General features: G+C 46.3%; 11 protein-coding genes, 2 long non-coding RNA genes, 7 other non-coding genes and 3 pseudogenes across 35 annotated transcripts; 9 read left to right on the top strand and 14 right to left on the bottom strand.

Annotated features, from left to right (window-relative positions):
* Positions 1–11,504: 11,504 nt before the first annotated feature.
* LOC136462682 (proteasome subunit alpha type-1) lies at positions 11,505–15,235 on the top strand. Its single transcript, XM_066461747.1, has 2 exons — positions 11,505–12,006; positions 14,617–15,235. The coding sequence occupies exons 1-2, from the start codon at positions 11,656–11,658 to the stop codon at positions 15,085–15,087; spliced, it is 822 nt and encodes a 273-aa protein (XP_066317844.1). The 5' UTR covers positions 11,505–11,655; the 3' UTR covers positions 15,088–15,235.
* Positions 15,236–18,460: 3,225 nt separating this feature from the next.
* LOC136466605 (uncharacterized) lies at positions 18,461–28,643 on the top strand. 2 transcript variants are annotated; one of them, XM_066465065.1, is made up of 5 exons: positions 18,461–19,083; positions 19,974–20,076; positions 20,295–20,488; positions 27,318–27,558; positions 27,642–28,643. In XM_066465065.1, exons 1-5 carry the CDS (start codon positions 18,515–18,517, stop codon positions 27,666–27,668), a joined length of 1,134 nt encoding a protein of 377 aa, XP_066321162.1. In that variant the 5' UTR covers positions 18,461–18,514; the 3' UTR covers positions 27,669–28,643. The 2 variants fall into 2 exon arrangements, with proteins under 2 accessions (XP_066321162.1, XP_066321161.1); XM_066465064.1 differs by having other exon boundaries at positions 18,465–19,083; positions 27,306–27,558.
* Positions 28,644–28,774: 131 nt separating this feature from the next.
* LOC136466607 (phosphopantetheine adenylyltransferase-like) lies at positions 28,775–33,667 on the top strand. The gene is made up of 6 exons (XM_066465066.1): positions 28,775–29,103; positions 29,557–29,628; positions 30,500–30,559; positions 31,479–31,573; positions 32,019–32,088; positions 32,195–33,667. Exons 1-6 carry the CDS (start codon positions 28,894–28,896, stop codon positions 32,369–32,371), a joined length of 684 nt encoding a protein of 227 aa, XP_066321163.1. The 5' UTR covers positions 28,775–28,893; the 3' UTR covers positions 32,372–33,667.
* On the bottom strand, positions 33,127–33,245 carry LOC136468336 (small nucleolar RNA SNORD14). Its single transcript, XR_010761840.1, has one exon. It is a non-coding gene; the product is annotated as a small nucleolar RNA SNORD14 (small nucleolar RNA).
* On the bottom strand, positions 33,317–33,435 carry LOC136468331 (small nucleolar RNA SNORD14). Its single transcript, XR_010761836.1, has one exon. It is a non-coding gene; the product is annotated as a small nucleolar RNA SNORD14 (small nucleolar RNA).
* On the bottom strand, positions 33,529–33,647 carry LOC136468332 (small nucleolar RNA SNORD14). Its single transcript, XR_010761837.1, has one exon. It is a non-coding gene; the product is annotated as a small nucleolar RNA SNORD14 (small nucleolar RNA).
* A 78-nt stretch (positions 33,668–33,745) lies between the features above and the next one.
* Positions 33,746–33,896, bottom strand: LOC136468319 (small nucleolar RNA snoR2/U65). Its single transcript, XR_010761826.1, has one exon. It is a non-coding gene; the product is annotated as a small nucleolar RNA snoR2/U65 (small nucleolar RNA).
* An 84-nt stretch (positions 33,897–33,980) lies between these two features.
* Positions 33,981–34,168, bottom strand: LOC136468287 (small nucleolar RNA Z112). The gene has a single exon (XR_010761802.1). It is a non-coding gene; the product is annotated as a small nucleolar RNA Z112 (small nucleolar RNA).
* A 71-nt stretch (positions 34,169–34,239) lies between these two features.
* LOC136468308 (small nucleolar RNA snoR31/Z110/Z27) lies at positions 34,240–34,341 on the bottom strand (annotated as a pseudogene).
* A 73-nt stretch (positions 34,342–34,414) lies between these two features.
* LOC136468302 (small nucleolar RNA snoR1) lies at positions 34,415–34,502 on the bottom strand. The gene has a single exon (XR_010761815.1). It is a non-coding gene; the product is annotated as a small nucleolar RNA snoR1 (small nucleolar RNA).
* A 123-nt stretch (positions 34,503–34,625) lies between these two features.
* On the bottom strand, positions 34,626–34,716 carry LOC136468301 (small nucleolar RNA snoR1). The gene has a single exon (XR_010761814.1). It is a non-coding gene; the product is annotated as a small nucleolar RNA snoR1 (small nucleolar RNA).
* Positions 34,717–36,447: 1,731 nt separating this feature from the next.
* Positions 36,448–39,311, top strand: LOC136462684 (uncharacterized). The gene is made up of 6 exons (XR_010760796.1): positions 36,448–37,087; positions 37,788–37,886; positions 37,970–38,002; positions 38,097–38,141; positions 38,393–38,502; positions 39,018–39,311. It is a non-coding gene; the product is annotated as an uncharacterized lncRNA (long non-coding RNA).
* A 69-nt stretch (positions 39,312–39,380) lies between these two features.
* On the bottom strand, positions 39,381–40,482 carry LOC136462683 (class E vacuolar protein-sorting machinery protein HSE1-like). Its single transcript, XM_066461748.1, has one exon. The coding sequence runs from the start codon at positions 40,373–40,375 to the stop codon at positions 39,593–39,595; it is 783 nt and encodes a 260-aa protein (XP_066317845.1). The 5' UTR covers positions 40,376–40,482; the 3' UTR covers positions 39,381–39,592.
* A 1,726-nt stretch (positions 40,483–42,208) lies between these two features.
* LOC136462686 (uncharacterized) lies at positions 42,209–45,668 on the top strand. Its single transcript, XR_010760797.1, has 3 exons — positions 42,209–42,272; positions 44,127–44,260; positions 45,527–45,668. It is a non-coding gene; the product is annotated as an uncharacterized lncRNA (long non-coding RNA).
* Positions 45,669–46,432: 764 nt separating this feature from the next.
* LOC136466608 (L-aspartate oxidase, chloroplastic-like) lies at positions 46,433–51,430 on the top strand. Its single transcript, XM_066465067.1, has 8 exons — positions 46,433–46,863; positions 47,181–47,345; positions 47,751–48,105; positions 48,266–48,508; positions 49,345–49,401; positions 49,699–49,779; positions 49,931–49,992; positions 50,237–51,430. Exons 2-8 carry the CDS (start codon positions 47,197–47,199, stop codon positions 51,252–51,254), a joined length of 1,965 nt encoding a protein of 654 aa, XP_066321164.1. The 5' UTR covers positions 46,433–46,863; positions 47,181–47,196; the 3' UTR covers positions 51,255–51,430.
* Positions 51,431–51,585: 155 nt separating this feature from the next.
* Positions 51,586–58,722, bottom strand: LOC136466609 (CASP-like protein 4A1). Its single transcript, XM_066465068.1, has 3 exons — positions 54,740–58,722; positions 54,468–54,603; positions 51,586–51,915 (listed from the first exon to the last, which is right to left on the bottom strand). The coding sequence occupies exons 1-3, from the start codon at positions 55,417–55,419 to the stop codon at positions 51,724–51,726; spliced, it is 1,008 nt and encodes a 335-aa protein (XP_066321165.1). The 5' UTR covers positions 55,420–58,722; the 3' UTR covers positions 51,586–51,723.
* A 133-nt stretch (positions 58,723–58,855) lies between these two features.
* On the bottom strand, positions 58,856–65,926 carry LOC136466610 (mitogen-activated protein kinase 13-like; annotated as a pseudogene).
* On the top strand, positions 60,955–63,772 carry LOC136465137 (uncharacterized; annotated as a pseudogene).
* Positions 65,927–71,103: 5,177 nt separating the features above from the next.
* On the bottom strand, positions 71,104–84,104 carry LOC136466611 (replication protein A 70 kDa DNA-binding subunit B-like). 14 transcript variants are annotated; one of them, XM_066465070.1, is made up of 17 exons: positions 83,624–84,091; positions 81,133–81,266; positions 79,907–80,040; positions 78,715–78,776; positions 78,528–78,593; positions 74,713–74,866; positions 74,308–74,578; positions 74,105–74,207; positions 73,865–74,004; positions 73,672–73,753; positions 73,470–73,596; positions 73,222–73,373; positions 72,742–73,106; positions 72,601–72,656; positions 72,250–72,497; positions 72,090–72,164; positions 71,104–71,551 (listed from the first exon to the last, which is right to left on the bottom strand). In XM_066465070.1, the coding sequence occupies exons 6-11, from the start codon at positions 74,857–74,859 to the stop codon at positions 73,491–73,493; spliced, it is 849 nt and encodes a 282-aa protein (XP_066321167.1). In that variant the 5' UTR covers positions 74,860–74,866; positions 78,528–78,593; positions 78,715–78,776; positions 79,907–80,040; positions 81,133–81,266; positions 83,624–84,091; the 3' UTR covers positions 71,104–71,551; positions 72,090–72,164; positions 72,250–72,497; positions 72,601–72,656; positions 72,742–73,106; positions 73,222–73,373; positions 73,470–73,490. The 14 variants fall into 14 exon arrangements, with proteins under 14 accessions (XP_066321167.1, XP_066321170.1, XP_066321166.1 ...); XM_066465073.1 differs by lacking the exon at positions 71,104–71,551 and having other exon boundaries at positions 72,036–72,164; positions 79,984–80,040; XM_066465069.1 differs by lacking the exon at positions 71,104–71,551 and having other exon boundaries at positions 72,036–72,164.
* LOC136462687 (uncharacterized) lies at positions 76,062–77,395 on the bottom strand. Its single transcript, XM_066461749.1, has 2 exons — positions 76,679–77,395; positions 76,062–76,541 (listed from the first exon to the last, which is right to left on the bottom strand). The coding sequence occupies exons 1-2, from the start codon at positions 77,289–77,291 to the stop codon at positions 76,234–76,236; spliced, it is 921 nt and encodes a 306-aa protein (XP_066317846.1). The 5' UTR covers positions 77,292–77,395; the 3' UTR covers positions 76,062–76,233.
* A 2,973-nt stretch (positions 84,105–87,077) lies between the features above and the next one.
* LOC136462688 (wee1-like protein kinase) lies at positions 87,078–91,354 on the bottom strand. 2 transcript variants are annotated; one of them, XM_066461751.1, is made up of 11 exons: positions 90,799–91,354; positions 90,645–90,705; positions 90,470–90,536; positions 90,010–90,273; positions 89,739–89,803; positions 89,540–89,649; positions 89,418–89,458; positions 89,192–89,337; positions 88,478–88,559; positions 88,206–88,327; positions 87,078–87,575 (listed from the first exon to the last, which is right to left on the bottom strand). In XM_066461751.1, the coding sequence occupies exons 1-11, from the start codon at positions 91,197–91,199 to the stop codon at positions 87,480–87,482; spliced, it is 1,455 nt and encodes a 484-aa protein (XP_066317848.1). In that variant the 5' UTR covers positions 91,200–91,354; the 3' UTR covers positions 87,078–87,479. The 2 variants fall into 2 exon arrangements, with proteins under 2 accessions (XP_066317848.1, XP_066317847.1); XM_066461750.1 differs by having other exon boundaries at positions 88,206–88,559.
* Positions 91,355–96,124: 4,770 nt separating this feature from the next.
* LOC136466613 (alpha-1,3-arabinosyltransferase XAT2-like) lies at positions 96,125–98,678 on the top strand. Its single transcript, XM_066465083.1, has 3 exons — positions 96,125–96,849; positions 96,960–97,046; positions 97,159–98,678. Exons 1-3 carry the CDS (start codon positions 96,723–96,725, stop codon positions 98,403–98,405), a joined length of 1,461 nt encoding a protein of 486 aa, XP_066321180.1. The 5' UTR covers positions 96,125–96,722; the 3' UTR covers positions 98,406–98,678.
* An 8,537-nt stretch (positions 98,679–107,215) lies between these two features.
* On the top strand, positions 107,216–114,679 carry LOC136466614 (FKBP12-interacting protein of 37 kDa). Its single transcript, XM_066465084.1, has 13 exons — positions 107,216–107,520; positions 107,625–107,863; positions 109,058–109,125; positions 109,237–109,273; positions 109,832–109,919; positions 110,004–110,068; positions 110,152–110,229; positions 110,476–110,523; positions 111,623–111,676; positions 112,328–112,489; positions 112,910–112,979; positions 114,123–114,178; positions 114,264–114,679. The coding sequence occupies exons 2-13, from the start codon at positions 107,651–107,653 to the stop codon at positions 114,432–114,434; spliced, it is 1,110 nt and encodes a 369-aa protein (XP_066321181.1). The 5' UTR covers positions 107,216–107,520; positions 107,625–107,650; the 3' UTR covers positions 114,435–114,679.
* Positions 114,680–138,545: the final 23,866 nt, after the last annotated feature.

The following is a 138,545-nucleotide window of genomic DNA, read 5'->3' on the forward strand; positions in this document are numbered from 1 at the left end:
GGAGAGGCATGTCATATAATGGGGGTGCATCAACACATATTGATGAAGTCAAGTATGTTCAATTCATTCCTTAGCTTGCAAAACCTCTTCTCATCAAGTGGCTTGGTGAAGATATCGGCAAGTTGATCTTCGGTGCCCACACTCTCAATGCAAATGTCCCCTTTTTGTTGGTGATCTCTTATGAAGTGATGATGGACATCTATATGCTTTGTTCTTGAGTGTTGAACCGGGTTGTTTGTGAGTTTGATGGCACTCTCATTGTCACATAGCAATGTCACTTGCTTGATCCTAATTCCAAAATCACTCAAAGTAGCCTTCATCCAAAGTAATCGAGCACAACAACTACCGGCTGAAATGTACTCCGCTTCGGCGGTTGAAAGTGCTACACTATTTTGCTTCTTTGATGACCAAGATACAAGTGATCTTCCCAATAGTTGACATGTGCCTGATGTGCTCTTTCTCTCAACTTTGCATCCTGCATAATCAGAGTCTGAATATCCAATCAACTCAAATCTTGCTCCTTTAGGATACCATAATCCAACATGTTGTGTATGCTTTAAGTGCATCAATATTCTCTTTGTTGCTTTCAAATGGCTTTCTCTTGGTGAGGCTTGGAATCTAGCACACATGCATACACTAAACATCACATCCGGTTTTGATGCGGTCACATAGAGTAGGCTTCCAATCATAGACCGATACATCTTTTGATCCACCATGTTGCCACTTGCATCACTATCCAAGCTTCCACTTGTCCCCATTGGTGTACTAATAGCTTTACTATCATCCATTCCAAACTTCTTGAGCATGTCCTTGATATACTTGCCTTGACTCACAAATGTGCCATTTTTCATTTGCTTGATTTGAAGACCAAGGAAGTAACTAAGCTCTCCAATCATAGACATCTCAAACTCACTTGCCATCATCTTGCCAAACTCCTCACAAAAATCTTAATTTGTTGATCCGAATATGATATCATCAACATAGATTTGCATTACAAACAAGTCATTTCCAAGCTTCTTGGTGAAGAGAGTGGTGTCAACCTTTCCCATCTTGAATCCCTTAGAGAGTAGGAAATCCCTCAATCTCTCATACCATGCTCTTGGTGCTTGTTTCAATCCATACAAAGCCTTTCTTAACTTATAAACATGGTTGGGTTTCTTTCCATCTTCAAAACCGGGAGGTTGCTCAACATACACAAGCTCATTGATGTACCCATTGAGAAATGCACTCTTCACATCCATTTGGTACAGCTTGATGTTGTGAGCACAAGCATAGGCTAGCAAGATCCTAATTGTTTCCAATCTTGCAACCGGGGCATATGTTTCTCCAAAGTCAAGACCTTCAACTTGAGTGTAACCTTGAGCCACTAATCTTGCTTTGTTCCTTATTACTATCCCATCTTGATCTTGCTTGTTCTGAAAGACCCACTTGGTTCCAATCACATTATGATCCTTAGGCCTCTCAACTAACTCCCATACTTGGTTTCTTGTGAAGTTGTTTAGCTCTTCATGCATAGCATTGACCCAATTAACATCCTTTAAAGCTTCATCTATCTTCTTAGGTTCAATGGATGACACAAATGAGAAATGCTCACAAAATGAAGCCAATCTTGATCTAGTTTGCACACCTCTTAAAATATCACCAATGATAGTGTCCAATGGATGATCTCTTGCAACATTGAATGGTTGAAGCACTTGCACTTGATTGCTAGCATTTGATTGATCACTTGGTTGAGATGATGAACTAGCCACTTGTTGATCTTGCACATTGCCATCACTAGTGCTTGCTTGGATTTTATCATGAGAACTACTAACTTGCACATTTGAGTTAGAGAGCACTTGATTCTTGTCATCATCAACATCAATCACTACTCTAGGCCTTAACTCACCAATGTCCATGTTTCTCATTGCCTTGACCAATTGAGTTCCTTTCACATCATCTAGATTTTCATCTTCCTCTTGGGAACCATTTGTTTCGTCAAACTCTACATCACGAACCTCCTCAAGAGTACCACTAAGCCTTGCTAGTAGTGGAGTAACCAAGCAAGAAATATTCATCACATTTCTTTTCAAACTTGCTCAATCTAGTGCCTTTCTTCAATATATAGCATTTACAACCAAATACCCAAAAGTATGCTATGTTTGGCTATCTTCCATTCAATAGCTCATAAGGTGTCTTCTCTATCATGGGGTGACAATAGAGTCGGTTGCTATAGTATCAAGCCATGTTGATTGCTTCGGCCCAAAATGAATGACTCACATTGTACTCACTCAACATTGATCTTGCCATGTCAATCAAAGTTCTATTCTTCCTTTCAACTAACCCATTTAATTGAGGAGTATACTTAGCCGAGAATTGATGTCTAATTCCAAATTTATCACACAACTCATCAATTCTTGTGTTCTTGAACTCACTTCCATTGTCACTTCTAACTTTCTTGATTGTTGTTTCAAACTCATTGTGAACACCCTTGAGAAAAGATTTGAATATTGCAAACACTTCACCCTTGTCACCAAGAAAGAAGACCCATGTGTATCTAGTGAAATCATCCACAATCACAAATCCATATTTATTTCCACCAATGCTAGTGTAAGTGGTTGGTACAAACAAGTCCATGTGCATCAACTCAAATGCCTTAGATGTGCTCATCATGCTCTTCTTAGGATGTGTGTTACCAACTTGTTTTCTGGCTTGACATGCACTACATAGCTTATCTTTCTCAAAAGTGACATCTTTCAAGCCTCTAACTAAGTCATGCTTAATCAACTTGTTCAATTGTTTCATTTAAACATGACCAAGCCTTCTATGCCACAACCAACCCATGCTAGATTTTGTGATCAAACATGTTGACAATTGAGCTTCTCTAGCATTAAAATCGACCAAGTATAGATTCTCATATCTAAATCCTTTGAATATCAAGTTCGAGCCATCTACACTTATGATCTCTACATCATCCACACCAAATATGCACTTGAAACCAAGATCACATAATTGAGCTACCGACAAAAGTTGAAGTTCAAGCTCTCTACTAGTAGCACATTGGAAATGCTCAAGTCATTGGATATTGCAATCTTACCAAGCCCTTTGACCTTGCCTTTTCCATTGTCACCAAATGTGATACTATCAAATCCATTGCTCTTGTTTTCATTGATTGAATTGAACATTCTTGGATCACCGGTCATGTGTTATGTGCACCCACTATCAAGCACCTAATGCCTACCTCTGGCTTTATAATTTACCTACAAAAGAAGATCAATTATTTTTAGGTACCCAAACTTACTTGGGTCCTTGTAGGTTAGTCACCAAGGTCTTTAGTACCCAAATGGCCTTCTTCTTTGGCTCCACAATTGGTGTACCAATGAACTTAGCATTCATACCGTTGGCACCCTTATAAAGCATGTAACAAAAATCAAATTTGATTGAGGATACACTAGGTAGCTTATTCTTGTTAGTCTTGTAATTTTGCTCTATATGCCCAACTTGCTTGCATCTATTGTAAAACCAATCATTGCCCTTCACAAAGCTAGCTTTGGGAGTGACAAAGGCCACCTTGCCTTTCTTGGGGGTATAGCCTAATCCCTCTTTGTTGAGAGAAAACCTTTGGCTACCCAAGCACTTTAGCAAGCGGGATTCTCCACCATAGGCATTGCCTAAGGCACAAGTGAGCTCATTCACCTCCTTCTTGAGGGTCTTATTTTCCACCATTAGTGAGGTTTCACAAGTGAGACCATCACTCAAAGGTGAAGTAGAAGTGATATTGCTACAAGAAGTATTAGTGGGAGCAACAAAAATAGATTCATCAATACGATCACATGTTAGTCCCATATCACATGATATGATCACTTGCTCCTTCTTGGCTTTCTCCACTTTGACTTGCTCAATGAGAGAGGAGTGAGCCTTTTCAAGCTTAGAGTGAGCTTTGCCAAGCTTCTCATGGGTTTCCATTAGCCTCTCATGAGTGGCATTTAGCTCATCAAGGGATTGCTCAAGAAATTTTACTTTCTTGCGCAATTCTTTGCACTCCTTTCTCTTCATCTCATTGCAAGCGTGCACTTGCTCACACATGTCCAAGAGCTCCTCCTTGGTGTATTCCTCATCCTCATCATCATTATCATTCCTACAAGAGTCACTTTCACATTCATCATCATCACTCTCATCATATTTTACCTTGGTAGGCTTTGCCATGAGGCATGTTGATGGAGTGTCGAAGATGGAGAGCTTCTTGTTGATGGCGATGCTTGCTAGAGCTCTCTTGATAGATTTATTGTCATCATCACTAGAGCTATCACCATCTAAAGAATCATCACTATCCCAAGTGACTACATAGCCTCCACCCTTCTTCTTCTTTTGGAAGATCATTCTCTTCTCCTTCTCCTCTTTCTTTTCATTTTTATCTTTCTTGTGCAGTTGTGCTTCTTCTTCTCATCTTCATCATTATCACTATTGTAGGGACAATTTGCTACAACATGATCGGGGCTCTTGCAATTGTAGCATCTTCTCACATACTCTTTGCTCTTAGTGTGATCTCTTCTCTTTCTTGCACTATAGCCCTTCTTCATGAATTTGCCCATCTTGCGCACAGATAGAGCCATGGCTTCATCATCAATGTCACTAAGATCATCATCATCACTTGATTTTTTCTTGGACTTGCCCTTGTTCTTGGATGATGATGAGCTAGCCTTGAATGCTATACTCTTCTTCTTCTTGTCTTCTTCTTCCTTCTTGTCATCCCCCTCCCTTTCCACACGATATATTTCTTGGGTCATGACATTGCCTAGTACTTGGTTGGGGGTAATGTCCTTCAATCCTCCTCTTATGATGAGCAAAATATCAACATCTCAAATCTTAGAGGTAAGCACATCAAGAATCGATGAGAGACATCATCATCCTTGATCTTCTCTCCCAATACCTTCAAGTCATTGACAATGACTTGCAATCGATGGAACATCTCCGGAATGCTCTCATCATCCTTCATCTTGAAACTTATCAACTTATCCTTGAGGATGTACAACTTGGCACTCTTCACCGCTGGTGTGCCCTCATATGTTTCCTCTAATCTCCTCCACACCTCATTTGCTCTTTCACAATCTTAGATTTGCTCAAACACCTTGGAATCAATAGCATTATATATTGTGTTGAGAGCCATTGTATTACATTGCTTGTTGATCTTGTCTTGGTTGGTGGGATCATCGGGATCAATGATAGCATAGTCATTCTCGGTCACATCCCATACTCGATCATTTATTGAACCAAGATACATTCTCATCTTTCTCTTCCAATAACCATAGGATGTGCCATCAAAGAATGGTGGTTTGCCCCCCACATGGTTGAACACAACTTGAGCCATAATTTGACACCGATGTTGTTAAGCCTTCAATCAAATGGTGACCATGGCTCCGATACCACTTGAAAGGTCCTAATATGGCTAGAGGGGGGTGAATAGCCTATTTAAAATTCTACAAATCAACTAGAGTAATTTGATTAGTATGACAAATAGCGAAATACAAACTTGCTCTAGCTCTATAAGGGTTGCAAGCCACCTATCCAACAATTCTAGTTGCAATGATTACTAGTCACACAACTTGTAATGTTACTACTCACTAAGAGCTCTCAAACTTGCTACTCTAAAGAGCTCCACTAGATGAACTTAAAATAACAAAGTAAGCTCTTAATTCTAATTACACTAAAGAGCTTGTCACAACTAGTTTGCAAGAATATAAATGAGTGAGTAGGGTGATTATATCGCCGTGTAGAGGAATGAACCAATCACAAGATGAAGATTACGCCAATCACCGGGAGAATACAAATGACAAGAGACAATTGATTTTCTCTCGAGGTTCATGTGCTTGCCAACACGCTACATCCCCGTTGTGTCGACCAAACACTTGGTGGTTCGATGGCTAAGAGGTGTTTCACAAACCTCGTCCACACAATTGGACACTGCAAGAACCTACTCATAAGTGAGGTAACTCAATGACACGAGCAATTTACTAGAGTTACCTTTCGGCACTCCGCCGAGGAAGGTATAACTCCCCTCACAATCACCGAAGGCGGCCACGAACAATCACCAACTCATGCCGATCCTCCACCGCTGCGCCAAGCTGTCTAAGTGGTGGCAACCACCAAGAGTAACAAGCGAAATCCGTAGCGCAACACGAATACCAAGTGCCTCTAGATGCAATCACTCAAGCAATGCACTTGGATTCTCTCCCAATCTCACAAAGATGATGGATCAATGATGGAGATGAGTGGGAGTGCTTTGGCTAAGCTCACAAGATTGCTATGTCAATGAAAATGTGCAAGCATATGAGCTAGAGCCGGCCATGTGGCTTAAATAGAAGCCCCCATGAAATAGAGCTGTTGTACCCCTTCACTGGGCACTAATCGGGGTGACCGGACGCTCCGGTCCTACTGACCAGACGCAGGGCTCAGTGTTCGGTCGCCTGATGATGGCCATGTGTCAACATGTATTCAACAGGAGTTGTCTGATCTCAACGGTCATGACATGACCAGACGCTCTGTCATAAGTGACCAGACACTGAACCCTCAGCGTCCGGTCATTTCTAGTAAGCTCCCAAAGACAGAAAAACTTGACCGGACGCGTCCGGTGGTACTTGATCGGACATAGCCAGTGTCCGGTCAGTTACCCTGACTTCTATGCAGCTACATCAGCTCTGACCGAACGCATCCTTCCAGCATCTGGTCAGTCAGAGGCCCAGTGTCCGGTCACATGATCGATGCCAGGTTATCACTGCCATGCCTGACTGGATGCGCCGGTCCCCCTGAGACCAGCGTCCGGTCAGTTGAAAAACAGCGAGACTGGCCTTCTATCATCTCTATCTCCTTCACCCTTACTCAAATGTGCCAACCACCAAGTGTATCACCTTGTGCACATGTGTTAGCATATTTTCACAAATATTTTCAAGGGTGTTAGCACTCCACTAGATCCTAAATGCATATGCAATGAATTAGAGCATCTAGTGGCACTTTGATAACCGCATTTCGATACGAGTTTCACTCCTCTTAATAGTATGGCTATCTATCCTAAATGTGATCACACTCACTAAGTGTCTTGATCACTTAAACAAAATGGCTCCTTCATTTTATACCTTTGCCTTGAGCCTTTTATTTTTCTCTTTCTTCTTTTCCAAGTTCAAGCCTTTGATCATAACCATCACCATTGTCATGATCTTCGTCATTGCTTCATCACTTGGAATAGTGCTACCTATCTTCGTCATGATCTTCATCATTGCTTCATCACTTTGATAAACTAGGTTAGCACTTAGGGTTTCATCAATTAACCAAAACCAAACTAGAGCTTTCACATGTTGGTGCCATGAAATCTTTATGATGAAAAACAGTAAGGTAGCTGTTGTTATATGATGAACACCATTTATGTGATGAATGTTGGTTTACTGTTGCAGTACTCTAATTGTTGTTATATTATTGTCATATGTTGTTGCATTCTGGACAAATGAACAATATCATTCATCATTCAACATTGATTCATTCATTAATCCATCCATCCATCCATTCATCCATGACTACTCACACACATATGGGCACCTACTTCTTCAAAATAGCATACAAAGCAAGAAATATGCAAACATAGACCATCTTTTCAATCCACCTAAGCTGCTATAGAATCCTATTGTCAATCCTATTCTCCACTTGTGCATTGCCTACAACTCCAGCAGCCTAGGAACCTTCCGGAATGATGTCTAGAGGAGCAATAGTAGGGAAACTACCAGGTGGTGCCACTGCCTGTAGTGGAGCAGGGGCTATAGGTGGCTGCACTTTAGTGTCCTCCATTTCATCCACCCACTGATAATATTGGCAGCCTCCAATTTGAAACCCAAAGTATCAACACATTGTCACTAAACAACAAAAAAGAAATAGGCAAAGGAAAAAATGAGCAGAGAAAGAACATGAACTGCAAAATAGGGGCACTTATGAAAGGCACGGTTGTTGTTCTTCCTAGTCATCGAGATGAACTGATTGACAAGCACATAACAGTTGGGGCAATGCACCCGCTTTACCCTACCACCATAGCTGCTAGAAGCTTGAGACATGGCTGTGGCAGGAGAGAGGTGAAGAAGATAGAGTTCAAGTTAGATGAGTGGCAACAAATAGGGCTGAGGACCTATATATAGGAGAAGCCCAAGGGCTCAATTGGCATCAATAACCCTGCCTTTGGCGCCAACACCACAACCTTTGGCGCCAAAACACTTGGCCTAGGGCTGGCCTGGGAATGGCATAGAAGCAAAACAACTAGTTCACAGAGCCTGTGGAGGATATGACCCCCGGTATCCATAAGACAAGACATGGATCGTACCATCAGAGGTGGCCCAGCCCACAAGATCAAGGCGTGCATGGCACTGATCGACGTGCACCGTAAGATATTGTATAGTACCAAATATGATACTTTCCTTGTAACCCTACCCCTCCAGGGTATATAAGGAGAGGCAGGGGTCCCCTAGTCGACATCTACATGGTCATCCAAATCAATACAATACACCAAAGACACAGAACATAGGGTATTACGTCAATCAGGCGGTCCAAACCTGTCTAAATCGCTGTCTCTGCGCCTTGTGTCACCATCCGGTTCCTATCACGAGCACCTCCACCGATCAATCTACCTTTATGGGATACCCCTCAGAGGACTGCTGAGCATCTTTTGTCGACAGTTGGCGCCCACCATGGGGCTTGTGCGTGCTGATCCCTAGCGAACTAGATGGCATAACTCAAGATCAACATCCTTCGCGGCAACTCGACTGATCGTGTCGACATCCTTCGACAACCAAGGCGCACGTCTGCATACGCGTATTGACACCGCCAAGCTCCGACTACGTCTATCCTACTCCAACACGAGATCAACTTTGTTCCAGCCGTCAAGCGAGCCGCTAAGCGAGCTTTCCCGCGCCGCCGACCAGATAATGCCATACGCCGCCGACCAAACATTCTATCTAAAGCTAAGTCACGCTTTAATATTCTTCTAAATATTCCCCAATCTTCATATATCGCCATGATGTTTCTTCGAGCTGTTTTTTTTTCATGTTTGCTCTTCAAACGATTTTCTTTCATATATACCATCTTAAAGATGACATACAACTAAGTATAAGGCGAACCCCCGAACAGTCATGTTGACGCTCGGATGTCTCTAGAGATGGCCCTATCTCTGGCTCCTCCCTACACGTGCACGAGCGTCTATCCTCTGTGTTATGGGTGGTCGGCAACGGCTCCTTAGCGACGCTTTGTTCTTCCTACATGCACAAGGGCTCCGCGCTACGCGTTATGGTTAGCGGGCTAGCTAGGGCTAGAGACTTAGCTACACACTAACTGGTCGGACGGTTTATATTAAATATAAATATATCTTCACACCAACTAATCGTCGAGCTGCATACGCTATTTCATCACCATTGCTAACTCTTCTCCGGAGTTTATATATTTTTACATCATGTACTACCCGTTCTACATATTTATATTGCAGGATCATCGTCCAGGTGGTCGGACCACCTGGTGCTCGGACTTCTCCACCGATCAACTGGTCGAACCGTTAGGTTTATAGACTTCGTCGCCGACCAATTGATCGGACTGGTCGTCGGTCGCTTCTACTCAATGCTCACTTCGCCGCCGACCAGTTGACCGGACTGTTCGTTGCTCGTGCTTCATCGCCAGCTACGTCGGGGACTCCTTGTGCTCGGACATCGCCAGCTATGCCGGGGACTCCTCAGTGCTCGAACATCGCCAGCTATGCCGGAGACTCCTCGGTGCTCGAACATCGCCAGCTACGCTGGGGACTCCTCGGTGCTCAGATTCTTGCTACGTCTCATCGGTGTGCTATCAAGCTGCTCCATGTTGTTCGGATCAGGGTGCTGATCTTGGGCAGCACGTCTAGGGTCTTGATACGCGCATGTCAGATGACGTCGGTAAGCTTTCAGACTTTTTTTCTTTGCCTGCTACAAGATTCATTCTTCATCTTCTAGCAGACTCGGGGACTAAGTGGCTACACTTTACCTGGCGGTGAATGTAGTGCTTATTTCTTGATTTACCTTCCTTATTGACGGAGTCTAAGTGGCTACACTTCTCCTAAGTGGAAGAATTTTTAGATTTTGAACTTGAGCTCCTTACATCCTTATGGCAAGCCGTACTTGGGATACACTGCTCGGCGATGGTTCACAACTGCTCGGCAACTCATCACGGTGGTCGGACCATAAGTTTGGTTGCTCGGCTTTGTTCGCACTTGCTCGGACAAGCTCAAGATGGCGTTGCACAACAGATACAAGACGCTCTGAGACTAGTTGTGGGGGATATGACCCCCGGTATCCATAAGACAAGACATGGGCCGTACCATCAGAGGTGGCCCAGCCCACAAGATCAAGGCGTGCACGACACTGATCGACGTACACCGCAAGATATTGTATAATACCAAATAGGATACTTTTCTTGTAACACTACCCATCTAGAGTATATAAGGAGAGGCAGGAGTCTCCTAGTCGACATCTACATGGTCGTACAGATCAATACAATACACCAAAGATACAGGACGTAGGGTATTACGTCGATCAGACGGTCCGAACCTGTCTAAATCGTTGTCTCTGCGCCTTATGTCACCATCCGGTTCCTATCACGCGCACCTCCACCGATCAATCTACCTTCGTGGCATACCCATCGGAGAACTACCGAGCATCTTTTGTCGACAGAGCCTCTCAAGCCTAAGGTCATCTAAGTCATTTGGTTGCGCCGTTACCCCCGTTAGGAGCAAAATTGAACGGAATGACGTGTTGAACAAAAGAGTTTAACGTCATGGCACTGAGGTCCGTTTAAACTTTTTAGTGCCTCGCCGGAATAGAGCATCTTTAATAATAGCACACAGAGAAAAGGCTCATTCAAGATCGATACGAGCAGCTAAAAAAAACTTCAAAAGATTTGCATGAACCGGAGGTGGGGGTTACAAAATTATCTTTCGGATGGACTATGGAACTGAATACTGATCACGAGGGGGCAGGCCAGTACCACGGGTGTACACATCTACACCCAATATTTTTGGCAAAAAAAAAACGAAAAAAAAAAACGAAGCTAGCAGGCACTATAAACTTGTAATGTAACTAGATCAGATTCGAATACAAATAGTGAAATAGCTTATGTTAGGGTTTCGGGTGCTCGGTTCGCACAGGGAGAAGAAGTTGGCGCTCGTCGCCGGCGAAGGGCTGGCCACCTGGCGTCGGGCGGCGGCGCTTGCCTCGGTTGTCGGTGTCGCGGTCGCCACGGGAGGTGAAAACCTGAGAATCCTCCGCTTTTCTCCTTCAAGAACTACTGCTCGTTTCCTCATAGGCCCTCTGCGGGCCATAAAACAGTTAGGCCCAATCGAATTCCAGCGGCTCAAACGGCCCAGATAAACAGCATCCCTTTCCCGAAGAGGAAAAGAAAAGAAGCCCGTCTCCTAGCCGCAACCCTTTCTTCCTCCCACTGCCACACGGGCCCCGTCCTTTTGTTTTCTTCCCCCACTCCCATCTTGGAGAAGAAGAAGAAGGCCGCGCTGCCACCAAAATCGCACGCGAGCCCCAGGAGATCCCCAAACCCTACACTCGCCCGCCGGCGCACTCGGGGATCCTCAATCGAGCAGGTTGACGGAGGAAGAAGGGAGCCTCGAAGATGTTCCGCAACCAGTACGACACCGACGTGACCACATGGAGCCCCCAGGGGCGGCTGTTCCAGGTGGAGTACGCCATGGAGGCCGTCAAGCAGGGCTCCGCCTGCGTCGGGCTCTGTTCCCGCACCCACGCCGTCCTCGCCGCCGTCAACAAGCCCGCCTCCGAGCTCTCCTCCTACCAGCGGAAGGTGTTCCGCGTCGCTGAGCACGCCGGGGTCGCGCTCGCCGGACTCACCGCCGACGGCCGCGTCCTCTCGCGCTTCCTCCGCAACGAGTGCATCAACCACTCCTTCGTCTACGAGGCGCCGCTCCCCATCTCCAGGCTCGCGCTCAAGCTCGCCGACAAGGCGCAGGTCCGTACGTCTCCTTGCGCATCTCAGACTCCCTTCCCCTCCCTCCCGTGATCCCGATCTCTTCTCTTACGAGCCCGCGGGCAGAGTGGAACATTAGAATTCCCATGGTTCGAGTCGCTGTACGAGTTGGATCTGTGCTTCAGTTCGGTAATTGTTTCTCCGATCTGCGATTAGAGTTTGGCGTTTAGGGTGTTCTGCTGATGCGATTTAGGGCAATAGAGTTTTCCTACTAGCTTATCCTTAGTCCTCACTGCTATATTGAAGGTCTCTCTCCTAATCTTTTTTTTTTTTTTTGAGAGGTGCTCTCCGCGACCTGACGTACTTGACATGTGTCTCCTAATCTTATCCTTATTGTAGCTGAGGACGTTAGCTGAATATGGTCTTATGTGTGTTTAGATTAGAATTTCAGGTTGAGATGTGCTTATATCTAACTGCAGACATTAACTAGGTGTGGTATTAGCCTTTGCAAATGCTGTTGAATTTGCTCTTTCGGTGTTACCGCCACTTGTGAAACACGGATGCTAAGTTGAACTTGGAGACGCTGGGTAAGCTTTTAATTGAAAACCAATTGAACATGATTCTACACCTTTTTTTCTTTCCTTTTTATTAAATCATGCCAAAATTCAGCAAAGTTTATTTCAGATGTAGCACATAAACTGGCTAATTTATATATTGTGCAACAGACTAAGGAAGATATAGATCAATAAGAAAAGCACGAAAGAAGCTAGATACTAGTTAGAATTACTGAATGATGATTTAAGGATTAAGAACCATGATTTTGACTGTGAATTGATAATTTGGTATATTTGGTTCATTGGAGACAAGCACGAGGAGCTGTTCTTCTATTTCTTGTCGTTGTTTTATTCTTTCATTCATTGTCACTTTGTTAATGCTTGGAAAGAAGTTTGTGTTTGTCTAGGATCTGTTATGGTTTTCTTTCTAATCCTTATTCTCAAACTGTATGCGTATGGCAAAAAAAAAAGTTCTACGGTGCTACATGTGTATAATAATGGCATTGACATAGTTGTCTTGGCACATCCCTTTGTAGAGAAGATTCCAGTTGCATCAATAGCTATTTATGAGCATGCTCTCTGTTATGTTTCACTTGGTTTGGTTCTTGATTTTGTTTCCCATCTTTTTTGCACTTATTCACAAAGTAATAAACTACACTGAACCTGCTTGCATTTTCCTGTTTAGGTCCATGTTATTGCACTTTAGTTATTTGTGAGTGATTTTGTGCCATGTGTTAATATTTTATTGTACAAATGCAGATCATTTATAGGCTATGTTGTTGTTGTTGTACAAATGCAGATCATTTATAGGTTATAAACAGTGTCTTAAATGTGTGTAACTATTTTGAACTCTTAATGACTAAAAAACAAAGCCTGTGAAGTCTATTATGTTTCCTTGAGTTCATGACCTGGAATCATCAGCAGCTAGCAAATTCATTCTGATGTTTTCTTTGAAATGTATCACTGTATCCTTATGATTCATGATTCACTCACTTAAGCTTAATAAAGCTACTACATCAGAGATAGTATTGACTTGGAGTTGGGTGCTTCCATACTGGTGTGCATTTGGATCTTAGGGTTAGGGTAGCGTTGCTTGGCTTGGCTAGGTATTTGGAATATCCTAATGAAACTAGCTTTCTAAGGACGATAGATTGTACCAGCACGAAAATCTGACCTCAAAGGAGAGCTGAATTAGGCTACCCCTCGATGGCAAGATTCTCTTGTGGAAGATAAAGTAAAATTCTCTCTGACTCATGTATTAAGTTTTTTATTAAAAAAAACTAATGCTTGTCCTCAAAAATAAATGAGCTAGATATTTAGCTAAGGCAAGCATGTTATACCTGAAGTGGAGTAGTTTACCCAGCAGAGCTCTCAGCAAAAAACCTGGAATTTGAAGTTGTGCCCAGCATCGCACCTGCGCATTGTAACAGGATTCTTGATGCCAGTTCACTACTATATCTACCATTGACTCTTAGACACATTCTCCAATTGGTTTGTTATCATATCATCATACTTGAGCAATCACAACTTGGTTGTCCTGATATGCTTTTTATTTTGATCATTTCACCAGATGGTTTATGCGTGTCCTTTCTACAAACATGCTTGTTGTGAATCATGAATCGTAGGAGATTATCAGCTGAATCAACTAATCATTTTCAAAAACACCTTTGTTATGCGCAGCACACCAACCTAGTATTGGTGTTGGGGGTGTCTGTTATGAGTTATGACTACTGAGTGGTCTTGTGTTTTATACCACGTCCATATTTTGGTGGCAGAATACTTAATGTAGGTTCGTTGATATATCTATTTCTCACTCTGTTGCACGTCCTCCACTCAATTCTGAGCATGTATGTAGTGTCTTGATTATGGTACTTCAGCTCCAGTTTAGGCTTAGTCCTGTCTTTCCCACAGTGGTCTCATTGTCTGTTCAGTTTTGTTCATTTTTGTAGTAAAAAAGTTGGGTTCAGATAAGATAATAGGCATCTTGATGTGGAATGCTATCGTAAGGGGAATCAAGAATCACTGTGTTCTTTTATGTCCATGCATGCTCTTCCATTTTAGGAGGATGGGTATTGACCCTTTTTAATTGCTGTTGCAGGTTTGCACACAGCGGTCATGGAAGAGGCCCTATGGTGTTGGCCTCCTTGTTGCTGGACTGGATGAGTCAGGAGCTCATCTGTATTACAACTGCCCCAGTGGGAACTACTTTGAGTATCAGGCATTTGCCATCGGTTCTCGCTCTCAAGCCGCCAAGACTTTCCTCGAGCGCAGGTTCCAGGGCTACAAGGACTACACCCCTGAGCAGCTCATCAAGGATGCCCTATCCGCTATAAAGGAGACGCTGCAAGGTGAGAAGCTGTCGAGCTCCAACTGCACCGTGGCTATTGTCGGCAGGAAGGATGATGGCACCATTGAGCCATTCGAGATGATTGGCGCGGCAAGGATCCAAGAACTTATCGACTCCATGGAGGTCGCCGAGGAGGCACCCGAGGAGGCACCCGCGGAGGCCTCCTCCATGCAGGAGGAGGAGAGGGGCTCTGAAGATGCTGCTGCACCCATGGACATCTAGGCCTGGGATTAGGGGCCTCATATTATGAACTCACCCTTACACTGCATTCCGAGTTCCCAAAGACTAGACTGCTTCTTTAGAAAATTATTGTGTTGTGACTCTTGTGTACTCTTTGCTTCCAAAAAAAACTTTGCGATGGTCTCTCTTACGAACAGTTGCTTGGGTTTGGACTGATTATTTATCATGTGATGCAAACACGTTTTGGTTTTGGAGGCCAGCTCGACGTGCATACCATTGCTCCTGATAGTCCTGAACTGTTTTTGCCCTGATTTTATCAGCTAAACTTTTTATAAACTGCAGTAGCTTGAGGGAGTCATCTAATAGTAATAGCTTTGTATTAGCTGGATGGTTAGAAAACTGAAAAACGAACTAAAAGCTACAGTAGGCTATAAGTTGAGCTATTTGGATCAACTAGAGCTATATTTTTAGCAGTTTTTAACAAGCTCTACCTGATATCAAATGCTTTGTTTAGTTCCTCCCCTAAAGTTTACTCCCTATCATATTAGATGTTTGACACGTATATAGAGTATTAAATATAGGCTAAAAATAATTAATTGTACAGATTGTGACTAATTTGCGAGATGAATTTTTTAAGCCTAATTAGTTCATGATTTAACAGGATGGTGCTACAATAAACATGCGCTGATGACGGATTAATTATGCTTAATAAATTTATCTCGCGGATTACTGAGGACTTCTGTAATTTATTTTATTATTACTATCTGAACACTCACATATGACACCTCGATGTGACACCTGATGAACTTTACTCGTTGGATTTAAACACCACCAAATTTTTAGCAGTTTTTAAGCTGTGGCTGGTATCGTGCCACAATTGCGCTGTGCTCATGCCGTGCTGGTGTAACCGTGCGAGTGCTGTGGTGATTTCATTCCGCTCTGCTTACGTCCATGGGTGCAAGGGGCAGCACGGCCATGTTCCAAGTAGCTCGCCGCTCAGGCTACACGTCCATTGCCTTCTCGTGGCTCGCCGCTCGCCAGATGTTTTCTCCCTAGTCTCCTGCACTGCACATGACACATTCCATAAAGTCCCCGGCATATGGATACAGATGTATGTTTCCTAGTCCTAGATGAATGCAGATCTGAATTTGATCTGTGGTTGGGATATTGCACCTATTCTGAACTGGAAATGCTATACAACACGCATATGTTTTAGCACCAAAAAACACATGATTTTTTTATATCTATGACGTCTGGGGTCCACATGTCAAACAAATACATAAACACCTCTGCAATCTGTGATTTGTCCTTCTGTAGAAAAAAATTATTTCTTATGATCTGTGATCTTGTGATTTGTGATTGTCTGAAGGTAGAAGAAGGCTGGAGGCTGGAGGTAGAAGAATAGTGTAGGCTGTTGGATCTTAAACCTAATGATGCTAAAAAAATCATGTGTTCAAACTACATAAAACATATGGGTTTGTAGTAGACAAACCCATTCTGAATATTGACTCGGCCGAATGTGGATGTCCCACAGCATTTATTCTATATATTTTTAAGCAAATACTACTGATTTCTGAACCTAAAATGGTTGTATGGATAGAGTATTTTCTACAATGTTGTTGGGTTTGAATAGGTCTTTCCTTTTTCGACATTTGTATAAAGGAAACAGAAATGTGGCTACAAACTACACATCCAAATGGGAAAAATAAAGGAATAGTGATACGGAAAATTAGACCCTCAACTCAGCTGCCTTGTCAACATAACACATAACGTGTCTCACAAGTCAGTGCTAGAGCGAAATAATATCTGCCACCGGGTTCTTAAGTTTTCCTAGCAAAAACTATTGCCAAACGTGTTGAACATGCTTACAATGCTATGCACACTGAAATCTTTGACTTGCACTCAAGGCATAAATAAAAGCTGCTCGTGACTAAGGAATACAAAGAATTGTCCTGGAAACTTATGTTCTACAGGTGGAGTCCGCTCTACGTTCACTCAACCATCATCTCGCAGTATTGTGTGGCTTAATACACGAGTTGAAGGAGTTGTTATTGGACGATTTTATGTCCTCGAAAGTTGATCATGAAATGTAACCAAGTAGCTCATGAACTTGCTAGGATAGGCGCGTTATATCAGATAGGACATGCTTTCCTATCGCATGATATACCCGATTGTATTCTGGGTTCGGGCCAACGATTTAGCTAAATCATAGGTTTAATCAATGGCGAAGCTATAATAAATTAAAAAGGGGTGTAACTGTCTTGTGGGTGCATGAACTTATATTATAGCTGTGCATATATGGTAAAAAATTAGACTTCATCACTGACTATCATACATATAGCTTCACCCCTGGGTTTAATGACGGCATGTTTCCTATAAAAAAAGGCTACTGCCTTATGATTTCTCTTGCATGCTCAAGTTAGACGAGACTTTGTCGGCTATCGCTAGATATCTCGCCACTCTCGGTATATCTAAATTCTAAACGCATGTGTGAAGAGGATGGCAAAGGTTGATGTCTTGATGAAGCCACAGTGATATCGCCGTCTTCGTTCCTTAGGTGCAACCAGAACATGGTACTATTAGTTGTCGTAAACATCATATATATATTTAACGTGTTAATTAATGAAAGAAGAAAAATAAAAGTACAGAGAAGGAAATTTTCTCCCGACTAGGCGTACGGAGTAACACAGAAAGTAAAAGACACTTGGATGTACTCTAAATCCTTAGCCCTTGTTTAGTTCTACCCCAACTTCCAAAAAGTTGCTACAGTACCTGCCACATCGAATGTTTGCGGCCCATACATGGAGCATTAAATGTAGACGAAAAGAAAAACTAATTGCACAGTTTGGTGGAAAATTGCGAGACGAACGTTTTGAGCCTAATTAGTCCATGTTTGAACACTATTTGCTAAATAAAAACGAACGTGCTACGATAGCCCCAAAATCCAAATTCCTACGATTCTTTGCTAGTTCCTATGTTGCTTTGCTAGACGCGAACTCAGATGTAAGCTTATGTTTGGTTCTTGAGCCAACTTACTTCGTAGTCCGTGCAGGCAAGGTTTTGCCTTGCTCCTGTGGAAGGGCCAAATTGGCTCGCCCAGCCTGGCAGCTTGTTTAGCTGGACTTAAAAAAAAATACTGTTTATACCAGAAAAAATACTATTTTAGTTAAAAAAAACAATCCGAACGATGTGGCTCGTTGCTCAGCCAGCATCCACATGTCAGCGCACGAAACGCGGAAGCCCTCCTGTTCTCCTGGCCCACATGTCAGCGTATCCACATGCACGCCCGAATTAACTGCGGCCATGTGTGCTCCCAACCGTTCTCCCACGCGGGATCCAGCGTACCTGACGCCGGTGTGGCGTGGGCCCCGCGCGTCAGTGACCCCAAAGCCTTCCAGTCGCCGTCATAAACACCCCGGTCTCATTTCTCGTCTTCGCCACTTCGCCGCCGCTTTCACTTCACGTCTCCATGGCGGCGGCCTCCGCCCGCGTCCTCGCCACGGCCGCCGCTGCGGGGCACCGGCGCGCCGCGTTGAGGCGCGTACCGGTCCCGGTGTCCGCCTCGCTCTCCTTCCCGCCGCGCCACCCGGCGCCATTCCGCGGCCGGGCCAGCGTCGCCTGCCCCTCCGTGGCCTCGCTCTCCGTCCCCTCCGGCGGCGCGCCGCCGGGCTCCGTGCCATTCGACCTCCTGCCGCCTGACTCCGAGCCCTTCATCGAGTGGGACCCGCCCCCGGGCGACTCCGCGGCCTCGCCTTTCGCCGGCGGAGGCGGCGCCGCGGGGGGCGCCACGCTGGTCGTGCTGCTCGGGTGGCTCGGCGCGCGCCAGAAGCACCTCCGCCGCTACGCCGACCTCTACCGCGAGCGCGGGGTCGGCGCGGTACGGTTCGTCGTGCCCGTGCGCGAGCTCGTCGACCTCGACCTCGGCCGCCGCGTCGAGCGCAGGGTCGCCGACCTCTCCGAGGAGATCGCCGCCTGGTGCGACGCCGACCGGCGCCGCACGCTCCTCTTCCACACCTTCAGCAACACCGGATGGCTCGCGTAAGGAATCGAAGTCGAACCCCCTCGCTTCTCCTGAAGCGCTTTAGTTCTAGTGTGGATGATTCAGTCATAAATTGGAATGTCCGAAAGCGGATAGTTAGTTCGTATGGCACTTGAGAGACGCGTGCATGCGTTCCTCATTCGATTGCACACTGACATGGGGGCTCTAGTTTGTCGTGTGACACGTTATGAAACTTTAGTTTGGTATACATAAGATTGATGGATAGAATATTCACGATTCAGGAGGTATATCCTCGCCCAAGATACCACGAGGTCGATGGGAGCATTTAGCACGCTACTGCACACCCAATTCTAGTTGGAAAACTAAAAGTGGTTGTGCCATCATGCCAGGAGAAAATCTTCATCTTGTCTTTGGTGTGTTGTAGAATGAATCTCCTTGTGGTTCTCCAGGGTATGTGTTTCCACTACCAGTGGTAACATAGGAGTAGGACAAATGGTGACAGTGAGCATTAGTGGTTAACTGGCAATGAAAATACTGCATGATATTGATGCCACAGTTCTGATTCTCTGCCAATGCTCTCATTGTTTCTTTGTGATTTGTGCACATTTTTCCTTATGGTGATCTGTTATGCGTCAGCTGTGTTATGGATTTGTCATCGTTTTCTTATTCTTGAAAACATCTAGCCATACCTGTTGCGCTGAACTACATCCACACACAGCAAATTCTGTCCTTGTATTTCTCAATGGAGTTCATTGTTTTTTCATTATTATAACTTCATTTTGGGGTAGTTCGGTGAATATTCTGATTTCTGAATCTAGTCATGGATGTCTTACTTCAAATCATAGTAAAACAATTATTGGATTGTTTAATGTGTACAGTGATGCATTAAATGGACTATGCATAAAAGCATTTTTTGCTTTCTTTCCAGCTATGGTGCTGTATTGGAGAATCTACAATCAAGAGCTGACCTAACTGAGAGAATAAGAGGATGTATTGTAGACTCTGCACCAGTTCTAGAGATAAGACCAGAGGTTCGTGTACCTGTCCTTTTTTTTCTTACTGAATCAAGTATACAATTACAATAGAGTTTAACTTGCTAGGTGAAAATGTTCCAAGGTCCTCCATACATTTACAAGTAGATATTTTCTATCTTGGTCATTTTTGTATCCAGTATTGTGGTTGCCTATGGTTTCATTCTATGCAATTAAGCTTGTTTGCCTGGAAGTTCTCATTTTTATGTTAAACTCAGGTCTGGGCGGCTGGATTCTCTGCTGCAATGTTAAAGAAAAGTAGTTCCATGACAGGACCTACAGCTGAATCTCTTGATGGGCCTATTGTAAATGGCACCTTGAACAAAGTTACACCTTCATGGGGTGAATGCTTTCTTCTGTCAACTCTGCAGAAATTCTTTGAGATTGTTCTTTATGTACCTGATGTAAACAAGTAAGTGCAATTACCGTTCTGAATCACTGCTCTGCTTAAGTGCCATGAACTGCCTTGTGCCAGCCAGCATTCATCAACTATATTAGTTATTTTCTTTTTGGGTACGACCGCGCCGGGGTGGGGGGTAGGGGGATATTTAAAGGGATCCCATATTTAAATGCAATCTCAAAGCCTCAGAAGACTCACCAAACCAAAACCCAGAAGTTTTTGTTTTTAAGAGGAGAACAGGTGTGTATCAATTGTTGAAACAAACATCAAAGATGCTAAAGAGGCAATAAGAACTGCTGTCAAAAGAATGATAGAAGACTAGTAACAGAGAGGGGGCTATTCTTTGAATCCATTAGCAGCTAATAACTCCCAGCTATTTAGCTGGCTAACTATTAGTTGCAAGGTGGTTGGATTCCACTAGCTAGGTGGTTGAAGTGTTATTTTACTCAAAAAATAAAATAAAATAAAATAAATCTACTGTTTCCAAGCTAAAATACTTATCAATTGGTGGGAGGGCATTACAGTTAATTGGCTACTAATTTGCTGCTAGTAGCTATGTTTGCGCAACTAATGAGATGATTGTTAGCTAGGTGCCTAGCTAACAGTTGATTGATTTGTCACCTGGGCCTGTTTGGATTCACCCTATCTCATGGTGTTCTTAGGAGTAACTATTAGCTTGTCAGATCCAAACAAGACCTAAGTCAGGAACTCATGGTGTTATTGAGGGTGTTAGCCTAGTGCTGAACCTCAATGTATCCAGTTACCTACTATAGCTATTTACTATTCACTGTCATGTAATTTTTTAGGTTCCTTGGCAACCAAGTTGATCATGGTGCCTTGGCAACCAAGTAGGAATCATAGCATTTGCTTTATGCAGTTAGAATATGCTAAGGAGTAGGTACACCACTTGCCTATATATGCAGTGGTTAGCATCTTCTTGTATCCTAAGTTGGCATTGCAATTCAATACAATCCAAGCGGCCTGTTGGCCAAGCTGCCCTCTGGCAGCCCAATTCCACTTGTGTTCTAGTTAGTTTAGCAACTATTGGTATCTAGAGCCAGCTTAGGAGAGAGCAGAGGTCATGTCCACCTCCAGCGAGCGCGCCCTGAGAGCAGCAGCCGCCGCCGCCGCCAACGCAGGCGGAGGAGCGGTGGTCAATCCTGGCGCCGATCGGGCTCAGCGCTTGGCCGCGGCAGAGGCCGCAGCCGCGCAGGCGATCGAGGCAGCCAAGCAGGCAGCGGTAGCAGCCCAGGCAACGGCCAACACGGCCGCCGCACTGCGCACGGAGTTGGAGAGGCAGCCCAGGGAGACGTCGCGGAGCCTAGTGTGCCGCCGGATCCCGTCACCGTCGCCATAGCGCCTTCGCGGATGCGGAGGCCGTCGTGGGTCACCTGCGGCCGTCCAGACGGTGTACAAGGACTCCGGCATGGGGACGCCATGGCCGATGCTGACCAAGACCAATTACCACGAGTGGAGCCTACTTATGAAGGTGAAGATGCAGGCGCGCCAGCTCTGGGACGCTATCGAGTACGACGACCTCCCGTACCACGACGACCGGCGCGCGCTTGAGGCCATCATCGCCGGGCAACCACCGGAGATGGGCGCGCCGCTCGCGGACAAGGCGACGGCCAAGGAGGCGTGGGACTCCATCGCCGCAGCGCGCATCGGCGTCGACCGCGTCCGCCGCGCCATGCTGCAGCGGCTGCGCAAGGAGTGAGAGAACCTCGCCTTCTGTCTCGATGAGCAGGTTGAGGATTTCACCCTCCGCCTCTCCGCGCTGAAGCAGCAGATGGCCCGCCACGACGACAAGGACCTCGACAAGGAGCGGACGGTGGAGAAGCTTCTTCGTGCGGCACCGAAGAAGTACACCCAGCTGAAGATCGCGATCGAGACCCTCCTCGACTTCTAGGACCTCACCATCGAGGAGGTTGCCGGAAGGCTGAAGACGATGGACGATCTCGAGGAAGAACCTCTGTTCGAGCCCATCTCCGTCGACGGGAAGCTGATGTACACCGAGGAGCAATGGCTCGCTCGGCAGAAGGAGAAGAAGGGAGGAGACGGCTCCGGCTCGTCCAGCTCGACCAAGGACCACCGTCGGTGACCTCGCGGCGGCAGAAAGCAGAGGCCAAAGGGAGAGCATGGCGAGCGGGGTGACCGTGGCAACCGTGGCGGCGGCGGGCAAGGAGAGAAGGCTGGTGGCGCCGGCGGCGAACGCAAGGCAAACCGCGACAACACCTGCCTCAACTACCACCGCGCCGGCCATTGGGCAAAGGACTGCCCTCAGCCCCGACGCGAGCGTGGCGGCGCAGTGCATCTCGCAGAGCCGGATGATGACAAGACGGCTCTGTTTCTCGCTCACGGCTTCCTGGAGCTACAAACATAGGAGGTCATCCTCTGCTCCAAGGCCAGCCTCGACATCGACGAACCCCGGGCTCGTGCGTTCCTCAACACCGGCTCCGGCGAGGACAAGATGGATGGCTAGTACCTCGACAGCGGCGCTACCCACCACATGACCGGCCATCTCGAGCTCTTCTCCGACCTCAACACTTCTGTTCGCGGCTCGGTGCGGTTCGGCGACGCGTCAAGGGTGGAGATTCAAGGCGTCGGCTCGATTGTGTTCACAGCGAAGACCCAATCGTTTAATATAGCTAAGTGTGGCCTAATTACGACTCAGACCCGACATATGACTCTCATCTATACAACGATAGTCTAGGGATGATTTTATCTTTTGCTAGTCTTTAGTGGCAACTTTCGCTTAAATCTCTGTGGCCCTGTCTTTGGTAGCTTACTCCTTCACATGGCCTTGAGCCCTCGATACCTTCTTTTCATAATTCAGCCATTGCCAAAGACAATGATGTAGTCTAGGGAGAAGTCACTACCAGAAAAGATGGGATGAGTAATTTGCTATAGCAGTGGTCTCTAATATAGTGAAATGGTTCTAGAAGATTTTCCTAAAATAATTTATAGGAGAGGTAATAATATACAATATCTGGTGGAGATGCTTGTAAAATCATTCCTTGTCGTAGGCCTTTTTACAAGACATTAATTATTGTCATGAGGATTGAAGCAGTGGCAGAGCCGAAGCTTCAGAGCAACGGGATCGGAGATGTACGCAAACAAGGACGGAAGCTTCAGAGCACCAGAGAGCAGTTTCAGGGACTACCAAGTATCAACACACGGATGACAGATGGATGGAAGCTCTGTCGTGGCCGGACGTAGCATATTGCATACACAGCTCCCCCTCAGGCAGATCAGCAGGCTGCTGGTCCTGCACGGCGTCTACTTCATCCCGGCGCTACGTAATTCCATCATGAGCCTCGGCCAGCTCGATGAAGGCAGGTCCAAGGTGGAGATCGACAAGGGCGTTCTTCGCATCTGGGATCGCCGCGGGCGCCTCCTCATCAAGGTGAACCGTGGGCCCAGCTGCCTCTACGTTCTCCATCTTGAGGCCGCGAAGCCGCTCTGCCTTGCCGCGAGGAAGGACGACGACGCCTGGCGCTGGCACGAGAGGTTCGGCCACCTCCACTTCAAGGCGCTGCACCAGCTCGGCAAGCTGGCTATGGTGCGCGACATGCCGGTGATCAAGCACGCCGAGCAAGTCTGCGACACCTGCATCACGATGAAGCAGCGCTGGCACCCCTTCCCTCAACAGGCCCAATACCGCGCGCAGGAGCAGTTGGAGCTCGTCCACGGCGACCTTTGCGGGCCCGTGACGCCGGTGACTCCAGGAGGGCGGCGCTACTTTCTCCTGATGGTGGACGACGCATCCCGCTTCATGTGGGCCGTCCTGCCGCCGTCCAATGATGCTGCCGTGGACGGCGTCAAGAAGGTCCAGGCCGTGGCGGAGAAGGAGAGCGACCGCAAGCTCCGGGTGCTACGCACCGACAACGGCGGCGAGTTCACCGTCGCAGAGTTCGCCGACTACTGCGTGGGAGAGAGCATCCAACGCCATTTCTCGGCGCCTCACTCGCCGCAGCAGAACGGCGTAGTGGAATGCCGGAACCAGACCGTGGTGGCCACGGCTCGGGCGCTGCTGAAGCAGTGGAGGATGCCGGCCAAGTTTTGGGGCGAGGCAGTGATGACGGCAGTCCATCTGCTCAAATCGCTCACTGACGCGGAGCTTGCAGGGCAAGACCCCCTACAAGGCCTGGCACAGGCGCACGTCGGTAGTCGGCCACCTGAAGACATTCGGCTGCGTCGCCTACACCAAGGATCTCAGACAGCTCTGCAAGCTGGCTGATCGCGGTAAGCCCAGCGTCTTCATCGGGTACGCAGAGGGAGCCAAGGCGTACCGCATCCTGGACCCTGCGACGCAGCGTGTCAGGATCAGCCTCGATGTTATCTTCGACGAAGGGCGTGGCTGGAATTGGTCCACCCCGGACGCCGACAGCTCGGCCGCAGCGGCGAGCGACTTCATCGTCGAGTTTTGGGAGACTGGAGGAGCCGGGGGAGCACAAGGTGCCTCTCTAGTGGCGGCCGGAGCTACATCGCCGGCGCCATCACACTCTGCACCGCGCTCGCCGTCATCAAATTTGGGGGAGCCTGGAGGGACATCGGCAGCTGCGGTCGCTCCTCCAACACCCCAACCGGCCTCGCCAACGCCAACGCCAGCATCCCCTGCTGCCCCTACTGCTCCACCGGCATCACCAGCGGCGGCAGCTGTGGCTGGAGACCAAGTGGAGCTTGCCACTCCACTGGTGGATGATGAAGACAGACTCGATGCCTACTACGACAATGAGCCGCTGCGGTAGCGCACGATGACGAACATCATCGGCGACCATCCTCCGCCTCGACGCCTCTTCGCCGAGCTTCACCTCACACACGCCGGCGAGCCTGCCAACTACGCCGAGGCCAAGGATGATCCGGCATGGCGGGCGGCAATGGAGTAAGAGCTCAAGGCGGTGGAGCAGAACCGGACTTTGGAGCTGGTGCCGCTCCTTGCTGGTCACCGGCCCATCACCCTGAAATGGGTGTTCAAACTCAAGAAGGGCGAGCTGGGCGCCGTGATCAAGCACAAGGCAAGACTGGTGGCGCGTGGCTTCATCCAGCAGGAGGGGGTTAACTACGACGACGCGTTCGCTCCGGTGGCGCGCATGGAATCCGACAGGGTCCTCCTCGCGCTGGCGGCTCAAGAGAGCTGGTGCGTCCATCACATGGATGTCAAATCGGCTTTCCTCAACGGCGACCTCAAGGAGGAGGTATACGTGCAGCAGCCGCCCGGCTTCGCCGTCGCCGGAGAAGAGGGGAAAGTCTACTGCCTCCGCAAGTCCCTCTACGGTCTGCAGCAGGCTCCGCGCGCCTGGAACGCCAAGCTGGACGCCATACTCAAGAACATAGGCTTCCAGCATTGCGCTCATGAGGCGGTGATGTACCGGCGGGGCAGTGGACGCTCTGTCCTGCTCGTCGGCGTCTACGTCGACGACCTGATCATCACCGGCGCGGAGGACCGAGAAGTGGAGGCGTTTAAGGCACAAATGAAGAAGATCTTCGACATGAGTGACCTCGGCCTACTCAGCTTCTACCTCGGCGTCGAGGTGCATCAAGATGCCCATGGCATCACCCTCCGTCAGACACATTACGCCAAGCGGATCCTAGAGCTCGGCGGAATGGCTGGCTGCAACCCTGCCCACACTCCAATGGAGGAGCGGCTGAGGCTTAGCAGACACAGCACGGCAGCGGAGGTCGACCCTACACACTACTGGCGCCTCATCGGTAATTTGCGCTACCTGGTGCACACTCGCCCCGATTTGGCGTTCGCCGTCGGCGTCGTCAGCCAGTTCATGGAGCAGCCTACGGTGGAGCACCAGCAAGCTGTCAAGCGCATTCTCCGCTATGTCGCTGGCACGCTCGACTACGGTCTGCACTTCACCAAGGCGCCCGGCTCCGCTCGCTTCGTCGGCTACTGCGACAGCGACCTCGCCAGCGACATCAACATAAGCAAGAGCACGAGTGGAACACTCTTCTTCCTCATCAATTGCTTGGTCAGCTGGCAATCAATCAAGCCGAAGGTGGTGGCGCTCTCCAGCTGCAAAGCAGAGTACATTGCCACCTCTACTGCTGCAACCCAGGCTCTGTGGCTCACCAGGCTGCTAGCAGAGCTCCTCGGCAGACATGTCGAGGTGGTGGTGCTGAAGGTGGATAACAAATCAGCGCTTGCTCTTTCGAAGAATCCAGTTTTCCATGAGAAGAGCAAGCACATAAGAATCAAGTACCACTTCATCCGCAACTGCCTGGAAGATGGAAGCGTCAAGGCCGATCACATCCCAACTACTGATCAGCTTGCAGACATTCTCACCAAATCCTTGGGCAGAGCCAAATTTGAAGAGATGAGGGAGAGAATTGGCTTGAAGCAGGTCATCCCCAAGGCAGGGCACAAGGCTAAGGGGGAGAAATGAGGGTGTTAGCCCTGAACCTCAATGTATCCACTTACCTACTATAGCTATTTACTATTCACTGTCATGTAATTTTTCAGGTTCCTTGGCAACTAAGTTGATCATGGTGCCTTGGCAACCAAGTATGAATCATAGCATCTGCTTTATGCAGTTAGAATATGCTAAGGAGTAGGTACACCACTTGCCTATATATGCAGTGGTTAGCATCTTCTTGTATCCTAAGTTGGCATTGCAATTCAATACAATCCAAGCGGCCTGTTGGCCAAGCTGCCCTGTGGCAGCCCAATTCCACTTGTGTTCTAGTTAGTTTAGCAACAGTTATTTTCTTCCCCCTCTTGTTCAGCATTATTGTACACCTTATCTTCTTTTTTCACAGATCTACTACTGTAGACCATTCTGTTATCTGATACTGTTGCTTGCCTGCTGATCATGTACAGGCGACTGTGCAGGACTCTCTCGGTTCTTTCGGAGAAGCAGCCTTCCTGCCCCCAGTTCTACCTGTACAGCTCAGCCGACCGAGTCATACCGGCGGAGTGCGTGGAGAGCTTCATGAACTCGCAGAGAAGCCTAGGGCGCAGCGTGTTCGCCCACAACTTTGTCTCGTCGCCCCACGTCGACCACTACCGGAGCTTCCCCCACGTGTACTCTGCCAAGATCGACGAGTTCCTGAAGATCTGCTCCACGGTCAAAGTATCATGACCAGCCTTCGATCCGACTAACATGCAGGCCTGTCAAACTGCTATCTGAATTGATTTGGTTTGGTGTGTTCTCAGAGCGTAGCCGCAGCTACATCACCCTGATGAGAGGTACCTGTAATTCGTCGAATACCTTGGTTTGACTCCTGCTAAGCTCTGGACTCCTGGAGGATCCGCTGGATGCGCGCATTGGAAGGATTAGATGTTGAGCCAGAATTTCTGCGTTCCATTTTTGTTCATCCTTGTTCTGAGAATGGATAGATGTTTGTTTCCCACTCTGAATCTGATGGGTAGGCTCCCAAAGAGGGAAGGTGAGATGAAATTGTACCCTAATTCTTTTGGACGTGAGTTGTACCATGATCGGATCGGACGCCGAAGTTGCTTGCTGTGGAGTCCCGTAGCGTCTGAACTCTGAAGTTATATTAAGGCAACGTGTGCTTATGTTCCCATCATTATTGTATTGTATGGCACTGTGGCTTCACCTTCGTGGGATGCAATGCAATCGTGGTGGAGCACGCTGCATCCATCCCGCCGTGTCTGTTCACAGAACCGGGGTGCTCGGCTCGTGCGTGTCTTTAGTCTGATTATTATCTATCTCTGAGCTTTTGCATGTCCAGGGATGCAAATGGGTACCCAATGGTGTTTTGTGGGTTAGCTAACTAATTACGATCAAATACCATTTTAGTTCATTTTTCTACTTCCCTCAAAGTACGAAAATGCCATTCTAGTTTATTTGGTTTATTTTTTGGGTCAACCCAAAGTTTGTACTTGCATCCCTGCATGTCCTAAAGAGAACACGGTTGCCGTTCCATCGGCGAATCAGATTCCATCTCTGGTCGCTGCCAGCCAGGTTTAGTGCTTGAATCACATTCTTTGGCATGAAGCAGCAGCACACCAAACAGCCTAGCCTCTTGGCGTCGCCTGGCGCCTGGCGCCGAGCAGCGAGGTCGAGGCCAGTCTACAGTCGATTTCGCCGTGACTTTTTTTTTCACCGACGAGTCGATTTCACCGTGACACTTTGTCACTGACGAGGCCGGTGTGTAGCCGATTTCGCCGTGACTTTGGCAGTCACGAGTCGATTTCACCTTTGCCTTCGTTACCGACGACTAGTAGAAGTTAGAACCGGACATTTTGTTACCAACTAGGAGTCCGAAGCTGGACCCACCTATCAGTGACAAAGTCAAACAGGACAAGCAGAGGAGAGGAGGGTCTCCAAAACCAGGCGCACCCGCGACGGCACTGACCAACCAGCCAAAACCGCCCGCCCGCCCGCCCGCGCCTGTTTGTTCGGTCGGCGCACGCGCTCCCGACTCGGAGACGCGCGCACGCCATGGCCATGGAGGAGGGATCAGGAGCAGTGGAGAAAGGGCCGGCCCTGGGCACGGTGGCTGACGCCTCTGCCGCCGCCGCCAAGGTCACTGGCGACGGCGACGGGAAGGAGGAGGCCGAGGGGAGACGGCCGGCTCCGGCCGCCTACGCGGCTGTCGTGATCGGGGGCACCTTCGACCGCCTGCACCAGGGCCACCATCTCTTCTTGAAGGTACGGTGCGGGGCTGCGGGCAACAAGGACTCTCTACTCTCGCCCTGTGCTTCTTCCTCTCCTCTGCTCTGCTCTGCCCTACCCTGCCTCTCGCATTACTTTCGCCGCCCACCCAATGGACGGATGCTGCCCTGCGTCTGTTCTTGTGCTCTGTGGAATCCAATCTTGTTTGTGGTCTCACCTCACCCTTGGCGTCGTCTCTTTCTGCCTGCGTGTGCGTCAGTTCCAACTTCGAGGTGTTAAAACCTCAGTTGATCCTTTGATTCCTGCTTTCTGATGATGATCGGTGGTTGAGCTTGAGCAGTTGAGCCCCTATGGAAGAACACAACTTCGTCTCCTGCCTTTTTTTTTGTTTTGTTTATTAGTTTACTATAAAAAAATGAACAACGATGATTTTCTCTCGGTTCCATTCTCTTCTAATAAAACATAAACAATGTTTGTGAGTTGTGACAGGCGGCAGCGGAGCTGGCGAGGGAGAGGATTGTGATCGGCGTCTGCGACGGCCCGATGCTCTCCAAGAAACAGGTCAGCTTTCGCGTCACTGGCCGATCTTATCATTCACTAGTAAATAATAAATCTCGCTTCTACTTCAAATCCACTTGATGCATGCTTAGAATCTGATCACACTTGCTTCTACGCTAATAAACGCTGACCATAGTGTTCAGCTGATGCCACAGCAACATCAGCTTTTTAAATCCTGAGACGTGAGACGTCTCAACTCATACCCAACTGCATGTCCCAAAAACATACTACTCCCTCCGTTCGTTCCAAATTGCAAGTCGTTTCTAGTCCCAATTTGAAACGAAGGGAGTAGTATGATTTTTAGTTTCAAACTGCAAGTCTTTTGCAGTTCTAGTTTGGAACCAAGGAAGTAGTATGGTTTGTAGTTTCAAATTCAAACTAGAGGACTTTATTTAGGTATGCCATTCCAAGATTATACAGGGCAAAAGTGTCACTAACTATAGAACAACAGCCAATGAGCACAATGGTACCAATGGGGCATGGTAGGCTGACAAGTAATCTGGTGCAATCAGAGACTCTGAGACACCACAGGAATAGGTCGATATCAAACACTAAAACCATGTCATATCAAATAATGGCCGGATTTAGTATTTCAGGTGGGGAGTTCTACTGATTCACAGTTATATGCAAGTTCATTGAACATGGACAGGTTTCAAATTCGATGGCTATCTACCTCTCACAAGTTTGGTAGGGGGTTGGGTGGTTAACCAATAACCACTAGTTGAATTGAACGGCATATTCCCCTTCAAAGTATGCATGTGAGCTGCATATGTGGTCTGTGTGATCATGGCATGCAGCTGAAGAATCTAAGACTTTTATTATGAGTAGAGGAGTCTGATGGCATCTTTTGCTTTGGCTGCTTTGTTCCTTGCAGTATGCCTACCTGATACAACCAATCGAGAAGCGGATGCAAAATGTCAAGGATTATATTAAGGTATCCCCCTGATCCAGTAAACATTTCTTATTATGGCCCTGTTCGGCTGGCTGATTTTTCGGCTGATGCTGATTTATTGTGAGAGAAAAATACTCTTCTATGGCTGAAAAGTAGTGCTGATATCAATTGGCTTGGATGCAACTCCATGTACACGTACATCAATGGGCACCCTTAACCTGCATGTATTGAAAATCAAGCAATTTATTATTGGTGTATCTTTACATGTAGATTTTTTTTTTGAAAAAAATTACATGTAGGGTTGTAAACGGGCTGGAATTTTTATTTATCCTTCCAGTTTCTGTATTTCGGGAAAAAAAAACTGAAAACAGGGCAGTAACTTAGATTAGTGGGATGTGATGAACTGGAGCTGGACAGAAAATAGGTGTGTTTCCTTCCTGTTTTTAGGTGGTGGAAAAAAACAGTGTATTCCATTGACAATTCCCTAGGAGATGTACTACGTGGGGGGCCCAAGTCCAACGCCACTACCCGCTGGGCCAAGAGGCCCTGTTGTGCTGCAGTGCTGCTGGAGTGCTGGCCCAGCAATTAAATTAGTTTTGGCTATAGATGCCAAAAAAAAGACAAAGTATGGACTAATCACGGACGAGAGCTAATAGGGACTAATTGGTGGTTACAACCTATTAGAAAAAAAATAGCCCATGATTTGTCCATGTTTAGCCCCTTATCCCATCCAAACGTGCCCTAAAGTTGTTTCGTTCCTGGTGATAAAAATATGGACACGTAAATGGTTGAGTTGCTACCTGCTTCAGTCCCTATTTGGTTAAAGGCTACATGTCAAGGGATTCATGTAAGCTATATAGTTCTATGATGCAGCTGTGTTCAATTTAATAAATTGCCACGACAATAGAAACAGGTTCGTGCACAAAATCAGCTTTGACACCCACTCTTTCCATTTGCACAGTCCATAAAGCTTGATCTTGACGTTCATGTGGAGCCGATCGTGGACCCTTACGGCCCCTCCATCGTTGACCAAGGTCTTGAGGCCATCATTGTCAGGTTAGGATGTTCTTGCCCTACATTTGTCTAATACATGCTATCATATTTGTTCAGCAGCACTACTAGGTGGTGTTTAAATTTAGAAGTAAAGTTTAGAGATGTCATATCAAATGTCACATCGGGTGTGGTATGAAAGTGTTCGGATATTAATAATAAAACAAACTACAGAAGTCTTCAATAATCCGCGAGATGAATTTATTAAGCCTAATTAGTCCATCGTTAGCTGTAGCACCACGTTGTCAAATCATGAACTGATTAGGCTTAAAAAATTCGTCAAACAAATTAATCGCATTATGTACAATAGTTATTTTTTAGTCTATATTTAATACTCTATGTGTCTTAATATCCGATGTGATAATAAGTAAACTTTAGGAAGAGGAACTAAACAAGGTCTTATAACCCTTTTAAGCTGATGATGTTGATTGTCTACAAAACCTTCGAGCAGCAAGGAGACCATGCGAGGAGGAGACGCTGTCAACAGGAAGAGAGCAGAGAGAGGGCTCACTCAGTTACAGGTTTGGTTACAAAATAGTTTTATAGTAATAGTATACGAAAAGAAAAACCTACACGTTATCAGCACCCCAGACTCAGGTCGACATCTCATGGTCTAAAATCTTGCAGATCGAGGTGGTAGAGCTGGTACCAGAGGGATCGACAGGGAATAAGATAAGCTCCACAGCATTCAGAAAGATGGAAGCAGAGAGGGAATTGCAGCAACAGAATAAGCAGCAAGAGACACCAACAGGCAGTCCAATTGGGATGCAAAACAAAGCAGTTCAGTCATATGGATCAGACTGATGAGCTGCAGTTCTGTACCTGCACTCTTTTTTATACATATATGGAACTTTGAGCTACAAAAGCCAAAAATGTTCTGCTTTATATAGAAAAAGGCTCTGTTCCATCATGAGCTTAATACAGAAAAGTTACAGTTCTTTTACATAATCAGATCGAAGGATAATCTACAATTGAGAAACTACAAAATCCCCAGCACAGCTTAAGTATACAATTCAGAAAGACCATTCGTAGGTGGCATATTGGCTTTGCCATAGAGCTAGCTAAAGATCCATCTTTCCTGGATTAGTGATTACTTCAATCCATACCCCTATGGAATAACAAAAAGCAAGGGCAGAGGGACCAGGATCCGAAACCATACAATAATTCGTAGGAACCCACACCGGATAGAGGGCCCTAAGCATTACACAACCGTATTTGCAGCTTTCGGCGTCCTCCACTCTATGCTTAGACTTGTAAGAACTTCAAATTGTTGAAACTTATACAAATCAGAATTGGAGTCTTGGGACTTGATTTATTAGCATTGAGCTCAGACTTCAAAATCAGGTTGAAACCGTAACCATAATCCAAAACAGAAAATGACAACAGCCCCATTGCATGTTTTTTTATTGATACAAGCAATAAATTGGTGGTGCAATAGAAAACGTTGGCAGATTCTGATTTGATACTCCTATTTGACAAGCATAAGAAAAGACAACACGAAGCAACAATGGAACTGGCAAGAATTAGATTTTATCAACTATTCAATAGTGAGTGCAGTGGTCCTCAGACATCCAAGGAAGGATTTTGCAGCATAAGCTCTCAAGCCTGGCAGGGCGAAAGCTCTTACGCGGCAACTGCGAATGTAGAGAAACACGCCTTGATTTTGTCATCATAGGATACCACTGCTCAGAAATCAAGTCACATAAACAAACAAATGGAGGAAACATCTGTAGGAAAATACCAAACATTTGCATCAGACATCCAAGGAAGGATTTAGCAGCACTAGCTCTCAAGCCTGGCAGGGCGAAAGCTCTTAGGCGGCAACTGCGAATGTAGAGAAACAAGCCTTGATTTTGTCATCATTTGCAATGCACAACAGCTAATAAAAAAGCACAACAGCTAATAAAACAGCACCATATACAGAAAGTACTGACAAATGAAGAACTGGACAAGAACATATATGGCTCAGACATCCAAGGAAGGATTTAACAGCACAAGCTCTCAAGCCTGGCAGGGCGAAAGCTCTTAGGCGGCTACTGCGAATGTTGAGAAACAAGCCTTATTTTTGTCATCATTGCCATATGCATCAAGTAGACAGAACAGAATGAGCAATGAATGTAATCACAGAAACCGGCTCTTTGAAACAGCAGCTAAAAGCAAAGATTAACAATAAGCAATGAATGTAATCACAGAAACCGGCTCTGTGGACAGATAGAGAAGCCGTCCCCAGGTTCCTATCAACATGTGAAGCGTTGAAACAACTTTGTATTGGCCTAATCATAGCATCTCTGGTCAAAGCTCGTAGCTACCAGAGACGTGGCATCAGGCCCAAACTATTTTTCAGCAATGACATCATGATCTGTGACTAGCAGAATACAAACAAACAAAATAAAACATAGTGGCAGTCTGTAAAATCCCTCAGAGACCCGATTTAAATCACGCACCACAGCTGAAACAAACAGCTACAGATAGGAGCTCCAGCCAGACCAAACCACAAAGGTTATGGTCAAGGATGGACCATCTGCAGCTGAGAGAAGCAGCTGCTGTTTACAGTGTCAAACGGCACTTCCTATCGGTAGGTCTTGAGATCCTCACAGGGACTACATAGCTGAACTACCTTATGACATACAGACCTTACAAATTACGACCTGATTTCAAACATATTGAAGTACAGCATAACCAGAAAAAAATTGTCTGCTCATTCACAGCGCAATGCAATTACGCTGTGTCAGAAGGTGTCCTAAGATTGTTTCAAGTTTTCATCCTCTGATGCCAAACAAAAAAGATGCGTGAGGAATGCAAAATGCAACGAAGGTCACCTCAAACATATAGCAAACAAAATTAACGGGCTCAGAGAGTTGCTAATCTGCTCAATGAAGGGATAGTCCCTTCTCATACAAGAGGTGTCAGAAATAAGCAATAACTCGTCACAGCACAACCAGCCTATTCTAAAATAGAAAAAAAAAAACATATGAAACGACCTCACGAACTCGTAATCATATGCTAACATACGCAGGAAAAAGGCCAAGTTTGCTCAGGAAAAATACAGCTAGGGAGGAGCTCAGAGAGTTGCTGAATCTGCTCAACAAAGGGATCGGAATCCCTGCTCATACAAGAGGTGTCAGAAGAAAGCAGTGCTCATCACAGCTACATAGCATATCGTAACATGGCTCCGATGAATAAAAACGAAACGCAGACCCATTAGTTCTATCTACCCAGCACGCTGCAATCAAATTCACAACAAACCGGATTCATGACCCACGACACGCAAGGCCGGAAGAACAGGACGACCGAGACGAGCAGCTCGCGACGAGGCGGCTGGGAGGAGCCGCCGCGCAGCGAAGGGCTAGGAGGGCTAGGGCGAGCGCGAGGGCTCGTGGCGGCGGCGGCGCGAGGCTTGAACCCTAGCGAGCCAGGTGAGCGCTGAGAAGAAGGCGCGGCCACGGCCGAGTTATAAAGACGAGGGTGTGGGATTGGGGCTGGGCTGTCTGGGCCGGGCCGATTTCAAAGCAAGTAGGAATGCGAGCCGTGGGCCTTCTGAAAAGCCTGGCCCAGTGGTTCTTTTCACTGCTTAGCCCGCCTAGCCAACAGCGTTGATGCCACTAAAAAAAAAGGCAACAGCGTTGACCATAACCTCCTGCGGCTGCTGCAATGCAAGGCCATTCTAGATTTGCAGCACTAATCACCATAGCTTTAGCGCGGTTCACCTCGCCAAATCAAAGAGAAGGGGTATAAAAGCAATACCCGCTTTGTATATAACCGTTCAACTCTGAACCTAATCTACTTGCAGATTAGTAAGGTCAACGTTCTAGAAGACGGCTAGATCAGGAATGGTTCCAATTCCAACCTTAAACTTGTTCTATACTTTTTCTCTCCCTTTCTCTTTTTTTAATGACGAGGAGCGTCTTCGTTGTTAGAAAATATCATCTTTAATCACACTCTTGCCCTGCTTCGAATATTCAACCTCAACTAACTGTTGGTGAAACAAAGCGGAGGTTTTCAACGAAGAAATTCAATTCACAGTACTCTAGTATGTCGCAAAACAACTCTTGACTCAGAAACGCGGTTTACAATATGAAAACACTTTTTTGAACAACGATTGGGAGTGAATTTCGCCAGAGAACAGAGAACGCCTTTGCAAAACACCTGGCATTCGTCACCAACAACACTAGTCAAATGCAGAAAGAACACGTGTGCACACTGCAGACTGCACATGCCTGAAACCGAAACAGGCTGCTACGTGCGTGCGTACGCAAGCATCGGAGAAGCTTCTCCTGATTTGATGCCAAATCGCCGATGCAAGCGGCGACAGTTCAGCTGCTCCAAGCAGCCAGCGTTTGACCCGGGCGACGATGATTAATCGTGGTCGCCGCCAGAATCTCAGAACGATGAACGGTAGCTTATCCCAGAGATAAAGCAGGTCGCTTTAGCTAACCAGCACGGTCGTGGAACTGGTATATATCTCTTCTATATCTGTACAACTAAAACATTGATAACTATTTCGTCCACAGGTGCGACACCAAAGCCGCTCCATGCGATCAAATCAGGAAGGCAACGCACACTCGCTCCATGCGATCAGCTCAATCCCCATAACAGTCGCAGCAAATCAGGAAGGGCAAAAATCAATTCTCTATCTCCATCCCTCAGAACTAAAAAAGACTAAAGAGAAGACACCGTTTTGGTGCGGCAGAAACTTCGCCTCACCTTCACGCCAGTCTCGTGCAACAAATGAAACGGTCGTCGGTCAGCCCTTCCCTTGCGACCCCCCCCCCCCCCCCCGACCCGATCTCCCCCGCCCCCCTCAGGGTCACCGTAGCTCGGTGCGCCGCCGCCGTCGCCAGCACCCGCCCTGCGCCAACATCGTCGTCCGCCTTCCCTGCCCCACGATCCAGCTCGTCGACCCCTCCTCTCCCCCGCGCGCTGACTCCTCTCCCCCACGCCCAGCACCAGGGATTAGGGTTGGAACCCTAACCGCCCCAAGCGCCACTCCTCTCCCCCACATGCGATTCCTCCTCTCCCGCCCCATCCCCAGCAGCGGTCAAGATCCGTGAGGACGAGGAGGCCATGACCCTTCTCTGCCCCCGCCGACGCCGCCTCCGTCGAGGGGCTCGAGGCCACGGCCACATCGCGCGACCTTAGGGACGTGTTGGCCGCCGCCACTGCCGGGCGAGGCCGCGAGGGGCCACCACCGGGCGAGGCAAGAACGCGGTGGGGTGCGCCACCTCTAGGCTAGGCGAGGCTGTGGTGGGGCGTCGTCGTCTGACGAGGCGCGAAGCCGGGCGGGGCCACCTACTCTCCCCAACGGTATCCCGTGGATAGCCCCCGACCACGGACGCTGGCGGGGACCGCGTCTGACGCTGCGAGGATTGCTGGATGCGGTGATGCGTGTCCAGGAGGCGACCATGGGCGGGCTCGGGATGTGGGGGCGCACCCTCGAGATGCGGCAGCGACGCGGGTCCGAGATGCGGCAACTGAATCTGTTCCGTCCCACCTCGCTGCCCTCTCCACACTCATATATAGGTACATCACACCTCCGTCCTAGGCTCTCAGCGTCCCTCCTCTTGCCGGTACTACTACTTTTCTCATCTATTTGTCAGGAACGAGCTTGTACAATTCCTAAGATTTTTGCCTGAATGGTTTCTTGTCCGATTAAAGTATATTTTTTCTATTTGTATAAGTAAACCACTGATCCTTCTTTTTTCTTTACTAAAATCGTTATGACTTGAATAATTTTGATTCGATTGGTATGTGTTGAACTGACACACTATCAATATTCATGCATGTATCTTTGATATCGTTTTGGTATGCCGTAGTCTAACAAAAATCTTGGAGAATTACCAGGCCACCTCTGAAAAGATATTGTAGGATGAGAAACACAAGGTAATATTTGATTTCCAGACAAAATGGGAACCCCCTTTTTAGAGCTTAACTATTATTTATTCAGTTTGCTAGCCTCGGAGAATTAGTTGAACATATTGACTGACTATTTGATGCGCACACATGAACCATTTCAGAGCCTTAGTGTAGAGATTGATCATATAAAGAAAGAGATGCCTGAACTTCAATAAATTGTCTTCATATCAAGTTTAATTTGAAGAGTGTTTGTTGTCTCATAGTAATCTTTTAAGCTAGAATAGGTTGTTTTTTCTTTTTGGAAATTTACTTCTTCAGTTTCATGTTGATATTTATGGAGAATGTGATCTCCTGTGTGATGGTACAGGCACCTGAAGGTGAAGATCTAAACTCCCTGCAACCCAAAGACCTGATCATGATTGAGGAGGCACTTGATAATGGACTGACAAATCTGAATGGAAAATTGGTATCAATCTACTCAATTAGTCGATCTCAATGTGGTTGATGTTGCAGGAATAAATTATGATATTGGTTGTTTTGTTCATGCAGAAGATGGAGCATTGAGAAAGGCGTGTGACAAACGTATGAGCTTAATCGGACTAATGATTCTGTATTATGAATTTTATTTGAGCATATGGTTCTTTTTAATTCTTACTATTTTATTGGTTTATTGTAGAATAAGATGATGAAAGATGAGAGCAAATTGATGGCCTTTAAACTTGTAAGTGTCCTTGCAGGGTTGCATTTTAAAATTGCAATCTTGGTGTAACTTTTTTTTATTAGTTTTGTAAAGTAACTGCAGCAGTTGGTGCTCCATTTTGGTATATGTATCCAATGTACATGAGTAGATTGGCTGAGATGTGCCTTTGCACTAACCTCTATTTCCATTCTTTAGTAATTTGACCATCAATTTGCAAAATTTCTCTAAACAGTTTGTTGTATCTGAAAATAAACAGTTGTGGTCTGTTGCAGGAAGGAGGATCTTGAACTTGTTGATTTGGTTTTGTAGATGGCAAGGAATGAGTAAAAAACAAATGTATACCCTCTCCTGATATAGTCATTATCAGGCCATGTCCCTCCTGGTAAGACTTGCAATATTTTGTGGATTATGAACCAAGGTCGCTTTGGTGATATCTACTTCCAATTGTTAATACTCTGTGTTGTGAGGGTTGTTGAATTTCTGATTTTAATACTATGTGAGGTTTCTTCTTGTATCTTATATTCAATTTAACTACTCCAGGGTAGTAAATATACATAATGTAGAAAGGGATCTTTTCGTGAGTTCTGTCTCCTGTTGGCTAGCATTCCTCATATCTTGTCTAAATAATAGGTCTGTGGCCATGTAAGTTTTGCATCTCTGCTAAGATCGTTCTCATCCTGTAAACAAATCACGTGTACTAAGTCCTAATTATTCAAACAAATATATATCTTTGTCTTAAAAGAATAATTATTGTTCTATGGTCTAATTCTCACTTTTCTTTTAATTTTCTTCAACGTGCGAGTTTTTGAAATCCATGGCATAGTTTCTGTTTCGGTTTTCCCCCACCTTTGTAGTGACCTTAATGAAACCGATACATGATTTATTATTTTCTTTTAGAAACGATAGAGGATTTAGGTGAGGAAGAGAAGGGCCAACATGAAGACTGTGATGTATTCTGTATGCACGAAGGACTCAAAGGCCACATAAGCTCCCGTTGCAATGCAGAGAAAGATCTATAGTTTGTGAGCCTGCAATGTCGTGCTCTTCGTGACTACGTTAATTTCACGAACTTTGTTTTTTGGATTAAATATCATTTTAACGTCGGTATTTAATTTTACAGTATTTTTATCTTATCGTGCGATCCATGTTTTTTTATATAAAAGTTTAGTTGCCCGGTAGCCATGCACAGGAATCAACACATGGATGATGACGGAGTATATTGTATCCGAAGGCCGATGACGAATTCAGATTCAACAACGGCGCGCAATTTTTTTTGTTTTTTCCGGTTTTTGTATTCACAAGATCGATCGGAATGCATGGCGAAAGAACAGGTGACGAAGAAACAAATTGGATGGAATTAATTACAATTAATTAATTAAAAAGGAGTGCTATTTTCTGAATGAAAGAATCTTTTTTTCTTCGGAGACCAGCTTGGTGGTGATCGCCGGCGGCGGGTAGCTAAGTTAATTAAGCTAATAGGGATGGTTCGAGCGGCCGAGCGCATGCGCGGTGGCGAAGAAGCCGACGATGGCGGGGCGGTAGGGGAGGTATGACTGCTGCTGGTGCTGCCTGGGCCTGTCGCCGGCGAGTGTGGCGGCGCCCGGCTTGCCGTAGAAGAGCCTGTGCGCGGTGGCCATGTCCATCTCTGTGGCACCTGCCGCCTTGCCACCCTTCTGCTTCTTGCCCTGCTTCCGGACGGACGGCTTCGACGGCGCCGCGGGGTTGGAGCTGGAACTGGGTTGCAGGAAGACGAACTTCTCCTTGCCGTCGCTATGGGAGCGTCCGCCGCCGCCGGAAACGAGGTCCCGCAAGCGCCAGAAGCGGCGGGCCTCACCGGTGGAGGCGGACTTGGGGAACGGCGGGTCCCGCTCCCGCGACGGCGACCCTGGCGCGGACCGCGGCGCCCACGCGCAGTACGTGTCCGGCGACGGCGGGGCCGTGGACGCCTGCTGCTGCGGGTGGTGGTGGTCGGGCGACGACTCGTCGTGGAGGAGGTGGCGATCGAAGAGCGGGTACGCCGGGACGATGCGGCCGTGCGCGAAGAGGTCGTCGGCCGGCGCGAGCGCGGGGTAGGCGCCGGCGCGCGGCGACAGCGGCGGCGCGAACGCGAACTCGAAGTCGGCGTCATCGGCGTCGGAGAAGGCGAGCGTGGCGGACTCGGCGGATACGGTGGGCGAGGCCGGGGCGTCGCTGAAGCTGAGCACGGAGTCGAGGCGCGGGGCCGGGGGAGGTGGCGCGGCCGCCATTGCGGACATGGGCCGGTGAGGTCGTGAGGCTGCGTGCGCTGGGTGCAAGTGGAGGCGGAGCTACTCCTCGGCTGGGGTGGTGGTCTGGTCTGTGGTCTCTGGTGGTGCCGTGGTGGTGGTGGGCTGAGACGGTTGCGCGGCGGCGTTTATATAATGGGAGGGAATGCGCGTGAGACGAATGGGGGTGAGGCGACGGATCGGGTGACGCGGGGGAGGGAAAAGGGGAGTGGGCCGCAAGCAAAAACGGAACGGAAAGCAGCTAGCTGGTAGCTGCCCGCAACTCATGAGCCGGTAGAGGTAGATCCGTGGTGGTGTGGAGGAAGACGAAGGAGATTTGACGGCGACGTGGACACGGTGACATCCGTCCGAGAACGGCCGGACGGGGACGGTTGCTTGGACGGCAAGGAGAAGCAGCATCTCAACGGTTTCCTTTCGTTTGGCAGGCACTCCACTCCGGCTCCGCGTGTTTTTTCCGGTCTCGTTTCCCCCCACGTGCGCCGCAGCACCCAGGCTTCACGTGTGTGTCATGTGTGACACTCCGCGCGGAAAAATCGTGATGGTGAGAATAAAATCATCATTTCATTAACCGCAAATTTTAGCATGTTCGTTCGGTCATATTTGGCTTATAAACCATGATTTATCAGTCAACGGATATTATTTTTCTCGCACACCAAACCGGTCGACAGTACTTTCAGCCATGGTTTATAAGCCAAACCAGCCCAAACAAACAAGGCGTTTGCTCATAGATAGCTTTTCGTTGTGGTATTTGTCGACGGACATCATTTGATTTTATCTTGTTCCACAAGTCTTATACTCTGTACATATTGTTAGAAGGCTCGATACAATATACACTTTTTTTCACACATCCTACATATTATGCACAATCTTTTCTACTTTTATAAGAAGCTTATATATATATATATATATCTTAGAGCAACTCCAACAGATGCGCTATTCTCGTTATCTAAGCTATTTTAAAGCAAAAATAAGGTTTAATAGGTGTGCTATCTGGTTTTTCTAAAATAGCAGATGGGCTATCCTGGCTCTTGCTCGCCATAGATAGCACGCCGTGCTCGCTGGCTATCCCATCCCGCGCGCGAATTTCTGCTCGCGGCCCTCCCCTTCCCGCACGTAGCAGTACGACCCTCAGCAGCTGCGTGGCCACCAGGCAGGGGCTGGATGCTACTACAGCAAGCCAGCGAATGGCTACGGGACGGGCGGTGGTGGCCAATGGACAGGCATTGCTGGTGGCCAGGTGACGGGCATGCTGGCCAGGGCCCAGGGTACAAGCAAGTAGCAGTACGTCGTTGACGATGCGGCGAGCCTTGAAGCCCTACCCGGCCGTGCGTCTCCAGGCAAAGGATAAAAGGTCGCGATCAGATCTTCAACGAAAAATCATATGACGTATCACTTTTTAAAATGGACGAGTGGAAATATACAAAGGCTGTTGTGGAAATATACCCAGTCTCTTAGAGATACTCTTATATTAAGTTAAATATTTTGGTTTTCCTTAGCGTGATCAATGATTGTGGTCCAAGTTTGGAATCACGTTTTGTTTTGGTCATCCATGGTGTTGCAGCTGCCCTGATCTACTTCCTTGCGATTTCTATCGAATTTTGTTTTGAGCAGCCATGGTATTGCAGCTGCCCGGCCTGAAGTCCATCACAGCGAACAGTTTCGTCCTGATGGGCGGCTGAATCACAAGGAACTACAACAGGTTGGTCGACATACAAAAACTGCTTTATTTAGGTAATGTGTGCCGACTCTTCGATCTGATTAAAGTTTTTTTCCCCCTGTTTTAGGCTGACTATACATGCTCAGGTTTGGAACAACCAGGCCTTCCCATCATTTTCCCTCCTGCAGGTTGTATAATCTTCTACAAATGCTTACATGCTCGCTATTTCAGGTACAGATCCTCAACATAAGGGATTTCATAGGCAATATAACCTATTTCTGCTCAAATCTGTAACTGTCCTTGGCCGATTGTTCTTCAAAAATATTGTCTCCATTGCCCTTTCTTACCACTAGCGATATTATACCATCTTGCTCTATGCAGGTGTAGTTGTGACTGCATCACTATATGCTAGATTTCCAGTATTGATTACAACTAAAGTATGAGCTTTAGGATTCCTGTCGTATTTACTTGCTGTGACCCTATCATGTGATTGCCTATATTGTTGATTCAAACTGCTTGATCCTTCTTATTATGACCACAGAACTATCGCAACATGCACATCTCTGCTATGCTTACCTCCTGGATGCGCACCTGTTTTACTAGGTATATATTATGCGCCCTAATTGGCTAATCGCCATCGTGAAACTTATCCTTTACCTACGTTAGAATTTATAATCATGAATGTACTCTACAGCTTTTTATAGAGGGTTAAGTCCAATTTACACCCTCCAACTTGCAGCAAAGTTTGGATTTCAACCTCGAACTTCAAAACCGGACAACTTTGGCCCTCCAACTCTCGAAAAAGTTCAACTTTCAACCTTGCGGTTTTGCGGATAAACAGTAACTTTTGATATTTTTGGGTGGCGCCGAAATTTTATATTATTTTTTCAAGCATCTTAACGATCTCAAATAAAAAAACTCAAAACTACAAAGTTGTAGATCTCGTCGAGGTCTACAATTTACATATAAAAATTATCTTCATCCGACATAGTATTGAAGGGTTTTCTATTTTTTGAAATTTGAATCTCATCACGCGATAAAATATGGTGCTGAAATTTTATATTGTTTTTTCGAGCATCTTACTGTCCTCAAATGAAAAAACTCAAAACTACAAAGTTGTAGATCTCATCGAGGTATACAATTTACATATAAAAATTATCTTCATCTGACATCGTATTGAAGGGTTTTCTATTTTTTGAAATTTGAGTCTCATCACGCGACAAAATTGTTTCACGCGTGATGAGACTCAAATTTCAAAAAATAGAAAACCCTTCAATACGATGTCGGATGAAGATAATTTTTATATGTAAATTGTAGACCTCGATGAGATCTATAACTTTGTAGTTTTGAGTTTTTTCATTTGAGGAAAGTAAATGCTCGAAAAAATAATATAAAATTTCAGCACCATATTTTATCGCGTGATGAGACTCAAATTTCAAAAAATAGAAAACCCTTCAATACGATGTCGGATAAAGATAATTTTTATATGTAAATTGTAGACCTCGATGAGATCTACAACTTTGTAGTTTTGAGTTTTTTCATTTGAGGAAATTAAGATGCTCGAAAAAATAATATAAAATTCCGATGCTCCTGAAAATATCAAAAGTTACTGTTCACCCGCAAAACCGCCCAGAAGGTTGAAAGTTGAACTTTTTCGAGAGTTGGAGGGCCAGAGTTGTCCGGTTTTGAAGTTTGAGGTTGAAATCCGAACTTTGCTGCAAGTTGGAGGGTGTAAATTGGACTTAACCCTTTTATAGAAGTGGAACTACATCTTGGTGGTATCCATTACTATGTCTCCTAGATCAATTGGCGATTTCTTACTTATCTTTGCAACACCTGCTAAAATTAAGGTGGGAGGACCTCAGTGCTGCAGAGCGGAATGAGGTTGCTAATTTTGACAGTTAATTTGATATCGGCTGTTGCTGGCCCTCATGAGGTGTGGCCCTTGAGGAGTCAAACAACTGCTTTAGTAGCAGAGGTTTACCACTGCACTTTGTTCTTTTCATTTTTAGTCTGTGAAATTCGCTAGGTGTAGGCAGTTACAACTTCAAGTACTCTACCTTAACAAGTACCTTCTCTTTGTAGGTAGTTCAAAGGGAGGGAGTTGATCAGTGAAATACTCTGCTCCCATATATTATTTCTCTCTCTAACAGTGGCCCTATTGAGCTCAAGTTTCCCATCAGCCTTCCAGGTTTAGATCTATTCTACCATCTGATAAGGTAATTTACTTTTGTTTTAATTTATTACCTGTGTTGAGGACTCCACACTAGATTCGTTCTCCGATTTCAAGTTCAAACCATAGTTGTATTTACTTGCTGTTAATGGCCCTGTTCGCTTGTCTTATGAGCCGTACTATTTCAGCGAACGAACAACGTTTTTCTCTCACAACAAATCAGTGAACGATACTTTCAGCCATGACTTTTCAGCAAAGCGAACAGGTAATTAAAACCAGCAACTGCATGGTCCGTGTGAATTGGTACATTTCCTTGAAAACCTAAAATTTATGTTCTACTGTTTCACAGCATCGCTCGCCATGGACACACGAGTTGTCCACCAAACACTGGGCCGGGGATTCAAAACTACAATGTTGGCACCAAATAAATCAATGAGTAAATGATATCTGATGATTCAGAGTTTATTTCTTTCAGCTACTAATAATGCATACAAATATTCATAGACAATTATTTGCTGATGTTGTATTCAGCCAACAGCATGAGCGAGCCTCAGGCTGTTGCATACTCATGTGCTACTTTCTCATCAGCTGTAGGTTGGAAGCCGTCTTCTTCCTTTGCCCGGCAATCATTTATGCGTTCATGATTGATCCCAGTTGTCATTAGCCCTATTCGTTTTGCTGAAAAGTCATGGCTGAAAGTACTGTTTACTGATTTGTTATGAGAGAAAAAATATTGATCGTTCGCTGAAATAGTACGACTCATAAGACAAGCGAACAGATTGTCTGCAAAGAAACACATGATTTGAGTGAAGTGCCAATGTCAATCATGTTTCATATTGCAATATGTGCCGCTGTAGCAACACTATTTTTAGTAGATGAGTTCGTCATGCCATATTACAACTGTAAAGTTGAGGCTTTGTGAATGTCAATATTTAAAGGCATGGAGAGTGATAATCAGGAACATCTTCCCTGTTCTATTAATTTCTCCTCTAACATGGTTCATACCATCCAAATATCTACTCAGACCTTTATTGTATGCCCTCACATGAAAAAAGAATAGCATTGTTAAATTCAGATTTGTTAACACTAGAAAAAGAACGGTCCAAATATGTATCCTTTGCAATTAAGTTTAGATTTATATTCCTAAGCCCGACATTTATGTACATATTCTTCAGTGTGTGCTTCGCAATGTTCGTGCATTCTCATGCTACATTTTCCAATGGTTGCTAGCCCGCGCAACTGCGCGGGGATTCATGCTAGTTCTTAATAAAAATCGAGCCGAGCTCACAACATGTTGTCTCCTTGTTGGCAGGCCCACGGGCTCATCACCCATTGATTGGTTGGGCCGGAAATACGGCAAGCCGGGAAGACGGAGGCCCATGCAAGTTTCGCTTGCTCGCTCCGAGTGGACTCAGTTTTGCTCAAAAAATAGGAGTTAGGACAAGGAGATCTAACCGTCATTTCACGCGTCTCGTGCCATGCCGCCTTCTCGCTGCTCCCATGTGCCACTGTGCCTGAGTGCGAGACAAGGGGTTGGTCGTTGCTGACGACGGATTCATTCATGCTCATGGGGGTTGTTTGGGTTCATTATATTATCAGAAAGTAAAGAGCTAATACTCTCTCCATTTCTAAATTGTAAGTCATTATACCATTTACAGATACATCATTTTTATTACATACCTAGATACATGCCATGTCTAAATAAATCAGAACGGCTTACTATTTAGAACTAGGAATAAGCTGATAGCTGGTTTTTTAGCTAGTTGGATTTCAACATGGGCCATTTGAATCCACCAGCTAATTGGTGTGGTTGGATAGCAGGTTAAAAGTACATATAAATTATTAACACATATTAGCAACTCCAAATGTACTAATCGAACTAATAGTCGGTAGTTCTGACTAATAATTTAGAACGGAGGAAGTAAACATCAACATGTATTCTTATTTGATTTGATGTATGTGAACAAGTTTCAGCAACCAAGTGGGCTTTTTTTTTTTTTGCAAAGGCTGAGGTGTCTACAGTTATCTGTGTGGTTGAAATTTAGAATTCCGAATCCGTCTTGGCCTCGAACCCTTCCTAAATAAAGAAAAAACCAAAAGTCAGCGTAGCAATCCGCCGCCACAACCCCCACGACGGCGGCTGCCCCACCGGCCGCCGTGATTCGCTGGGCCCCGCCGCCTTGGTACGCCGTCCCCAGAATGGGAAAAGCGAGCACGAGCGAGGGCCCACGGCGACGACGCCCAAGATCCGGTGAACCTCCCGGTCCCGTCCATGCGAGAATAGAGAAGGGGGGATGGCACCACGCCCACACGACTACGCGAGCCGAGGTGGCAGCGGCGGCGTCATCGGTCGTCGCCGCCGATGTGGCGCCTCGGGGTGCCAGGAAGTTTCCTTTCTGAGCCAAGCGGGAGCGCCATCAACCGTCTCTCCCAGCTTTTCTTTGGCTGGCTCCACCCTCCTCTCCCCTCTCCCGTGGCTTCTCTCCCTCCGCAATAAACCGGGCGGCCACGCACGCACGCTGCTCGCCTGCGTCCGCTCTTTCGGAGCCCCAAAGGCCGTGACTTCCAGCGCTGCTTCTGGAATTCCCGGGCCTTCTTCTCCTCGCCGTGTCCTTGCCATTGGAGCTAGCGTCTCTTGCACAGAGACAGGTGAGAGTTCAGTCCTCTCCTCCACTCCTCCATGCGGCTTCTCTGTTCTCTTAGTTAAATTTTCTGATCCGATCTCTCGGAAGCTATTTTTTTTATTATATTACTATTTTACTATTTTTGTCGTAGCCGGGGATGATTAGATCTCCTCTTCTTGCCGCCCGGGAACGATCCCACAACCGTCTGCCTCGTTGTTTCCTCGGAATTCTTGCTTCTGCTGCTCCTTGTTCCTCGGGATTATTCTTGCTTTCACTGCCTCCGCTCCGTGAAATCCGAGGTTCTTGATCAATCCCGGTGCTCTGGTCTCGTTGTCTTTGCAGGCCCAAGGAGGCCGCGATGGCGAATCTGACGAACGGCTTTGCGAGCCTCCATTGCGCAGGGGCGATGCATGTGGACAAAGGGCACATGCAAGCTTCGGGACTGCCTTTTCTCTCTTTCAGGGGCGATGCATGTGGACAAAGATGCTCCCAGCTTGATATCTCCAGGTGAAGTTGCTACTGTCAATTGTTCTTCAGTGTCAAATGTTTTGTTTTTCCCCCCAAAAGGACCCCAACTGCTTATTGTAGTTTAATAGCCTGACTTGTTTTTTTTTTTTTTTACCATTTTGAAGTTCTATATATCATTCTAAATCAAGTTGTTCAACTTCCGGGCATTGATTTTCATCGCTTAAAGTTGTTCTCCACATTTATTCTTTACTACTTTTGGAAAAGAAGCCGTATAGGAATTCCAAGCTGACCGAATTTAGCTAAAATAAGGACCAAACATGTAAAGCGTTTTCAGTTAATCGAGTTAGTTATTGCAATTTGCGGCTCTCATGTGACAGCTCCTTCCTGTGGTATCACTGTTGCATTGTTTAGTCTGATGACAGTGTGTTAATTCTGCTTAAACAGACTAGGTAGCGTGCCTCGTTTCATGGGCGCAAAATCTGCTACTGTCTCCCAATATTATGTGAGACACAGAATCAGCGCCATCAGAGCTTCTACTCTTTCCTGCCTGCAAGATGATACCACAAAATTCTTCGATTTTGTGGTTATTGGCAGCGGTGTCGCTGGCCTAAGGTATGCCCTGGAAGTTTCAAAGCATGGCTCTGTTGCTATTATCACCAAGGCAGAGCCTTATGAGAGCAACACAAACTATGCACAAGGTGGTGTTAGCGCCGTTCTATGCCCCTCGGATTCTGTAGAAAGTCACATGGAAGACACAATTGTTGCAGGGGCTTATCTGTGTGACGAAGAGACCGTCAGGGTAAGTGTTAGAATCTGCCATCCTCACAGTAGTTTTTCAATTGCCTTAATGTTATATAGACACATTTTACAGCAAATCATCGCTTGTGAACAAATTCTTCCCTGTACAGTTGTTAATTCATATTTGTTAGCTAATAAATAACCTTTGTGCTGTTTTTCAGGTAGTTTGCACAGAAGGTCCAGAGCGTGTCAAGGAACTAATTGCCATGGGTGCCTCATTCGACCATGGTGAAGACGGTAGGCTGCATCTTGCAAGGGAAGGTGGACATTCTCACAACAGAATTGTCCATTCTGCTGATATGACTGGAAGAGAGATTGAAAGAGCACTACTTCAAGCAGTTGACAATGATGATAACATATCTTTGTTTGGTCATCACTTTGCCATTGATCTATTGACATGCCAGGTTGGTATATACTCTTCTTATGCCAGTCATTGATCTCTAGTTTATTTGGCGGATAATACTTCCATTGGGTGTGTTCTCGCATGTGTTTTTTTTCTTTCCTTCTGTTACTTTTGGATGCTGCCTTCTATATAGTTGTGTGCATGTTGTTTTCCTGATTTCCTTCATCAACATATATATTGGTACCTGGCAACTAGCCTTGGACTACACGAAAACTTTTTGCGAACTGGTGATTGGCCAGATTAATGATTTCCTTTTGTCATCTGACTTTACAGATGAACAAAATAACAGAACTTTTTAGAAACAACCAGAATAGTGGAACTTTGTTATAGTTAATGGTCCTAGGCTTAAAGCAGTCTAGAGTATAAAAAAAGTTTCAGAACATGGTTGTTGAAGTGCTCACTTTTCAGGAAACAGTGCAGGAAGCGACAAGGCCAAGAGATCGGATCTTAATGGCCTGCTATTGTCGCCTTTCGATCCACATGTTTGTCGATACTGACCTCTTAAACGCAACCTTAAAATGTCGTACTCGGTGGTGATTAACTTGCAATTTGCCTCTTCCATCTGATTTCCCCATTTCTGTTCTCAGATTTACACTCAAATTTGACACATTGTCCTTGTTTTTGCTCAATTTCCCAACTTTCAATGCTTTTGCTGAATTAAACTTTCATGACCTCTTTACATGTTCTTTTTATGGAAACAAAGCCAATTACAATTATGTTCTACAGGTGGAAATATGTGCTGTGCTATGACATGCCTAATTTGCTCCTCGAATTGTAAATTTTCCACTTAAAGTGTTTTTACACACATGACGAGTAATATTAACTGTTCTGTTGCAGAAAAATGGTGAAATCTATTGCTATGGAGTGGATTCGATAGACATTGAAACTCAGAAGGTATATCTTTTAGTTTTCTTACATTATTACAAGTGTGAAGGGCGGGCCTGGTGCAAGCGGTAGAGTCTTACCGCCTGTGACCGGAAGGACCCGGGTTCAAGTCGCGGTCTCCTCGCATTGCACAGGCGAGGGTAAGGCTTGCCACTGACACCCTTTCCCAGACCCCGCACAGATCGGGAGCTCTCTGCACTGGAGTACATTATTACAAGTGTGCCTCATTTCCTCTTGTGTCATTTGTCATTTCAGTAATAAACTTTTAGCACCACTCTTGTCAAAAACTGTTCTTATGTCATCCAGGTAGTCCGTTTCATCTCGAAAGTGACATTGCTTGCATCAGGAGGAGTTGGCCATATATATCCCACAACCACCAATCCACTGGTATTTTTCAGGATACTGCACTCTTTAATATCTTTTATTTAAGCCATCGTCTGTCATTATCTTTCTGTTATCTATTCTGCTAAGCCAGCATGCTTTTCCAATAGTACAATTATTAGTAGGTGAACTGATTCCTTGAAATTCGATGTTTCAGGTAGCTACTGGGGATGGAATTGCGATGTCTCATCGTGCTCAGGCTGTAATATCCAATATGGAGTGAGTTTCTGTTGCCCTGAGATATCCTCATCCCTTTTGTTCTCAATAAAAAATATGTTAAAATTTGTAGCCATCCCTATTATTCTCTAGTTAAAATTTATACAACAGGATTTTGTTTGTTTGTAGCAGTAGGTACCTTGCGAATCTGTACCCCTTAAATTGTTCCTAATTCAGTTTTTCTTCTACTTATTATATCACCAGTGTCCATACCATGACTAAAAATGTCTCTACTTTGCATTGTCAGGTTTGTGCAGTTCCATCCAACCGCACTTTCAGACGAGGGCCTGCCAATCAAGCCAAAGACAAGAAGAGAGAATGCATTCCTCATAACGGAAGCGGTCAGAGGAGACGGAGGAATTCTTTACAATCAGTCCATGGAGAGATTCATGCCGATGTACGATGATCGCGCCGAGTTGGCGCCGAGAGACGTGGTTGCGAGGAGCATAGATGACCAGCTGAAGAAACGAGGCGAGAACTACGTCCTCCTGGACATCAGCCACAAACCGAGAGAGAAGGTTCTTGCTCATTTCCCAAACATCGCCGCCGAGTGCCTGCGGTACGGCCTGGACATCACCCGGCAGCCCATCCCGGTGGTCCCGGTGGCACACTACATGTGCGGCGGCGTCCGGGCCGGGCTTCAGGGGGAGACCAACGTGAAGGGCCTGTACGTCGCCGGCGAGGTCGCGTGCACGGGGCTGCACGGCGCGAACCGGCTGGCGAGCAACTCGCTGCTGGAGGCGCTGGTGTTTGCCAGGAGGGCGGTGCAGCCGTCCATCGACCACATGTTGGACGCTGACGGCGACGCTTCCCTGGCGGCGAGGTGGGCGTGGCCGATGCTGCCGTGGTCGTCGCTGGGTGATGGCGCGCTGGCGGACATCGTGGAGCGGACGAGGCAGGCCAGGACGGAGCTGCAGTCGGTGATGTGGGAGTACGTCGGCATCGTGCGGTCGACGGGGCGGCTGAAGCAGGCCGAGTGGAAGATCGGCGACCTGGAGTCGGAGTGGGAGGAGTTTTTGTTCCGGCGGGGGTGGAAGCCGACCATGGTGGGCATCGAGGCCTGCGAGATGCGCAACCTCTTCTGCTGCGCCAAGCTCGTCGTCAAGAGCGCGCTGGCCAGGCGCGAGAGCCGCGGCCTGCACTTCACCGAGGACTTCCCGTACCTGGAGGAGAGCAGGAGGAAGCCCACTGTCATCTTCCCGGCCGCCGTGCAGGAGCTCACATGGAGCTCCAAGCCGTTGCAGAGGCATCTGCAGTGCAAGTAGACGGCATGCAGTTCATCGAGCTGGGGCTTGGGATTCGTTAGCTTATAAGAACTGGGCTGAATTTGCCCTCTTTCAGTCGACAGCATACACAAAATCCCGTGAAACTGGAAATGTTGATTCAACAGTTAGGCTGAAGTAGCCTGCATATCTTTGGCATTCTTGCCAGTTCCAGCTGTTGCAACTTGTAAAAGGTGGTGTTGGAGCTGCATTATGATTTATGAACCTTGATGCGTAGTATAGGTTACCAATTGATTACCTTAGTGTTGATGTAATGCAATAAAATTACTTTGATTCAGAGTCACTAGAACTTTTGAATTTCGTTGCCCTTCATTATGTAGATATATTATTGCTAGAAGTTTAGAGTTCCCATCACATATATATATACATGTACAAGTACAACACAATGTGAAGTCTGCACTGAAAACTTTGTCCAGTAATAGAAGGGCAACAAGAAGTTGACAAGGAACAGCTACACGTCTCGGCGGAACAGATTGTATGCGGAGATGAGGGAGCAGATGGCGAAAACCGCGAATGCCAGGAAAGATATGGTGATGGAGCCATTCGCCATGCTCGGGAAGGGATCGCTCCCCCAGTTGTCGATCAAATCACTTACTCGAGCAGTTGCTGACGACGATGACGATATCAGAAGGTACGCTAACACCTGAAATAACAAAAAAAGAAATCAGCATCGGCATCCACTTGCTGAGATTGAATTGAAAAGCAGAAAACATCAAGAAAGCAAGCTCATCTCTGGGAATTGTGGGTCTACATTGGCATACTATCCTAGAGTTCTCTATTCATATAGTTGGGGGAGAAGGGGGGAGAAACGGAGCGATTCCAATGCACAGTTTTGGTAAAATTTGACCAATGGTGATTTTACTCCAGTGTCCAGTGTTATCAAGTCATCTAGTTGATTCTATTCGGCAAGGGACCGACTAGGCGACTAGTTGCAATAAGTCATCAACCAGAGTGACTAGTCAAACCTAGTCGCCCCTATATGTCAGGACTAATATATATCATATACTATGTACACAAGTGCGGAACCAAATCTACAAAAGTGCAGCAGGCAAGCCACAAGCCAGCACCCACCAGTAGCAGTAGACATAAACATCAGTAAATGGCAGACAAGCAGAGCAAAGAGCAATTCCTACACTGCTACTGCAGCAGTCAATTTTCAGGAATAAGATCTCAAGAAAATGGAGGAGGAATGGAGATCGGAGGAGAAGCTCATCTTCGCAGACCGGCAGCAACTAGGATGAGAAGGGTTACAAATTGGGCCAAAACAAAATTAAGCTCAAGTGGCCCAAGCCAGCCTAGATACACATACACCCGATGTCTCAGCTGCCCAGCAATTGCATTATGTTTCTGGTCGTTCACCCCCTAGTCGACGACTAATCACACGGCCAGACAACTAATCGGTCTAATCGGGTCGTAGCTCCTAGTCGAGTCCAGAGTAGCGATTAGGACGACTAATCATGATTAATTGGACGACTTAATAACAATGCCAGTGTCAACCTTGAAACTAATGTGATTGTGGCCTTGTGGGATAGTTGATGAAGTTGGCCATCTAAACTATCTATCTAACCCTTCACTAAAGTCAATTCTGGCACTAGCTATCACATGCTCAGGGAGAATCGAGATGTCTCACCTCAAATGTAAGCAACAAGGAGGCAGTCTCAAGTTTGTGTAACTGACAAAATAAGAAGTAAAATTGACACTAGTACAGTGACATCACAATAAAGGTGCTACACACCAACATTATGGTCTTGTAACTCTTCAGTTCAGATAAGAAACCAGGGAGGGTTCATAAAAGAAACCAGGAAGGGGACAGCTAATGATCCTGCAATTCTATGCACTTGAGCACATAATCATTGTGAAATAATTTCGGTTTGCTTGAGGACATATTAACTATAAGCAAGCTCATCAATTGCTCATTCACTCGGTTTACATGTGAACACGGATGCAGTGAACGTGAAAATGAATATGTCGAACATCGCAATGATCTTGCTGATACTCATGTATAAAGTAACTGGAGTAGTCAGGGATGCAAAGTAGTATGCAGCAACCAATCAGCTAGGTTTTATTTCCACGCTGATGTTGAGTATTCTCTACTCAACTTCAAATAAATAGCTATTAACAGCCATAACAAATCATCAATCAACAACAACAACAACAACAAAGCCTTTAAGTTCCAAACAAGTTGGGGTAGGCTAGACTTGAAACCCAACAGAAGCAATCAAGGTTCAGGCACGTGAATAGCTGTTTTCCAAGCACTCCTATCTAAGGCTAAGTCTTTGGGTATATTCCATCCTTTCAAGTCTCCTTTTATTGTCTCTACCCAAGTCAACTTCGGTCTTCCTCTGCCTCTCTTCACGTTACTATCCTGACTTAGGATTCCACTACGCACCGGTGCCTCTGGAGGTCTCCGTTGGACATGTCCAAACCATCTCAACCGGTGTCGGACAAGCTTTTCTTCAATTGGTGCTACCCCTAATCTATCACATATATTATCATTCCGAACTCGATCCCTTCTTGTATGACTGCAAATCCAACGCAACATACGTATTTCCGCGACACTTATCCGTTGAATATGTCGTCTTTTCGTAGGCCAACATTCTGCACCATACAACATAGCAAGTCTAATCGCTGTCCTATAAAACTTACCTTTTAGCTTCTGTGGTACCCTTTTGTCACATAGGACACCAGATGCTTGGCGCCACTTCATCCATCCTGCTTTGATTTTATGGCTAACATCTTCATCAATATCCCCATAATTCATCAATCAGCTAGGTTTTATTTCCACGCTGATGTTGAGTATTCTCTACTCAACTTCAAATAAGTAGCTATTAACAGCCATAACAATTCATCGCAAATTTGGATGGGTGATGCAAAGTTTAGCACGGGAAAGGACAATCAAAATGCAGACATTTGGGGTGCATACCAAGACGGCAATGATCTAACCATGCTGACTGCGACTGAGGCACCAAATGGAGCATAAAGTAACTACAGAGTATATCACTACTTCACTAGTCACAAGTAAGACATCTTCATCAGGTTAAAAAGCTTATACTTTGCTTCGGCAAGATGATTTCATACTGATTCCTCTTCCTCCGCAAAATAATAATCAGGAGGACAGGACAAGCAGTTGCACAGCCCTAAACAAGCCTAGGAAAAGCGAGCGGTAAAGGCGACACGAGGCAGGCACAAACAAACCTGATCCATGGTGAAGTCGAAGAGATCACGCTTCGGATGAGGAATCAACTGCTTGTTCCTCCTCATGAACTCGGCGAGCGCGACGAACTGGAACACCGAGTAGAGGAAGCCGATCACGTTGACGGCCTCCGAGTACCTACGCACGCAGCAGAATGAATGTCTGACGCGTAAACGGAATCGCCAACACAAGCTATATAGAAATACTAGAACCCTAACATGCGAGTAAACGGAATCAAGGCGAATTTATTTTGGGTGTGCGTGGGGGGGCGTACCGGAACTGGGTGTAGTTGCTGTAGGAGTCGCGGGCCCAGCCCTTGCGAGTGTCGGCGGCGAGCACGGCGAGCGCGGCGAGGCAGAGCGCCGCGGCGGCGCCCCTGGCCAGCAGCGCGGTGCGCTGCATCGCGGCGGCCCGGCGCTTCCGCGACACGATGTTGGGCACGACCTGGTCGGCCGACCTGAACTGCACATGAGGCGACGGGGCCTGTGGAGCCGGAGCCGGGGCGGTAGGGGGAACCTGAGCCGGAGCCGGGGCGGGAGGGGTAGCCGGAGGCAGAGCCGGGGCGGGCGCGGGCGGGGGCGGCGGCGGGGCCTCCACGGGCTGCTGGCGCCGTGGCGGCGTCGGATCGGGGCGAGCGTGACGCGGCGTTGCCGCGGTGAGGGTGCGGCCGCCGTTCCACGAGTACCACCCCGCGGAGCCGCCGCCGCCGGGGTTCGGGTCGGCAGTGTGCGACGTGGCGCGCGGCGGCACGTACTTGGCGGCGGCGGCGTGGTGCGTGGAGGCGACGACGACGAGCTCGACGTCGTCCGGGGACGCGGCGCCGGCGGTGGGGAGCTTCTCCACGTCGCCCGGCCACTCGCCGCTACCCGTCCCCTCGCGCGTCGGCGAGGGGGCGCGCGACGGCGAAGGCGACGGGGTGGCCTGCTGCTGCGCCTGCGCTGCCTGGAGCGCCATGTGGGTGGAGGGAGGGGAGTTCGCACTTGGGAGTGGGGTTTCTTTCTTGCTCGGGTCCAGAAATAATCGAGGGACTCACTGGTACAAGAGTCGTTGGTCGGGGCCTGCTTTCGACGACCGGCCCTGTTCGCTTCTGGCATAGCACGGCTCACGAGACAAGCGAACAGCGCCCAGGTTTGCAAGCCTGCCTCCGAATTGCAGATCACTCGTTGCAGTAGCAGCACGCAGGTGTGCCGTGGTGGTGGCCTCGTTTAGTTCAAAAAGTTTTTCAAAAAAGTGCTATAGTATTTACCCTATTAAATTTTACGATACGTGCATGAAGCATTAAATGTAGACGAAAAAAACTAATTGCACAGTTTAGTTGGAAATCGCGAGACAACGTTTTGAGCCTAATTAGTCCATGATTAAATACTAATTGTCAAATAAAAACGAAAATGCTACAGTAGCTAAATTCTCAAATTTCACCCAACTGCCACCGGGGGTAGCTAGTGCGGCCGTGGATTCCTTTCTCCAGCCGGTGGTGCTTCCCTTGTCATCCAATCCAACTTTGCGTCGCGTCTCCTTCCTCCAGTCCTCTCTCCTTTTATTTCCAGATTGCTGGCCAGGTGTGCAGATGTGCTTTGCATTTGGGGCTTGGTTGGTTGATGCCCTCTGCTTCCTCCTCTCACCTGGTCAGTAGTCACCTTAACGCGTACACTTGCTACTGAGTACTGGCACAAAGTGGCAGGGGTGCACCGCAAAATTCCAAAGTTGAGGTCACTTTGATACTGGGCAAATATGCTCGTAAAGTTGTAATAGCTACAGTTTCAACATTCAAGTCCCCTACTAATTTCTCTCCGCTGCCAGTACCTTTTTCCTTTTTTTGAAATGCACCGAGTTCCAGTCCGCCTATGGGCCTTTAGAACGTGTGATTTTTTGTTCTGTTTCCTACTTTTATTTTGTAAAAATACACCGATTCACGTTAAGAAATTCATGCCTTCTAAAGGACTCTATTCTCTTTGCATCGGTGCTTCAGGACCAGTGTGGTAAGAGTGTAAGACACTGAAGCAGCCCAAATGAAACGTGCAGTCGGGCTGGACCGTACCGGATCGGATGGCTGAGAAGAGATCAAGCATGATCACGGCCCACCAAATTGTCAGCTTGGGCTGCCCAGTTGAGTTGACAGCCGGCATTTGCTCAAAAAGTCTGATTTTCATCATGAAGATTGAAGATCTACGTCCATTGCATGCTACTTTAACGACGCACGCACCGGATGAATAGGTAGCTAGCCAAGATGTGAGCATGCTCGGTCACACAGATGCGCGAGACACGTAGGGCCGGTCCCGTTGTGCGCTTCCACTGCATGGTCTGTCTATATACATGCACGCAGCAGCCTCCTCGCCGGCCAGCCGCGGCCACTGCCACGCCACGAGGTCGATCACTCTCATTCTGCCAACCAAGCCACACGAACACGAGAACCGGTCCATCCACCTCGACCATCGATCTCGACCCTCATCGCCGGCGGCGCCCAGCACGCAGCCACCTCCGATCCGACCCTTTACTTGGATCGACCACCCAGCCGGCCCATCCCATCATATCGTCGCTCGCTCGTTCGATCGCCATGGCAGCAGCTTCGTCGTCGTCTCTGTGCGTCCCGGCGCCGCAGCGGTTGGCCGTCGTCGTCGCAATCCTCCTCGTCCTCGTGCTCCTCCGCACGCCGTGCGGCGGCGCCAGCAGGCCAGTGCGCGAGGAGACGAGTAACGGTGGTGTAGCTACTGTTGCGCGGGTGCGGGCGCTCGACGGCGGTCACCACCGGGCGACGGACAGCGTGGCCACGGCCACGGGGGCGGCGCGCCGGGCGACGACGGTCGGCGGCGGCGCTCCCACCCCGCCGTCCGGCCCGTCGCAGAACCACAACTGAGCATGCAGTGCTCCTCGTACAGCGTGCGCGTGCGGTCGGAGCTCAGCTCGCCGCCGCGCCGATCATCAAGATTCCCGGCCGGCTGTCCGGCCTGGAGCATTAAAAAAATACTGTCTCGTTCATCCTTTTCTTAACTCATGTGGCAGTGTTTAAATTAGTTTACAAAAATTATTATAGATAAGGGCTGCTGTATTTGATTTGGCTAAATTTTGTTTCATCTTATCGTGACAATGTTTCTTCTCCTTCTGTGTGATTTTTTTTCTCTGCAAATAAACTTTGTTTTGAAATGGTCTGTAAATAAACTTAGGCTCTCGTCACATTGCACTTGGTGGAGTTGTTCGGTTTGTGCCATGCTACTACAGACAGCAGCTGACCGTGTCTCAACTCATGCTGTGCTACTGATGAAACCTATCCGGCAAAAGTGCACAACCGTGTTGGTGTGCCAGTGGCCACTGGCCAGGCATTGTTTGTGACACTGACACAGTTCACCTGCCCCCACTTGGGGCTCACCAGTACTAGTGTACGTACATGCGTTGCATTCATCAGCTGACCATTTCCCGAACTGAAAATCCTGCAGCTGTCATGGCACTTCCAAGGTTCATCGCCTCGGCATGACATTTTACGAGCAGTTCGGAAACCATTTTCGATCGCTGCGGCTGCACCTGCCTCTCACAGATTTACTGTGGTAGCAGCAGTAGCAGCTGCAGCTGCAGCAGTATAGATGTAGCACCACAGCAAAGATTTATTATAGTTCTTATCGATCAGGAAATTTTGCGGAACCAAGGAGAGTGCGGTTAACAGATCTGCCAGAATCTAGCAGTTGAATCTCAAAACTTAACAGTACACCAGTCTAATTCTAGACATAGCTTTTATTATGTATCTAGACATAGCACATATAGCAAAAACAATGTAGGCCCTGTTCGTTTGAACTTATCAGCCTGATTTATCAGTTATGGTACAGTGTTTTTCTCTCAGAAGAAATCAGCGAACGGTACTTTTCAGCCTTGCTTATCAGATGTACATAGAAAAACTAGAGTGGCTTATAATTTGGAACGCAGAGAGTACTTGTATAATAGACATTGCTAACAGTTTCAAAAGTTCATTCAGAAACACACCAGGCTCTCAAATAATGCTTGCATTATAATAGATGGTGTTAGACGTTTCAGTTGTATATTTAATAAATGTTGCAGTGCCGGGGGGGAAAGTGTTTAGAAACAAGAATTGAGAACATACAAAGTAATTCTAAGATTGTACTCCCTCCATCCCAAATTGTAAGTCATTCCAAGAATCTTGGAGAGTCAAAGCTTCTCAAGTTTGACCAAAATTATAAAAAAAATTACAAAGATTTATGACATCAAATAGGTATACTATAGAAATATAATTAACAAAGAATCTATTGGTACTTAGTTGGTATCATAAATGTTATTATCTTATTATATAAACTTGGTCAAACTTGAGATGCTTTGACTCTCCAAGATTCTTAGAATGACTTACAATTTGGGATGGAGGGAGTAATTCTCAATCGAATCACCAAAGAAATTGAAAGATATTGAGCACTGAGCAACAAGCATAAAGAGTACAGACCTATGGTAGATGTACTTCTGCACTGAATTAAAATCAATAGTACAAATCTTTACCTTGGATATAGGAAGTGAATCTGCTCTCCACCTTCGATGTACTCCTGAAGCATCTGTGGATGGTACTCCAAAATCTGTTTGCACTGAGAAGATCAGAAATCCAATATTGACTGAGCAACATATGTTCCACCCAGAATGAAAATGGTTACATACCTCCCGATATATCATTTCTCTTACACCCACCTTTGTTAGTTTTCTTCCCTCAAATTCAAAGTCAACCTTTGAAATTGGTTGCGCTGAAGGCTCAAGTTCCAATTTAGAAAGCCCACTAAAATATGGATCAGCTAAAGCCTGGACGAGATTACAACGATATAAACTTTATGCACGTGCACTCATGAGGAATAACATGTTCTGCCCCAAAGAGTATACCTCTTCAGCAGTAGGTCGATCTTTAGGATCAAATGCAAGTCAACGCTCCAAGATCAAATGCAAGTAAACGCTCCAGCAAGCGGAGAGCCAGAGGATCAGCATTATGGAACTTATGAGAAAAAGGAATAGGGCGCTTCCTCGGCATGGCAAGCAAATATTCCCTGGCCTTATCACTGCGAATCTGGATGTTACAGAAAATATGGAGATCATCATCTGAATACTGATGTCCTAATACAAAATGTCAGTAGAAAGCAGAATCACGAATTCACAAGGATGTAGGGTGTGTTTGGTTTATGGCATCTTCTAACCAAGCCAAAATTTGGTGGCCATGAATTTGGTCAACTTTGGCCACCAAAATGAACTAAGGTGGCCAAAAGAAGAGGGTACCAAGCCAAATTTTAGCATCCAACCAAATGGTGGCCAAAATTGGTCAAAGTAGCCAAAAACACCCATAATCATGTAGGAAAATTGACTGATTTTTAAGAGACCCAACCAGATCATATTTACATCTTGATCGCGTTTATTTATGCCACTTCATTATGGGTGTTAACTTCAACTAACTGGTTTGATTAAAACACACAACATCTCCCACAACAAGAGAATCCATTCACACACAAACATCTTTCCTTAATGCAATGGTACACCGGGTTTTAATCAAAGTTTGAAGAACAAATAATTCTGCAACACACTAATATATAGAGAGCATCTACAAAGAACCGATTTTTGTCTCTTTACTGTCTGAGACCACATTTATTTATGCTACTTCATTTTAAATAAACAAAATATGTTCTAAAAGAAAACTACCAAGTAGGTGACAGAAACAGTTAGTTAAAGTTAATCATATATATGTTGGCATAACTTGGATAAGGATCGAAATGATGGTGTTCCAAGTGTAAGACATAATCTGCTGCTGATCTCTCTCTCTTGCTGCAGCAGAGTTGGCATTTGGTAAGCTCGGCTGTCCAGTCTCTACTGCTGTAGCAGTATGGCAATATGCCACCTCTAGTACATTAGTTGGTAGCTATTACATCAACCATGTCTTGGTAGTGGACTGATCTAAGCTTTATACTGCTAATACTAGGAGTAGTTGGTGTACCTTATGAGTAGGCAGTTGGTGTACTCACCAACAACTATGTACCTGGTAGAGGTACTAGCACTTATATATATATCACACCTAAGGCAATACAAAAGAGCAGTTCAGTTTGCCACATCCAGAAGCAGAGCTTTCGGCTAGCGCTGGCTTGTGCTGTGTGTGTGTGAGTTATTTTCAATATCTTCTTCTACCTCTAGCCATAGTGAGTGAGTAAGTATGCTGATAAGCTTACTGCTTACCTGTGCAGGGCAGCCAAGGGACCAACAAGTGGTATCAGAGCCGTATAAGCGCCGTCGCCGGACAAACCACTGGCGATGACGGACGGTTCGGAGATGGGCGACAGCAGCGGCGCTGCTGTGGCTGCCCAGCCACGACAGGAGGTTGTCGTGTGCACAGTGCGGGAGGTCAGCGGCACCAGTTGGCCAACGCTAACTCGCACGAACTATGGTGAGTGGTCGGTGACCATGAAGGTCAAGTTCAAAGTCCGACGGCTCTGGAATGCCATTAACAAGGGCACCGACAACGAACAAGACGACATGTCAGCGTTGGAGGTTATCCTCGCTGCTGTACCAGCGGAGTACAGGGAGCCGTTGGGGGTGAAGAACTCTGCTAAGAAGGCGTGGAAGGCCATTGCAGCGATGCGCGTCGGCTCCGACCGTGCAAAGAAGGCGATGGCCCAGCTGCTAAAGCAGGAGTACGCCAACCTCAAGTTCAAGGATGGTGAGTCGGTGAAGGATTTCTCCCTCCGCCTACAGTCGCTCATTAGCAAGCTGAGGAGCCACGGCGTCACCATCGACGAAGAAGAGGCGGTCTCCAAGTATATCCAGATCGTTCTCTCCATAGAGACGATGCTGGACTTATCCACCCTGGCCATTGAGGATGTGACAGACCGTCTGCGGACGATAGACGAGCGCATGGAGCAGGCCACAGCAATGACGGACAGCGGCAAGTTGCTGCTGACAGAGGAGGAGTGGGCTGCCCGGATGAAGGAGAAGAAGTCCGGGGAAGCCTCCTTCCAGCCGCGGTGGCGATGGCAAACGCAGCGGCAAGGCTTCTTCGGAGAAGAAGAAGAAGGTCGACCCCAACGCCTGCCGATGATGTGGGAAGACGGCCATTGGGCAAAGGAGTGCCCAAATCGCAAGCAGGAGAAGAAGGCTGAGGCTCATTTAGCGCAGGCTGATGAGGATGATGAGGCCAATCTCCTGATGGTGACGTTCTGTGCATTGCACGACGTTGAGGCTAAGGAGAAGGAGTCTTTTACTTGTATGCCATTAAAAAAGATGGTCTAATCGTCGATGTCCCTAAAAAGTTCGATCTATCGTCAGTGTCCAAGCTCGAAAAACTTTTCTTTCTCACGCCATTCTATCCGCCTTCTGTTTGATTTGCGCCGTTTGGCTGTCCTGACGAGTGGGGTCCGCTGTGGCAAATGACCTCAGTTGCCCCTTGCCGTTGGAATTAGAGGTGGAGGCCGTGTTGACCGGTATTGACCGCTCTCACTCTCCTCATCTGGCTCGACTCCTCCGCTCCCTCCGCTCGACTCCTCTGCTCCCTCCTCTATCCCATAATGGCGTTTATGACCTGTGGCACGTAGGCCTTCATGGCCTGGATCGACCTAGTGCCCTGTAAGAAACCGTAGTTGTAGTCGTTCCCTCCAATCTCGCCGACCAAGAACAGCGCTCTCGGCCAGCTTCTTCGTGCAATCTATTCATCAGGTTAAATATTTGCATACACATTTATTTGCTATATATAGGAGTGAGGTCTGATATTTTCCATATCATATGGCAATTCACTTCAACAGAAGAATTTCCAAAACGTACGTAGCTACCTTCTTGCGAGGGGCAGGTGGCGTTGAGGTGCGACTTGAACCAGTCGAGCTGGGAGCTGAGCGGCATGCTCGCCGGTGGAGCCATGACGCCGCTCAGCAGCAAGACGGACCGGTCGAGCGCCGGACCGGTGGAGCCATGACGCCGCGTGCTCGGTGGACGCCATCTACAGCTTCGGTGACTCAATCGCGGACACGGGCAACCTGCTGCGCGAGGGCCCCGTCGGCTTCTTCGCCTCCATCGGCAGCTACCCGTACGGCCAGACTCTCCGGAAACCCACCGGCCGGTGCTCTGACGGCCTCCTCATCATCGACTACTTCGGTACGTACCTTAGCTTCTCCCCTCACCGGTGCGCTGCCGTGTACTTCACCGGAAATGGTGATCGTGTCGTGCCACTGATCAAATAAACGGCCGGTGGTGCTGCATGTGATGAGTAAACACAGCGATGGTGCTGAACCTGTCGCTGGTGAGCCCGTACCTGGACAAGGGGGCCGACTTCGCCAGCGGCGTCAACTTCGCGGTGGCCGGCCGGGTCCGTGGCGTCGTTCGAGCCGTTGCTGTACGCGACCAGCGCCGCCTTCGCCCTGGGCTTCCTCCGCGTTGGCCCGGCGTCGCTGGACCTCGCCGTGGTGCACCTCCCGTCCTCCGTCCCCGTCTGGCGGGCCACGCCGGCCAACCTCGGGGACTGGTCGCGCCCTGCCACGCTCGCCGTCGACACCAGCCTTCGACCACCCGTCCGACACGATCGTCGTGGACCAGAACTTCACCGCCTCGTCGCCGCCGCTCATCTCCGCGAACCGCCGCTTCGCGCTGTGGCTCGGGAAGACGTACATGGCGCTGCACATGGAGTTCGACGGCGGCCGGACGGCGACGCCCATGTACTGGAAGCACACGGCGCTGGAGGCGCAGCAGGAGAACGCCACGGCGCCGCCGATCTACGGCCGCCTCGACGGCCTCGGGTTCTTCGGCCTGTACCTCGAGAGCGGCGGCGGCGGCGGTGGCAGCCAGAGGGTGGACGTGCTGTCGTTCGACACGTTCGCCCTGAACCTCGCCGGTGTCTTCCGGCGGATGACGCTGGACGACGACGGCAACCTCCGCGCGTACTACTGTACCAGCGACGCCAAGGCGTGGATGTCGGACTACAAGGCGATCGCGGAGCGGTGCGAGCTGCCGACGTCGTGCGGCGCGTACGGCCTGTGCGTCCCCGGGAACGTGCAGTGCCAGTGCCTCGACAGTAACGGCACGAGCACCGGCTCCCCGCCGTGCCACGCCGAGGAGACCGGCGACCTCTGCAGCAACGGGCCGCGGCAGCTGGAGTTCGACGTGGTGCGGCGGACGCGGGTGTCCGTGGCGTACAAAGAGGAGCTGCCGTTGCAGACAAACACGACGGCGGACGGGTGCGAGCTGGCGTGCGCGGGCAGGCATTGGCACATGAGAAACAAAAGTTCCAGGAGCATTTAAGTCCTTTGCCACTCACATTTCACACTGTTAGTGCTGCAAATAGACAGAATGGCGTGAGAGAGAAAAGTTTTTCAAGCTTGGACACTGACGATAGATCGAACTTTTTAGGGACATAGACGATTAGACCATCTTTTTTAATGGCGTACAAGTAAAAGACTCAAGGAGAAGGGAGAGGTGATAACGGTGGAAGGGCACGGCAAGGCTCTGAAGGCTGTCAACCTCGACGAACCGCGCACCCAAGTCCACCTCGGACGTGTGGACGGCGAGCAGGAGCAGGGGTGGTACCTGGACTCTGGCGCCAGCAACCACATGACGGGTTCCAAGGAAGCCTTCTCTGAGCTCGACGGCAACGTGACCGGCATGGTGAAGTTCGGTGACGGCTCAAGGGTGGCGATTCGAGGGCGCGACACCATCATCTTCAGGTGCCAGAATGGCGAGTACCGCACTGACGGATGTATATTACATCCCGCAGCTGCGTTCAAGCATCATCAGCATTAGCCAGCTAGATGAGCGCGGCAGCGAGGTACTGATCAAGGACGACGTCCTTAGGATCAGGGACCGGGAGCAACAGCTTCTTGCCAAGGTGAAGAGGTCCCGGAACCGGCTATACCTGCTCGACCTGAAGGTGGAGTAGCCCATCTACTTGGCTGCACGGCACACGGAGGAGCCATGGTTGTGGCATGCCCGGTATGGCCATCTCAGCTTTGACGCCCTTGGTCGGCTGGAGAAGATGGTGACCGGGCTGCCTCATTTCGAGCACGCAGGCGAGCTGTGTGACAGTTGCCTGATCGGGAAGCAAAGAAGGCTGTCGTTCCCAAAGACGGCGAAGTACAGCGCGGCAGAGGCCCTCGAGCTGGTCCATGGTGACCTCTGCGGGCCGATCACGCCGGCTACGCACGACGAGCGTAAGTACTTCATCCTGCTGGTGGATGACTGCAGCCGGTTCGTCATCACCAGCGATTAGTCCGGCGATGGCGCTTGTACGGTTCCGATACCACTTGTTAGCCCACAGGATTACCGGCTCAGGTGAGTCGACCACTCACCAGGCTTGCCGACCACAGCCGAGCACGACAGAGGCTGTCCGACCACACACACTATGGCTAGGTAGAAGAAGAGGGAAAACAGAGCATACACACAGTACAAGCACCAGCGTTGGCCGGAGCCCTATATAGGAGATGGCAAAACTGAACTCTCTTTGTTGAGTTATAGTGGCAAACTATATATACAACTCTACTCATCTAGTCCTAGTACAGCTGCCCTGCTGTAACAGTGACTAGATAACACAGCAGGATTGACTTCTGCGCCTGTCCCTGCATGTGGCTACAGTACGGCAGGTGAGCCGTTCGGCGCCTGCCTCTACAGCGGCTACAGTTCCACAGCAGGGAACCTTTTTGGCGCCGCCTTCCCTTGCTGTGTGTTCACACAAGAAATCAGTAGATTATCTAACAAAACTGTTGTACTAAGGAACTACTAAGTGATGAATCTAGTAATAAAGAAACAAATCAACTGGGAGAAGAAGATATACAAGCATTTGACAATTACAAGGAATGCCATGATGAAAAAAAAATACAGTGAATAACCTCTGCCAGCTACTGGATCATAAAAGCTGAAGAAAAAACATTCACAACAGACAGTACATATTTACAAAATTATCAGTACACACAGGCACACAGCACGGCTTCTGTAAGAAAAGAACAGAAAAGTAAGTGTGCGGCCTGCATACTGCATAATCAAGGTGCAAAAAAGGAAGGAAAAAGGAAAGATGATATTTAAAAGTCGATGCCAAAACCCAAGGCCACATAGGAAACATCAGCACCATACAGCTAGATTGAAGAAATCAGTGTAACCTAGAACTAACTAGATCGAGATATACAATTATGAGCGGATACTATATTTGAACTATAAATGGAATAAATTGAATTACATAATAAGATTACTTCACATCGCATGCTTAAGCGAAAACGAGTTAGTTCGCACCAAAGGCGAGGCGATAAGCTGATTGGGATCCAGTGGAAGTCCGCGCACCAAACCCAGAAAGGTATTGTCTGATGCCACAGGAAGCAAAACAGTTGATACAGAGAGTGAACAGGGAGATGTGGGGTTAAGGGATCGGGGGCACGAAGAGTATCAACGAACTAGGAAGCGGCGCTAGGGATTGAGAGAGTGGGCAGAGGAAGGGGAAAGTGAAAAGGAATAGAAAGAAGAGAGGGGTAAAGCTGTCCAAAAATAGGGGTACATGTTAATTTGCAATGAAGAGAGCAATGGGGTTCCAGCTATCCACACCCTATCTGATGCAACACCATTTAAACGTGACTTTCACTCTTGATATGGAAAAAATGAAGAATACGTGCGACAAAAGGGAACGGTTCCAAGATCCACAAATCCAGAGGAAAATGAATAAAAATCCAAATATTTTTTAGACTGTTGGCAAAATAAATTACATACTTCAGAGATACTCTTGATGCTTTTGCTAAAATCCAGTTTGACACCAATGGAATTTGGTATTGTTCTTGTTGTAGGTAGAGACCACATGGCATTGATTCACATTCATAATTTCATTTGGTGTTATGGTGGTGCTTATAACATTACAAGATGCTAAAATTTTAGTAGCAATGTAGTATTGTATTCTAAATGTATAAGAATTGCCTAGGTGCTACAAAGTACACTAAATCAATGTCACATGATCACAATCGCCGATGGCGTCTGTAGTGTGGCAAAACCACCAACAATCAAAGAGTGTGCATAGCATATGAAGGGACATTATCTGGGTCAAGAAATGGTGGCACATTACAGACTTTAAAAAAAAGGTTCTTAGGTTAATCCCAAATAATTTTTTTAAATCTGAGTTGTGACACATGAGTAAAGTTCATGGATGTATGTGGTTTTCTCAGCCTAAAATTAGAAAAGTGTAAAGAAAAAGAAACTATCCAAATTTCAAAATTATTTATTCATTTTCCAGAAAATTTCAATATGCCAAATATACCAGTAAATTAGTATTTCTAAATATATAAACCCAAAAAATCTACATAGTTCAGTTTTTAGCTAAGCCCAATACTTATTTTTCAATTACTTGGACTCCCTGGCAACTTCCTCCAGCAGTCCATTAAAAATGAACACACTTTCAACCTTTCCATTAATCTTATATTTTCATCATGAACTAAGTGCTGCAATTCATTTTTGGTCCAACGCAAAGTAGCCGAAGGCATGCGTTCTCCTCCCTATCCTCTTCCCCAGCAACAAGAAAGTATGCAGACAGCTTATTTCAATTTATCGCTCCTTCCTCATTAACATCCAGATATTGGCTGAATGCTCTATAGCTCCTCACTAGTCACTATTATGAAAATTCAAACTACTTTAATAAGGAAACAACGCAGCAGCGTTGTCTCTGATCGTGATGATGAAACCATTACAAACCCAACAACCAACTAAGCAATCGCCACGTGTTCAGGTTGCAGCACAGATTCACCACTCTTTGACCTTGCTGGCAAGTAGCATGTGATCTGTTGCAGCCATGCCTGGTGATGATACTATTCAGTTCCCGATGTAATGGGACTTTCTGAACTATTTTTATTTCGATGAGGTAGAATCCTTTCTCCAATAATCACTTGAACTAGCGAGGATGAGGCCTCAGCCATGCTCAATCTGTTTAGCTAGATGGCTTGAATGTTGTGAAAAGCATGGCATGACTGCTCATTATGCAACACCCCGCAGCACAAAAGAGAACATTTTGAGCATAAGGGATAGACAATAGACATCAAAAGGAACAACTCAACAGGTGCTAAACTACAAGGAGAACATAGAGAAATGGAGATATACCAGTCTAAAAAGGATAAATTACTCAAACTAGAATGAGAGCAAGAACAATGAATAAGTGCCGAATCTAGAACTCACTCAGTAACAAGTGAGTCTCAAATGAAGAGGGCCTGCAGTGAAAGAAAACATACATGTAATAGGAGATCTGAACTGCACCAACCAAGTAATCATACGGCAAAAGGAGCAATGCACGGTGAAGCTGACATGTGACCACACAAGGGCCACGCACAATTGCGAAGGCTTTTCCAGGAAACTAGCTGAACCATAGTACCTTCTTTAAAAGAAGGCCTACAGGATGCTCATGGATCCACCAGGGAAAATAGAGAAGTGAGCAAAACAACATAAGGCCAGTAGCTATATCGTTTCTCTTATTAACATCCTGCCCCAGCCTAACAGAAATGCAATATCCATAAAAAGTCAAACTTATATCAATATTAAAAGGGAACTGGCTCCTTGGTGCAAGGCAAGCCATCTTATCGGTGGAATTAGCAAACAACATCAGAAGGACAAGGACACCTGCGACTATCGCAGGACAATCCAAGCAAAAGTCAGACTGAAACTAGTACGAAGGGGGGTATAATAAAGCACGAATTAAAGGTTGACTTGATGATAAAGAGTACGATACTAATACTAAAGAGAAAAGGGCACGAGTTCCACAAAAGGATGGGAGAAAACGCACCTTCTGGAGCAAGCAACAGCCGAAACCAATCCAATCCGGATGAGAGGTTGCATGGTCAGAAACGAACACTTATCAGAGCTGGCACTTGAATGGAGCAATTCCCACGGCACACATGACAATGAAAATAATATATTCAAGCAAATGGACAGCACGAGCAGAGTGTGGTGTGGGGGGCGTGGGCAAAAGTCATATTTTTTTCAGAAGAACACCCACACCAGAAGACACCTAACGAGTGAGTAGCACCGCCGCGGTAGGCAGGCCGGAATAAGCATCACGAATTCCACTTGAGGTGAATTATTAGAGGGAAATCTTGGACAGGAGCATGGGTGCAGGATCGCAGTGAGAAAGAGAGGAAAGAGGAGACCACAACAGAAAAATTCAGCGCATCCAGCCAATGAGCCAAAGTTGGTTGAAGAAGCGCTCCAGTAGGTCATGCCTCGCTCGTCAGCTAACCAAAAGGCGCGTACTATGTTATAGTACTAGTATCTGGGGCGCCCGTGAGATGTCGCGGCAACCAATTGCATGATCTAAAGTCAGTGTATTTGTGCGAGATAGAAGTCTAAATATGGATATAGGATGGCGGTCCATTAGTACATCGAAGGTTAAAAGGTATCTATATTACAAGAGTATTTGCTGCTATCACAGTACATACGGGCTATATAAAAACTACAATAATTAGAGGCGGTAGTTGATAAACTTCTGGGCTAACAGACTCTGTTGGAGTAGCTGTTTTGGCGTGTGCGCTTGTCTTCAGAGGTAGCCGCTGGCGCTGTTTGTTTCCTAACTGGATTCATCAGCTTCGGAGTTGCGCTTTGGAGTAGCTGTGGTGGAGCATTGTTTGCAGAGACACAAGTTTCATAACCGCAAATTAGTAAAGAGTTGTATGTGTAAATAACTGATCGGTTGATTAAGTATTAGCATGGACTTACGGTTGTAGTAGGAGTCGTCTTCATCGCCTGTTCACTAAAATAAAAATAGAAAAAGACAACTACTTATTAAACATGTAGTTGAGTGCTCCGCCGTTGTTCGGATCTTGACCGAGTCTGAGCTTCCCAAGCTCTATGCTGTTTGGGAACTCTGCAAGGGTCTTACCAGGTGGATGGAGATGTGGGCCTGCAGAAGCAACTACGTGATATTAGTGTTTGTGTTAGAGCGAGTAATTGATTTGTGTGCCTAATTATTTTTGTATGCAGACAATGATAGCTGATGACTTTGTTGGGTAGGAGGCATTAGCTTTTTTTAGGTTATGTGGCTGTACTTATGGGACGTGGTAGCAAGTATAAATATAAGAAGCTGTTTTTGGAGTTCATGAGCTGTGGCTGTACCATGTGGATGAGATGTGATCTCATCATCGGAGTAGGAGTATAGGTCGCGGCGGTCTGACGTATCGAGCACTGAGTCTCCTGTATGAAACAAAAGGAGAAAAAAGAGTTATTGTGATAAAGCAAGCATAGGTAGGTGGACGTACTAATTCTCGCTGCGATGTCAATCAATAATTACCTCGAATATGAGAGATGCGTTCCTCTGGTGGAGTGTCCCTGCCTTGCATTTGCTCTGTGAGTATTTCATATTTCATATAAACAGTATTAATGTAGTATCTAAGAAATTTCTTGGCATATATTGAATAAAGGCCGTCTTCGTATCTATTAAAAAAAAGAAAAGGAGCACCATTGTATGTTGTCTGCAGTGTGCAGGGAAGAACTCTACAGTTAGATTCCTGTGGCTGTTCTGGTGCCTAAGCACCGGTAGGTTGTTATGGTCTACCTGTGAGTTGTAGTATGACTAAAATGATTTGTGGAAAATTTGGCTTCTTTGCTGGTTACGACGGTAACCATGGGTATATGAATCGTAATCCTAGATATTAGGCTGAGCAAGGAATGAGGGTGAGGTGGAGGATGTATACCTTGTATCCGTGGTGGATAGCAGCTACGCGTCTTCTTTTGTCGGAGATAAGAGGCTCGCCGCGTCTCGTCCCCGCATCGCCGCGGCCACCAAATCGGGGCTATGGTCGGCCTGGGCAACCGCCCGCTATGCGCTCGGTCGGTGCCGTCGCTTCGCTTCTATGTGGGGCCCGCCCTAGGTGAGGCCGCCACGCCTGCTCCTCGCGCCGCCGCGTCTGACCGCCATAGCTAGGGCTGAGGCTTCCTTCCTAGGGGCTGCGAGGAGCGAGGGGCGTGGAGGAGGAGGAGGAGTAGCCGCTGCGACGCCGCTACCGCCTCAGATGGGAGGAGGAGGAGAAGGAGCAGGGAAGGACAGTGCGGCGGCGGACGCCGAGGTCAGCACCGCCTTGGTTGTCTGCTGGGTTGGTCGAGGCATGGATTTGGGGAAAGCGAGTGGTGGGGTGGGAGTCGTCGTCTGTTTCAGATAAGGAGGTCGGGGCCTTTTTTTTGTTTTGTTTTTTTATGACTGGGACGGTGTGGTAGGGATGGATATTTGCTTGATGGGCCTATGCGACTGGTGTTTTTTTTTGGTCCAAATGGGTTTTGGTATAATGTTGTGTAGACTTTTTTTTCTCTGGTTTCACGACATGGTCAATCATATTTTTGTGGAAGAAGTGCTAAATAGCTTAGTTGAGAGAAGAAAAAAAGCAATGGTAGCCGTCATGAAATATTAAAAAAATGATGCCATGCTTCCTTCCTTTTGTGACTTCTTAACTGGCCTTCAATCAAGATAGAGAAACACTAACATGAAGAACAACATTGCTGCAGGGTGGTGTTTATCATCTCGGTGGACGAAAACTAAAGAGATTGCATGCAGATGCCGCACCACCATTATCTGTACAAGATCATGCATGCATGCATGCAATGGTCTATCCCTGCCAAACCAGGAAAAGATCAGATGGTCGGTGACTGGGCTCTGGATACTGATATATACATAATGGACAATGGTTAAATACGAAAAGATTGCCCGTACAGGGCAACACTCATCTACCGAATCATTCGAACGAATTCAACATTCAATACGTAGAAATCATGACAGTACCATGCATGCAGTCAGAACGCTGAATCTGAATCGGTGAGCCATTGCAAGAGTACCTTACAGTTTCATTCAAAACAGCACCAAGGCCAGAGAATCAATTCACACCCAGGCTACAGCAAAGGATATATAGTCCACAAATGCAAGACCATGCGAGTCTCGGCGGAATGAACGCTTGCCATTTCAGAATTACCATGACAGACTGACAAACCTGAACAGTCTGCTCTGTTCCGAGCACGTCGTCACAGGCTATAGCAATAGGTACAGGCTGATCCCTATAGCAACAGTCACAGGCTGATTGCTATAGCAACTGAACGTCCAATTAAGAATCAGGGACTGAAGCTATAGCAACAGTCACGGGCTGATTGCTAAAGCTCCAAGCTGCAGGACAGATGAAAGTACAGGAAATAGTTAACACTACATAATCTGTGGTTCAACCTGATGTGTTTGCCATTACAGGAAGTTCACATGTTTATAACATGCCATAGTTTAAGCGGAGATAAACTAAGCTGATCATGACTACAACCATAGAATATAAAAGGAGGCTGAGAATTATACAGGGAAGAGGCTCCTATTTTAAGTTTGGAGTTGAACTGTTCTAGTCTTGGCGAATATTCTACCATATGAAAGAAGCCGGGGAACTGTACAGGGAACAGGCACCTTTCTAAGTTCATGTGATTACAAAGCACTGGAACACAGTTTCATACTACAGACAACAAGAGTTTGGAGCAAAAGCCTGGAGCATTCGGTTACATCATCGGCGTTACCTGTTTGGGAAAATTTTCTTTAGTTAGTGTAAATGAACAATGCAAAATTTCTTGTTGAGGCTGTTTTGTGTGTTATCTGAAGTGAATTGATGGATCGAGCCGAACTCTGTTCTCATAAATGTACTTTGCGTGTAGTCGATGTATAAGGTTACCTTAGTGATACCAGAAAGGTATTTTAGTTGTGGGAACCATTCTTTCCAGCGCGGCCTTCAGAGAGAGACCTTGCTCTGTAATTTTTTTTAAGAGTCAGTAAACGAAGAGAAGTGATATGGGTCTATAAATATGTGAAGCATATTAGTGTTTCTAGCATACTTCTTGGATTTTGTCTTCGACGATGAAACATCCTGTGCAGCAAGTCTCTTAAGGTCGTTGATGGTTTGGTCTTCTTCATCGTTCTGAACATCATCATGTTGTAACTTGTACCATTAATATGTTAGAGCCTTGTGTCACTATGATATGTATGGAATCTTGAATTATATACATCAATGTAGCTGACCTTGTTCGTCGAATCTGGGTGGCCGAATAGGTTCCTCTGAGCACCGGGATGAACTGCCGACGATCTTACATAGACAAAGAATGAAGTATTATTAGATAAATATATTGACTAAAGCTTGTCGTGTATGGATCATGCAAAATTGCTGGTTAGAGTATTTTTTAAAGCACCTGGTATCATCATCTTTACAGGTCTCTTTATCAGTGTCAAGAGCTGGTACTAGAGTCTGTTTCATGTCATAGCAAGACAAATATGGCAGTATGTTTATAAACATTAGCATAATGGAATAAGCTTGTATAAAATCTGGTTACCTGTTGTGTTCCTGACTCAATCAGAAGCACCTCACTTGGATGTTGTGGACTATCGATATTTGTAGAGGCATTTGTTGGGTTCTCTTCTTCATACTGAGACATGGAAATAATGTCTGTTTCAGACTGTTTTGGTGGTCTTGCTAAAACAGCCTTGACCTGGTATTGTTTGTATTTTGTGCTCTTGCATGAATCATTAGTAAGATCAACAGAGAGCAGGAACGTGCTGTTAATGATCTTCTGTAATGGCTGAGGCAAGGCATCTCGTGGAGCTAATGGGTTCATCACTGATTCACATTCTCTCTGAATCATTTTGTAGGCTTCGTCATCATAAGCAAAGAATCTAGCTTCACCTGTTTCATCTCTTCCTGTGAACGATATTAGGTACCTATGCAATTTAGGAAATAGTGGATCTATAAGTACCTAGAGAAACAGTCTGTGTATGTGTGTATTTTAAGCGGAAGTGGTTTCAGCAATAGGTACCTAGGAACCATAGTTGTGCCTTGACATTTTGGACATTTATAGCTTCCATCCGCCTGTTGTTCAGCCTTTTTTTTACACAGTTTGCAAGACATGTACCACCAGCTGGTTGAGTTTATAATGGAGACAACTATTACCGTGCACTTGAAGGGTCCCTGTTCATATTATAGGGTTAGTAGATAGGTGTCGAATGTTTTGACAAGGTATGTACAAAGATGTGAAAAAATGAGTGTAATATGTGTGCCACGTACCTCTTCATCAAAAGGGTCAACCTAGTTGAGTGCATCTATAGTTTTCTCTAGAAGCTCAATGTCTTCAGCTAGGGAGTGAGTCTCTTCATCTGTTGGTCGATCGATGTACACCGGGGTGTTTTTGAATCTGAGAACGGCAATTTTAGTGTTGCAGCATATGATGGTTTAGTTACATATGGGGTCAGGTCGACGAAGGCTGTACCTAGAGTAGAAAGGACGTGCCTCTGGAATGTTGGGGTTCAAGTAGTAGCAGCAGGCTGAACTTCCTGTTAGGCATGGTTTATCTGCGAGAGGCCAGAGGCGAACAATTTTCAGAATGAAAAAGTATGCTGGTTTACTATGGTAGATGGGCATATGCCTATGACCTTTGGTCTGGAATGTAGAAGATAAATTACCATTATTTTTAATATCCTCTCGTGGTACGCATCCAACAACAAGGCAAACAATAACATTACCAGCCTCACTGTCGTATATATTGCTAATGTTGAAAGCTCTAGCATGCTCGCTCCACAGGGTAATCTTCATCATATTGTCTCTGGATGGGAATTAATTCTGGATGAATATATATTTTTACACCTGTATAGGTGGGTGGTAAGTGCAAGGTGTTGTAGTCTGTGACATAGGTAGTTACATACCTTAGATCCTTGATATAGATCTCTCTGAGCGTTTTTGCCTTTTCTTGGTTCTTTGGCACAAATGTATGCGTTGCTTCATACTTGACGAGGTAACCAATGACATCTTAAAAATTTAGAGGTCAACAGCACCAGTTAACAAGAAAATAACAAACTGAAAGTGAAGATAGAGTTTATCTGCAACATATTCTGGATCTACAACGAACCTGTTAAGTTGTAGACCATTCGTGTTGGTTTTATGGCTGGGAACTGAGTGATCCTATAAATGTATTCAGGAATTGTTTGTGGAGGGTTTTGAACAACCTCAAGAGTCGTTTGGGCTGCCATCTCTATCATCAGATCTTTGTCAACTGGCCTGTAGCTTTTCTTGGCACTGTCAACGAGAAATTTCTTGATAATATAAACCTTTCCAACTTCAAAAAGAGATGCCTTGGATTTAATCAGGTCATTTGAAATCTCTGCATACACGGCGTGTCCCTGTAATTGTAAATACGCAATGAACTGATTAGATGCTATCAATATGAACATGTAATAGCAGAAGGTATAGTATTGATTCTATTTTTTGAAGGCTAACTAATTTTAAGATGGTTTTGACCAAGTCAGGAAGGTACCCGTGCGTCTGCTAGAACCATGCCAACATACAGAGGTGGTCCCTGGCCCATGTTTTCATAGTGTGTCCATTTTCTAATGACTCGAGTAGTTATGCCTTGTGCGTGGTGACTTTTCTGCAGATTGCTGAGAAACCTTGGCTGCTGCATGGTGTACCTGGTATGTATGAAAGAAAGTGTTATTTTTGGTATGGAGGTAGTTTTAAAATAGCATAAATAGAAGGTTGCTCTCTTTTTCCGTTTTTGGATAAGCAACTACTGTTTCATTTCTTAGTTTATCAAAAAAAGTGTAGACGCTGCATTCATGTACATATTGACAGCACTACCTAAATCCCTCTGTGGAAGGATTTTCAAAAGCATCTATACAAGACAAATTTCGGCTATGGTAGGCACGCAGGCCTGTTGCAACGAACTGTACATATATAGGTACACTACTTAAATTATCATGGGCTTAACAGATGCAAACAGGAAGCAAAATACTACTGAAAGCAGGTGGAGTTTGGTAGGTGAAATGCATAGGTATGGCTGGTTTCATCTTTTATCTAGTCTAAATACTGAAGCACTTCTCTATAGACTACATTCTTGGTCTCATTGGTAGCTTTTCCATCGTCATCTTCGATGTATATCTTCAGACCTTGCTTTGTAGTTGCACGTGATACAGCAACGTATAGCTGTCCATGTGAAAAAATAGGCTTTTTGAGGTAGACGCCAACAGCTGAGAGAGTTTGTCCCTAGCTCTTGTTGATTGTCATAGCGTAGCATACTCTGATAGGATATTGTCAGCGCTGTAGAACAAATGGCCATTTGTTACTTTTTAAAGTTAAGGTTATGCGAGGTATAGCGAAGGCTTGATTCGCCTGTCGCCCATTCATAATCTTAGCTTCAATTGTCCATTCTCCAACCGAAGTGACGATCAGTCTTATACCATTGCAAAGACCAGCCCTTTGGTTGAGATTGTGCAGTAACATTATTGGGATTCCTGGTTTCAGAATGATTTATGCTGTGGGAAATTATTACCACTGATTGAGTTTAAGAACTCAATTGGGTATAAGAGGTCATATGCTTCTTGTTGAGCGGTGGATTTGTCAATAGTATCTGAGCTCAGGCATTCCTTCTCTGTACCAGGGACTAAGGGGATGTCATATCCAAATATTCCTGGTTTGGAAGGTGGACGTGCATTCTCTCTGCCGCTGGGTGGTGTCTGTGGATGTCATATCCAAATATTCTCCAGCATGCATCTTGTTCACAGATATATCTGCAATTGAGGTATTCTTTTACCTCATTTATAGTGTTTGTTTCGTCAGCATATGGTGCTGGCTGGCCTTTCTTAACCCTTTGTAGGTAAGCTTTGCTACAATCAGCTCCCTTGGTTACATATTTGAAGAGGTACTTGATGAAGGTCATTTTATTGCACCATTCAACATTTATATGTGCCTGGTACTTTTTGAGCAGCAACATATTATATGGGACAACCCATCTATTATCCATCTGGAAGCCTCCTTTCTTAACAAAAAGTGCATTTGTTCATCTCTTGTACACTGCAAAACCATTCTTGTTAACTATAGTGGCTGCCTCATATGGCTTGGGAAAATGTTTTGAGCATTTTTTCTTTTTCATGCAGGGACATTTTGGGTTGTCTTTACCACAAGGGCCATGTATCATATGTTCGGAGACAAGAGCATAGCCAAGTGGATCTATTTTTGGATCAGGTATCTCTGCAGCGACATATTTGTCAATCATTGCTGCAGTTGGACTTGATGTATCCGTGGAAGTCCATAGAATAATATGGGCATGTGGCAGTCCCCTTTTCTGGAATTCGACAGTGTGGACCACTGCATTGGAAAAAGCGAGATCTTAAGAATTTGTAAGAAATAGTGGCTTGTTAGGAAACAGCATGCAGGTAGGTACGAATGGAAAGGACTGTATTGAAGCAAGGATAGCAAGACACTATGCATAAACATGAGTGTACCTACATTGCAGGGTCCAAAAGATGTACCAGCTTTGATATCATGTAGAAGTTCCTCTAATTTCATATTAAAGACCCTGACTATCAGATCATTCCTGTCAACTAGCTTTTGTCCAGGATCAAAGATGGCTTCAGTGATCTCAGGCCATTTAGGATTGCATGTGAAAGTAACGAAGAAATCTAGAGGACCATATTCTCGACAAATAGCGATCCCATCATGATAATTTTGTATCATGTAACGTCCGCCACCCGTGTGCGACACCGGTAGCACGGTCATCTTCCCCATCTCGCTGCCCTCTGTGGATCCTCTGTTTATTGCATCACAAATTCCTTGGATACTTTCCATTCTAATATCAGCTTGGTTTTCTACTATGTACCGTAACCTGTTTTCATCTACACAGGCCCGAGCATCCACCTTAGCTTGACTTGAGAGTGCACCATAACACAGATACGGATTTGGTTCATCTTTCCTATAATGGAACATGTAGCAGTAGTAGTCCTGCATGGTGACTTTTATATGAGCATTGGCTCTTGTCTGTATGACTCCAGCATACAGAACCCCAGCTTGCCAACCGCGCTCGGCATATGGAAATAACAAAGGATATTGAAGCGCCATGAAAGCGGGATGCAGAGCAGAAATCTGTTGAAGGTCGCCTGCTTGTTTCTGCACAATAATATCCCGCTCAAAGGCTTCGTAACTGAAATCACCAACTACTAACATAGCCAGCTGATCTGTAGTTGGTAAGCTATACTGAGGCAGATCACCATCTCTTAGGCCAACTATGCGAATAACAAAGTCTTCTGTTTCATCATCTACCAACCGGTCCCTCGCCATCCGAAACTGCTGCGCGAATGAGTTGTGTTGATCAAGCATGGCAGCTAGGGACTGAACAATAGCAGGATCTAGATCCGATCCTCTAGCGTCATGATGACCTAAAGAAGCAATTCTATTTTGCACCTCGTGTGATGTATCATACACATATAGTTGTATGAACTTGGCAGGCTCATCATCCGGTGGCAGCAAAGAACCTATGCGGTGGTGAATTTGTCCACAAATCTTGAAAACTGGAGGACCTCCACCATCATTCATGAATCGGTCTATGTTTGTTCCCATCGAAGTGAAGGCAAAAAGGCAATTGTACTGTCTGATATTTTTCATAAATTTATTGGAGATAGGACCACCGTCAGATCTCGCAAGAGTTGCTAGAGGCTTAGGTCTTGGCAGGAACCGTGGAATGGCGACTCTGCCTACTTTGCAGCACTTGTTGTAGATAACTGAGCCCGAAGAACCCTGGGAGTCCTTGCCAACTCTTTTGGCATGCCAAAAAATGGCTCGGCAGTTGCAGCATTGCTGATCAGGTGGACCATAATATGATCTTCCAGGATACGAAACTGGTTCATAGATATGGAACAGGCAGATGCATAGTAAGAAGCTATTTTTTGGGCCTGGGCTGTGCACCATGCTAAAAGTAAAGGCACATGTGCTGTGAAGATATGGAATCAGTACCTTTGAGGGCTTCTACGAAGGCCTCATCAAACTGGCCACACTCTAGATCAGCACTTTGCCTAGATGCAGCACCTGTACACATACTCTAGGTCTTAGGAATATGGATATGGAAGGAGATAGATAGAGAGTGTGTGTGTGTGTCTAGTAGGTCTAAATACCTCTCCAGACAAGGCGATGTTGGTTTAACAGTTTCCTTCTTTTGTTCCTACATGCAGCAGGATTGGATGTTTCTAGAGCACACGAAGTATTGTTTCTTGAGTAGAAGAATTGTAAGGCTAACGCAGGAACAGCATGAATCTAACGCTGTATGTACACATGGGGGCCTGAACAGCTGATGGCACATACGTGCTCTCGCGCGGCGGCCTGCCGATGTCGGTGTACCGGAGCTCTCTGCATGCACAGGAGCCTCCACTGCCATATATAGGCATATACTGTTAGGCTAACCAATATAGACAAATATGTAGGTCTCGGGAATTAGTTCCAGAGATCTTTTATACAAAATGGCGACTAAAATAAAGTGCATTTTACATACATGTCTGTTGTGCAGCCATAGGAAGCGGCTACTCCATGTGGTTTCGCTGGCTGTGCATCTTACTATGAAGAGACATGAACAGAATATTTTTTTTGGAGGGAAAAAATACATGATTAACACATAATATGAGTAATATAGAGAGATGGGAGTTTTAACACGGAAAAAGGTATGAAGCAGGTACTTCGAAAAAAGGTAAATGGCCATAAATGGCATGAACAAATTAGGTGTGCAGTAAAAAAATTTGGACACAGCTATAACTCAGGAATCTGCGTCTATATGGCAGAATGCGGTAGCACGACCATGGCTTCAGTAGCAAACAAGATGTAAGTAACGAAACGCGAAAACATAGTTCCACAATTGAATCTGATTTATTACTTTAGGAAGCTGTAGTTACAATAGAAGCAAGAAATTATTACAGAGAGATAGTCAAAGAAGGCACAGCCTAGAAACACTAAAGAGCACTACCGTGCGGAATAGCCGCGACCTCATCTAACAGGAGCCGTGCACAAACTTCGAGCGCAGGCAAAAGCACATTTGGGTGTTCTGAGGCCGCTATTACCAATCTAGCAAGTTGTGTACCCCTCTTTGCAATTAGGAGGAGCCGCTGGGCAATAGCTCTATACATATGTAATCCATGCACACTATAATCAACAGCAGCCGAACCATATAGCCTTTGCAAAGCAACAATAGCTTGGAACGCTGCGGCCTCATACGCTAAAGCCTCATCTAAATGTGGATGACCCCAAAAAACATGTGCGGCAGCCGGTGTGAAGCACACTGGATGGCAGTTCAATCTCTATACCATAAAGATGTGTCCCATCCTGTATCACCTCATGTATACAAGATATATAAGGTAAGCAACATTGCTGTGCAATATCCCTCAAAATAGCTATATATGATGAGTTGGAAGAAAACATGACGCCAATGCTGGGTTTGCCAAATAAAAAATTTGTTTTCCGAGAAAAAAACTTTTGGTGGGGATTTTGCAGATCTGAAATATTTTTTTTGGCAAAGTCTTCGTGCGGAGCCAAAACTAAAACCAATGTCGATATCCAGACAGCCATAAGAAGCGACCGCGTCCTTCTAATGTGTTTGCAAAACCCAAAAGAAAGCAGATTGATATCAGTTTACTTCATCATAAGAAGCACTGGTTTGCGGAACAGGTGTGCATACAAGGATGAGCCGCTCTTACCTGAGAGCAAGCAGGAATCAAGTACAGAGGATCTTGAGGAACACCGAACAGCTATCCAACTGAGCACGACGTAGTACCTTTTGTCTAGCAGAGCGAAATAACCCAACCCAGGACAGCGATGCACGCCGAGGAACCTGTATTATCTCATAACAATAGCAAAAGCAACAGCAAATTAGGTCAATACACAAAGGGCATGAATCATAAAATAAAATGGTGCGTGCAGCAACATATGAAATAGTTTAGGCGAAACCCAATACATGACAGAAATCAGATTCTAATTTGGAGCAACACTATATAGAAAAGAGTGTCCTAATTTCCCAAAAAAATATATATGGTCACCAAACAAACAACAAGTAAAAGATAACGTTACACTACTATCGCTTATTGCTCCCTATACGCAATAGACAGGAAAATAGCAGATTGAAACCATGTTACATAAAAGATGTTATTCTGAAATGGCTGATCCTGCATCAAACAAATAGCGTTGATTCAGTCAGTAAGGAATGACATGTAACCCAAAGGCATGTCTTTGCCCTACCCAAATACTGGCTAACTCAATGTTACACTACTATCGCCTATCGCTCCCTATATGCATATCGGTTAGCAGCAAGAGCCTTAGATGTATAACAGCAAGAAACAAATTTTGAAAGCAGTCCAAATAATTTTTATGACTCATAATGTCCAGCTCGTCCTCACCAGTGGCCCTTGGCTGTGTTACTCGTGTAGGAAATCAAACATAAATCATACGGTACCCCACGTGTTGGCATGCGGCAAACAAAAGCATCAATTGGCATACAGTTGGAAAAGAAAGCAGTGAACCCATGTATAACAGCAAAAAACTAATTTTGAAAGCAGTCCAAATAATTTTTATGACTTATAATGTCCAATTCGGCATCACCAGTGGCCCTCGGCTGTGTTACTCGTGTAGAAAATCAAACATAAATCAAACATGATGCCAATGCTGGGTTTGCCAAATAAAAAATTTGTTTGCCGAGAAAAAAACTTTTGGTGGGAATTTTGCAGATCTAAAATATTTTTTTTGGCAAAGCCTTCGTGCGGAGCCAAAACTAAAACCAGTGTCGATATCCAGATAGCCGTAAGAAGCGACCGCGTCCTTCTAATGTGTTTGCAGAACCCAAAAGAAAGGAGACCGATATCAGTTTAGTTCATCATAAGAAGCACTGCTTTGCAGAATAGGTGTGCATACAAGGATGAGCCGCTCTTACCTGAGAGCAAGCAGGAATCAAGTACAGAGGATCTTGAGGAACACCGAACAGCTATCCAACTGAGCACGACGTAGCACCTTTTGTCTAGCAGAGCGAAATAATCCAACCTAGGACAGCGATGCACGCTGAGGAACCTGTATTATCTCATAATAATAGCAAGAGCAATAGCAAATTAGGTCAATACACAAAGGACATGAATCGTAAAATAAAACGGTGCCTGCAGCAACATATGAAATAGTTTAGGCGAAACCCAATAAATGACAGAAATCAGATTATAATTTGGAGCAACACTATACAGAAAAGACTGTCCTAATTTCCCAAAAAAATATATATGGTCACCAAACAAACAACAAGTAAAAGATAATGTTACACTACTATCGCTTATTGCTCCCTATACGCAATAGACAGGAAAATAGCAGATCGAAAACATGTTACATAAAAGATGTCATTCTGAAATGGCTGATCCTGCATCAAACAAATAGTGTCGATTCAGTCAGTAAGGAACGACATGTAACCCAAAGGCATGTCTTTGCCCTACCCAAATATTGGCTAACTCAATGTTACACTACTATCGCCTATTGCTCCCTATATGCATATCGGTTAGCAGTAAGAGCCTTTGTGGCTGCGAATTCAGGAAACCTAACGCCGATGTAGTATGGTTGGACTTTTGGTTAAATAGATTATGGTTGTAACATGCACATGGAAAAGTTCAAATATATAAGAAAACAACGCGATGTTAAGATAAAGCATTACTATGCTTACATTGAAATATTTGTACAGATACTGGTCTGAGTCAGGATTGGAGATGGCTGTGCTTTTACAAACACAAACAAAGGCATAGCCTTATGTCACCTGATTTACAGTGCAAAGCAGAGGATCTACGTTACATTAATAGGTGCTTTTGTACATTGATAGCGATGCTGTGCACAAGAGCACAGTTATTATACATGGCTAGCTTGAGACGTGGGCACATCCTTGCTCTACTGTCCAGTGAACTCTCCATCTTTGTTTTGAGTCAGAAGCTACCGGTTCATCAATCTAGGTATGTGTGTTTCTGAATGAGTTATAGTCTGTATGAAACCTGTACCGTTAAGGTAATGAGTGCTGAGGGATGATTAGTGTACCTGAATCCTATAGGTAGCACATGCAATAGGTGCTGTGACTGCAAGCAGATGGTAAGGTCTAAAAATAACACATTAAAAGGAAAAAGGAAAATTCCATATAGGAAACAGGGGAAAAACAAAAAAAGTATGAACTTGTCAGCCAGCTTTTCTTTGAAGGTCATTATAATACTAAATGGGTGCTATACTGCAGTTTCATTTTATAAAAGAAGGGACTAATAGACAGTACATCCATGTGTAGAGTAAACAACTATTTGTAACTATAATCATTAGGACTAATAATAGGGCAAGCACATCTATATCTGTATTATGTAAATATGCCATGTCAATAAGCAACAACAAATCAGTTAATATTTGGTCAACTGAACATGTGGATGTGGGAAATCTAGTCAAAATAGATGGAATATTGATTAAAGTAACTTGAAGACATATGCACAATCTAAAATCAAACATAAATCATACGGTACCCCAAGTGTTGGCATGCGGCAAACAAAAGCATCAATTGGCATACAGTTGAAAAAGAAAGCAGTGAAGCCAAGCAGCAGCATGCACACCCAAATTTCATTCTGCTAATACCGAAATCATTTTGGATGTGCAAATGCAAATTAGAACACAGACTTTTTAATATAAAACTCAACTTGTTTCTATGTGTCAGTAGGTACCCTTCTAATTTTTTCAATACAACCCAGCCCAGCGAATATCAGTTTACTTCATCATAAGAAGCATTTGAACACCTGCTTCTTATCAGTTTACTTCTAAATTTTTCAATACAACCTTAAGAGACATTTGATGGAGCAATCTATAACAATAAAATTTAATATAAGTAATCATTCTAAGCTTACACCGCACTATATCTTATCTCTCTCCTAGATCAAAGGGCACCGGGCATCTTTAATCTTGGATTCAATCAACACCTACCTGCTACATACAAACTGCTAGGGTGCTCAAGTGTTGATCGCACAAACCTTTCTCCACATCAAGGTGTACGCATGACATGGCTACAACTACTGTACGCTTGAGCAGACAGCGGCTACGCTTGAGTAGATGGCGGGCAGCAGCAGTTCCAGACCAGCCGCTGACGCGGCAACCCGGAGCTGTCGGTGCTCTACGCTCATGCTAATCAATGGGCAAGGCTGCACAGGCCGCCATACGCCGACAAGCACAGATCCTAGAGCCCATAACGCTGCAAGATGCCCCCATGTCGCATCCCTCAACGCCAGACACAAATCCTGTGGGGGAACTAACGGATCCGGCCATGGAGGCCTCGGATGAACCCTAGCAAAGGTGGACGAGAAGCATGCGGATCCCCGGTTGACCCAGGCGCCCGAGTGTGAAGGAGATGAGGAGCAAGGGAGGGAGGCCGCCTTTACCTGGGGCTTGGTCGCGGCGGGTCGTCGCCGAGCCACCCGCGCCGGCCTCCACGCCGGTCGCCGGCGGCGCCCTCGCCAGCCGCGCCGCCCCGGGGCTGCGCGCCACCTGCACCCGCGACCAGCGGCGTGGCCATAGCCGGTGCGTCGCCGTGGGAGAGAAGGAGAAGAAGGGGAGGCGCGAGCGGCGGGCTGGCGGCGGCGGCGGCCGTGCGAGCCGCGGGAGGAATGGGGGAGGACGGGGAAGAGATGAGGCCGACTATGTGGACCCAAAATCGGAAGCCGCGGTATATATTCGCCGGGCTGGCTCCGGAGTAGAAGCCGGACTACGCTGAGAGAATTCGTAGACGAGAAGCAGACGAGAAGCCGGTGGAAGCCACTAAGGAGCGGCGGAAGCTGATTCCAGTGAAATCCGATCCGAGCAATCAGAGCCACACGATTCAAGATCAGACGGCTGGGGGAGTTTTGGGCGACGTGGATAGCCTTGCTGGCGGAGGAGCATGTTCGTAGACGCGAAGCAGACGAGAAGCCAGTGGAAGCCACTAAGGAGCGGCGGAAGCTGATTCCAGCGAAATCCGATCCGAGCAATCACAGCCACACGATTCAAGATCAGACGGTTGGGGGAGTTTTGGGCGACGTGGATAGCCTTGCGGGCGGAGGAGCATGTCCGGCTTGTCTGTCTTAATACTAGTACTTGTAGTTCACTTTACCGGTGAAGAAATTTGGGAAATTTAATTCTATAGCATCTAAAGATGACCAATTTTGAAAAATAACATTGAAAGTTTGCCGTTCCGTAAAATAGCATCGAAAGGATGAAACGTTCCCCTAAACTAGCATTCCGTCATATTTGCTGTTAACGTCGTCTATTGGTCGTCGTTTGGTCCGTCCAAGCATGTACTCAATGATTTCCTCCAGCTCACGAACGGCCATGGCATCTTCCGCCGGGGCGTAGACACGCGCTCCGCTGTGGTGACTCCGTGAGGCTACTAGCGCCCGCGCGCCTTCGCTCGCCATTTGCGGCTGCCATGCGTGTGGTTTCCAACGATGACGTCAACATGTGGCATCGCCAGGAGGACGTACCGCCAGTGGAGCTGCCCTTGTGAGGTGCAGCGGCGCTGCGCGGCACGATGATCTGCAAAAGATGGAAATATAATTATATACGTACATGGCTGAAACAATTAATATGGCCAATCAACAGATTAAGCGTTTGGCGGCCGCAAACGGCGAGCAGAGCTACGAGCGGAGATGCGCTAGTTACATTGATGCGGGCCGAGGCGTGGACACGGACGCCAACCTCGTGGGGTGTTCAGAAGTTGCAACAGATCATGCCACCACCACACATACCACAAACTCATTTTTGGAACATTCTTGCTCTTATGCTGCTGGCACATCTAGAAACGCAGGAACAACACGGTCTTCCGGGATGATCGGACTACGCTGGCAGGCGCTTTGGCAGCGTGCAAGACACAGGCAAACCTGTGGCGAGTCCGTCTGCCGAGAAAAGATAGGCAGACAGCAGATGCTTGGTGCTCTATCCTTAGGCCCCGTTTGGCACGGCTCGCACCAGCTTCCACTCATCCGACGAAAACACTGTAGCAGCACTGTAGCAAAAGCCGGTTTTCTCTCTCCTCCCCTCCCCCTCTCACTGACGCTGTCACTGTTCATCAAAGCCGCACAAGCCAGTTTTCCTGGCTTCTCCCCCGCGCGCTACAGTGTTTTTGCTACAGTGAGAGAAAAGTAGGAGAGAGAAAACCGGCTTTTTGCCGTCTTTTTGCTACAGTGTTTTGTCAGATAAGCCGAAGCCGGTTGAAGCTGTCCCAAACGGGGCCTTACTGCCACAATGTAAACCTTACTGCTACAATGTAAACCTGAACTAGTCTTATCTTTGAACCGTGTACTGCTATGTATTTCAAACGTCTGGCCTAGAGGGTCACTGAAATCAATATAATCTCAGGTGGGGGATCCTCCCCCCAGTCGATTTATCATAAAATAAAAAAAAACCTCGTGGGGTCACCGCAACGCAGCGCGGCCTGCATCTCGGACTGGAGCCTTGGACCATGGAGTGCAGCGAACGCGACTTGCACCTGGCTGATGCTACCATGACCGTTTGCTGACCCGCCTCGCTCGCATGTCACCGGCATGATCCTCCTCTCCGACGGGCAGGACACTTCCAGCTGCTGGACGAGCGTCAGGCCCGACGGCACCAAGAGCTACGCCGTCCTCGTGCCGTCAAAGCAGCCGGCTGGCGCCGATCCTCACGTTCGGCTTTGACACCGACCACGCCGCCGCCGCGATTCACGCCGGGTGGCACCTTCTCCTTCGTCGGGAACTAGGCGGCGATCCAGGACTCTTTCGCGCTGTGTCAGCGGGCTCCTCTCGGTGGCCGTGCTGGAGGCGCGCGTCGCCGTCGCATGCCTGCACCGGGGCGTCCGAGTCCAAGAAGGCAAGTCCGGCGCCGGGTCCAGGAAGTCAAGTCCGGCGCCTACGGCAGCTCGCCGATGGCCGCGCCGTCTCCATCGAAATGAATAGTCAGGAATGGCCTTAACGGCAAACGTGATAAAATGCTAATTTAGGGTAACGTTCATTCTTTCAATGCTATTTTATGGAACGGCAAACTTTGGATGGAATTTTCCAAACGTACCGATCTTTCAACGTTATGGAACCAATTTTCCAAGAAATTTTGGTAACACTACACTGCACTGCACTGCACCAGCCCACGGAGGAAACATTGCACGGACACGAAGCAGTCAAAGATCAGAAAGGGCTGGATGAAATCAACCCCAATCTAGAATCTAGATGCCAGGTTCCCCAATTCAAGGTTCACCTGCCAAACCGAGCGTCCCGGAAGGAGCAGAGGACTCCATGTCCCCATCCATGGGATGGGGTGGGTTACGCGGGGTTGTTGGGATTGAATGGACCTCGTCGTGATAAGAACAGGACTGACCTTGTTGGGCTGAGCATCCTGTGGCGGCGGCGGCGCCATCTCGCGCAGCTTGGAGACGCGGATGGGTGGCGGGTGATGGGCACGAGGCCGGGGTCCTAGACCCCGTGGGGTGGGGTCACGCGGTGCCGCCGCCGGCGAGCGCACAGGCACCCCAGAGGCGGAAGCGCCTGCGGACTCCGTCGACGAGGGCCAGGGCCATAGCGCCTCAACGGCGACGGCAGCGCGGTTGGCGGATAATTCCTCGCGCTCACCGTGGCTTCAACTCGCCGCGGTGCTCCGCTTCGCTTCCGTCTTCGGCGAGTCGAAAGGCCCACGAACAGCACAGTGGCACAAGTTGCTGGGCCGTTGCCATCACCGCCTCCAGAAAAATGGGAACCCGGGTCGACACGTGAGGCAAATCGCATTCAAAGCTTCTTCGGGACAAAAGCTAACAATCATTTTCGTTATAATCACAATATTTGATAAATACGCATGAGATTATAAAAGTACTTTTGAAGACAGATCATATATTTCTATAAACTGAATGTTGTGATGGCTATTGACAATCGAAGTTTAACTGGGGGAAATTCAATTCAACATTCACTGCCCAGATGCAATTGAGAACACAGGCGAAAAATAGGAAGAGCTATGCGTGCAAGAACCAAAAGCACACGGTTCAGTTCATCCTTCCCAGTTCCAAGCACAGCCATGGCGAAAGAGCATCAGAAAACAAAGAGAGGCAACCTTAACACAATGCTCGAGTTCTTGGCGTTAATCGGATCCCTGCTTCATTTTCAATCATCTTTTACAGTATCAGATCAGGGCACACGGCACACACATAGATATACAAAATTGGGAGCAGCTGATGGTGAATGTGACACAGCTGCGCAATTCCCTTTGCCGGCTGCTCTTATCTGATGGGGCGCGGCGGCATTTCTACTTTGCAGGGGCCTTGTGGAGCTTCTCGAAGGAGGGGTGTCTCAGGATCTCCTTTGCTGAAGGCCGCCTCACCGGATAAGGATCCATCATAGACTGGAAAATGGACAGTGACAGAATGTTTGAGGCTATTTTTCGCATGTTACATGCTACAAAGAAATGTTTCTGCGCAATGGTATGTATGTAGGATGCCATAGTTTGCTAAGGTCATATGGTGGGAACATACAGAATCCTTCAAAGTTGTAAATCAGCAAACAGAAACAGAGACAATAGCTCCAACTTTAAGCAACCAAATAGGTATGTAGAAAAACAAATTTACTATCAAGTAGCCAATGGCTCTGACTCAGACATAGAACTACTAAAACTTGCTCAAAAGTGAACCACAAAAACAAAATCCTGCATGTATCACCCTAGAGTTGGGAGTTGCCAGTGTATGTGCCATATGTTCGATCACAGTAGAATTTCAACAAAAGAATCAGAAGTACCAGTTCCAAACTCATATTGTGTTTATACACTAATGGTCCATGGGATTAGGTTTATAATTAGAAGATAGGTATGACGTAGGTAATACTTCATTAGTTAGAATAAATTTTTTGTTCCTAAGCTTTCAAAATTAAGAAAGTTATGCATAAATATTAAATAGTATCATTTTATCCTCATCCTGCATATTATGAAATAAAGGCCAAACAAAGTAAGCAGCTGGGTAGGAGAAGCCAGATGTTATACCTTAATTAAACTTTGAAACTGTGTTGGGCACCCTGGAAGTAATGCGATCTTACCCTCTCTAATGCTTGTGAAGTGAGGCCCAGACTCAGGAAGTGGGGTGCCTCTTATTAGCTCATAGACAGCTGCCCCAAGAGAAAAGATATCAACCTTGTCAAGATGCTCATACTTATCATTTAGCATTTCTGGAGGCATATAACGTGAATCTCCATCTACAATTGCCAAACTCCGGTTAATAAGTGTAGCACAACCAAAATCTCCGAGCTTATAAATACCATTTCTGACATATATGTTATCAGGCTTCACGTCAAGGTGTGCTATGCCACGTTCATGCATGAAATCCAAGCCTTTGCAGATCTTCAGAATCGCAAAGTTTACTATTAGTATTCATACACATGAAAAACAAGAGGAAAATGCTTTCTGGTGAAGTGAACCATATTATTAAGGAATGATGCTGAATGAACTTCTGAGGGACTAAAAAAAGAAACATCGCTAGTGCATGTCTAACAGAACTTAGGTTTACATATTTCCTCACTTGATATAAACAACTTCAAAATGGATCACTTCAATTCTAAAGCTTGCACAAGTAAAACATATTTGGACTTTGTAGATTATACACCACAAAACTAGGATGTATCCTATATCTCTTGGCATGTTATATGGATTTCAGTATTTGACTTTGTATTTGGTCAACAAGCTGGAATGGTGGACCTAACTACAACATCAAACTACCAAATGAATCAATCTAATATCTCTTCGATTCAAACTAGGACATAGAAATGTGATTTTCTCCAATTGCAAATTTGTTACAACAGTCTTCTAACCCACATGATTAGTTCCCAAAAGTCCAGAAGATATTCCTTCTAACCCACATCAAGAAAGTTATTATTCAGGAAAAAGCAAAAGTGGTAAGGCTTAGTTCTCTTATCCTATGAGCTCAGGCTCAGTGGCCAAAAGGAATAAAATTGGTAAATAACAAAGTCTCAAACCTGATACAGCAGTTCCAGGGCTTCCCCGCGCTTCAGTGGCTGGTTCCGATTCATAGATAGACAGCGATCACAGAGTTCCATCTGAATATAAAGTTGCCCATTCTCAAACCAAGAGGTGAAATATCGAACTATGTTCTCATGAGAACCTGGAAAGACATGGTACAGATGTTATAACCCTCCTAGCAAATGCAGTTGAAACTGAAGAAACAAAAGTTTACTGCATGACCTAAGGCTGCCATAGCTTGGACTTCCTTCACTGCTTGCCTCCTGCAACGGAAGATACAGCATGCAATATCAGTTGATGGACAATCATGTTCCTGGTGAAGCACAATGCTGCTATGAAATTACCTTTCCATATAATTATGCAATTTCTTGATACTCCGTTTAACAGCATACAAGCACCCATCTATCCTGTTCAGAACTTTGAACACAACACTGAAGTTGCCAGAACCAATTTTCTGGGAATTAAGCATGCCACTGTCAGTGATAAAACCATCGATCACATTGGATTGCTGCAACATGTGACTAATATATATTCATAGCATACCTCTAATTCATGGAAATCAGTTCGGTAGCGTGAAAGGCCATTACCACCAATTGAAGGAGAAAACCCTTTATACATTATAGAAGAAAAAAAACTAATTAGCTCTGTCTGAACATTTATTATAAAGACACAGATATCGATAATTTTTTATTACGCTGAGGCTGAAAAGGCATGTTATAGTTACATATTAGATGTACATGTGACTCACAGATGCATAACAGGGAAATGTACATACTTTTTGAATTACTGATAGCGCAAAATGCAATAACGATACCTGCTGAGTTGCATTGCCTCCCACCGTAAACAGCATCATCTATGCATGGATCAGTATTGAGGTATGGATTCTTGACGCATGGTGGAGGCATCACCCGGCAGCGCAGAGCCACTGCTGACTGGGAGACATAACCACCCCTCTTTTCCAGCACAGGCTGCATCGGCTGTTCTTCCGAATCATCTCGAGTCAGACTGTCAAACGGAACCGGAGTAATCTGATGGTCGAAGGAAAAGTCTGTGGATTCCAGACCTTTGGGAGAGCAATCTGCAAATATTGGCAATCAGCCATTCACCCATTAAGAGGGAGCAAGGAAACGGAGCAACACAGTCCATCAATGAGTTGATTGAGTTTACAATTGTTACTGATTACAGTTGGATCATTGGTTATTGTGGCAGAAATAGTTTCACATTCCGATCAATCAGTAATCAGTTTGAGGGGTGAGATACTGAAATTCTCTCACCGGTTCTGTACCGCTTGCTCCGAGGGTTCGCTGACTTCTCCGGAGATTTGGGGCAAGGGATGTTCTCCTGCACAAAACCAGACAAACCGTTAGGGGAAGTGGAGCTCACCACGGCACACTATCACTGCAATGGCATGCCCACACTCAAAAAAGAGAAAAATCTCATCTTCCCCACCTTGTCGTCGTCGAACTCGTTGGCCACCTGCGGCATCTCCAGCGTGATGTAGTCTGGGGTGCTGCAAACAGAGGGAAGAGGAACGGGGTTAATCTGAGACCACACACGCAGTGCCACTCAGCAAACCAACACAGAGGCTCGGTCCAGAACGTACCAGAAGAAATCCTGGCTGAGGATGCAGCAATCCTTCTCCTCCATGGTTTCGTCCGCGTCCATCGGCGATGCCTGTGGGAGCTGCGGGGGCGGCGGCGGCGGGGGCATAGACTGCGGCTGGGGAAGCTGCGGCGGCGGGGTCGGCTCGGCCCGGTAGCAGCCCAACCCCTCCCCATCCCCATCCTCCTCCTCTAGGAGCGCCTCGAAGGGGATGAGCCCGCCGGCGGGGGCGGCGAGGCGGCCGTCGGAGAGGAAGGAGATGAGGGAGACGTGCTCCAGCTGCAGCGAGAGCTTCCCGGACGGCGACCTCCCCTCGGCCTTGGCGGGCTTGACCGCCGAGGCGGCCCCGGGTGCGCGGCGCGCCTTGCCGCCGCGCGGCCGCGGGGTCTTGGTCCTCAGCATCGCCGGCGGCCGAGCGAGCGAGCGAGTGCGGGAGGGATCGACCCCTTGTCGCCCCGCGGTCGATTCGGATCCCTTGCGTTGCGGCCGCGGCGCGGGGCGGGGAATTCGTGGGGGAGGCGAGAGGAGGATGCGGCGGGGCCGGAGATGGGTGTCCACTGGCAGGGGCGCAGGGCGGCACGAGAGAGAGAGAGAGAGAGAGAGGCGCGGACGGGGAGGGATAAAATAATTAGGAATTTGAAATGAGAGCCATTACTGCGTTTCGCCGCCTCGGTCTCGTCCCCCCGTTCGGAATGCGTGCTGTCGGGCCCGGGTGAGGCGTTTCTTTCTTGATTCGGGTGTTGGGCCGGCCCAGCAATTGGTGACTCTTTCTTTAACTTGGTACTAATGAAATATTTTTTGCTCAAAAGAAAAAACTAATGAAATATTTCCATTTTGGCCCCCCTTTTTATGGCGTGGAATCCGCGTGGACGCTCATAGCTGTACCACTAGTTCCCCCGGAACAAAAAAAACTCGAGCTGTGGAAAGATCTCCAGTGAAGCGAAAAAAAAACATAAATGCTGCTAACCTGACGTTAGGACAGACACACGCTTACGCCGCGTTTAGTTTCAGGAAGCAGGAATTTCGGGCTACTGTAGCACTTTCGTTTTTATTTGGTAAATAATGTTCAAACATGGACTAATTAGGCTCAAAACGTTCGTCTCGCAATTTTCCACCAAACTGTGTAATTAGTTTTTTTTTCGTCTACATTTAATGCTCCATGCACGGACCGCAAACATTCGATGTGATGGCTACTGTAGCACTTTTTGGGATTTTGGGTTGGAACTAAACATGGGCTAGTGCAACCGTGCACCGCACAAATTATATGGACCCATCCACGGAACAACGTGCAGCCTGTTCGGTTGGCTGGTTCATATCGTTGCTGGATCGTGAAGAAGTACTACTGGCTAGTTTGTGTGAGAGAAAAATACTATTCCGACTAAAAATTTACGATCATTTACGATAAACCACAGCCAAACGAACAGGCTGGTGGTAGGCTGGTGCGCCTTTTAGTCCGCTCGAGAATATTCCAGACGTAATTTAGTCCCTATCGCCTCTCTCTTCCTCTCTGACTTCCCACACACGCTTTGCAAGTCTTATCTATCCTCTGTTCCTATTCCCGTACGTTATTCGGTCCTGTGTCACAAATAAATTTATTATAAAAATAGATTCAACGATCTATTCAATGAGAATATTAATTTTTATACATATTTAGTAAAAAGTTGTTTCTTGGTAAGCGAAAATGACAGTTATTTAGGGAAGGAGGGAGTACGTTGCAATGACAATATATGCATGTTGTAAGCATATGTTTCAAGTGTTTCGTTTTTTAGACGTATGTTTCATCTGGATGTTGCAGAAATATTTTTGATGTCGTATAACATGCATGTTTCAAGTGTTTTAGCTGTTTCATATGTATGTTGCAAGTGTTTCATCTGGACGTTGCAAAAGTAGATCTCGGTGTTGCATATGTTACTACGGCTATACACGCATGTTTCAAGCATCTGGTCCAAATGTTTCATCTGTATTCAGTCGTATGTTGCAAGTGTTTCAACTTAATGTTTCAAAAGTAGATCTAGTGGAGCACATGGTGCAATAGCGTGAGTGGCTGGCGGACATCGGCCTGCCACATCCGCCTATCGCCACTGCTAGGGTGCCGCGCGCTGGTCACTATGTGAGCGCTTGAGGCCGGCAGGCGCCTTCGCGGCGTGCATTCGCATACAGGGTGAGGCGGGCACAGCGAGGGCGCTCCTGTCTGTTACAACAGGGCGGAGTAACAGTCCTCCTATTACGCGGGCACGGCAGGCGCACTTCTATTACACGGAGACAGTACGAGAACAGGAGCAGCGCCGGACGCCTCCTGTGGCCAGACGTCCTAGGCGAATTTGAAAAAAAAATCACATTTGACAAAAAAAAATCTTGCTAAACAAACTTGTTGCGCACGATTACTGATCCAAATTTGATACCTCTGTGGGGTAGGCCTTAACATTGTCGACTAATAACAGTAAGTGATTGAGTTCACTAATTTTTTTTTGGAAAAATATTAACACTAAAGATATGGTAATATGTAAAAAAAATTGATCGAATCACCTAAAGGGCCCGAAGCGCGCCATGTTTCAAAGAGAGGATGACGGACTATTCCCATTTAATTTGATAGTTACTAAGACCCGTGTGAAAATGGAGATGTCTCCTACATTCATATGCTAATGGTCCCTAATCCCTGAATTTCTCTATTATGGGATGAGGATGAGGTCATTTCATCCTCTCAACCGAATCTAAACCATAGACAAGCCATTCCCCTTCATGTCTTAGGGGATGGGGATCCCGCGGGGATTAATTCCCTAGGATGAAAATGTGAAGAAAATCTTCCTCACGAGGTCTCACGTGAATGTGAACAAATATTTTTTTTCTCCTCACAAGAACAAGGACGAGGGACCATTCTACAACCAGAAATTCCACGTTGCTATCTTTACTATGTCACCCATAATATGTGCGCACGAATAAGGTACTCATCATCGTTGCAAAATGAGACTCATGAGTTGGGACTCACCGTCTGTCACGGGTGAGTGGCGAGTGGTGTTGTAGCCAGCACTACCGATCATGCTTAATGACTCTTTATTTTTAGGGTTCTAGGACCAAGGCCCAAAATGTCTCTTTATTTATTGGAACAATGCAGTTTTATAAAGAAACAAAGATAGCTAATGCAAAAAACATCACAGGAAAGTACCACGGTTCTTCAATTGAGAAAAGAGACACCGGCACACCGGCCGCACGCTGGGAGAAGCGGACGGGCACGGGCAGGCAGGGGCTGCGACTGCGACCGTGACCGTGACTGTGACCGTTAGGGTGTGTGTTTGTGTTGAGTAAAGTGCAGTCCCGGTCCCTGAACTGGTTTTAAGGTGTCATGCCGGTCCATCAATTAATAAAGTATGTCATTACCATCCATAATTGCTGTTAGGGTCTCAATTAGGTCCAAAACGGGTCTGGACGGCGATTACTGCATACGTGGCTTAGCCAGCGTGGCTGGTGACGTGGGTGGAGGCACGGGCCATCTACGTCGATATGCAAAAAGGACTCCAACACCTGTGTGCATCTTTTTGTTCATCTGTGTTGGTTTCCTCACGCGGTTCGTGTGGAGATGATCTTGCTGTGCCAGCGATCACCTTAGATCTGAGCGAGGTGGCGCGAGAGAAGGTGACGGAACCCCCACGACGGAGCCCCATGGCGGCGCGATTACGACAGAAAGGGGGAACCACAACTGCATTACGGTTAGTAATTTCGGTGGATAATCCTATGCATCTACTTATCGTAGGAGGTTTGTCATAGAGATTTTGGCTGGTATTGTAGGTCAAGGTGGTGAGGAATTCACTGTTGAGGTTCACCATGGCGGATTTTTTTTGGTTTTGGTCGTCTCAGAACATACGTAGATGAGAAAATCGACCGCAGATACTTGGTCCCCTTTATGGTTTGATGACTTTGCGAAACATTAGGCTACACAAAGAGCCAAACATTGAAGTACATGGAGGGGGTTCAATTCTAAACAAAGCGAACAGGGGTTATCTGATAAAATATCAAGCTGCCTGCCACGTACGCATGCCAGGTCGACGCGGGCAATCGCCGTCCGGACCCATTTTGGACCTAATTGAGGCCCTAACATCGATTACGGGTGGTAATGGCATACTTTATTAATTGAGGCCCTAACATCGATTACGGGTGTAATGACACCTTTTTCAACCAAGGACCGGGACTGTACTTTCCTTGTGTGTTTTTATTTTCCTTTCTGTGTGCAGGGTAGCATGCCAAACGTGTCGGGGGTATGTACGTATAGTACACAGTTTCGAACGCGCGTACGGCAACAACCCGGCGGTAGCAGCACCCTTTGGTAGGTAGTAGAAGAGCAGTAGATTCCTCGCCAAAAAAGAAAGAATGAATGAAAGAGCGGTAGTAGATGCAGCAATGTGGCTTCAAATGCTTCCTTCCTTCATGAATCAAGGTCGGGTAGCTGGGGTTTTCTGATTCGAGACCATGACGAAGATGTGGTGATGACGGGGAGAGGAAAGATTAACAATGTGCTAAGCGCTTTCCATGCGGAGCTGATAGGTTGTCTGCAAGGCATCCAAGTAGCGACTAATTTGGGAATCCGGAATCTCATCCTGGAGACAGATGCGATGAATGTTCAGCGAGTGATCTTGTCCCACAGCTACGATGTAAGGCTGGAAGGGGCCCTGATCGAGGATTTCAAGGCGATGACAATGTTGAATTTTAGTAATTTTGTATGTAAATTTTTGGGTAGAACTGCCAATAGGGCTGCCTATGTTTTGGCGGGGTTGGGTTATGATTGCATCGAAGGAGAGCCGCTCATTTATAGCTCCGGTCCGGATGATGTCATTGTAATTGTTTCTGACGATTTGTCAGTTAAGTGATGAATCGGCTAAAGTTCAAAAAAAAAAACGACACGGTTCCTTGGACTAAGTAAGCGAGCAAGGGAGTCAGCAGGCGTGAACGCATCACGGCGAACCGGCCAGCAGCGCTCTCACAGTCTCACGCCTCGAAGGAAGAAGAAGCACAAGATCGGGACACCTCACCTCTCACCTCAGCACCACCAGTCACCACGGCATCCCATTCGCAGCCCCGTCCGTGGTCAGAGGATACAGGGAGCGTCAGCGTCAGCAGTCGTGGTCAGACACGAGACGCGGTCCGAGAGTCCGAGGCCGATTGATTTTTTATTAGCACAAGCAGGGGCCAAGCAGATAGTACTACTTTCCCTCCTAATCGGCCGTAAGTCCCCTGTCCCCACCGCGGCTGATGCACTGCACTGAAACGAGCAGAAACAAGCAGTAGAGCAGCCGAACACCCTCAGCGGCCCGCCACACGGGCCCCACCCACGGCTCTTGCCTCGCCTGCTGCTTCCTGCCTTCCCCGACGGCCGCCGGCACCCCCTCCCGCTGCCGTGCCGGGTGGTTGGCCGCCTCGCTGTCCGCGCGCCGGTCAACCGCGTCGTGCTCGTGCCTGTGCCTGTGCCTGCACCCCCCACCGACTGCGAACTCGCGATGGCCTCCTCGCTTACGGATGCCTAGACTAGATTATTGCACTAGATGCCGCTGGATGTATTGTACAGTAACAGTATGGATCAATTCCTCGCCGTAAGCCGATGGAGAACTCTCCTATTACCGCATTGTTTAATGGTCTAATCGCCCTGTAGATCCAGCTCGGCACGGCAGCTTAAGACCAGTCTCCTTCCGCTTCGCCTTTCTCCCTTCAGCTTGGCATCTCCACCCTTCCTTCCTTGCCTGGCGTTCCCACCCCCTGCCACCTCGCCCGCTCTCGGCTCCACCCCCTCGGCCCTCGGCGGCTCGGCCGGCGTCTCATCGGGAGTAAAGGGGGCTGCTTTGGGCGCGGCGCGGTGCAGCCCCCCTACCCCCAGATCTGGGCCGCGGGTGCCAGCCGGCGGCGGCGGCGGGCGGCAGGAGGAGCAGGACGGAGCGCGAGATGAAGTCGTCGCTGAGGAGCCGGCAGGAGCCGCGGCGGGTCAGCAACGGCGTCATCATCGGCGCCATGCTGCTGTCCCTCTGCGTCCTCAGCATCGTCAAGGCCAGATACTGCGCCACCTCCTTCGGTGCGTTGCGTGCGTGCGTTTGTTCGTCACCTCTCATCTCTTCCCTTTCCTTCGTGTGTCTGGAGATGGTGGGGACTGCGGCTGACGCTGCTGTGGTGTGGTTCGTGCAGGCAAGGCCGAGGACCAGCTCCAGGAGCAGATGAACTCCAGCATCCGGATGGAGCCGGAGGAGTCGTCGCCGGCCAGGACGCCCGGAGGTCGGTCTGCTCTGCTCCCCGAATCAAATCGAGCTCCAGGGACTCTAATCTCTCGGAAATTCGGCATCCCCACTGTCTGCGCTGACAAATTTCTTCTCTTGCGGTGTCTCAGAGGAGGAGCAGGAAGAGGAAGAAGAAGATGTGGCCGCCGCCACCACCACAGCGCCCGCGGTGACGAAGACGCCGCCGGCCGTCACGGCCACCGGCGGCAAGGGGGGCAAGGGCAAGCCGACGTGCTACATGACGAGCAAGCGGTCGGAGCGGTGCGACGCGTCAGGTGACATCCGGGTGGACGGGAACCGCTCCGCCATCTACGTCAGCGGGATAGACCGGGAGTGGAAGACCAAGCCGTACGCGCGCTACCACGACCCCGTGGCCATGGCCCACGTCCGCGAGTACACACTCAAGCCGCTCCCGGCGGCGGCGGCGCCGGCGTGCACCAGGAACCACTCCGTCCCCGGCTTCCTCTTCTCCAACGGCGGCTTCTCCGGCAACCTGTACCACGACTACACGGACGTGCTGGTGCCGCTGTTCATCAGCACGCACCAGTTCCGTGGCCGCGTGCAGTTCCTGCTCAGCGGGATGAAGCCGTGGTGGGTGGGCAAGTTCACCCCGTTCTTCAAGCAGCTCACCAAGTACGACGTCATCGACGTGGACAACGACCAGGAGGTGCACTGCTTCCCGCGGATCGTGGTCGGCGCCACCTTCCACAAGGACATGGGCGTGGACCCGCGCCGGTCGCCGGGCCACGTCTCCGTGGTGGGCTTCAAGCGCGCGCTGCGCCGCGCGTTCGGTCTGGAGCGCGAGGCGGCGTCCCGCGGCGGCGCCACGGGGCACGGGAAGCCACGCCTCCTCATCATCTCCCGCCGTGGCTCCCGCCGGTTCCTGAACGAGCGGGAGATGGCGCGGGCCGCCGCCGCCGCCGGGTTCGAGGTGCGGGTGGCGGAGCCCGACCAGCACACGGACATGGCGACGTTCGCGGCGCTGGTGAACTCGGCGGACGTGATGGTGGGCGTGCACGGCGCCGGGCTCACCAACATGGTGTTCCTGCCCCGCGGCGCCGTGCTCATCCAGGTGGTGCCGTTCGGCGGGCTGGAGTGGCTCACGGGCGTCACGTTCAAGGACCCCGCCGCGGACATGGAGGTGAGCTACATGGACTACAACGTGAAGCTGGAGGAGAGCTCGCTGATCGACCAGTACCCGAGGAACCACCAGGTGCTCACCGACCCCTACGCCGTGCACAAGCAGGGCTGGGACGCGCTCAAGACGGCCTACCTGGACAAGCAGAACATCCGGATGGATCTGGACAGGTTCAGGGCCACACTGCGGGAGGCGATGAGCCGGTTGCCGGCTCCGTGACCGCCGGCCGCCGTGAGCTCCAACTGCCCGGTCCGGAGGTGGGAGGAGGTAGATAGGTTGGTGTATCTATCGTCCCCGCTGTATGCTCAAGTTGACTCTTCTTCCTCCCCTTTTTTCTTCCTTTTACTAGCAAGATTCATTTGATCCATTGTTTTGTTGTGTTATTATTACTACTACATAAGGAATCTCATGGGAAAATAATGAGCAATCAGTCAAAGCAAGACCAAGTTGTTATAAATTTATAATAGAGAGAGGCCAGCTGAATCCAGCACAGATGTTTATTTGTTAATTTATACTAGTATAGCAAGTAAACCCTTTTGTGATTATTGGTTACTCATGTAGTCATGTGTATGGATGCCAAGATCAAGATGTAAAGTACTCCAGCAAGGATTATTAAACTTTATTTAGCCTGATCGTTGGTTGGTTTCTGGACTGATAAACCCGACTGATGCTGATTTACTGTGAGAGAAAAATATTATACCATCTCTGACCTCCCCCGTTTCTGAATTTCTCCTCAAGGTTTTTGTCATATCTGCTTAGCCATTGCCGTGTATGCAAGTTCCCTATCGCGGTGGGCGGTGGCTGGATCGCATTTCTATGCCTGCCTCCAAATGGAATCGAGTCGGTTGAATGGGTAGTGGTAGCAGGCAGCAGAAGTAACGATGGCAACGGATATCGTCGGAATATTCTCCTTCCCGCTATAGAGAATTTATTCTGTTTCTGTCTCCGTTAACTGTCTCGACTATAGATTTTTGTCTATCCCCGTACCCATCGGCATCGGTCGGGTAACAGATACCCGACGAGTACTGCATACCCGATAAATAAGGACACTTGGAGTCGCAACTTTGCAATTGAAGACGTTTCTTCTTCACCCGGGTATAAGTGTCGGAGTCTCGGAGATGCCGAGGAGAAGGAGCGAGGTTGCGAGGAGAATGAGCAAAGGTGGCAGAGAGACCGAACTGAGGAAGCGAGGTGCACGAGCGCTCGTGAGACAGACGTGCTTGTGCTGTTGGCAGAGATGGTGAGGAAAAATTGAACTAGGGTTTCTAGAACACACAAACTATATATTTGATTATTCATATTTGGGTTAAAATACCTATGTGAACTTCTTTGGGCCTAATACTCGCATGACAGCTTAAATAGTCGGGTTTCCCAACGGGTAACGGAGACGGATAAACAGAGAACGTTTTCGTACTCGCTATATCCGTCGGGGATAGAGTCTTATCTATTTAGATGTCTACGGGTAAAGATATAATTCCATCTCATTCTTTAATGGATCAAATACCCATCGAGTATCGGGACGTTGCCATCTTTAAGCAGAAGTGACTGGGCCAAAGCCTGGTTTGGCCACTAGCCAGCCAATGGAAGCGTCCACGGCAGCGGAGCGTACCCACCGCGACGGCGACGGCGACGGCGACCGGCGCGTCGCGTCAGCGGACAGCGGCCGGAGGGCGCGGATGGATGAGGCGGTAGTGGAACGGAGCGGAGGAAAAGGTCAGTGACTTTGCCGTGCAGGCCCGGCTCGAGCTCTCCCCTTGTCGCGGCGCGGTTCGGCAGGACGGCGGCGGCGGCGGAGGATGGGCCGTCTCGTGACGAGCGGACGGGGCGGGATCGCGGCGCGATTGCCGGACGGCCGGCTCGATCCCAAAGGAAGGAGAAGGTTCAAGGTTGGGTTGGGTCCGCCTCCGTCCGCCACGGCTCCTCGTCGACGCACGCACGCTTCACTTTTGCGGAAGTGCGACGCCGGCTGCCAAACGGCCAACTGCCCCACCGGCCACCGTATTGTCACCTTGGACGAGGACGAGAGAAGTGGGAACCAGAAGCTTCCATCCGATCTTTCCCGTGTAGCCCGCCCTCGTGTCGTAGACCGTCGTGTAGCCCATGGGAAAAAGCCAGTCTGCCCCCGGTACTGCATCAGCAAGGACCAGCGGTGGCACGTGAGCAACAAATGTCTACTGCCTCCGTCCAGACAAGAACACAACTAAGTGCGGTGTACCAAAAAAAGTAGTTTATATTTAACTAAATTTCTAGTAAATACTATTTATATTTACGGCTCTAAAATAATTTATTGTAAAAATATATTTCATAATTAATCTAATGATATTTATTTGATATCATAATATTGATATTTTTTATCTATAATTGATCAAACTTATGATACAAAACTATAACACTGTGCTAGAATTGCATTTTTTCTTGGACGGAGGGAATATATTGCTGATATAGACCTTCGGTGCACCATTTAAAGTTCTGAAGACTTAGAAATACATTTTCAAAATGCATGGATCTATGTGGCACACACTTACAAGTTCGACCGCTAGTGTTTAACTCTTTAGAAAAACTATAATGACTTAGAGTCTGTTTGGATTCTTATGTCGAAAGTTTAGTTGACTAAAGTTGAGTAAAACTTTAGATCACTTTAGCTCATTTGTGTGGTCTAAAGTTTTGTGAGATTGTCTAAACTTTAGACAACACTTTAGATCTACTGTTTTGAGCCTTAAGAACTAAATGGTCTAAAGTTTAGTTGCTAAATTTTGCACCATGAGATCTAAAAAAAAATCTTATGACTTGAAATGGAGGAAGTACTCGTCATAAGTCTGGGAGTTATAGAAAGTAGGTCTAGTAGTGGCCAAGTTGGGTCTTGGGCAGTAACTCAGTTCAATGTCTCCTGCTCTTTCTATTCCAAATTATAGATGTGACATTTCTAGATACATATATAAAAACTAAAACGTCTTATAATTTGAAACGGATGTGATGGTATTTAGTTAGGAGTGCTATGTAGGTCAAAAGTACTTTTGGCGTTTGACTTTAAGTTGAGGGCCTTGGTAACACATGTTTAACCTCTGATATTTTTTTAGAAGTCATTCCAATATAGCCCCCCCCCCCCCCCCCCCCCCCTAGGCGGCTTCGGTCGATAATCATTTCTACCTGATTCTGTGGACGTAGTGCACTACTGCTGACGACTCCCAGCTCAGTAGAGCCTCCCTACCGGCATGAACGCGGGAGCCCCCCCCCCCCCCCCCCCCCCCCCCCCTCAAGTCCACTCTACTACAAATTTTGGCCATATCTTTTTTTTGTTTTTTGCGAGTGAAGAGAGAGCTTTATTAGCTAGAAATAGGAGAATTACAATTGGCATTGAGTGAGTTCAAGACACACGCAGGAGCTTGACCCAACCAAGCCGTAGAATGTTTACATCTTCTAGCATACAAAGCTATATCTGACGGTGAAGAAGAAAAGTGTCAGGGAGAAGAACCGTGTTTGTCACTGTACGCAAGCATAAAACAGTGTTTTTCTCCCGCAACATTTCAGCATAAGTATTAACATAAGCCAAATTTCAGCATAAACGAACAAGACGTTACTTCCGATTCCACCGACTGATAGACGACGACGTGTTCATTAGCAACAAAAATGTAAAGACAGCCTATTCATCCACGGACCAATCTAGCACGCATTAGTGGGGTCGAGAATGAACGAACGGAGGAGCTGAGATGACTTGGTCTCTTCTCTCTTCTCTCTTCTCTCTGTCCTGTCGTCGTTTAATAAACACAGGACAGTGATTGGAACTGGACAGATGATGATTCCTGATTCGAGTTACGGGGTGGACAAACAAACAGACAGAGACAAACGGCATCTCGATCGGACAAGCGTGGTCTGACGTGGACGCCGCAACCGGAGCGCACGCTCACACACACTAACGACGCTGTACTTGCATCGTCCGACCCGTTGTTCGCCTAGCCTGGCTCCCGGACTCGACACATCCACGAATGATCACCCGGACAGCTCGTTCGCTAGCTCATTCCAACAAGCCACTGGACTCGCTCAGCCATGGGTTTGGATGGAGATGGATCAGCCGATTCGGCCGTCGCTGCTGGTGACTCTGCGAGCAGGCGGCGACGGGACAACAGGGCTAGTAGAGAGTAGAGTGAGCAGTGAAGCACCACCACCACAGCGGCACAGCAGGTGAGGTCACGGCCGTGTCAACTGCCAAGCATGCATGCACAGGCCGGAGCGATCTCTCCGGGATGGATGGAGCCTCCTCGACTCCTCGTCGGTCGTCCGGTTGCCATCCGGTGGCAGCAGACCAGCAGTACAGCAGTGGGTAACAGCAACAGGTAGTACGCGTGTAGTACTCCGATCCAAGCCAAGCCACCGACACACAGGGAGGAAGCCAAGTTGTACAGCGGAACAAGCAAGGCAAGGCTTTGTTCAGACGAGACGCCCGCGTATCATTTCCAGTTGTACTTGTGGAAAACACGGACATGGCGGGCGGTATGTACCTAACGTGCATGGTGAGTGGTGAGCGAGTACCGAGTACGAGTATTATGTGGCTGGATGGATGCCACAAGAGACAAAAAGGGTTGACTCGTCACAACAGAGCAGAGCCAAACAACGTTCACGCACGAGAGCTCAACGTAAAGGTATCATAATAAATTAGCATCTCTCTTTTATTGATGAAATGATACTGTAACGTGCTGTACCAAAGCATGGCTGCTGTGGCCGTCACGAATTATTGCAGATGCCTGCCTTCCTTCCGGCTAGGGGTAAAAGCACAAAAGAAATCATCCTGTTCGCTTGGTTTATAAGCCGTATTTTTTCAGCCAACGAATAATATTTTTCTCTCACAGTAAATTAGTCAACAGTACTTTCAGCCATGGCTTATCAACCAAGCGAACAGGGCACAAAACGTCATCCCCACATTTCGCCGAGCTGAACTTCCTTCCAGCATGATTACTGTAGTTTACAAACCGATAGAATGAAAAGCTGTGCTGAATGCATAATGGGCAGTGGCAGATCTAAAAACACGTGCTACGAGGAGTTTCGTAGCCTTATTTTCTACATTTAGCCTCTCCTTCTAATCTTCGGTGACTGTAAACTTGTAGCGCAGGTTTAGGAGGGGCTTCATACATCTGGCGACGGGAGTAGTGGCTCGAGCCCCGGCTGCTGACCCAGTGCTAAATCCGCCTCTTTATTCATGGGTTTCCATCACATAAAAGAGTCGATTTTCAACCAAACAAAAAGAAGTCAAATGTTTCAAATTTCACCGGGCCTACAAAACAATACTAACATTTATGATAAGAGCAAGTACCGTTACAATAATCGTATAATATATTTTCATATTTAACATAAGAATGGCGATACTGTTTTTCTATAAACTATTTTTTTTTTGCATATCATACAATACAGATACACATTATTATTGAAAGAATAATACCATTAAATATTTAAATCTTAAAATAAAAAAACAAACATTTATGTTAAGTTGAATACTAAAAATCTAGTGAGCATGTGACCAACACAACAAAAATAATCAAACTGAGGTTCGTCTAATTTCTATTAACTAAGGGTATGTTTGATACACATGACTAGTTACTAAATGGGCTATAAATTAGCCTAAATTTACCTATGGTTGGCTAACTAGTTGGTTAACAAAATAACAATAACAACTAATTGAAGACTTGCCTTAAAAAATTAGCTCATCTATTAGCCTTTTCATTTACATACACTAAAGCTAATTTAGGTTAATTTTTAGTTAGCTAGCAATTAGCCTCGATCAAACATCCAAACGGTGCAGCCTCTCACTTCTGCTGCTCCGGTCTCCCGTCGTGCGCCTGTCCCGGCGGCCATGTCGGTGGCCCCGCCGCGCCGGCGCGCATGTGTCGCCACCACCAACCTCGATGCGTGGCACGGCATGGTATTGGCATGGCCGACAGATAGGACGCAAGACGACGCGCGATAGATTCCGTTCCTGGAGCAGAGAAAGCCGAGACGCACCCGCATGTGCGCTGCTCGTGGTCGTGGATTAGTGGGCCCAACCGCCGAGGTTAACAACTCCCAAATTGGCCCACCCGCGCATCATCATCAGCCCATCACCGTCACCCCCTGACGATCGCTCGTGTTTGAGCTAGTAATTGTAAACTGGCATGTCCTGCCTTTTACGGGTTCCTTTTGTTTTTTATTAAAAAAAACTATTCATAGGGGAACCTTACTATAAAAAAACATATAGGAGATTAGAGCACATTTACACGCGAAGCAGAAGCAGGTACCCATGACATGGGAAGTTGGGAAACGAACAAAGCTTGCTAGTGCCAGTGCTAGTGCTTTGTACTAGGAACGGGCAGGCATGACACAACGTGGTGGTTGCCCAACTTGTTGGTTTCCACATCCGGAGACTGCACCGGGGAGGACAGCGACCGCTGAACCACCGGAAGCAAGTCTTCTCCCCATGTCCTCTACTAGCTCACAAAAAAAAAAAATGATAGAGACAAAACAAGATCAGAATAAAATGTTGTTCGTGACTTAACTTAGGATTCGTGTCATTGTGACCAAAGATTTACGTATATAGTATCTATTATATATTTCATCATAACGAGATTCCGTCGCATTATTATTTATTAATCAGTCAGCTGCTTGTGTGTGTGCGTCTCTCATGGCCACCAGATCCACGGAGATGAGGTGAGACGTAGCCCGTGCAATGATGCGCGCATCCGAGCTACCTTTTCCGTCCCGTGTGCCTGGCTCGATGGGGTTAGCTACTTAGTTATATATGGCTTAACAACTAATCATGCCATCAGCAGAGCACTGTACAGGAGGGGCTAATTGGTACCAGCAGTATTACGCGCGCGTTGCACGGACCACGCACTTTTGTTTTTGGTTGGAAGTAATGTGGATTTTGAGGTCGGTCTTTGGGGGCGTTGGCGCGTTGCATTGCTCTTGCGGAAGGTTGGCGACTTCGTAGACGACGTGCAAACGACCTGTACGTGTCACGCCACGTTTGTCTTCTTCTACTTTTTCTTTTGTTTGCCTCAGTTTCAGTGTGTGGGTGGGGTGGGGGGGTTGATGTGATGATGTAATACTAATAATATGGTAGTTCACTGTTCACGCATCTAAAAAGCTAGTACATGCAGATTTTGGCCCGGTCTTCGTAAAAAAACAAGTCGAAATATTGTTCCGGCTGATTTATTGTGAGAGAAAAATAATGTTCCAACTGAAAAGCAAGTTGAAAAGTACGGATTATAAGAGAAACGAACCGGACATTTATTTACGCGAAAAGAAAAGATATCTTTACTTCGTCAGCATGTTCGTTCAGCGTGATATGCAGTTTATAATGGAGTGACGCCTTATGCCCCTATTTTGTAATGCAAGACTTTTTCTTCCAGCGTTTTCTCTATGAAGATTTCTGTAAAATTTCTGTACTATATTAGAAAAGAGCTCCGAATAGGAGCATGGTCTGAAATATTATCACCACAGAGAAGAGTCTCAGGGCTGCTGAACATTGCATTGCCTTTGCATCAACCGTGATCTGACATCTATTATATTTGAAGCTTTTCAAAGTGAATATGAAAGATTCTTGACAGCTTGCACCAAAGCACTGGAGGGTAGTAATGAATATCCGGTAGGAATTTTACATACGAGGAGGAATATAAAGTTGTCGGTGATTCTTTGAAGCAAAAGGTTGTATGCAGATGCAGGCAGTTTGATAGAATTGGGACATATGTAGTCATGCTCTTAAGGTTCTTGTTCCATGAATATCAAGTCACTACTAGGCCTGGGCGTTTGGTCTGATAGAACCTACCCGATCGGTTCTTTGGTCATTTTAAAAGTTTGGTCATCTAAAAACGAAGACCGATCGGTTAGTTTTAGAACTCGGGACCGAGCAAGTTCGGTCTCGGATAGTTCGGTTCGGTTTCAGTCATGACCGAACTAACCGGACTAGACAAATCAGCTACTAAATAGTATAATTATTAGTAGCAAATTTTAACAAATTTTTTTTTCTATTTTACGGAAAAATAACAATACAAATATAGATTAAATAAAGCGATAAGAGTGACAGTTGATATAAACCTACTATAATAAATATTATATCACTAATAATAGTCTAAAGTATACATTATGTCAACAAAATTCAAATGTTCGGTTAGTTCAGTTACCCGAAGCATATAACCGAACTAACCGTAAAAAGTTCAGGTAGTATGGACTCGGGACCGAAGTAGTGACAGAAACTTCAGTCTCGGTGTCGGTTATTTCGGTTCGTTATTCGCTCAATTATGCCCAAGGCTAGTCACCACCACCAAGATACATATTAAAGCGTTCGACACTGGGAGCACGAACTATAATTGTACAAGACAACTAAGGGAAACATAATTGAAAATCCTAAGATGGATGTTATGCTTGGGTTCAAATATATGTCCCATAAATTTCTCGATTGGGCACATTAATTGGTTAACTCTCCCGAATGCACGATGTTAGTGGACAACACGCTTGACAGCCTTGGTAACCAAATTGTAGAAAAGTCATGTACAAGTACAAGCACTTTTCAGGATCCATGTACAGTTCCACAAATCCAGACATGCTATTGAAAAAATCTGGTAATCTTGCTTACATAGTTTACAAATCTAGACATGTTATTTAAAAAGACTTGAAAAAAGACTATTTTCTTTCGTCATGGATATGCAAATTCTGTTTTTATGCAAAAAATAGTTGATGTTTTAACGTATGTCCCTATTCGCTTCGCTGAAAAGCCAGACTGAAAAGTACCGTTAGCTGATTTGCTGTGAGAGAATGGCCGATAAACCAGACCGATAAGTTTTAGGAAGAAACGGAGTGCAGAGTAGCTTGTTCCTCAGCCTCGTGCCAAAACAAGAAAAACTCGTGCCAAAAAAGCATCAGGGTTCAGGGGTGTTGGGACTTTTTTTTTTGAGCAACGGGTGTTGGGACTGATACGACGAAACAGGTAGCGTTCTCGTTGGGCCGAGGCCCAGCGTATGGTTGTGGCACATGGAGGCTGGTGGGAACTGCAAGCTGACGCGCGGACGTACGATCCGTAGCGGACGGAGATCCTACTTCGACTGCTCTCTAGCGTCGCTAGGGGTGTAGTTAGAGGGGCTCTCGACCCCTGCCGGCCGCCGCTCGCTCCTCACCTGTCGCCGTCGCCGTCGCCGTCGACGTCGCCGGCGCCCCCTCCCGGTCCCGGCCTCCCATCTCGTCACCGCAGGGCGCAGGCGCGCAGCCGCACACGCTAGCCCGCGCCGCCCAGCCGTACACGCTTGTCCGCGCCGCCCAGCCGCTCACCCGTAGCCGTCGCGCCCTCCCGGACACTCGGTCCCGGCCCTCCAAGGTAACGGGACTCATTAGTCACTCCTCAGTCCTCACTGCCCCTCTCAAGATCTTCCCTGTGCATTAATCTGGTCTGAACTTTTCTCTTGTTTTGTCACCATGCAGATTCAGATTGGTGTTTTGCTGGCACCATGTCCAGTCCGTGGAGCCCTATGAGTATGGAGGAAGACGAAGAGATCCAAGAGCTTGATGCCGAGGAGCAGCAGGTTGGTGAGAAGCCGCAGCAGGGTGATGGGCAGCGGCAGGAGTCGACAGCTGAAGCAAGGGCACAACAAACCGGAAAGAAACGTGCAAGATCAGCGGCCAATTCATCTACTAATCCCTCAAATTCTCGTAAATCTGAGGTATGGAAAGGTTTCAAGTTCACCAGAAGGTGAACCTGAGTGTTTACCTTGCAAGAAAAAGTTAGTTGCTGACAGTAAGAATGGAACCTCATCTATGTCGAGGCATGTTAAAAAATAACTTCCAACTACTGTCTGAGAAAAATGATGATGGGTCTGGTCGTTACACTATAAAAAGGGATACCATGGCTATGTGTTTGAAAACGAAAGAAAAGAAGTAATTGAAGAAGCTATCACTAATAGTCCTGGCAGAGTTAGTTTCACCTCAGATAATTGGAAATCAGATTGTCAAAAGTACAATTATATTTGCATTACTGCTCTTTGTATTGATGCTAAATGGAAATTGCATAAGAGGACCATTGGTTCAATAAATTGCATCCACCACTTGATATGGTTTCTATTGCTGATGAAGTGCACATGTGCTTTTGTAATGGAAAGTTGACAGTAAAATTATTTGCATGACTCTAGATAATTCATCATATAATGATAGAATGACTGCTACCCTTCAAGCTCACTTGCTTTCTAAAGGTGCTCTTCTTACCTAGCCTTTTCTGGTTTAACTATATCTGGAAGCAAGCAAGATTGGCTCTACTCCACAATCTTTCAGTTCCTTTCCACTAGCTAGGTAGGTCAAGGCTAAAAAACAAACATGCCCTGAACTGATAACCATTTATCGCTTTTTCCAAAGCATAAGCCTATTTGGTAGGATCTGAAGTTTATTATCTTGTCAGTAGATGTGGTCATGAGAATTTTAGTTGGTGGTGGAATGGCTTTAACATAGGGAAGAGGAAGATAAGCCTATTTGGTGGAATGGTTTGAGTTTGAAGCTGAACCCTGCAACCTTGTTATGCTGGCATCCAAGTGATGCCGTAATCAAGAAATTGCACATCTTTTTAGCCCTTTATTAGCCCTTGTTATACTGTAGAAGACATGAGATTCTGTGATTTTGGCTGACAGCTGGGGCTGAAAAAAAATGCATTTTGTAAGCTGAAAAGCTCGATTTAAATATTGCTCTGATTGTGCTCGTTTATCTCCTAATACTAAAATTAGTCAATGTGGAACATATGTCAACCACACTTAGGTTAGGTTTGTCTCAACTTTTCAATTTGGAAGTTGCTTCTAGATTAAATTTAGATTTCGAACAAATCTTGCTAACTTGACATCCGACCTGCATTAATACTGTAATTTGTGGTGCAGGCAAAGATAAAGGTTGAGGAAAGTGCACCAGGAGCTGCGACAGGAGTGATTCTGTCTCTTCGTGAAAGGTACATCACACTTTATGTTTGACCTTTCAAGCAAATGAATTTCTTATTAGCTGATAACTTCATTTATATTGTTATAAATGGACATAGGACTAACATTCTTCTCCTTTGTAGTTTACAGGACTGTAAACAAAGCCTTGCATCCTGCCAGGTTTGATGTCATTCACCTTTTCTGATGTTCTCATTTTCTAGAGCATTAAAATACTGTTATGTTATCTGGTTGTATAAAATGTTATTTTTTCTAGTTTATTATTTTATAATTTTGGATTTTTGGTATAACTTGTTCACTATAAATCAACATTCACTTAGTGGTTGTCTGGATCTCCTAAATAAAAACCAGTTCTGACAAAACAAGTTCTACTAGGTATTTTATAAAAAACCAATTTAAAGTCAGTCTGTTAGACCATATAATTGGATCTGCATTGCTGCTGATATGTTGGAATTATAAAATTTGTGAACTAAAAAGCCTGGTGAAGAACTTGACCTATAAATAGAATTGCATTACTGAAGTGATAAGCTCTTTTTGAAGATTTAGGTAGAAAAAAAAAGAAATATAAGATTTTGGTGGATTAAGTAATATAGTTCTGTGCAGTTAGTTGGTCAACTGTTGCTTCCACTTAATTCCAGAGTCTGTAACACTTTATCTGCTCTACCTAGATAAAAATTATGACCCTTTTGCCATTGGAAATTATTTGAACTATTGTAACAGGTGGAACTGGAAGCTGCAAAATCAGAAATCGAGAAGTGGCATTCAGCATTTCAGAGCGTTCCAGCTGTACCTTCTGGTACCAGTCCAGGTTTGTGAATTGAATACAACTCTGTATTAATTTTTTGTATTTCCTAACCAAATCTCCAAATATACTAAATTATCTCAAATGTAGATCCTGTTTCAGTGGTGTCTTACCTCAGTAACCTGAAGTCATCAGAGGAGTCATTGAAGGAGCAGGTTGTTTTTTTTGTCTTAATACGAGGGACTGTTAAATTGGTTCTTCCTTTGCTTCAGTTTTATTTTTATTGTTACATACTCAGCTGGAGAAAGCAAAGAAAAGGGAGGCAGCTTATATAGTAACATTTGCAAAACGAGAGCAGGAGATTGCAGAACTGAAGGTACCCTCTGGAAACCTCATTTTTCTATAAGATGGGACATGAAAATATGGCTAAATCTGTTGAATATTTTGTCATATAATTTCTTAATCTCTAGTATACAGTTCACGATGCCAACCAGTTGGAAACTTATTATCAACATTTTACTTATTTGATGGAAATATTTGTAATTCTTGCTGCTGTTTTGTTCATTTTGTGGTTTCACATTCTCATGTTGACTGTTCATTTTTTTTTGTGTTTAATTCACAGTCTGCAGTTAGAGATTTAAAAACACAATTAAGGCCACCGTCAATGCAGGTAAACACAATGCTACTTATGTTATTATTTATGTGAAATGTTCATGTATCAAAAGGACTCTTTTTTTTATATATATATTTTGGGGTTAATCATTAATGACTAATTCAGCACCCCACACCCAAATAAACGTTTGGGATTTTGGTGTTCTTTCCCTTATTGTAGAGGCTAATGGTGTTTTTACCCATCTTTTCTAACTTTTTGATTTTACCTTGCATTTTGAAAACGAATAAACCGTTTGCCCCTGCTTTGGATGTCTGTTAACCTTGACTGGATTAAACATATTAGAAAAAGGAGAAAAAAAACGATATAAACACATGGGAAAAGACGAAAGTTCCCTTTATACATTCTGTTCTCTCCCTCAAGAACAAATCTCTCTCGCACAGATGAATCCATTATACTTATACCAATGCTCGCCACTGGGGCGGACGGGTGGCAGCATGCATGTGCTTGGGCTTGGTGAGCTCGTCTGCTTCGTCTCCTCTGATGCTGTTGCCTATTTTGTGTTTGGTTGGAGGGATAGGGAGGATGAGGCATCAGACATGTCGGCCCCAAGCCTTGTTCTCTTTTCTTCCTTTCTCCTCCCACGCGCTGTGTTGCTGGACTTGCCCTTGGCTGGCCTTATCCTGTCCAACCCGTCAGAACATGCCTACAACGCCCGTGGCTACGAAACCCACCCACACTCACCACTACTCTTAGTCCACGCTTGTCCTAGGTGGGACGATTTATCTTTTTGGGACTAGTGGCATATCATGGGAATATTCCCTAGGTGGGATGTCTGTCCCAACCGTCCCCCAAACCAAACACTCACAAAAGTGGGATTGCCGCACATCGTCTCATCCCTGGAACCAAATGCTACATTAACTTCTCTTAATGGGATGAGGGTAAACAAAATCTTCAGTTTGGGAAAAGAGGGGCACAAAGATGAAAAGTGGGGTAAAGTTACCAGAGTTGAACTAGTGGTAAGAATGCCATTGTCCCATCTAAAATATTACTTGAATTCTACTATAGACGGTGTCTTCAGTAATTGCCTTAATTTTGTTTAACTGGTGTTGATATTCTGGTTAGCTTAATTTAGTTCATCCTTCTGTATGGTTAACAGACAAGGAGATTATTGCTTGATCCAGCAATTCATGAGGAATTTACACGTTTAAAGGTAAGTTATTACATTCCCTGAATCAGTTGGTTCTTATTTTATTGTATCATCTTATACCTGTATATTTAGAACATGCAAAACAGTTCTTCTGTATTTGTTTCCTTCAATCCTTGGTTTGGCCATTTTACTTATTTGGGCCCTATCCACTTTGGCCCATACGTGTCTAGTACGGCTATCCAATCAAGTACTTGATATTGAATGTTTAGAATACAGACTGGATATGTATCCAGGGAGGATCCAGGGCATAGCTGTGACGCATCAGAGGACACATGCCCTGATGAGCACCAGCCACACACCTACCATGCCAAGGTACCAGGCTCCTTTGTCCTCTTGTGGATGACAGGGCTAGGCAGCAGGTGCTCGTTGGCTTGGTGATGCTTGTGATGAATGGGTCCCGATCAGTATTTCTTTCAATTAAAAGCACTTTGCTGTTTGTTTCCTATAAGAAACACGGTAAAGGTTTATGATTTCCTTTGCACTACCTTCTTACTGTTTGCTAAATATTGGTCTCAGAAATAATACGCATATGATCAATCAGAATTTGAAACTTATGTTTTATTTAGTTGCCTATGAAAGCTGTAACTGCCACATCTTGAGACTCACTGGTTATTTATCCATACATTCCAAATCTTAAGTCTGCTTTTGTGCCAGAATCTTGTGGAGGAGAAAGAGAGAAAAATAAGGGAGCTACAGGACAATGTTGCTGCTGTCAATTTTACTCCATCCAGCAAACTGGGAAAAATGCTAATGGCTAAATGTAGAACATTGCAAGAGGAAAATGAAGAGATTGGGGCGATGGCATCGGAAGGAAAAGTAAGCCTTTTTCCTTACTCCTGCTTAACTTTGCGACCATATAAATTTAGATATGCTTTCTGATTGTTTTTACGACCATCGAAACAGAAAACATGTCCTTGGTCATTTTCTTTTGAAACAACAGACTTCATAACAAAAGTTAGATCTGCTCTTATTTTGCTGAATTACTCCCTCTTTCATTTTATAGGATGCATTAGGGTCTGGAGAAGTCTTTAAAAGACATTATATTTAGAATTACTACAAAATTAATGTTATGTTAAAAGATCTGTGAAATACAAATATATTAATACAACTTTACTACACTAAGTATGCATATAATTCGGCTAATTGCTAGTCAAAATGCATAAATTTTGACTTCCTAAAATCCTAATATGCCCCTGTAAAAGGAGATGGACATCTAACAATGTATCTTTGTTACAGATACATGAGCTTGGAATGAAAATTGCAGTTCTGAAGTCTCAGAACAATGAGCTCAGGAATCAATTTGATGGTTAGTGATACTCTAGTCTATATGGGCTGCTTTCTTTATAATATTTTTTTAATGCTTCTCAGGGATTAGTGCTTGGCCAAGAGTATTGTTCGCTACACTTTCGAGTCTAAAATGTTTGATTTTTTTTTTGCTTATTCAACATTTATTGCACTATGCTAGCACGGTTAGATTGAATGCCAATGGCCCCGTTCGGCTTACCCCATATCCGGCTTGTCCGGCTTCTTTTTTCAGCCGGAACAATGTTTTTCTCTCACAACATTTCAACCAGAACAGTGTTTTTCAGCCAATTTCAGCCAAGATTCAGCAAGCCGAATGGGGCCATTGAACTCATTGCTGGGAAAGAAGTTTCAGTGATAGTTTTATTTGACTGAAATATACTTTTAATTGGGGCTTGGGAATTGGATCCATTTTAGACCAGTTTGCCATGACTATCATAGCAGTACTTCATCTGGTAATTGGCATTCCCCTTCCTGAGTTACAACTATTGCATCTGGTACCCCAACATATCTTAATTTGCATACTATTTTTTTTGTGAGTTACTCCCTCCGTCCCAATAAGAATGCAACTATGGGAGTTTTGCCAATCAAACTAGTATAAGTTTGGCTAAGTTTGTTTTGCCAATCAAACTAGTATAAATTTCACTAAGTTTATACTAGTGAATAGTATTAACATTTATATCTCCAACTAGGTTTAGTATGAAAGTATATTCCGTAATTAATTTAATAGTACTTATTTTGTATCATAAATATTAGTACTTTTTTATATAACTTTAGTCAAACTTTAAACTCTTTCTCCTCGAAAAGTAAGAATTGCATTCTTTTTGGGACGGAGGGAGTACAGCCATACAACATAAACTCACAAGTTACCATTACATAATCTGTGGCCGGCCATAGAATAAGTTATTCTATGACCACCTCAATTTACGATAATATCTGTACTAATCTACGATAAAATGAATACATATTTACGACACATATGTTACTATAACTTATGATGATATTTACCCTAAATCACTTAGGGGTTATAAGTAATCTTGTAAATTAGTACAATCGTTATGGTAATTCAAAGTGGTCATAGAATAAGTTGTTCTATGTCTGACCATGGAGTATATATATACGTCTGACGTTTTTCATTTGTTGTCAGTTTTGTATAAACACATGGACGGTGTAACAAATGACGTGGAGAGATCAAACGAAATGGTAAGCGTCACCATTGTTCCTACTGCGTACTATTGATTGGTTGCCTTTATGGTCACGAGATTTTGAGGTCGTTTTTTTTTTCCAGGTGTCCATCCTGCAAGAGGAGTTAGAAACTAAGGATTTGGAGCTAGCCAGATTGAAGGAGACGCTTTCCCAGAAAGAAGGTACTCAAGACGCTCCGGTGGAAGAGAGGGACGAAGCTGGAAATGATCAGAAGACAGCTTCAGATCCACTGCAAGTGAAAGTGGGAAGTTAAGGGAGTTTAGGCTTTGAAGTGTGTGTTTGTTGAGACTCCCGATGTGCCAAAAGTTATAGCGTACTAAACTTTTGTGAAACCGGGTAAAGAACCTTTGGCTATTATTTTTCTGTAAAAGTTTTGCCTGGCTTTCTATTAAGATAGAGAAAAAAATTAATCCAACATGTCTTAACAGCGCTCTAGGTGATCATAAGAGATATATATGAACGCTTGGACTCTCCCTAATATTGAAAGCTATGCTATTATATTGAACACTGCGGTCGGCTAGGAGGCTATGACCAGGCTGTCAGGGGTGGCGGTGCTGCTTGCTCGGACTCACGTCACCGAACCTTTGGGTATTATTGGGACGTGGTTTTACTGATCTGGCGATCTACGTTGGGGCTGGCTTCTAGGCCCACATGTCAGCCTGGACGCCGTGATGATGACCACTTGGCGCTCGTCGCCACCACGCACATGCGCTGCTCCTGTCCTTTCGTTGTCGCTCGCACTTGCCAATTGCCACCGTCTCATGGACACCCCACCTCTAAACGGTCGTTGCCGCACCACCGCCGGTCACGCGCACACGCTTTGTGTGCTGTTCACGCTTGCCGCCGTCTTTTTTTTAACGGAATCCGTGTAAAGATGGCAACGGACCCGATACCAGATGGGTATTTGATTCATTAGGGGGCGGGGATGGAATCATATCTTTACATGCGGGCATATAAATGGGCAAGAATCCATCCCCGACGGGTATGACGGGTATAGCGGGTACGGGAACGTTCCCTGTTTACCCGTCCCCGTTACCCGTTGGGGAATCCGACTATTTGAGCTGTCATGCGAGTATTAGGCCCAAAGAAGCTCAACATAGGTATTTTGGCCCAAATCTGAACAATCATATATATAGTTTGTGTGTTCTAGGAACCCTAGTTCATTTTTTTCCTCACCATCCCCGCCAGCAGCACAAGCACGCCTGTCTCACGAGCGCTCGTGCCCCTCGCTTCCTCAATTCGGTCTCTCTGCCACCTTTGCTCGTCCTCCTCGCAACCTCGCTCCTTCTCCTCGGCATCTCCGAAACTCCGACACTTATACCCGGGTGAAAAAGAAACGTCTCCGATTGCAAAGCTGCGCCCCCAAGTGTCCTTGTTTATCGGGTATGCAGTACCCGTCGGGTATCTGTTACCCGACAGATGCCCGACGGGTACGGGGATGGGCAAGAATCTATACCCGAGACAGTTAACGGGGACGGGGATGGGATGAATTCTCCGTAGCGGGGAAGAGAACGTTCCGGTGATACCCGACGGATACATCCCCGTTGCCATCCTTAAATCCATGATTCTATTAACAAACATATCCAGACAAATCGCCAGATACAAAGTTAATTACAAACTCAGGAGCTTAATTAAAAAATATAGAACATTCAGGGGCCAAAACACAAGCTCCATGAGAGACAAAAACATCACCAACCCTATTACATGTTCTGTTACGGACAGAGACTTTACAAGAATTGAAGTCATACAACATATGGTCCCTAATCTGATGGATTAATGAGCCGATTGTGCTTCTATCCCTCTCCATTGAAGATAGAGCCAATGCTAAGGCTGCAACATCTGTTTCTAGAATGATATGCATCATGCCAAGATTTACTGCATGCTGGATTCCTTGGAGAGCAGCCATTGCTTCAGTTTGTAAAGCAGAAGCCACATATTTCATATTACCAGCACCAGCTGCAAGAACGTCCCCACATGTGTCCCTAATCACAAAGCCCCAACCTCTGGTTCTTGTCTCTTGATAAAAGATCTTGTAATTGTTAATAGGTGGTGGTTTCCATGAGCATGGTATAGTTTTTTTACTGACTGACCTGTAATGTTCAATCTCTCAAATTCTAGCATATGGTATAGAACAAAATTATGAATTTCTAGTGCATTCATCAGCTTGTGTCCTTCATTTACCTTATTCCTTGCCGATCACCATCTTCACAACAACACTATCACCTTTATTTGTACAGATTTATCTAGAGATAAGATCATGTTGACGGTTTTCTTCTGTGGCAGAACCGCCTAATCTAATGCCTCACAGGAGTGCTTGTCTTCCATTAGACACTAAGCACTCGAGGGAGAACACTAAATTACTCGGTTCCGTCGGGCACACCCCAGGGGAGAACCCGAAAATCCACATTTTTGCCATTAGGATCACAAATGAGAAAATAAAGCTTACATCATTCTTAACCATTTCTTACATCACTTGTAGTACAACATCAGAGTATAATATTTATTAGTATAAAAGCAGAATGTAATCATATTACCAAAGTTATGAATAATTTATTGTAACAGCGGAATATAAACATATGATCTGAATTATAGCGGAAATAAATAGATATTCATGGCATGATGAAGCATTAGTATATAAGTTATGACCACAGATTATAAATCTTTCATTTATAAAAACATTTGGTGAGAGTTGTAAATAAACTACGATCGCAGCGTAAAGGAATCCTCACTGAGCCCACCAGGAGGTATCCACACACAAGGGTCAACTCTAGCATCCACCTGTCACCTACAACAGGGGGAATAAAACCCTGAGTATTCAATTGTACTTAGCAAGACTTACCCGACAGGAGAAAAGAAAAAGACTCCAAGGATATGCAAGGTTATCTGGCTTGTGGGTTTATTGCATCTGCAGGAGCATTACTAAAAGTGCGTCCTTATATTCGATTTTTATTAATAGCCGCATTGGTTCATTAACTAACCATTCTATGTAAGCACGTGTACTACTTTCAAGCAGATGGTAAGCAATCAGATTTCCTTTTTCCATTCCATCTTTCATCTTTCAGTTCTTACTACGGTGCTAGACACGAAACAAGCCGTACCGGATTGCCCGGCGATTCGTGAATCAATGCCCCCAGCTGGGTACCCCAAAAACACACGCCCTGCTTGTACCCAAGGCACAAGCAGGACCAACCCATCACTCTCCTATCTCGGGTGTCCAGGTCCCCGTCCAAACTGGGACTCCAAGCCCCCGCCCCTGAGTCCCAGACTCAGTGCGGTGTAAGGACCTCCTCCACCAAAATAAAACCATAACAGTCGGTCCGGAAAGAGCCGGATCCGCGATAAGAGAGCAACAAGTCTTCCAAGCGTCCATACCCAAGTATGTGCTCGGGATAATAAGTCTGTGACTTGCCTCGATGGCTTATGCAACGACCGGTCCTTAACCGACACAGACAGGGAAAACAGTATAACCAAGCCATGCCCCGCGTCCACGGCGACACAACCTCTTACACCCACCAATACCCAAATCATACCCCTGCCCGGTCACCATTTTTCCTTTCCACCATTTATATTTTTCTAGTGATAGTAATATTTTTCCTATCTCTCGCGAGTGACAGCAATCACTCGACTTTTACTGGAGTCCTGTAGCCTAGCATTCTACACGATCCTGTCATACTAGTAAGACTCATAGGATAAAGATATATATATGTAAGTGGGTTTCATTCAACTCCTTAAAACTTAATGTACAAATCTAATTTAAACTGCAGAAAAGTAGGGGTTATACACCGGGGCTTGCCTGGGTAAGATATATATTAAAAGTTAGTATCTGCATCTTCAGATCATCCACCATCAACTGAATAGAAAGCCCATTGCATCATCTCCTGGAGATCATACCATTACACCATCTTCAGATTCCCAATCATCCTCCACTTGATCCGTTGACCCATCCTCGTACCTATATGATATGCAATGCGATGCAATGCAAAGACACAATTAATCGACTGCAACCCTGACTCGGCAAAAATATGATTTACGCCTCTCCAGTTAACGAGCTAGATTTAACGACGACCGTACTTAGGCTACGTATACACGTTGCCGAATAAGGCGTTACTTTCCAACCAATGTTTTAGTTATATAAACCCAAGTTGTTTCTTTATTCTATTCTATCGATTTAATCATTATTCGAAATAGAGTATCATTATCTATTTAGCAAACTAATTATTCTGGAGCTACAAAAATTATAGTGAGTACCTAATATTGCTAGGAGCCTACTGTAGAAATTACAGACCCAATACTATTACCAATTTATCATAACAATTCCTACAAGTTATCTTTTTACCATATTAAATACCTTAAATTAATTATATAGCTTCCAAGAATATTATCAAACCATGTGAACAAAGTATACTAACAGGTAGATCATGATTTTAGGAGACTAACAAAACTAGTTTCACTATTTTTGGACTCCTAAATAATTTTATATTTAAATAATAAAATCCACTCAGAATTTATATTAGGAAATCTACTCCGATTCACTGGAAACGGAAAAGATCACCGCGGCCCAAAAGGCCCACGACGAGCGTGGTTCCAGCACGGCCCACGACCGGTGTTTCGGCGTGGCCCGTAGGCGCACAGCGTGGCCCAGGCACGTGGCACCAGACGGCCCAGGCGGTGCGCCCGGCCGGTAGACCAGCGGAGCCGGCGGCCCACCAGACGCGCGTGGTCCAGCCACTGCGGACGGCCCGTGCGTGGGCGGCGACAGGCCGGCCCAGCGCGGGCGACACCCGACCGGCCCAAACGACGCGGACGCAAGCTGGAGTGGTCTAGGTGCGGCGACGAGCAGGCCAGCCCACACGGACGAGTGCGGTCCACGCGGCCAGGGCCAGACGGCGGCGACGTTAAAGTGATTCGGCCCCTGGGTTTCCTCGAAATTAACTAAGCCTCTATTAGCAAACCTCTGAGTCTAGCATTTATGCAAAATAGACACAGTAAAAAATTGTTATTCACGTTCAGGTCCTCTCTCTGCCTAGAAACAGAGCAGCGCAGGGAAAAGAATACCGTCCGGCGGCGGTGCTGTACCCGATGAAGCAGAGGAGGCGCCGCGGCAGAGGAGCTCGGCGCGGCGGCGGCGGAACCCGCCGGTGAGGACGCTGCGGGGCACGGTGCTGGCGAGGCTGGCTCCCAGGCACCGATGGACACAGTGCGTGGGGCACGGAAATGGAGCGACGCTGCGGGGTGTCGAGCGGATCGTGGGGCGGTGTGGTGCTGCGCCATTGCAGCCACAGGCGCAGGAGGTCACAGAGCTTGGCGCAACGGCAGGTGCGCGTGCGTGGTCAGCAGTGGGCTCGGGAGGAGCAGCGAAGGAGCAGGGAAAGGAAGAGCAACGCGAGGTGGAGCAGCGCTTGAAAGGTCCTAATGGCTAGAGGGGGGGTGAATAGCCTAATAAAAATTTCTACAACAACACTTAACAAAACGGTTAGACAATTATGAGGCGAAGCAAGTGTTGCGCTAGCCTACTCAAAAAGCAAGCCACCTATCACAATTCTAGTTTAGATAGTATCTATTCACACAATAGTTATGATACTACTCTATGTTAGTGTGCTCTCAAAGGCTAACTAAAGAGCCACACCAACCAAGCAAGCAAGCTCTTACAACTAGCTACACTAAAGAGCTTGTCAACTAGTTTGCGGTAACATAAAGAGAGTGATCAAGAAGGTTATACCGCCGTGTAGATGAAGGAACCAATCAATCACAAGGATGAATAACAATGAAGACCAATCACCTCGAAATCAATGATGAACACAATGATTTTTTACCGAGGTTCACTTGCTTGCCAGCAAGCTAGTCCTCGTTGTGGCGATTCACTCACTTGGAGGTTCACGCGCTAATTGGCTTCACATGCCAAACCCTCAATAGGGTGTCGCACAACCAACACAAGATGAGGATCACACAAGCCACGAGCAATCCACTAGAGTACCTTTTGGCTCTCCACCGGAGAAAGGTCAAGAACCCCTCACAATCACCATGATCGGAGCCGGAGATAATCACCACCCTCCGCTCGACGATCCTCGCTGCTCCAAGCTATCTAGGTGGCGGCAACCACCAAGAGTAACAAGCAAATCCCGCAGCGAAACACAAACACCAAGCGCCTCTAGATGCAAACACTCAAGCAATGCACTTGGATTCTCTCCCAATCTCACAAAGATGATGAATCAATGATGGAGATGAGTGGGAGGGCTTTGGCTAAGCTCACAAGGTTGCTATGTCAATACAAATGACCAAAGGTGTGAGCTTCAACCGGCAATGGGGCTTAAATAGAAGCCCCCACGAAATAGAACTATTGTACCCTGTAACGTCCTGCCTCTACAAGGCCGGGCCCGCTTATATATATGGCAGCTTTTCTAGGACATAGACTGCCCTCACAGACCCACACAAGTCTTTTCTACGCACTTTGTCCTCACTCGTGCGCATCCGGGAAGGACTTCCTGATCGGTCACCCATCCTGAAATTGCTCTAGACCAAGCACGCTTAACCTTAGAGTTCTTTAGAGATGGGCTTCCAAAAAAGAAGTTGCAACTTGTTTGTACGAGTATCCTATTAATCCTGTTAAGCCCTAAGCTAGGATGTTACATCCTCACCTCCTTAAGAGACCGACGTCCTCATCGGTCAATCCCAAGCCAGGAACGTCCCCTCTTAGCCACATCCGTGTGTCCAGTGCCAGCGCATGTGCCATATTGTGTGACCACTCTAGGACCACTCTAGCCATGTGCACCATGCCTGCACAACTACGACACACATGCCTATGAAACCATGAGAGTCAGCTCTGATACCATTCTATAACGTCCCGCCTCTACAAGGCCGGACCCGCTTACATCTGGCAGCTTTTCTAGGACATAGACTGCCCTCACAGACCCACACAAGTCTTTTCTACGCACTTTGTCCTCACTCATGCGCATCCAAGAAGGACTCCCGGTCAGTCACCTATCCTGAAATTGCTCTTGACCAAGCACGCTTAACCTCAGAGTTCTTTAGAGATGGGCTTCTGAAAAAGAAGTTGCAACTTATTTGTACGAGTATCCTATTAATCATGTTAAGCCCTGGGCTGGGATATTACATACCCCTTCACTGGGCACAACGCGGGGTGACCGGACGCTCCGGTCCAATTGACCGGACGTTGGCCCTCAGCGTCCGGTCACGTGATTCACGCCACGTGTCCCCTGCTTCAAATATTGTTCATTAGATTTCAACGGTCATCAGCTGACCAAATGCTGCGCACAAACTGACCGGACGCTCAGCCTCCAGTGTTCGGTCATTTCTAGTAAGGTTCCAGAAACGATTTTCTTTGACCGGACGCGTCCGGTCATGCTTGACCGGACCCTTCCAGCGTCTGGTCACTCAGTGACATTTCTCTGCGCTGCCCGACAATAGGACTGGACCCTAGACCTCAGCGTTCGGTCAGTCCAAGACCCAGCGTCCGGTTGTATGACCGACGCTAGCGTCTTTGCTGCCACACTTGATCGGACGCGTCGATCTCTCTGAGACCAGCGTCCGGTCACTTAGTGACCAGCAAGACTAACTCCTTTTCACCTCTAACTTCTTCACCCTTGCTCAAATGTGCCAACCATCAAGTATATCACCTTGTACACACGTGTTAGCATATTTTCACAAGCATTTTCAAGGGTGTTAGCATTCCACTAGATCATAAATGCATATGCAATGGGTTAGAACATCTAGTGGCACTTTGATAACCGCATTCCGATACGAGTTTCACCCCTCTTAATAGTACGGCTATCAAACCTAAATGTGATCACACTCTCTAAGTGTCTTGATCACCAAAACAAAATAGCTCCTATGGTTTATACATTTGCCTTGAGCTTTTTGTTTTTCTCTTTCTTCTTCCCAAGTCCAAGCACTTGATCATCACCATGGCATTATCTTCATCATGCTATGATCTTCATTTGCTTCACAACTTGGAGTGTGCTACCTATCTCATTATCACTTGATAAACTAGGTTAGCACTTAGGGTTTCATCAATTCACCAAAATCAAACTAGAGTTTTCAATCTCCCTCTTTTTGGTAATTGATGACAACCCTTTCACAAAGATATGAATTGAAATTCAATTGAATCCATGTTGCTTGCCCAAGCATATTTACTATGTGTAAAAGAATATGGACAAGTTTCATGAACCCCAAATGGTAGCAATTGCTCCCCCTACATATGTGCTAAGAGTTTGGATTGAAGCTTGCACATATGCTTAGATAGGAAATATAGGAGACAATGTCTACCAAATGATGCTAAGGTATAAAAAATGGACCTTTGAAGCGTGATACCAATCAGAGTGCACCATTATACCATCCTTAACACCATGGTTAGCTTTATACCACTTGGAAACATACTTTGAAAAGATATCACTTGTAAAAACTTACTTGGAAATGAAAGTTATCTAGTGATTTCATTTCATCATTCAATCTTACAACTAGCATACATCACACAAGCATGGATATTTTAAAATTTAGAACTGATGCCATGCAAGCAAACATATGAAATGCACATTCAAATGCACCATACAAGTTCATGAGCTTGCTCCCTCTACTTGTGTGCTCAAATTTTTTAATTGATCCCTTTCCTTTGTCATATCTCTCCCCCTGTGTCAAACTCTCCCCCTATTACTTATATCTTTGTTTCTCTTCCTCTTTGTGTTGTCTTTTCACTATCTTTGTGCACTATTTCTCCCCCTTTGTCATCAATGACCATAAAGGTTTAAAATATAGATAGGTTGAGATTATCAATGTCAATCAATGGGGTGAGGATCATTTTCTTAAATTTGGTTCAAACTAGAATATTTGCCAAAAATATTTAACTCGGTTTGATCCAAGGACAAGCTTCTTCACACCTCCAAATAAGGGTTATCTTGTACCATGTTAAGTTAAACACTTAGAGCTCATTTTCTAGATTAAACACTAGGTTTACAAGCCCACAAACATGTCATATGCTACCACTAGATCAAGTCAAGCATAGAAGCAATAGTGATACCATATAGACATCAAATTCATTTGATTTACATGAATGAGCCTAATAAAATAGAACCACTTGAAAGGTCCTAATAAACTTGAAAATGTGACTAGATGCACTAACCATGTCCTTAGCAAGGATGTACGTCATGCCAATCAACTTTTACCTTGGATTGCTCGAAGGAGAGGCATGTCATATGAGTGGGGGGGGGGTGCATCAACACATATTTGAGAAATCCAATATGTTCAACTCATTTTTTAGCTTGCAAAACCTTTTCTCATCTAATGGCTTGGTGAATATATTGGCAAGTTGATCTTCGGTGCCTATACTCTCAATGCAAATGTCCCCTTTTTGTTGGTGATCTCTTATAAAATGGTGGCGGACATCAATGTGCTTTGTTCTTGCATGTTGAACCGGATTGTTGGTCAACTTGATTGCACTCTCATTGTCATATAGCAATGGCACTTTCTTGAACTTGATTCCAAAGTCACTCAAAGTGGCCTTCACCCAAAGTACTTGTACACAACAACTACCGGCTGATATGTATTCGGCTTCGGCGGTTGATAATGCAACACTATTTTGCTTCTTTGATGACCATGAAACAAGTGATCTTCCCAACAATTGACATGTGCCCGATGTGCTCTTTCTTTCAACCTTGCATCATGCATAATTCGAGTCAGAGTAACCAACTAGCTCAAACTTTGCTCCTTTGGGATATCACAAACCAATATTTGGTGTATGCTTCAAGTACCTCAATATTCTCTTTGTAGCCTTCAAATGACTTTCTCTTGGTGAGGCTTGAAATCTTGCACACATGCATACACTAAACATGACATCTGGTCTTGATGTGGTCACATAGAGTAGGCTTCTAATCATAGACCGATACAATTTTTGATCCACCATATTTTCACTTGCATTACTATCCAAGTTGCCATTTGTTCCCATCGGTGTGCTAATAGCTTTGCTATCACTCATGCCAAACTTCTTGATCATGTCATTGATATACGTGCCTTGACTCACAAATGTACCATTCTTCAATTGTTTGATTTGAAGACCAAGGAAGTAACTCAACTCTCCAATCATGGACATCTCAAACTCATTAGCCATCATCTTTCCAAACTTATCACAAAAGTCTTGATTGGTTGATCTAAATATGATGTCATCAACATAGATTTGCAATACAAATAAATTTTTTCCAATCTTCTTGATGAAAAGAGTGGTGTCAACCTTGCCCATTGTGAACCCTTTAGAGAGTAGGAAATCTCTCAATCTCTCATACCATGCTCTAGGTGCTTGTTTCAATCCATACAAAGCCTTCTTCAACTTGTATACATGGTTGGGCTTCTTGTCATCTTCAAAACCGAGAGGTTGCTCAATATATACTTCTTCATTGATGTAGCCATTGAGAAATGCACTCTTAACATCCATTTGATAGAGCTTGATGTTGTGGGCACAAGCATAGGCTAGCAAGATTCTAATTGCTTCCATTCTAGCAACCGAGGCATATGTTTCTCCAAAGTCAAGACCTTCAACTTGTGTATATCCTTGTGCTACCAATCTTGCTTTGTTCCTTACTACTATCCCATCTTAATCTTGCTTGTTTCTAAAGACCCATTTGGTTACAATCACACTGTGTCCCTTTGGTCTCTCTACTAATTCCCATACTTGATTTCTTGTGAAATTATTCAATTCTTCATGCATAGCATTAACCCAATCAACATCCTTCAATGCTTCATCTATCTTCTTTGGTTCAATGGATGACACAAATAAGAAATACTCATAAAATGAAGCCAATCTTGATCTAGTTTGCATACCTCTTGAAATATCACCAATGGTAGTGTCCAATGGATGATCCCTTGCAACATTGGTTGGTTGGAGGATTGGAACTTGGTTGCTTGCACTTGCTTGATCATTGGGTTATCTCCAAGTGCCTCTAGATGCAAACACTCAAGCAATGCACTTGGATTATCTCCCAATCTCACAAAGATAATGAATCAATGATGGAGATGAGTGAGAGGGCTTTGGCTAAGCTCACAAGGTTGCTATGTCAATGCAAATGGCCAAAGGTGTGAGCTTCAACCGGCCATGGGGCTTAAATAGAAGCCCCCACAAAATAGAGCCGTTGTACCCCTTCACTGGGCACAACGCGGGGTGACCGGATGCTCCGGTCCGATTGACCGGACGCTGGCCCTCAGCGTCCGGTCACGTGATTCATGCCATGTGTCCCCTGCTTCAAATACTGTTCATTAGATTTCAATGGTCATCAGCTGACCGAACGCTGCGCACAAACCGATCGGACGCTCAGCCTCCAGCGTCCGGTCATTTCCAATAAGGTTCTAGAAACGATTTCCTTTGACCGGACCCTTCCAGCGTCCGGTCACTCAGTGACATTTCTCTGCGCTGCCCGACAATAGGACCGGACACTGGACCTCAGCATCCGGTTAGTCCAAGACCCAACGTCCAGTCGTATGACCGACGCCAACGTCTTTGCTGCCACACTTGACCGGACGCGCCGGTCCCTCTGAGACCAGCGTTGAAAGCTCTAGTTTGGTTTTGGTTAATTGATGAAACCCTAAGTGCTAACCTAGTTTATCAAGATGATTATGAGATAGGTAGCACTACTCCAAGTGATGAAGCAATGACGAAGATCATGACAATGGTGATAGCATGGTGATGATCAAATGCTTGAACTTGGAAAAGAAGAAAGAGAAAAACAAAAGGCTCAAGGCAAAGGTATAAAATGTAGGAGCCATTTTGTTTTAGTGATCAAGACACTTAGTGAGTGTGATCACATTTAAGATAGATAGCCATACTATTAAGAGGAGTGAAACTCGTATTGGAATGCGGTTATCAAAGTGCCACTAGATGCTCTAACTCATTGCATATGCATTTAGGATCTAGTGGAGTGCTAACACCCTTGAAAATATTTGTGAAAATATGCTAACACATGTGCACAAGGTGTTTGCAGGGTTGAGATGGGTTTGGGTCCCTCTCTCCCTCCCGCCGAGCTTGCTCGGCGGGATTCGGCGCTTTTGGAAAAATGAAATGTCTATTTTCTATTGCGCCGGATGCAAAATTCTTGGTGGTTGGCACATTTGAGCAAGGGTGAAGAAGTTAGAGTTGAAATGGAGTTGGTCGAAATGATGCTGGCGTCGGTCTACTGACCGGACGCTGGGTCACTCAGCGACCGGACGCTGAAAGGCTGCGTCCGGTCGAGCTGTTAGACGGCACAGTGGGTAGGGTTGAGCACCGGACGCTGGTCTACGTCCGGTCAAGGTGGACCGGACGCGTCCGGTCGAAAAAACATGCCTCGGGGAGCTTACTGGAAACGACCGGACGCTGAGGCTTCAGCGTCCGGTCAGTTTTGACCGGAGCGTCCGGTCAGCTTCGTAGCTGTTGAAATCTGACGAACAACATTTGAAGCTGGTGACGCGTGGCGTCCATCGGGCGACCGGACGCTGAGGGCCAGCGTCCGGTCGGTATGACCGGAGCGTCCGGTCAGAGCGTGTTTTGCCCAGTGAAGGGGTACAACGGCTCTATTTGATGGGGGCTCTATTTATAGCCCCATGGCCGGCTCAAGGGGCAACTCTTGCACATTTTCATTGACATAGCATCCTTGTGAGCTTAGCTAAAGCCCTCCCACTCATCTCCATCATTGATCCATCATCATTGTGAGATTGGGAGAGAATCCAAGTGCATTGCTTGAGTGATTGCATCTAGTGGCACTTGGTATTCGTGTTGCGCTGCGGATTTCGCTTGTTTCTCTTGGTGGTTGCCACCACCTAGACGGTTGGAGTAGCGGTGAAGGATCGGCACGAGTTGGTGATTGTTCGTGGCCGTCTTCGGTGATTGTGAGGGGAGTTGTACCTTCCCTGGCGGAGCGCCAAAAGGTAACTCTAGTAAATTGCTCGTGTCATTGAGTTACCTCACTTGTGGGTCGGTTCTTGCGGTGTCCAATCGTGTGGACGAGGTTTGTGAAACACCTCTTAGCCGCCGAACCACCAAGTGTTGGTCGACACAACGGGGACATAGCGTGTTGGCAAGCACGTGAACCTCGGGAGAAAATCGATTGTCTCTCTTCTTTGTCATTCTCCCGGTGATTGGCTATATATTCATCTTGTGATTGGTTCATCCCCTACACGTTGGTATAATCACTCTACTCACTCATTTACATTCTTGCAAACTAGTTGATACAAGCTCTTTAGTGTAATTAGAATTGAGAGCTTGCTTTATTATTTATATTCATCTAGTTGAGCTCTTTAGAGTAGCAAGGTTGAGAGCTCTTAGTGGGTAATTACTTAGCTAGTTTGTGTGCATAAGTATTCATTGCAACTAGAATTGTTGGATAGGTGGCTTGCAACCCTTGTAGAGCTAGAGCAAGTTTGCATTACGCTATTTGTCATACTAATCAAATTGCTCTAGTTGATTTGTAGAATTTTAAATAGGCTATTCACCCCCCCCTCTAGCCATATTAGGACCTTTCAAGCGTCCGGTCACTTAGTGACCAGCAAGACTAACTCCTTTTCACCTCTAACTTCTTCACCCTTGCTCAAATGTGCCAACCAATAAGTGTATCACCTTGTGCACATGTGTTAGCATATTTTCACAAGCATTTTCAAGGGTGTTAGCATTCCACTATATCCTAAATGCATATGCAATGAGTTAGAGCATCTAGTGGCACTTTGATAACCGCATTCCGATACGAGTTTCACCCCTCTTAATAGTACGACTATCAAACCTAAATGTGATCACACTCTCTAAGTGTCTTGATCACCAAAACAAAATAGCTCCTATGGTTTTACCTTTGCCTTGAGCTTTTTGTTTTTCTCTTTCTTCTTCCCAAGTCCAAGCACTTGATCATCACCATGGCATTATCTTCATCATGCTATGATCTTCATTTGCTTCACAACTTGGAGTGTGCTACCTATCTCATTATCACTTGATAAACTAGGTTAGCACTTAGGGTTTCATCAATTCACCAAAACCATACTAGAGCTTTCAGCGCTGCAGCACAAGCATGGTGTGCGCCGGCGACTGGCCATGGCGGCGCTGCGAGGCAGAAATGGCGCTGGAGGAGGAGCGACATAGAGCCGTGGAGTGGTGTGCGGCCATGACCGGGCACGAGCGCACGGAAGAGCAATGGCCTAGAGCGGACCGAGGAAGTGGCATGTCGGACTCGGTCGAGGGAGATGGCCGGCCATGGCACGGCATGGACGAACTGGCGAACAGGAGGTGCGGGAAGGAAGGCACAGGAGCTGGGGAGGGAGAGCAGGAACACGGGGCTGCGTCTAGCGCGGTGGCAGGTGAGGGAAAGAAGAAGGAGTCTGCTGCTGCCTGGACACTCAATGATGCGGCAGGGTACTTGCTCGACTAACGCTCTCCTAAAATTTTCGAACGCGATGCAAGAGAGAGGGACAAGAGCGGAGCCAGCGAGGCAACAAACGCACGTGGGTGGCTGGCCAAGGCGTACGCACGATAGTGCCAGCGAGGGCAGGGACAATGGAGGCCGGCAAGGATTTGACCGCGCAATAGGAAAGCAAGGAGCTTTAGAGCACCTCCAGCGTCGTATTCGAACCGTGGCAGGCAAAGTTCGATTGACCTTTTTACTGCTCAGCCACCACAGCGTGAACATCGATTTTTGTTCTGACATTGAATAAAGAATCATTTTGAGCTAGTGCTTTTTAGGTGTGAGGTCCACCATCCACATGTCTGCTGAGATCTCACCCAATATTTTAAGCCACAGCAGTCGAACCGTGTTTGGAGTTTTGCTTCGCCAGCCACGGAGACAGCAGAAACAACACGACGTGGTTGCATGTGTGCATGTACTTGCTTGCTTGCTGAGTGTACATGCGTCCTGTGCGGGTACTGCTGCCGAGTAAGCGCTGCTGGCTTGTTGTTTGCTCTGGAATGACGAGACAGAAAGCAAGGCAGAGAGCAGAGAAAAGAAAGAGCGAGGAGCAGTCGGTCAACTTATACAGTCAATCGCTACTAGTATCGCTGAGTACGTTTGCCCTTTCTTCTAATTCTTTGTTTTAGAGTTATCGTCGTATGTATATATATACCTATATATATATCTCTAATGGTTTACTAATTTAGATAATTTGCAACGTCCTGGCACTGGAAAATTTTAACAAAGCTCAAATTTAAATTTGATTCAAAAGCTATATATTTGTATATCGTTTTATTTATTAATAGATTTTATTTTATTTATAAAAGTCACTTTTTCATGCTTACTCTATGCGCCAAAATCATCGTTCGATATTTCTAAATATTTCTACGCACGGCGTGATTTAACTTGAGCGTTTATTTGAGTTCACGAAACTAAGTCACACAGGATTCGCTTATCGCCTCAAGTACGCTTTAAATTAAAAACCCGAGGCACTCGTTTCGGAAAATTTTCTTAGTCCTAAATCGCGGTGCTAAACAAGCTCGTAACACCAGGGTGTTACAACCAACCCCCCTTAAAAAGAATCTCATCTTGAGATTCGAAGCCAGAACCAAAAGAGATGAAACACGATTACATTTCGCAGATGAGGGATTACACGAAAGATTACATGACTTCGAATACTAAACCACACGGGGATCTAGGGATACATGGTTAAGAGCAACCTAGTACAACCGAGACCTACTCTAGAAGTCGAGATAGACGAGGACAATGGAGAACCAACAAGAAGATGATTATCCAAAACATGGCGTAGCACCAACAGATCCAGAAACAGTCGACTGAGAAGTAAAACATCGTGAACCCTAAGACCAAACTAACCAAGAGAACTTGAACTTCTTCGACGAACCGGATGATTTCTTCTCCTCAGGTTACGCCATCACCTCGGGCTGACTAATCTAGCTTCACAATGTCGACTGGATCTCGTAGCTCTACTCTGAATGCGAGGGGAATGGGGATGAAGAAGAAGAAGAACAAGGACCAAGGGTATTTTATAGAGGCGAACGGAGGTGGGGCGCAACACACCGGAAGTGGATGCGGCGGGGATGGAATACACAGACGGTTCATGCAGTGGAAATAGACACGGCCATGGTGCGCTCCCTGCACAAGCGAGCGGATGGGAAATAAAGGAGAGGAGATAAGAGGGGGTCCACTCGACGAGGGAGGCGTGCGGGCGATCATGTCACCAAAAGAAGGAAGAAAGGAGAGGGAAGGGGGTCCCGTACGAGGGACGAGGCATGAGAATCGAGAGCCGACCGGATGCCAGAAAAAAAGGAAAAGCACACAGTGCATAAGGGCAGCGAGTGCGGCACGATGCCGCGGCCACGCGAAAACGGGGTGCTAAAGGACCCGACACAGACGGCGTTCGCAGGACATGCAGCGAAATAACCCAGCATACATTGTGTGGTCAACTAAACACAGGACTTGGGACATGACATCCGCTCAGGCTTTACAATCACTCCCTACTACCCGAGGCTAACTTCCCTTACTACTCTTCTTTTTCTTTCCTTTACCCGACCACTTCCGTCTTTCATGTAGACTGCGACCATGTTACACTTTCTTCAAAACCACCTCCTCTTGCTTACCCTGAGAGAGCACTTCTGCATCAACCCGTTGTGGATTTCCCGTTTGAACACCTAAACATTTTCCAGGAAATTATTTGTAGCAAAAGTGGTATGGCGGTGTAACTTGATAAAGGTACTTGGTCAATGACCTCGATACCAGCACATGCCGAGCAGCGTCACCATGTGGCAGCTGTTCTACAAGGGCCCTCGATGTCGTCGCAGCACCATAAGCTATTAACCAGGCAACTACTACCAACTTACATGCCATAAAGGTGGTGGGGTCATAGACCACAGAGTAAGAGGGGTAATGCAAAGGAAGATTCAAACAACAAGGGTTCCCTTTTCAACAAGGGATAAGGAATTCAAATCCAATGGCGGATTTGTTTTAAAGAGATTCAAGTGTTCTGCTGGGACATCCATAATTAGTCGATATAGTGTTCTATGTTCATGGCTGATTTGCTGGCATTTGAATGTCAACTTCTCTTGCAACCCGCTTAATATCGCCCATGAAACTCTTAAGCACATCTAACGAACTTAAGGTAGATGAACGCAATAAACACAATGAACTAAATAAAAATGCATGTTCCAACGGTCTTATATGGGTACATCATATAGGCATTTAGGCTCCCATTCACGATACATCATTCACCTTCCCTATTGGCGGACGATCTCAACAACTACGGACGAACAACAACGACAAGAATACAATACCGGAGGACAGTGACGGAAAACACTACTATTATAGGTATAACATCCCAAGGCAACTAATCTAGATCTTCTTAGGGCAATGGCTAAGTGAGAGGAATCAAGGGCTCGACTTCTGACACTTTTGAAGGTGGAGGTGCTGGCGGTTCTGCATCTTCGGTTCTCCTTCTTTTAGGCGGGTGGATAGGGATCCCCTCCAAGATTGGGGCATCCTGCCCTTCAGCAGCCAACGTCCTCCGCTTGGCCCTGGTGACAAGATAGGCCGCATGTAGCTGATGAACATGTCGGTCTTCAGCCTCCTTTAGAGCTTCCAACATGGCAATCTCCCGGCTCTTAGCAGCTGCGGTACTGGCATGCGCTTCGGCGAGCTGCACCTGGAGCATCCGATTGAAGATCTCGGCTTCCTCGGCGCGCTGAAGGCACGCCCCCAGCTCCAAGGCTTGCCGGTCATATTGCTCATCCAGAGCAAGCAGGTACGTGGTCAAGTGCACCATGGTTGGACTGTCTTCTTGCGCATCCCGCCCTTGCAAGGCCTCCATGCGAGCCCTCCATGCCCGCCGATTCCTGTCCAAAGGTGGAAAGAACTACATGGGGGTACGGGCAATGGGCTCTTCATAGATCTAGTAGAGGTACCGCAAGGCTTTGCGGGCCACAACCTAGTAGGTGTCAGTGAAGCTAAACCCGGTTGCGCTCACACTCCAGGCTTTAGTGAGGCTGGGGAACTCTTCACTCTTCCCGATGTAGACAGTAAACTCACACCGCTCGGTGCCATGCTCCTCATACTCACGGCCCTCATACTCGGGACGATCTTTGACTCTGAGCTTTTGCAGGGTGGCATGCAAGATTCTGGGAAAACCCTCAATGTTTAGGCAGTAACTACTAACCCAGGCTCCTGCCATTTCTGGCGATGGTTGTGAGGAAGGCTGAGCGAAAGGCTGGCTCAAAGGAAAAGCTAAGCGAGCTAAAGTGCGCCGAGTGGTGGTACCAAGGGCTAAGTTAGGCTCTGCTTATAAAGACGGAGCGTTCAGTGGTCCTGGTGCGGTCCACTAGGGTTCCCGCGCGAGATCACTACGAATGAACCAACCAAATTTCACGTGTTCGAGGCGAGCGACGTCCGAGGCCATTACTGACTAGTACGACTGTAGGGCAAGGGTTCGACAAGAGCATAGAAAAGGGGTACGGGGAGAACGTGGGTCACGATAGGCGTGAACCACGGACGAGCGAGGAGCACGAAGCCACAATGCAGACCTAACTCTAGACAGGAACGAGTTAGTCGTGCATAATATGACACGCGTGACACCTATGGAGGGCGTATCAGCAAATAATACGACACTACAATGCACCAACAGGATATGCATGAATGCATGCCCTATACGTCCTTCCACTGTTGCCAACATATAGGGCAACCGTTTTCAAATTTTTGGCACATCGTTCTCTCTCTGTAACTAGTCGATACTATCGAACTATGCTCGAGTCAGTGTACCTGCAGAAACTTGATTAAGCCTACCTAAGTCAGCAGAGTGCCATCTATCCTAGATACATAACCATAGTAATAGGGCTACTTATATAACTTCACATAAAACATCCTAACTTTTTGCAAAAAGAGGTTGTTAAATTTTTGTTTAGAAAAGGTTTTCGAAGCCTTATTTTCTCATTTGCGCTCTGATACCACCTATGGCAGAACCGCCTAATCTAATGCCTCACAAGAGTGCTTGTCTTCCATTAGACACTAAGCACCCGAGGGAAAATACTAAATTACTTGGTTCCGTCGGGCACACCCCAGGGGAGAACAAATCCACATTTTTGCCATCAGGATCACAAATGAGAGAATAAAGCTTATATCATTCTTAACCATTTCTTACATCACTTGTAGTACAACATCAGAGTATAATATTTATTAGTATAACAGTGAAATGTAATCATATTACCAAAGTTATGAATAATTTATTGTAACATCAGAATATAAATATGTGATCAGAATTACAACGGAAATAAATAGATATTCATGGCATGATGAAGCATTAGTGTATAAGTTATGACCATAGATTATAAATCTTTCATTTATAAAAACATTTGGTGAGAGTTGTAAATAAACTACGATCGCAGCGTAAAGAAATCCTCGCTGAGCCCACCAGGAGGTATCCACACACAAGGGTCAGCTCTAGCATCCACCTGTCACCTGCAACAGGGGGAATAAAACCCTGAGTACTCAATTGTACTCAACAAGACTTACCCGATAGGAGAAAAGAAAAAGACTCCAAGGATATGCAAGGCTATCTGGCTTATGGGTTTATTGCATCTGCAGGAGCATTACTAAAAGTGCGTCCTTATATTCGATTTTTATTAATAGCCGCATTGGTTCATTAACTAACCATTCTATGTAAGCACCTGTACTACTTTCAAACAGGTGGTAAGCAATCATATTTCCTTTTTCCATTCCATCTTTCATCTTTCAGTTCTTACTACAGTGCTAGACACGAAACAAGCCGCACCGGATTGCCCGGTGATTCGTGAATCAATGCCCCCAGCTGGGTACCCCGAAAACACATGCCCTGCTTGTACCCAAGGCACAAGCAGGACCAACCCATCTGGGGCAGATCCAACGGTGGGGCGGGGGGGAGGGGGGGCTCAAGCCTCCCCCTACCCATACCGAAACAGTGGAACCTCTTGTGGAGCCGCCATGAATTTTTAGGCAAAGTTCTATAGTGTAGGGGCCGAAACTTAAGATCGAGCAGCAGTGTTGTTCAGCCCCCCTCTGAAATATTTCCTGGATCCACCGCTGCAACCCATCACTCTCCTGTCTCGGGTGTCCAGGTCCCCGTCCAAACTGGGACTCCAAGCCCCCGCCCCTGAGTCCCAGACTCAGTGCGGTGCAAGGACCTCCTCCACCAAAATAAAACCATGACAGTCGGTCCAGAAAGAGCCGGATCCGTGATAAGAGAGCAACAAGTCTTCCAAGCGTCCATATCCAAGTATGTGCTCGGGATAATAAGTTTGTGACTTGCCTCGATGGCTTATGCAACGACCGGTCCTTAACCGACACAGACAGGGAAAACAGTGTAACCAAGCCATGCCCCGCGTCCACGGCGACATAACCTCTTACACCCACCAATACCCAAACCATACCCCTGCCCGGTCACTATTTTTCCTTTCCACCATTTATATTTTCCAAGTGATAGTAATATTTTTCCTATCTCTCGCGAGTGACAGCAATCATTCGACTTTTACTGGAGTCCTGTAGCCTAGCATTCTACACGATCCTGTCATACTAGTAAGACTCATATGATAAAGATATATATATGCAAGTGGGTTTCATTCAACTCCTTAAAACTTAATGCACAAATCTAATTTAAACTACAGAAAAGTAGGGGTTATGCAACGGGGCTTGCCTGGGTAAGATATATATTAAAAGTTAGTATCTGCATCTTCAGATCATCCACCATCAACTGAATAGAAAGCCCATTGCATCATCTCCTGGAGATAATACCATTACACCATCTTCAGATTTCCAATCATCCTCCACTTGATCCGTTGATCCATCCTCGTACCTATATGATATGCAATGCGATGCAATGCAAAGACACAATTAATCGACTGGAACCCTAACTCGGCAAAAATATGATTTACGCCTCTCCAGTTAACGAGCTAGATTTAACGACGACCGTACTTAGGCTACGTATACACGTTGTCAAATAAGGCGTTACTTTCCAACCAATGTTTTAGTTATATCAACCCAAGTTATTTCTTTATTTTATTCTATCGATTTAATCATTAGTCGAAATAAAGTATCATTATCTATTTAGCAAACTAATTATTCTGTAGCTACAAAAATTATAGTGAGTACCTAATATTGCTAGGAGCCTACTGTAGAAATTACAGACCCAATACTATTACCAATTTATCATAACAATTCCTACAAGTTATCTTTTTTACCATATTAAATAACTTAAATTAATTATATAGCTTCCAAGAATATTATCAAACCATGTGAACAAAGTATACTAACAGGTAGATCATGATTTTAGGAGACTAACAAAACTAGTTTCACTATTTTTGGACTCCTAAATAATTTTATATTTAAATAATAAAATCCGCTCAGAATTTATATTAGGAAATCTACTCCGATTCACTGGAAACGGAAAAGATCACCGCGGCCCAAAAGGCCCACGGCGAGCGTGGTTCCAGCGCGGCCCGCAACCGGTGTTTCGGCGTGGCCCGTAGGCGCACAGCGTGGCCCAGGCACGTGGCACCAGACGGCCCAGGCGGTGCGCCCGGCCGGTAGACCAGCGGAGCCGGCGGCCCACCAGACGCGCGTGGTCCAGCCACTGCGGACGGCCCGTGCGCGGGCGGCGACAGGCCGGCCCAGCGCGGGCGACACCCGACCGGCCCAAACGACGCGGACGCAAGCTGGAGTGGTCTAGGTGCGGCGGCGAGCAAGCCAGCCCACGCGGACGAGTGCGGTTCACGTGGCCAGGGCTAGACGGCGGCGGCGTTAAAGCGATTCGGCCCTTGGGTTTCCCCGAAATTAACTAAGCCTCTATTAGCAAATCTCTGAGTCTAGCATTTATGCAAAATAAACACAGTAAAAAATCGTTATTCGTGTTCGGGTCCTCTCTCTGCCTAGAAACAGAGCAGCGTAGGGAAAAGAATACCGTCCGGCGGCGGTGCTGTACCCGGCGAAGCAGAGGAGGCGCCGCGGCAGAGGAGCTCGGCACGGCGGCGGCGGAACCCGTCGGTGAGGACGCTGCGGGGCGCGGTGCTGGCGAGGCCGGACTCCCAGGCACCGGCGGACACGGCGTGCGGGGTACGGGAATGGAGCGGCGCTGCGGGGTGCCGAGCGGATCGTGGGGCGGCGTGGTGCTACGTCGTCGCAGCCACAGGCGTAGGCGGTCGCGGAGCTCGGCGCGACGGCGGGCGCACGTGCGTGGTCAGCAGCGGGCTTGGGAGGAGCAGCGGAAGGAAGAGCAGCGCGAGGCGGAGCAGCGCTGCAGCACGAGCATGGCGTGCGCTGGCGACTGGCCATGGCGGCGCTGTGAGGTAGAAACGGCGCCGGAGGAGGAGCGCCACATAGCCGCGGAGTGGTGTGCGACCATGACCGGGCACGGGCGCACGGAAGGGCAACGGCCTGGAGCGGACCGGGGAAGTGGCGTGCCGGACTCGGCCGAGGGAGATGGCCGGCCACGGCGCGGCACGGATGAACTGGCGAACAGGAGGCGCGGGAAGGAAGGCGCAGGAGCTGGGGAGGGAGAGCAGGAACACGGGGCTGCGTCCAGCGCGGTGGCAGGCGAGGGAAAGAAGGAGTCTGCTGCTGCCTGGACACTCAATGATGCGACAGGGTACTTGCTCGACTGACACTCGCCTAAAATTTTCGGACGCGACGCAAGAGAGAGGGACAAGAGCGGAGCCGGCGAGGAAACAAGTGCACGTGGGTGGCCGCCCAAGGCGTATGCACGGCAGTGCCAGCGAGGGCAGGGACAACGGAGGCCGGCAAGGATTTGACCGCGCAACAGGAAAGCAAGGACCTTTAGAGCACCTCCAGCGTCGTATTCGAACCGTGGCAGGCAAAGTTCGATTGACCTTTTTACTGCTCAGCCACCACAGCGTGAACATCGATTTTTGTTCTGACATTGAATAAAGAATCATTTTGAGCTAGTGCTTTTTAGGTGTGAGGTCTGCTGAGATCTCACCCAATATTTTAAGCCGCAACAGTCGAACCGTGTTTGGAGTTTTGCTTCGCCGGCCACGGAGACAACAGAAACATCACGACGTGGTTGCATGTGTGCATGTACTTGCTTGCTTGCTGAGTGCACATGGGTCCTGTGCGGGTACTGCTGTCGGGTAAGCGTTGCTAGCTTGTTGTTTGCTCTGGAATGACGCGACGGAAAGCAAGGCAGAGAGCAGAGAAAAGAAAGAGCGAGGAGCAGTCGGTCAACTTATACAGTCAATCGCTACTAGTATCGCTGAGTACGTTTGCCCTTTCTTCTAATTATTTGTTTTAGAGTTATCGTCGTACGTATTTATACCTATATATATATATATATATATATATATATATATATATATATATATATATATATATATATATATATATATATATATCTAACAGTTTACTAATTTAGATAATTTGCAACGTCCTGGCACATGAAAATTTTAACAAAGCTCGAATTTAAATTTGATTCAAAAGCTATATATTTACATATCATTCTATTTATTAATGGATTTTATTTTATTTATAAAAGTCGCTTTTTCATGCTTACTCTACTCACCAAAATCGTCGTTCGATATTCCTAAATATTTCTACGCATGGCGTGATTTAACTTGAGCGTTTATTTGAGTCCGCGAAACTAAGTCACACGGGATTCGCTTATCGCCTCAAGTACGCTTTAAATTAAAAACCCGAGACACTCGTTTCGGAAATTTTTCTTAGGCCTAAATCGCGGTGCTAAACAAGCTCGTAACACCAGGGTGTTACACCTTCCGTGATTGACATCCCTGTAACGTTACTCAATATTCCTCCATGTTCCTTAGCCGCCAACAGTGTTTCACATATTTACATTTGAAAAAATATGGCCGCAGTCCTTATCCAATTTATTGCAAATTGGACACAGGGTGTCTATCTTGATCCCTCGATGGGCCAAATTTCTTTTTACTGGTAGATTGTTGTGGGCTAAACGCCAAATAAACATATGGACCTTGTTGGGGATTTTCAGTTGCCAAATCTTATGTCATTGGAATTCGTCTTCCCTATTACTTGCACTCCCAGATGTAGAAGCATCGGGCAAGTGCATCTCTCCTGGCCACAACCAACTTATAAGATGATTTAACCGAGAAAAGTCTCTTTGAATCAAAGTGCCAAGCAGACCAATCTTCCATTCGATCATCAATAGGAATCCTTAGAATCTCATTTGCATCTTCTGGCCAAAAGGTATCATGTACTAGTTGCACATCCCATTGTCCTGTTATTGGATCAATTAGCTCATCCATTCTCCTCAGCAAAGAAGCATGTCTTGGTGTAATTGGCCTTCTGGTAGTGCCTCTAGGTAGCCATGGGTCATCTCAGATTTTAACCTTTTCTCCGTTGCCGATCCTCCAAATCAAGCCTTCCTTTAGTAGTTCTGCCCCTTTCAATATACTTCTCCAAGT

Source organism: Miscanthus floridulus, chromosome 7, assembly GCF_019320115.1.
Source record: "Miscanthus floridulus cultivar M001 chromosome 7, ASM1932011v1, whole genome shotgun sequence".
NCBI lineage: Eukaryota > Viridiplantae > Streptophyta > Magnoliopsida > Poales > Poaceae > Miscanthus > Miscanthus floridulus.

Excerpts from the sequence above, each read along its gene's own strand:
- LOC136462688 (XM_066461750.1), bottom strand. The coding sequence starts at position 91,199 with ATGCTGAGGACCAAGACCCCGCGGCCGCGCGGCGGCAAGGCGCGCCGC. Across the intron at positions 90,706-90,798 it reads CTCAGCCAGGATTTCTTCTG|CACCCCAGACTACATCACGC; the intron begins GTACGTTCTGGA and ends CTCTGTTTGCAG. Across the intron at positions 89,338-89,417 it reads CCAAGCTATGGCAGCCTTAG|GTTCTCATGAGAACATAGTT; the intron begins GTCATGCAGTAA and ends ATGTCTTTCCAG.
- LOC136462682 (XM_066461747.1), top strand. The coding sequence starts at position 11,656 with ATGTTCCGCAACCAGTACGACACCGACGTGACCACATGGAGCCCCCAG. Across the intron at positions 12,007-14,616 it reads AGCTCGCCGACAAGGCGCAG|GTTTGCACACAGCGGTCATG; the intron begins GTCCGTACGTCT and ends TTGCTGTTGCAG.
- LOC136466605 (XM_066465064.1), top strand. The coding sequence starts at position 18,515 with ATGGCGGCGGCCTCCGCCCGCGTCCTCGCCACGGCCGCCGCTGCGGGG. Across the intron at positions 20,077-20,294 it reads TTCTAGAGATAAGACCAGAG|GTCTGGGCGGCTGGATTCTC; the intron begins GTTCGTGTACCT and ends TGTTAAACTCAG. Across the intron at positions 20,489-27,305 it reads TATGTACCTGATGTAAACAA|GCGACTGTGCAGGACTCTCT; the intron begins GTAAGTGCAATT and ends GATCATGTACAG.
- LOC136466608 (XM_066465067.1), top strand. The coding sequence starts at position 47,197 with ATGGCGAATCTGACGAACGGCTTTGCGAGCCTCCATTGCGCAGGGGCG. Across the intron at positions 49,402-49,698 it reads TAGACATTGAAACTCAGAAG|GTAGTCCGTTTCATCTCGAA; the intron begins GTATATCTTTTA and ends TATGTCATCCAG. Across the intron at positions 49,780-49,930 it reads CCACAACCACCAATCCACTG|GTAGCTACTGGGGATGGAAT; the intron begins GTATTTTTCAGG and ends TCGATGTTTCAG.
- LOC136466609 (XM_066465068.1), bottom strand. The coding sequence starts at position 55,419 with ATGGCGCTCCAGGCAGCGCAGGCGCAGCAGCAGGCCACCCCGTCGCCT. Across the intron at positions 54,604-54,739 it reads AGCAACTACACCCAGTTCCG|GTACTCGGAGGCCGTCAACG; the intron begins GTACGCCCCCCC and ends CTGCGTGCGTAG. Across the intron at positions 51,916-54,467 it reads TCGACTTCACCATGGATCAG|GTGTTAGCGTACCTTCTGAT; the intron begins GTTTGTTTGTGC and ends TTGTTATTTCAG.
- LOC136462687 (XM_066461749.1), bottom strand. The coding sequence starts at position 77,291 with ATGGCGCTTCAATATCCTTTGTTATTTCCATATGCCGAGCGCGGTTGG. Across the intron at positions 76,542-76,678 it reads TTTTGGACCCTGCAATGTAG|TGGTCCACACTGTCGAATTC; the intron begins GTACACTCATGT and ends TTTCCAATGCAG.
- LOC136466614 (XM_066465084.1), top strand. The coding sequence starts at position 107,651 with ATGTCCAGTCCGTGGAGCCCTATGAGTATGGAGGAAGACGAAGAGATC. Across the intron at positions 109,920-110,003 it reads ACCTTCTGGTACCAGTCCAG|ATCCTGTTTCAGTGGTGTCT; the intron begins GTTTGTGAATTG and ends TCTCAAATGTAG. Across the intron at positions 112,980-114,122 it reads GCTCAGGAATCAATTTGATG|TTTTGTATAAACACATGGAC; the intron begins GTTAGTGATACT and ends ATTTGTTGTCAG.
- LOC136466611 (XM_066465070.1), bottom strand. The coding sequence starts at position 74,859 with ATGCAGCAGCCAAGGTTTCTCAGCAATCTGCAGAAAAGTCACCACGCA. Across the intron at positions 74,579-74,712 it reads TGGTTCTAGCAGACGCACGG|GGACACGCCGTGTATGCAGA; the intron begins GTACCTTCCTGA and ends TTACAATTACAG. Across the intron at positions 74,208-74,307 it reads AATGGTCTACAACTTAACAG|ATGTCATTGGTTACCTCGTC; the intron begins GTTCGTTGTAGA and ends TAAATTTTTAAG.
- LOC136462683 (XM_066461748.1), bottom strand. The coding sequence starts at position 40,375 with ATGTCCGCAATGGCGGCCGCGCCACCTCCCCCGGCCCCGCGCCTCGAC.
- LOC136466613 (XM_066465083.1), top strand. The coding sequence starts at position 96,723 with ATGAAGTCGTCGCTGAGGAGCCGGCAGGAGCCGCGGCGGGTCAGCAAC. Across the intron at positions 96,850-96,959 it reads ATACTGCGCCACCTCCTTCG|GCAAGGCCGAGGACCAGCTC; the intron begins GTGCGTTGCGTG and ends TGGTTCGTGCAG. Across the intron at positions 97,047-97,158 it reads GCCGGCCAGGACGCCCGGAG|AGGAGGAGCAGGAAGAGGAA; the intron begins GTCGGTCTGCTC and ends GCGGTGTCTCAG.
- LOC136466607 (XM_066465066.1), top strand. The coding sequence starts at position 28,894 with ATGGCCATGGAGGAGGGATCAGGAGCAGTGGAGAAAGGGCCGGCCCTG. Across the intron at positions 29,104-29,556 it reads GCCACCATCTCTTCTTGAAG|GCGGCAGCGGAGCTGGCGAG; the intron begins GTACGGTGCGGG and ends GAGTTGTGACAG. Across the intron at positions 30,560-31,478 it reads ATGTCAAGGATTATATTAAG|TCCATAAAGCTTGATCTTGA; the intron begins GTATCCCCCTGA and ends CCATTTGCACAG.